This window comes from Curcuma longa, chromosome 14, assembly GCF_044706935.1.
Source record: "Curcuma longa cultivar G26 ecotype Majalengka, Jawa Barat chromosome 14, ITB_CL_G26_1.1, whole genome shotgun sequence".
NCBI lineage: Eukaryota > Viridiplantae > Streptophyta > Magnoliopsida > Zingiberales > Zingiberaceae > Curcuma > Curcuma longa.
In genome coordinates this window covers 9,365,872-9,510,050 of record NC_133874.1, presented here as the reverse complement: position 1 = coordinate 9,510,050, position 144,179 = coordinate 9,365,872, and the positions used below count along the sequence as shown (strand labels likewise).

Sequence of the window (144,179 nt, the reverse complement as noted above, 5' to 3'; positions counted from 1 at the left end):
TTTAATCATTAGAAATTAATATATAAAATCTATAAAGAGTAATACCCTTATAGAATCGCACGGTTGGCTTTCTAGACCAATATGATTTCGTGAGAGATCCTTTTAGTTTTCTAAAAGGCACTCTCTCTCACGATGAGATTCAAAAGAGAATAGAAGACTTAGGGATCATAACCATTTTGTATAGAAGACTTGGAGTTTCGATTTCAGCACTCACTCAGTATCATACGCCGACTTTATATCGGCTTCGAGTCTCGGTCTCAAGTTTTGATCTCAGCAATCACTCAGCATCACGTGCCGATCCCATCTCGACCTCGAGTTTTGATCTCAACAGTCGGCATCACACGCCGATGCCATCTCGGCCTCGTGTTCTAGTTTTAACACTCACTCGGCATCATGCGCCAACCCCATATCTGTCTCGAGTCTCGACCTTAAGTTTCGGTCTCAGCACTCACTCGGCATCACGCACCGACCCCATCTTGACCTTGAGTCTCGACCTCGAATTTCTATCTCAGCACTCACTCGGCATCACACGCCAATCCCATCTCGGCTAGAGTCTCAACCTCGAGTTCCAATCTTAGCACTCGTTTGGCATCACACGCCGACCCCATCTCGGTCTCGAGTCTTGACCTCGAGTTTCGATCTCAGCACTCAGTCGGCATCACATGCTAATCCCATCTTGGTCTTGAGTCTCAAACCACGAGTTCCCATCTCAGTACTCACTCGGCATTATGCGCCGACCCCATCTCGACCTCAGGTCCCAACCTTAGAGCCTGCTTAATCTAAGGAGTCAGCCAACCCACATAATTAGGGGAGCCTAAGACTATTTCTTTCAGAAAAATAAAAAAATATCTCCAAAAGTCATGAACAATCAGAATCTTTCTAAGACTATAACAAATATTTTAGAATAATATCTTAAACGAATATTAACAACTCTATAAAAAGAGGACTCATACTCATGGGCACAGGTATGCACATATCAATCCTAATTTTTCCAAGTCATTAAACTCCTTCCTCACGCAAGACCCTAACTTGAGCATCGGAGTGGCTTGCCTGGACTTACCCTTGGCACTATTGTAACTCTCTTTTTGAGTACTTTTTAGGTCTCTTCATCTCTCTGAGTGACTATCTCCGAGGAGCTTGCATGTTAGCAATTTGTGAACTAGTGGCTTAATCATCTGCGGTGTATTGGCCAGAACAAATTGACACCGTCTGTGAACAAATTGAGTCATAACGTTGTGATGATTAACATTAGAAGAACTAATTACAATTGTAACTCCATTGGAGAAAAAAGCCATGGCAAAAAGCCTCCTTCGCCAATAGAAAATCCTAATCTTACCTCCGCTGCTTGAGGGCAACTAGAAGAGGTGATTGAAGTAGTTTTTTATGAGATCTATTTGGGTCGTCCTTGCGTTGTTGCGTGATGTGCCAACACAATGCTTCAATCTTTGATCGATCCGCTTACCTTCCCTCCTATTTCTGTTCTACTTCTTCTTGCTTCCTCTCTCCCTCGCAATCACAACAAGATTCTTCCCCTCCAATCTCTGTTCGCCTCTTTGGATGGATGTGCCCTAGCACCAAAATCTTGCAATCGTGGATAGAGAAGCCCCCTCGTCAACCCAAGTTGCCGCGTCGCCTGTAGCATCACCATCATTGCCTCCTTCTCTCCTCTGTTTGTCTGCCAAATGCCAGCCGTTGCAAGTCGCCGTCGATCGCCAACTATTGGGCCTGATCGCCTACCACCACCGCACAGAGCGGTTCAAATCCCAAGCCAATTCCTCTTCCGCACCATGCATATACTCTACCTCCTTTGCCTTTGCTAACCCTAACTGCATCATCTCCTTCACTCCACCAGGAACCCTAATGTCAATGGTTTCCACAATCCTCAAGGTTAGAGTTACCTTCCTAGCTTTTCGTCAAACCCCTTCCAAAACCCTATATTTGCCCAACATCCCCATCTCTATCACCTCTTCCTCCCTGAATCTTGTGCTCAGGCGGAAGCTACCATCTTTCTTTGCCTTTCTCTTCCTTATTCTAGCCCCAACCCTTCATGTCGATTCCACGATCGGAGACTCCTTCGCTGTTGAAGGTCGCTTCTACCCCATGGTGCCAGAGAAGAAGAGCTCCCCTTCCTCCTCTGACGCCTCCAAGTTCCCCGAGTACCAGCTTCCGTCGGTGACTTGGGGAGTCATCCAAGGTCATGAGGAGTGCTTTGTTTCCCACGTCATCATCTTCCATTACCTCAAGTCCCTCAGCATCGTCCCTGATTAACTCACTGACATCGAGCTCCCTCCCTTCCATTGTCGAGATTGAAAGGGGGCAATTGGAAGAGGAAAGAGGGCACGATGGAGACAACGACGAAGGAAGTACATCATGGATCCTAAGATGTACAATTGCCCCTTTCCGATCAACCTCATCAAGATCCATATGGACTTCCATGCCTCTGTCTCCTTCTTCATCGTCCACTTCCTCTGCCTTATGGAGTTGTTGTATTCGTTGTTCAAACCCACGTGTCGCCCCTCCTTCCATAGCTGCTCCGGCCAACCTGTATTTGTTGGTGCAGGGAGCACCAGATGACCAAACTTAAGTTTTGATAATGTCAAAAGGTTAAGTTAAGTGTGTGAAGTAATATGATAAACTGAGTGTGCAAGTGGCACAAGAAAGCCCTAGTTGCGGCTAGGCACAGGAAAACCCTAGTTGCTGCTAGGCGGTGGAAGTCCTAGCTGGAGGCTAAGTAGGAAGATCTAATTTGGAGGATTAGGTGGAAAGACCTGGTTTGGAGGACTGGGCAAGGAAGTCTTAGTCAGGAGGACTAGGTAGGAAGTTTTGGCAGATCAAGGGCACTAGATGGAAGTCTAGATAGGTCTGGAGGACTGGACGTCTAGTGGTAGAAGTACTGGGGGTCGAGGATTGAGAAGACTAAGCAAAAGTGCAACAAATCTGGAGAACTTGGTTGGCATAAGGTAAATTCTCCCGAGTAGAGTTGGTGAGGATGCATTCTCGGTAAGGGGAATAGTAAGTGTCGGTCTAACCTAGGATTTCACTAGAAACTTGAAGTCAAGACCAAACAGTTTTAAAAACTATTCACTTTCCTATTACCAGACCAAACAGTTTGAAAAACTATTCACTTTTATATTATCTTTGTATTTTGCACTAACTTGTAATGCAGGAAACGAAGGGATAAAACTTTATGTTCTAGGAGCCCTTATCTGGATCCAGGCGACCGGACATCCAGGCACCCGGATTGGTTCCTAGGTGATCGGACGTCAGCGGAATGGGCCAGTGAGGTGGTGAGGTGGCACAGTCCCAGTGGTCGGGACACCTCAGTCTTCAGGCACCCGAAAAGGTTCCAGGCGCCCGAATCTAGATAAGGCGTTGCAGAATCAAGGTTGATCCGGAACCTCCACATCAGCATATAGGCACTTGAAAAGGGATACAGGTGTCCAAAAATACCGAGTTTGCAACGTCGAAAGTGGATCGACGAGACAATGTGGAGGTACCCGAAAATACTTCTAGGCGCCCGGATCACTTAATAAAAGTAGCCTCGAGGGGAAACCCTAGAGGCATCTGATTACGACTTAACGACGATTGTCTATACGAAGAGATTCCATCCGGAATGTCGTCGTCACGTCGAGGAGTTGAATCAAAATCTACTCATCCATACTCTGTCAGAATAATTTTCAGTGCTTTACTTTTTATACTTACATTTTAGGATGGTATATTTGTTACCGATTCTACTTATTTTGTAAAGCGCTTGACTCCCTTTCATAAGAGGGGAGTTACTTAGTGGATTGCCCATCGAAAATGATCTCTGATCGCGGGCCTTGGAGTAGCAGCCTGTAGCTGTGAACCAAGTAAAACTATCGTGTACTTGTGTTATTCTCCGATGCATATTCTGTTTCACGTACACGAGTTTTACGGGTTTGTCAAAAATTATGAAAACACCCAGAAGAGCTATTCACCTCCTTTAGCGTTCCTAACGATCCTATAATTGGTATCAGAGTGAGAGGTGCTCAATCACATTGCAACCACTGATCGAGCAATTTTTTTGATTTTTTTTATTTTTTTGTGATTTTTAATCTTATTATTATTATTTTTTCGCATTGCTAATCCAAGACCAAGTCTTGGTACATCTCATTTTTTTTATTTTGTGTGATAGATTCTTATGACCCATCAGGAAGGTTACAACACTACCAGACCACCTTTGTTCTTTGAGGAGGACTTCATCTACTAGAAAGATAAAATGGAGTACCACCTCAAGACACAGGTAGATATGTGGATCGTAATCCAGACTGGATTCATAATCCCTACTGACAACGATGACCTCCCGCAGTCATGTGAAAAGTGGGATGCAACCACAAAGAGAAAAATTGAAGCCGATGCTAAGGCAACCTAGACACTCTAGTAGGAAGAACTCAACTGAGTCGGTCCGTTTATAAGTGCCAAGGATTTGTGGGACAAATTCATCGAGCTCCACGAGGGGTCTTCTGACATAAAAGTCAGCAAGCGCGACCTTCTACTCAATAAACTCTACAACATAAAGATGAAAGAAGGCGAATTCGCTAGTGGGTTACACGCGCAGATCCAGGACTTGCTCAACGAACTTCATGTAATCGGTCAACCCGTGGAAAATTGAGACATTATGAGGTACGCACTGAAAGCATTCCCTAGGAACACTTTGTGGGCATCAATGGTTGATGCGTATAAGGTCTCCAGGGACCTTTCAAAAATTAAATTAGATAAGTTATTTTCTAAATTTAAATTACACGAGCAAACTAATGCCAATCAAATCGAGAAAGGGATTGCTCTTGTTGCAGGTCAGACCAAAGAAAGGAAGTCCAGAAGGCAAGTAGAAGAAGAATCTCAAGAATCATCTGGTTCAGAAAGCAACAATGAGGTTGCTACTGAGCTAGTAACCTAGTTAAAAAATGCTGAAGAAGAAGTGCGAGATTCGAAGGTCTGAAATGAAAAAGGTGGTTCAAAAGGCTAACTCGAACAAGACACCTACAAACAAGACCGAACTCACATGTTGTGGATGCAAAGAGAAAGGGAATTTCAAGGTCAAATGCCCAAATCAAAAGAAAGAGCGTAAGACAAAGAAGAAGGTGCTTAAGGCCACTTGGGATGAGTCATCTTCAGAGGACTCAAAGGAGGAAGCTAACACAAGCTTCCTAGCACGAGAGGATCTAACAGAGACAGAGACTAAATTAGACAATGACTATAATTCAAGTCACAGATCCGTATCCAGTTCAAAAGAGCCGAATACCTCTGTAAGTATAAATAAATTATATGCTATAATTTACAATTTAACTAAGAAACTGACTAAGTCCAGTGCTCAGGTTGAATCTCTCCAAAAGGATGTAACACTCCTTAAGGAGAAAATCAACATCAGTTCGTCAACTGAAAATGTTCAAATTGGAATTTCAACTCAAGTCAAACTTGTGGAAAAAAAATTCCTAGTTGAAACTTTAGATTGACGATCTGACAAGATTATTGGAAAAGTTCACTTTGGGCTCTAAGTATCTTGACATGATGCTTGGAACTCAAAGGGCTGTGTACAACAGATCTAGGCTTGGACACAAAGCCAAATATAGATCGTATATGTCTTTGCTAAATTGACCCAAAAAATCATGAGTCCAAGCATAGGTTCCAAAGTCCAACCTGACCAATCCAATTGGACTGAACTGGTACTGGGTCCCCAATGATCAAATATACTATTTGATCAGACTTAAAAGGGGTCACGATCCAAGGAATCTAAAACCATCCATGTTAGATAGAATTGCTTATTTTTTATTTTTTACTTTTGTTTTTTTGGTACTTAGATTGAACCTAGGCTAGGTAAGAACACAAAATTTGATTAATACTTACCCAACCTAGTACCAAGGTGGGTTGAAATAATAGTATATTAGGAAAACCCAATTTAAGTGGTCAAGTGGGATAAGGAGTATCCTAATTGATTTACTTAGCTGAGTGGAACTGATCGAAATTATTTCGTCCAACCCTAGATTAGTTAGACCAAAGTTTCTTCCTAGATTATCAAAGTGTACAATTTCTTAAATCAACTTTGTCTTAGAAGGTAGTCGTTGCTTCGATAACCAAGAAGGTCCCTATGCCTCGCCATTGCCTGGAAGCTGACTCTTGAAATACACACTTAGTGAGTCAAAAGATTAAACTTGAATTTAACTCAAGGTTAATCAAATTCTTGACAATCACAATTAACTTAACTAAGATAAAAATTATAAAATCATCTCACATAACCTATAGAATTAACTGTGTGATAATTTAAAAATGGGTGAGATAAAAGCTAGGTAAGATCGATCTACTTTTTAACTCCATAATAGATCTAAACCAAGTATCTTATGTGTAGGAACACAATGATTTGGATTAATGGATGTTGGATAGTGGATGCTCCAGACATATGACTGGAGATAGATCAAAGTTCACTAAATTAAAGTTCAAAAACTTAGGATCCGTAGCCTGCGAAAACAATGGAAAACCTAAGGTAATCGGTACAGGTAACATTGAACTAGACTCAAATTTTGTGATTCGTAAAGTTCTTTTAGTCGACCAATTTGAATTCAATTTATTAAGTATTAGTCAACTATACGACTCCAGATATGTAGTTAGGTTTACTAAAACTAAGTGTATAATTAAAAACATAGAGAACCCTGAAATCATACTTAAGGGAATTAGAAAAAATAACATATATAAGATTGACCTGCCAATCTCCTCAACCAAGTGTCTATATATACAGCAAGAGGAAACCAAGTTGTTGCATAGGAGACTGGGTCACACTTATGTTAGACTCATCTCAAAGATGAGTTAAAATGACTTAGTCAAGGTCTACTCAAACTAATCCCCTTAGAAAATACAATTTGTAATGTTTGTCAACAAGGTAAACAAACTAAATCAACCCACAAAGTAACCAACCTAAATCAAACTAATTCTATACTTGAATTATTACACTTAGACCTCTTTGATTCATATGGGACTAAGTCACTAAGCGAAAACCAATACTACGAAAAGCCTAGATCCGATTTCATATCTAAATCTGTTGTATTTCTAATATCTGGAATTTTCTCTTCTGTTCTGCATTTCTGGATTCTTGAATTTGATACATTCGGTTAATACAGTAGGTGATGTTAATGTTTTGGAATGTTTAGGAGTTTTCTCAGTTCTAAAGTTTAGATTTCTTGAACTTGCAATTTTGAATTGAAATCTGAAATTGGCACGGTACAGTATCAAACGGATCTGTGTATCAGGTTTGTTTGATCTGTATGTCCTTAAAAATTGTTGCTGATATTAGCTGATTACATGTGGTAGTTAATTGATTTCTTGTAATTGATATTGGCATTGTTGAATTCTTTACTTCAGTTTAGTGCATTAGGTTCTTCCGTTTCATTGGCTGCTGTTCATTTATCAGAACTGTTTTTTATACCTTGCATTAGTTTGTTTGAGCTTTGTTTCGGCTGTTAGTTAAATGGATTTGGATAGCTAAAGTGCATGATTGTTTTCAAGTCAGACTTGTTATTTTGAGCATAAGTTGTCAAAAGAGCATTCTCTTTTCCTTGCATTTCCTTAATTGCATTTTATAATTCATTTGCTTATTTGGTTAATGTTTGATTCTTGAATTTCAATTTAGATTTTATTTGCATAATAAATTTGATTGATACTAGGGTTTGTTTGTTTGTTTTCATGCATTTTCAGTAAAATCTTGAATTTGATTTACATACCTTTGAAAAACACAAAACCCCCATCTATATTTGAAAAACCCAAAAATAACGACAATCCTAGCTTGATTCATACAAACTCTCTATTAATCCTTGGAAAATACGACTCGTGGCCCCTGTATTACATTTTCTTGTGAGTTAAGGGTTTCGATTATAAATTCTAATTTGAGGCTCATTCGTGACATCAATTGTGGGCTTATCAACACGGTCGTGTCGTGAGGCTGTTTTTGGGGGTATAAAGGCTTCATTTTCTGAAGATGAGAGGATTCTTCCCTTTGGACCTGACTTAGGGGCTGGCTGCCACCTTCACCTCATCGCCGTCATCATCTTCATTGCCACCATCGGACAGAAGTTAAGGGGATTCCCTTCTTCAATCCGGCTATCTTTCATCCACCGAGAAGTCAAGGGGATTCCCTTCTCCACTATTTCATCTCACCCGTCGCATCAACTACAAGAATTGCATTGAAGTTGGGGATTCCTTCCTTTGCCGCACCTTCTGTGGAGTTTTGTTGCTTCACATGCACCTCCGACTAGGGACATAGGGAGATTCACTTTATTTTCTATTTCTGAGCATAAATTCAATTTTGCACGTTAAATATTTGTTTAATTTCCTCTTACAATGTTTTGGATGTTAATTGTCATTAGATTTCTCTTGCTTATTTGTTGATGCACTTATTTACTTTATTGATGCACTTCTTTACTTGTTGATGCAATTTGTTATTAATACTTCCAGATTAGCAATTCTGTTTTCAATGCTTAGTGTTCTTTTCATTATTTAGATTTAGAACTTAATACAACCCCCCCATCCAATCTAAAAAGAAAATCTAAATCCCCAATTATCTAATAACTACTAGGATTACCATACACCTACTACAATCGTTGAGAGACGACTCGAGTTACCCTATACTACTTTAGTTAGGTGATTCAGTATTAATTAAGTTGATGTGCTCATTTTAGACGACAACACAACAACCATCTGATGGACTAGATCTTTGATGGATGACTCAAATCTTCTTAATTTTACATGAACGGTCCAGATTATGCCAAATTGGTTCTCTTCCTTTAGCCCTAGCTTTGAGCTCAATTTGAATCGATCTAACTTGAGTCTATAGCGCCTTGATTGCCTACAAAGACCACATTCAAATATTTAGATAAAATATCATAAATATGAGATAATTTGCATTAAAGCCCAAAAATAAATCCAACTCGTGTAATATAATATAAATGCTAATTTAACCTAACTAGAGGATTAAAATCATGAATTTATGAGCCTAAATAATGTGATAAAATAACGGTTATCATAACTATCAATTCGTAGGTCAATCTTTGATTAGTTGTAGTAGGAAACAACACTGTGTGGCTTTATCTACTACCGAAGCTGACTATGTTGCAATGGACAGGCGTGTAGCTCAATTATTATGGATGATGCATACACTAAAAGATTATGAACTTAATTATAAAAAAGTACAAGTTTTAATTGACAACATTAGTTATATTAACCTAACCAAGAATCTTACACATCATTCTAGGACTAAACATATAGAAGTTAAGCACCACTTTGTTAGAGATCATACAACAAATGGAAACATTGAACTCAAATATATTGAATCCAAGTCTAACATAGCTAACACCTTTACTAAATCTCTAATAGAAGCTAAGTTTAGTATACTTAGAAGAAGACTTGGATTAATCATGCATACTTGACTAGACCTTTGTTTTGATTCTATTTTGGACTTGTAATGACTCAGTTTGACTTGTTTGATTTGTTATTTATCTTAGTTTGACTTGTATGACTTTTATGTTGACTTGGAGTATGTTTAAGCTTCTTTATATCTATTGCATGTTTTACTTAGTCTATGTGCATATCTTACTTAGTTACCTAACTTCTTACTTGCTTAAGCTTTAATGTTCAACATGTATTTGACTGGTAGTTGATTTTATGTTTAACTATTGACTTGACTTGTTTTAACTTGACTTATTAAGTTTTTTAAAGTTCATTTCTAACTCAAGTCTATGTTATTTACTCAAGTTCATTTATTCAACTCAATTTTTTGAAGTTTATATGCATACTTACTAGCTTGCTTAAACTTACTTGTTTTTAAGCAAAGTTTCCTTTTAAACTTCAATTTTTTTTACATGCTATTTAGTTTTTGATTAAATATCTATTTTAGCAAGTAGATTAAATAGTGTTTTAAAATTATTTTCTTTTCTAGTTTTGATGTATGAAAAAGGAAAAGAGAAAATAAGAGTTGAAAGTCAAATTTAAGAAATTTTCTGAAATTAAAATTTCTGAAAGCTTAAATATGTCATATTTAGGGGAGAGTTTTAATTTTTAAGGGAGAGAATTTTGAAATTAATTTTATGTATATATGTATGACTGCATTATTTTTGATCATTTATCATACATATGCATTTTCATTTTTTTTATAAGTATTGTTTGTTTAACTAACTTTAAATTATGTTTTCGTACGATAAAAAAGGAAGAGATTATTGGTGCTTGGAGCACCACATCAAACCTAAGTTTTGATATATGGCTAAGTTTAAAGTTAGTCTTGTATTGTACTGATAAATATTATCAAGTATGCAAGTGTAGGTTACTTGACAAGAGATGAAGTCCTGGTTAAGAACTAGACAATGGCTAAGTTCTAATGGGACTAGGCAATTGAAATTGTGGTTGAGAACCAAGTAGTGGAAGTTCTAGCTAGGCTAGGCGGTGGAAGACCTGCTTGGGAACCAGGTAAGGAAATCCTAGTTCGGAACTAGGTGAAATCAAGTCTAAGGGAAGTCAGCTGGGAGTTGAAGTCTTGATAGCAAGTCAACTAGGAGTTTTAAGTCTTGGCAACTAAGTCTAGATCAATCATATGGGAGCTGAACATCAAGGTAAGGTATGTACGAGTAACGTTCATCATATTCATTACATGCAACAATTATAGGGAAATATTTTTCAATTGTTCTAGATCACCAGAAGGGAGTCTAGGCGACTGGCTAGGGATAAACTTCAAATGATGGAGTTAGGAGGTTTTAGACTATCGGAGTGAGAAGCAGGGCGACCTTGGAGTCCGAGCGACAGGAGACAACTTATAGACAATCAGAGATAACGAGATCTAAAGATCTGAAAGAGCCAATCAAGATCAAATTTGACCAAGTTTCAGGCGACTGAAGGGCTTCCAGTCGAACGGAGACCGTGGACGACATTATATATTAGATAAAAGTTACAGCCACATCAGCATCTTTTGGGTGACTGAAGAGGTTCCAGTCGACTGGAATAGTGTCATGTCAACATCGACAAGAGCTCTATAAAAGGAGGCTCAAGGCTACTGTTTGAAATGCAACTCATGCATCCTACTCTCTATCTTTCTCAAAGAAGCTTCCTTGTGCTCCGTGCTGATGTGCTACGATCCCAATACAACATTGTTCTAATCAACAACAAAGGCTAGTACTTTAATTTTTCTAGTTGTCATGTCTTGTATTATTTTGTGCTTAACCTTTGTAGATTCTTTTTAGGTTTCTTCATCTTCAGAGGCTTTATGGAAAGGAGTTAATCGAAATATGAATCATATATTATTTTATCGTGCATGTACATCTGTGCTTACTATTGGTTCAAATTCTTACATGCTTTGCTTAACATTCCATTAGATGTTGTCTGATCAATATTTTGTTAGATTTGCATGTTTGATGTGCTAAGTATTTACTTGCTAAGTAAATAGTCGAATATTGCATGCTAAGTTTGGTTTTGGATATTACAATCTTACGTGTTAAGTTCGTTACATTGTATATTTTGTTTAATTGACAGTGTTTGATTAAATTAGTATTTTAATCCCGCTGTGTACTTTGTTATTTGTTAGTTTACAATTAATCTATCACTCTGTAAAATTTATAAAATACTATTCATCCTCCTCTAGCATTAAATTAGAACCTACAACAAATAATTTTGAAATTATAAAGAAACTCATGGAGTTCATGGTTACATTTACAAAATACAAAAATATTTTTGAGTACTATGAGTATGATATTTTTTTTAATAGTTATTGGATAAGTTTCAGTTAGTAGATTATACTATACACAGTGATTTAGCGAGTGATGTTAGAGAATGAAATAGTACTCAATTGAATCATCACAATAGTTGCTTGTTGTGTAACAAAACAAAGAGCATATGAGAGCATATTAACAATTGAAGCTAACACATAGATAATTAAATTTTAAGAAAAGTATTGTGAAACACTATCCAAAGCTTTTGGAAGAAGATAATGACTCTTTGATATCTAGTTTGTCTGGAATATATAATAAGAGGTGAAAGTCATGAATTTCTTGAAAATAATGCTTAATATTTAACTCTCTATAAATAGAGGTGTAATTCCACTTTTATCATGAAACAAGTTTGCATCTCTTCAACATATAAGTTCTTTGCAACAAAAACACAAGTATTGCATCATTGAGAGTTATTTGTTGAACTCGCTCTCTCTCTTTATATTAGAGCATTCTCATGCAAGATTGAGATGGAGAAATCAAATTCTTTCTTGAATCCTCCAACATCTTTTTGTTGTAATTAATGAACCATGTGTAAACTAAATTGTCTCATGCATCTTGGGCATCAATCTTGAATCGCTTTAGCCCTACCTTTGAGCCGAAGGCCTTGATGTCTTCTTGCATTTGCATTTTGAACTCCTTATAGGTAAACTTCCTATACCCTGAGCTACTGATTGAACAACTATCGGTCGGAAAGCCAAAGTAACAAAGTGACACTCTCGCTTTGCTTTCGTTTACACTAACTCTGTGCTCTACACTCATGTACTCGTCATTACTAATCGCTTGCATTATATCCCCTAGATTAATGATGAGTGTGTTGGAGATAGGTTCAATGTCGAACCAACCATCATTTCGCCGGATTTGGAGCCCGCCGACTCCGTCTTGGTTGACGATGGACAAGATAGAGCTATCAGTGTGGGCTTCCATGGCCAAGTAATCATCTGCATTGGCGCATTTGGGATAGCGATATATTCGGAATGTGCCATCATGTTCTAACAAATAGGAAGACAACATCTTGCTATCGAGGTTTAGATTGACCGCTATAGCATCAAATATTGTTCGTGCAATGCGAGCCATGTGCCGACCATATTCATCCACCAAATTCCTACTCAAATGGAAATATAAATTATACAACAATCAGTGTTTACTTCAACAAATAAAGGGAAGAAATTGAAATATTTAGCTATGAGACATGAAAAGCAATATTAGTAACGAAATCAAACACTATGTGGTTAAGTAGAAGAAACAATACAAAGGAATAGCATAGGGAATTAAGGTGAATTTTGCAAGGATATTTAAAAAAGAAAAAGACATATATAAAGGAATTTGGCAATTTAAATTAAAATTGTCATGAGAATGATATGCATGGCTAGCAACAAGCAAATCAATAGGTTGTGATGTGGAGGTAAGTAAGGGTCCAAGTGGCATGCTCTTGACTCGGTTAATAGAGAGTCTATGTAGGAGTCCCGTAACCCGGTCAACATAGGGGGCATGTCGTATGATCCAGGACTTGATTAGTATAGATTTCATATGACATGTCAACAATCTTCAATTAACCGAGTCAATCGGCCGAGTTGATCTGACCGACCTAGCCAATCTGATTTGCTGAGCACTTTGACTTGCCGACTTGCCGAGCAGTCCAACCTCCTGGCCTATAGACCTGCCGAGGAGCCTGACCTCCTGACCTATCGACTTATCAAACAATCCGACCTCCTGACTTAACGACCACTGAATAGTCCGACCTCTCGACCTACCGAGCAATCTACCGAGAAGTTCCACCTCCCAACCTGTCGACCTACCGAGTAGTCTAACCTCTTGACACGCAAAGGGGCACAACAGTTATCATAATGCGCGAAGGGACATGATGATTATAATGGAACCCTTTAAAGAGATGTCGTGGGATTCTCTTTATGAGATGCATCTCTTGGGTTTCATATTATCAATTTACTAATAAACAATAAATTTAATACTTATATTCTTGGAGTGCCTTTAGAAATTTTCAAGTACTTTAATTTTTTCCTCTGTTAGGAACAAAGGTGTCTATCGGCATTCCCTTTGTTTGGGACATATCAAGTTTATTGGTTTATCGATCCTTGGGAGTAGTCTACCAAATCAGGTATCACGTCATCGATCCAAGTCCGGACCCAAACCTAGTCAGTTAAACCCTAGTTGGTCTACCAATCCTTGGGATTGATCTACTGATCCTACTTGGATCTGGTTCGACTTGAGTCAAGTTTGGTTCACCTTATACTTCGTCTGGTTTACGTCTGTCTGCTTCATCAGTCTTGCTTCTAGCTCTAAGTTCTTACAAGACAAGTATATACATACAAACAAACAACCTAACCTAATCCTATCAATCTATCTGACCTACTAGGCTTACCTAAGTCACATCCTATAGATCTGACCTACTAAACTTACCTCACCACCTAAGGTCACCCCCTTAGGATTTCCTTGGCCAAGCCTCCGATTACCTTGATCCACTTGGACTTCCAAGTCACTCAGTAGATTTATCACCCCTGTCAGACATCCAGTCCTATAGATCTGTCTAGACTTTTCCTTACCTAAACTCCAGATAAGATTTTTTCTTGCCTAATCTCCAGTTAGGATTTTCCCTTACTAGTCATCTGGTCAACTTTTGACCTGACTAGACTTCTCTGCTAGTCATTCGGTCAACCTGACTAACTAGACTTCACTCAAATCTAAACATTTGATCCGGTTTGTATCAATCCTTAGTCAAACTGATCAAATAAAGGTATATTGTCAAACATCAAAACCCTGGAGGCTAATTGCACCAATAGGAGGAACCTTATAGAGTAACTCCCAATGAGTCCTTTGATGTGTGTTATTCTCCGTAAGATTAACTACTCCACGTCATGAGAAGAAAGTGAGAAGACTTCAACATCATCACTCATTGGTCTAAAGTAGATCTTACAGCCACATCATCATGGTGAGATTTCTACCTAGAACAGGTTGCATAATTAATTTTCAAAAATAAAAGGACAGTGCATAAGTAGGTTTAGGTGATCCACTAAAGGGTCTTAAGAGATAAGTGAATTTCTATATATTAATTTTTTTTCCATTGTTGTTACACTAGGTTTTGATATGGCACGTTATTAGTTAATTGCAATGATAAATACAACAACAACTAAGTATTATCCCACTACGTAGGGTCAGTTATATGAATCCTTCTACATCATTGAGTTCTATCTCCTACTATATCATCATTTATATTTAAATAAATATCTTATTTTATTACTAATCAAGTCTTTTTTAATCTTCCTCTTCTTCATTTGATGTGTGTATTTATCATAATTTTACATTGTCTAATTGGAGCATTTATTAATCATCTAAGTATATATTTGTACTATCTTAAACGTGTCTCTCGAGTTTTTCTTCAATAGATGCAACTTCAACTTTCTTTCTAATGCTCTCATTTTTTTACTCTATCCATCCTCTTATATCCACATATCCATCTTAATATCTTTTTCTCTACAACACTTATCTTCTGCTCATGTGCTTGAGTTATAGGCCAACATTTAGCATTATATAATATAGTAGGTTTAATCATCATTTTGTAGAACTTCTCTTTAAGTTTTACAAGTACTTTATGATCACATAAAACACTCAATGTCATTATCTATTTCAACCATCTTACTTGTATTTTATATAAGACATTTTTCTCAATCCCTTCATCATCTTGTAAAAATGATACTAAATACTTAAAGCTCTCAGTTCTAAATAACTCATCATCTCTTATCTTAACAATTGTCTCATGATGTCTAATATTGCTAAACTTAAATTTCATATATTTTATCTTTACTCTACTAAGCCAAAACCTTTCACTTCTAGTGTTTTTCGCCAAAATTCTAATTTAATATTTATTTTTTTAAGTGTATCATCTACCAAAATAATATTATCTGCAAACAATATACACCACGGTAATGTATCTTGAATGTGTCAAGTGAGTTCGTCCATGATTAATGTAAAAAGATAAGACTTAAAGTTGATCCTTCATGTAATTCTATCTTTATTAGAAATACTTCAGTTAATCTGTTTGAAGTCTTCACTCTGATTGTTACATCCTTATACATATCCTTAATTAGTTCAATATATACTATGCTAACACCTTTTTTCTAAAATTCTCTATATAATTTCTTTTAAGACTCTATCATAAGTTTTTTCTAAGTCAATGAATATCATATGTAGATCTTGCTTTTGCTTCCAATATTTTTCAATTAGTTGCCTAAGAAGATGTATAACTTCTATAGTTGACCTTCCAAGCATAAACCTAAATTGATTTTCAGTCACTGTAGTCTCCTTCCTTATTTTTTTTCTATTACTTTTTTTCAAAGTTTCATAACATGACTCATTAATTTAATACCCCTATAGTTTACACAATTTTATACGTCTCTCTTATTCTTATTCATGGTATAATCCAAATTAATTTTTAGTTACCGTGGTCTCCTTCCTTAATCTAAATAAATTGATAAGATAAATATAATTTAAAAAGTTGTTAACATTTGTTAGTGATACTCCTGTAATAATTTGTTATTATTAGAGGTGGTCGGTTGGGTCGGGCCTAGAAATGAAGGAGTTGGGCTCAATATGTGGGCCCAAGGAGAAGTTAAGTCTGAAAAACTTAACATGTTTAACGCTCGGACTCGAAATCAGAAGATGCTCAAGAATCGAAGTCGGAATAGAGAGATGTTTGAGAATCGGGCTCGAAGTTGTATAAGTGCTCAACCTTCGAATTTGGTGCTCAGGGAGTGGGTCCAAACCCAAATGGTGCTCAACTTCAAAGTCTAGTATTCGGGAATTAATTTATAGTTTCAATTAAGCTATTAAAATTAATAAATTAGCCCTTTCAATAATTAATAATTAATTAAATTTATAGAATTAACCTGATTTCCTAATACTAAAAATGTAATTAATCAATACATTCAATTAAGTCGTAGACTATCAATTAAATTATTTAATTAAATAGGTATTAATTATTTAATGAGTTATTAAATTAATTAATTTATTTTAAATAAGTAGTCGATTGAAATAATATTTAGTTGTGTGTTGATTATTAATAACTTTTGTTCAAAATTCTCAAACAATCCTAAACTTCTCGGGGGATATCGTTGTACTCCTTCAAATGGGTCTAAGTAGGTCAAAGATTTGGCATGATGGTAGTAAATGCGAAAGATCTAGAGGGGAGATCCAATAGAGAATTCATAATAGGTTAAGGTCAAATGAATACCTAATAGATGAGAAAGATCTAGAGGAAAAGTCTTCTCGACAGATGAATAGTCCCTGTAGGTTGAAAACAATCAAATATCTTATACGAAAGAAATCTAAGGAGACTAATAATAATGAAATAGTTGATTGATAGTGATGGACTTCACTTTATAAATTCTGCACAAAAACGCCTCAAAAATAGAATAACAAATATAATATCTACAGTAGTGTATTGCAATTCTGAACTCTTCATAACAATTTACGAGTTCATAGGTCGTAATATAGAAATTAACAAACTCGAATATATTCGATATTTTTTTAGCCAAATTTAATTCATAATATTTATTCAATTGTTCACAAATTGCTCGTAAATCGAATTCAAATTAAATTCTAACTATTTTTACATAATTTTAATTTAATATGTATAAATTAAGGTTCGAATAATTTGAACTGAACTGAAATTTAAGTCATTTTGAATTATAATTCAATTCTACTCCATATCAAAGTTCAAACAATTAGAACCAATCTCGGGTTCAAATTTTATTTCGAATCGAACTTGAGACAAAATTATTTATATTTTCGAGTTTCGAATATCACATATATTTTTTGAACTGGAACTCAAATATCAAAATTTCATATTATTTAGCTTGATTTGATTCGTTTGCACCCCTAATAATCAGTTTTGGTTTAAAATATACGATAATTAGTAGTTTGATTCAACAAGATCTCAATCAACTATTAGCCATCAATCAATTTTGCTTAAGACATTTTGAAACATCTAAGATGTGGCGGAGGCCATAGGGGTCATGTTGCAGATCCACAATTCGATTAACGTGGATCTTGTTCAGTCTGACTTAAGATGGAGTTCGAATGAAGTCAACCTCACTTACGACGAACTCAAGTTTGGTCGGACTAGCTCTTCTGAGTTCGACTTCACTCAATCATGCCCAGGGCTTTATCAAAGCACTTAGGTCAAGTCAGTCAATTCATGGTTGAACTCCGATCGAGTCAATCAACTCATGGCCAAATTCGAATCAAGTCAGTCGACTCATGGTCGAGCTCGACTTGAGTCAGCTCAAGTCACATCTAGGTTAAGTTCAAATCAGTCGTATCTAAGATCAAGCTCGAATGTAATAGGGCAGTTACAATAGCGCCGACTATAAAAAAGTTGCATTTTTTGGTGAAGAGAAAAGAAAGAATCTAAATTACCTTTTTCACTCGTTATATAAGATAGCAGGATATTAGAAATTGATGTTTTTCACTTCTCTATTATTTTTCACTCTAACTCCCATTCAGAATTTAATTTAAGCGTCGAAGGGATCTTGCCGAGGCATGTCTTAACCTCCCTTCTAACTCTTTTTCAAGTTCTTGACCTTGTATTACTTTGTCGATAGTTGTTGACCTAATAATTATCGACTCGATAAAAATCGACTCAACATAAGTCGATCTGAAAAGAATCGATCTGACGTGCATCTGACCTATAGAAAGAGCTCGACCACGGATACATTAAGGAGTAACCTATCCCCTGATCTCAAACCGAATCAATATATATACCTTTTGGTAAATTCTAAAGTTGAGTGCATCTTTAGTTACTTAGATATGCCTTTAAACAGTCTAGAAATTTATATGCCTTGAAAAAAAAAGCAACTTAAGGAAAAAAATTAACCATTATCTTTTTAAAACTAATAGTGCAATTAAGAGGCAGCGTTGCGCACCGGAAAGTCTCAAATCCGTCGAAATCAACGGCGGAGCTGTCGGAGCGTAGATGGGCGAGGGGGATATGGAGGCCCTCCACCCAGTTGAGCTCCTTGAGGCGGAGGTTCCCCGCCGGCGTGCCCCAGAAGTAGTCGATGCCGGGGCAGGCGAACCGCGCGGCCTTGGCGTCGAAGGGGAGCGCTAGGAGACGGCGCGCCTCCGCCTCGATCTCCGCCTTCAACACCTCCGGGATCCCGTGGTTGACCAGCCGGAACAACCCCCACTCGCGGCACGCCTCCCCCAGCGCGGCCGCGTCGAGGCGTTGCAGGTCGATCGCCACGACGTCGACGGGGGAGATCGCCCTCGGCGGCGGCGGCGGCGGAGGGGCGCCGGCCGCGGTCGCATTGCATCGGAGAAAGAAGGGCGGGTAGGAGACGAGCTCGTGCGCCGGCGCTGGGTCCTGCTCGGACGACGCCATGGAGAAGTCGAGAAGAGAATGAGAGGACGCGTACGGGAATTCGGAAACGGTGGCATTATTACGATTTTGGCGATGCCAGGAATCTGATTCCATTGGCCTGCCGACGACGCCAATTTGGCAACTTTTGTCCTCTTTTTTCCGCTTGGGACGGGGAGCATCACTGCTGCTGACGTGGCTGCTTTATTAGAGCATCCGTAACGTTGTGGCGTTATAACACCTTTAACCAATGTTCGATTGGGTCCACTGAATACGTGTTGAGTGGTGGTCGACCAGTGGTCGATCACCATATGATGGTCGACTACGTGGTCCACCACTTACACTATGCAGCCTCTACGAACGCGTTAACATTAAAAAAATAAAAATAAAAAGTACGGGTCCACCTATTAACGCGTTCAGAACTCTGAACGCGTTCAATACCTCACTCCTCTCTCACTCCTCCCTCACTCTTCCACGTCCTTCCTTCGCTACTCTACATCTGCTATTAACGCCTGATTAACAGCGCGTTGCGGATGCTCTTATAAGTTTTAACTTTATTCGACCAAGAATCATATCCAATATTTTCGTATCATATCGTTACCTGATGTAATGTGAGTTAGGCATCTTATTTATCCATATCATTTTAAAAATATATATAATAATAAAAATAATATCGAATGATAATTGACGAAGATGAAATATAATATTTTATTTATATATTTTTGATGACTATTTTGCACCGAAAGTAAATTGTCTTATGCCTTGTCGGAGAGAGAGAATCAAGTAGTTAGCATAGGTGCCTACACTTGTACCTTGGAAATAGAGAGGAATCAAAGGACAAGAAGGATGCTACATGCCAACCAACTTCCCTATCATGGTACATGATAAATCTAAAAATATCTGCTGGATTCTTAGCCTAGCTCAGGCCTGTGATGGGGAAGGTTGGCTAGCTCAAGGGTCCTCCATAGAGAAAGTTTGTGTCAGATGAAAATGAATTGAGTTGTCCACATTAAAGTAGTTTGTCTCATTTGAGATGCTTTGCGGTTATAAGTGGATGAGAGGGTGCTTTCGAGATAGTCAAACTCATTGAGTTTGTTTGATTATCTAAACTAAAATTATTTATCAATAGTTATTGTAGATTGAACAAGATTGGACGTTGGCGATTGCAAATAGATTAGTATATGTTACATCTACTTCTATGGGATGGTGGTAGATCGCGCTCCTACAAGCATAGTGATGCTTAAACAAGTATATATGAGTGTATTGGTGACTAATAGATGAGTGTGGATTGCACGTGGTTCTCAAACTTGAGATTGTTGCAATTATCTATTTTAGAGATCAACACACTTTCACCTTTGATGGTACCCGAGTAATTTCCTGATGGGTCAGTCTTGTTCCTCAATCGACTAGGCTAGGTATCTGGCCGGCTAAGCTTGACGCAATGCCCGAGTATCAAACCCAATGCCCGAATACCGTGCTCCACATCCAACAGGCTAGGCTCGACATCAAACCGATTAGGCTCGATGTTCGAGCATCAAGCTCGACTACCGAGCACTAGCCTCGATGCTCGAGCACCAAGCTTGATGCCAAGCATCAGACTCTATGCCCGAGCACCAAGCTTGATATCTAACTGACTAGGCTTGATGCTTGAGCACCAACCTTGATGCCCAAGCACCAGGCTCGACATCCAACTGGCCAGGCTCGATGCCAGAGCACTAGGCTCGACATTCAACTAGCCAAGCTCGACACTCGAGCACCATGCTTGATGCCCAAGCACCAGACTCGACCTCTCCAACTAACCAGTAACATTCGAACACTAGGCTCAAGGTTCAAACATCGAGCTCGACATCTAAGCACCATATTTCTCAGGCATAGGTGGTTAATGATTAGATATTAGCTTTCTAAACACCCGGCTTCAGTATTCAATATTCAAGTATCAATGCTCTAAGCACCACGTTTCTTAAGCATAAGTGATCAGTGCTCAGGTATTAGTTTTGTTAACATATGACCCTAGTGTTCGAATATAGATTCTCCGAGCACAATGCGTCCCAAACACGGGTAGTTAGTGCTTGGATATGGATCCTCAAGCATATAGACTCAGTATTCAGACCTAGCTCTCTAATCATCTAGCGGTGGTACATGGCATGATGTGATAAATCTACAAGTGCACGATTGCCATCAAGTAATAAAATATAGATCCCATATGTACTGTAAATCGAGTATCAATCAGAATTACGAAGCTAGAACAATCGAAATTACAAGAATCATGAGAGAAAGAAAACATATTAAGAAAGTAGGAGAGGTTTTAGGAGGAAATCAATTTTGGAGAGAATTTTAGGATTTCGATTTCGCCATGATGATTGTTAACGTTCTAAATATTATTCATTCTCTTACCTCAATATTGATACGCATGAAGGTGACCTATCTTGAGATGATTGGTATAGACTTTTAGAATTATACCAGTGTATCTACCCAAATGTGGCGTCTACTTTCAAGGTAGTCTTACTAAAACGATCGCTCTCTTAGGGAGGCTCCTATTACGATGCCCCACAATTCTGTAGGTGATATCTCCTATATCGTGATGCCGAATCGGGATAAACCCATTAAGCTCTGTGATAGCCAATGGTGCCTTTGTGGGGGGGTTTTTAATTACTTTCATAAACAACCCTCACGTCTCTATTTTTATGGCTTAGAGAGTTGAGTTTACCTTTCGATCCTTCCTAGTATCCCGTGGGATATGAAAATGCACGGTTAGTATCATAATCATGTATGCACAATAAAGTCGGATCATGGATCAATAAATCATGCGATGAAGAAAGATAAATAGATATGAAAAATAGCATTAACAATACATTGGGTTACTCCCTCATCTTAGAATTTAAAGTATTACTCCATGGAGATGGAGTCACAACCAAAAGATAAAGAAGAAAACTTTCTACAACTCAAATCAAAGAGACAAGAGGAGAGAAAGTTTAGTCGTGCGCCGATCGTTATTTTCGAAAGAACTCCAAGCTCAATGATGGATAGAAACTCCAATGGCTCTCCTAGGGTTTTCTATCACTTGGAAACACCTCCTTGGGGAAGGGGAGAACCTCCAAATCCCAAATTATTCAAACAAGAGCTCCATGGGTTCTTTTGTAACCTCCAAAGCCTCCAAAGTATTCCAAATTCATTGACGCTTTTCTAAATTATCAGGGTGCCACCACTTGCCACAAAATGACTTTTATGGGCTTTAAAACTGGGCTTTTATGTGTTATACTCTAAACAAACTTCTATCTTTGAATTATCTTCGATTTGATATATTGTATATCCCGTGGTTCAACCCGAGTCAAAGAGTATAACCTCTGCAAGTTTGCTTTACAGTTTCGCATCAACAACCCCAACTGCTGTCTGGAGTCCACCCTACTACAGATAAACTGAATATGCTGATCGCTAGCCTGTGTCGACTTGATTTTCTCTACTATAGGTGACTGCGCCATCATACAAATCAACACTCCTCGCTGAGTTTGGCCAAGCTCCACCAATCCCAATTCAGAAAACTATCGAATCAAATCAGTAACTGTCATCCATTGACTAGCCAGAATCTCACGAGATTTCTGGCTTAGTGCATCAGCTACCACGTTAGCTTTCCCTGGGTGATAGTTAATAATACAATCATAGTCCTTCAGATATTTCATCCAACGTCTCTGTCTGAGGTTAAGCTCCTTCTAAGTGAACAGATACTTCAAACTCTTATGATTGATGAAGATCTCGAAAGTAACTCCGTACAAATAATGTCGCCAAATCTTCAAAGTGAAGATAATAGCTGCAAACTCTAAATCATGAACATGGTAGTTGTTCTCATGGTCTTTCAGCTAACGAGAAGCTCAACACCACGCCCAATCCTTAGAATGACGCACCGGTATAAAGTGTGAATCCATCTTCACCAAAAGGAATCACCAATATTGAGGCACTAGCTCACTAACCGCTGCTTAAGCTCTTGGAAGCTAGTTTCACAAGCCTCTGACCAAATGAACTTCGTCCCCTTTTTGGTCAGACAAGTCAGCGGTGTAGCAATACGAGGGAAACTCTCTACAAATCTCCAATAACATCCAGTCAAATCAAGAAAACTATGAACCTCCTAAATTGTCTTTAGCTGCTCCCAACTAGTAATAGTCTCTATCTTCTAATGATCAACAGAAATACCTCTGCTAGATACAGCATGTCCTAGAAATCCCACAGAAGATAACCATAAATCACATTTGCTGAATTTTGCATACAGTTGCTCATGACGTAATGTCTCTAATATAATGCGAAGATGCTGCTCATGCTCCTCCTCAGAACGAGAATATATCAAAATATCATCAATAAAGACAATAACGAACCGATCCAAATACTCCAAGAATATCTGATTCATCAGATCCATAAATACGGTCGGAGCATTGGTGAGACTGAACGGTGTCACCAAAAACTCATAATGACCGTATCAAGTACGGAATGCTATCTTCTGTACATCCTCGTCTCGTACTGTAAGCTGATGATAATCAGATCTCAAGTCAATCTTAGAGTATACGCAGGAGTCCTTCAGCCGATCAAATAAATCATCAATACGCGGCAAAGGGTATTTGTTCTTAATCGTAAGCACATTTAATTAATGGTAATCAATGCACAACCTCATAAATCCGTCCTTCTTCCTCATAAATAGGACTAGGGCTCCCCATGATGATACACTAGGACGAATGAATCTCCGGTCCAATAACTCTTGCAATTGTATCTTAAGTTCCTCCAACTCCTTCGGTGTCATACGATACGGGGCCTTAGACACCGGTGTCGAGCCTAGAATCACCTCCATAGTAAATTGTACTTGCCTAGGAGGTGGCAAACCAGGAACCTCGTCTGGAAACACATCCTGATAATCGCGGACGATAGGAACATCGGATAGACGAGAAGCACTATCTTCCTCTGTTTGCTTCAAAAATAGTAAATAACTTCGGCACCCCACCGTCTAACATTTTCTGAGCTTGTATAGCAAAAATGAGAGATACTCTATCATTCCGAGTATCAATGAATTCCCAAGCGGGTTGATCTGGAGGTCGGAAGGTAACCACTCTAGTTCGACAATCCACTGTAGCATGATAAATGGCTATAACCAATCCATACCCAGAATAATATTAAACTCCACCATATCCAACACCTGAAGATCCACCGTAAAGGTATGACCGTCAAAATCTAACGGATATCCCTTGATCTCCTGATTGGTAATCAACACTTCACATGAAGGTAAATTTCTAGAAAATGAATAAAATATACAAGATATTTTACTTACAATTGCTTGGAGAGAACATGTCGCTGTCTGTCCCATCTCACAATCTGGATCGAATAAACCAAAATATGATGAAAAATCCAAACGAAATAATATGGACTTTGCAACTTAGGACTTAACTTAACATACTCTGATACCAATAAAATTGTCACGTCCTGAGAGACGGCTGTCCAAAAAATTTTGGCAGCATCTCCCCTGTAACAATTCAACTTTCTTGAATACATTTAACATAAGGCCCACACTGCCACAATCCACATACCACAAAGTATATAAAAATACTAAACTATAAGAATAAAGGCTAACACGGCCACATGCATCTATTATAACAACCACAACAACAAATCAATCCACATATGCATACCAACAAGGTATGATCACCAACAACATATCAACTACGTACCAACGAAAATCCCAAAGCATATCAATATGCATCACAACAAAACAAATGACAAACCCACAAGCAACGATAATGGAAATTTTCGCAGCAGAATTATAACATGATCCAAGTCCACACAAACATGAACGTAATTCCAAATCACAGATACGCACAAAAACTCCACAAGTCCATGAATAACGATCACAGATCCAAATACAATCCAAAAATCATACGAAGTAAAACAACAAAATAACTTCTCCTGCTGTGAGATAGGGGCAGTCTAGCAGAAGTCCAAGCTTCAAGACAACATCCCTATCTGCTACCTAGGGAGAGAAAGAAAGGAAATCTCAGGGTCTGGGTGGTGAGTATAAAATACTCAGTGGATACTAGATAGAAGCACACAACATATATATAAACATGGATATCAAAGATATACAGTCTTCCACAATGATACTTAGTGAAGATGACCAATAATGCTACATAACCAGTAATAGGTATCATGCAAATTTAACCAATGCATGTAATGTCACACAATGCAACAATCATATATCAAAAAAGTGCAACAACCACACACAAAGATACTGTAAATAAACTACCAACAAATGCAGTAAAATAAACTACCCGCAAATGCATGCATATATGCAACACACATCACAGGCAACATGCATGGTCACTGTCTACACTTAACACCCCCAGACACTCACACAATGAACTGGGGCGCACGATAAGACAACTGCATACACCCCAACAACAGACCACTACACGTGAGTGGGGAGCAGGGAAAATATCTCAGGGGAGCTATCTAGTTGTCTGGTCACTGTCTGCACTCAACATCCCCAAACACCCACACAATAAACTGGGCACACAACAGGAAGCATCCACTCTAACAACAGACCAACTACACGTGAAGGGGAGGGTCAGTATCCTAAGAGAGCTATCTAGCTAGTCCTGGTTACGCCCACACAGTGCTATAATGCTCTCACTCCTGTACCACTATCAACAATGGTCTAGTGAGAGTCAACAACAACAACAATAATCAACAACACCTACTACTAGCATGTAGATATTATGATGTACAGCTCAACTAATAATGACTACGTCTACCATGGTATTCTCAACATCAATCAGAACAAGCCATCATAGATCAACAATAATGAAATGAGACTGTATTGATATCAAATAGATCATATCTAAGGTCAACAGTTATGTATCAAGCAGCGACTGTAATAAGGATAACAACAAGATAATTAACAATAGATAATAAGTCATGCACTTATGAATAAGACCTGTATTGACCAAGTACAAGGGTACCCACCTGGTATGACGCACATCGAATAAGAATCCCCAAATATAAATCCATATATAGTAGGATCAACAAATCAAGGTCCTGCAATTTAAAATAAACAATACTCACTAACTACAATTATATATTTAATATAACAATTTAATTCCATCAACAATAATTATGATACATTAAATCATTATCAACCCCACTTAACCTATCTTAATCCAATTAACCCATTCCACACTTTGCCTCAATCGAAGTTAAACTAGCCTAACCACATCTAATTAGATCCATACCACTTGTTACATCTGAATCCAACTAACCTAATTAAATCTCATCAATCACTGAAATACAATCCAAATCAATCAATCAACCCCGAACAGGTCCTTCAATACCGAAACAAAATCCTAACCAAGAAAATAATCCAGACATGAGTCACCACGTCGTTGGTTTATTTATTTATTTATCTTTTTTGATAATTTTTTTACTCAGTCTTTCCTATTTTTATGGATCTTTCCTATTTCTATGGATCTCGTAGTGTTAACTCTTATCACTTTTGGTGTATAAATACAACGCAAAAGTATGTAGAAAATCATTCACTGCAAGAATTTTTCGTGAAGTCATTGCTTCCTTTTTGCTTTCTATTTTCTTTGTATTAGTGTGTGTATTGTCGAGTGTGCTATTCATCGATTCTGAGCCAACAATTGGTATCAGAGCCTTGGTAGTATAAAACACCCAAGAATCCATGATTCCACAAAAATGTCGGGCATCCCACAAGTTGCTGCGAAGGAGAACGGCGGAGTGTCATTTCCCTATCCGATGCTAAACCCTCACAATTACACTGTGTGGGCAATAAAGACAGAGGCGATTCTAGATGCCCAGGGAGTCTGGGAGGCGGTGGAGCCAGCAGAAGGAGCCCAGGTAGATGCAAAGAAGGACAAAAAGGCGCGTGCATACATCTTGCAGTGTGTCCCCGAAGACATCCTTCTCCAGATCGCAAAAAAGAAGACGGCGAAGGAAGTCTGGGATAGCCTCAAGACGAGGTATCTTGGTAGTGATCGGGTGAAGAAGGCACGCGTACAAACGTTGAAGAGCGAGTTTGACGCCCTCCGGATGAAGGAGACCGAGACGATTGATGAGTTTGCTGGCAAACTCAGCGCCATGAGCAGCAAATTCTCCACTCTTGGTGCCACGCTTGAAGATTCCTCTTTGGTAAAGAAGTTGCTCGATTCTGTCCCTGATAAATTCTTCCCTATTGTTGCCGGTATTGAGCAGTTCCACGACCTTGAGACTATGCCATTTGAGGAGACTATAGGGCGACTGAAGGCGTACGAGGAACGAACACTACGATTACGCGGCAACACCAACGGCACTGAAGGTGAGCTCCTACTTACTCATGCCGCATGGCAAATGCGACAGAAGGGGAGCAACGTGGACACTTCGTCAGGAGGCAAGGGGCGTGGGTCCAACAGCCCTAGTCGTGGCAAATGGCGTGGGCGTGGGCGATGGGCGAGGGCGCGGTCGTGGCCGTGGTACGCAGCGCCAAGACAGTGCAGGAGGCACTAGCGGCAACAACAGTGGCACTCGTGACAAGAGACATATAAAGTGTTTCAATTGTGAGAAAATGGGGCATTATGCGTCCGAATGCTACAACAAGCGTCGTGATGATGAGGCTCACCTCACTTGCGCCACCGATGAAGAGCCAGCACTGATGATGACCGTGTCCCACGAGGAGTCTCACACTAGGCGTGAGCGGCAGGATACCATTCTGCTCAGTGAAGAAAGGTTTCTACCGGAGATGTATCGCAACGTTAAGAAAGGAGAAGATAAAGACGTCTGGTACCTTGACAACGGTGCCAGCAACCACATGACTGGCCATCGCGAGAAGTTTCAAGAACTAGATGAAACCATCACCGGGAGGGTGAGGTTTGGCGATGGATCAACCATTGAGATCATGGGCAAGGGGACGGTTGTGTTCGAATGCAAGAACGGCGATCAAAAGGCTCTCCACGAGGTATACTACATTCCGAAACTTTGTAGTAATATCATAAGTCTTGGTCAATTGACAGAAACTGGGAACGAGGTGCACATGGAAGGAGATACCATGAAGGTGATTGATAGGAGCGGGAAGCTCTTGATGCTGGTAAAGCGAACACAAAATCGCTTGTACAAGATAACCTTGAAGACATTCAAGCAAGTCTGTCTCCTAGCAAGCCTAGAAGACCCAACCTGGTTATGGCATGCAAGGCTCGGACATGTCAATTTCCATGACTTGAAGCTTTTGGGGGAGAAGAAATTGGCAGTTGGTGTGCCACTATTGCCCCAGCCAAACAAGTTTTGCGAGGTGTGTGTGATGGCCAAGCATGCAAGGTTGTCATTCCCATACCAAGCAAATTTTAGAGCAGAGAAGCCGTTAGAACTTCTCCATGCTGATATTTGCGGGCCAATCTCACCATGTACACTCGCCGGTAACAAGTATTTTCTTTTGATTGTTGATGATTTCACAAGGTGGATGTGGGTGTTTGTATTGGCAGCAAAGAATGATGCATTCCAAGCATTCAAGAAGTTCAAAGTCTTGACGGAGAACAAGACTGAATACAAGATCAGAACACTCCGAACAGACCGGGGCGGCGAGTTTCTATCCACGGAGTTCACTCGGTTTTGTGAAAATGAAGGAATCGAGCGGCACCTCACGACTCCCTACACACCCCAACAGAATGGTGTTGTGGAGCGCCGTAATCGCACCGTTATGGCCATGGCAAGATCTCTCCTCAAGGGTACACATATGCCGGCAAGATTCTGGGGAGAGGCGGTTAGGCATGCTGTCTATCTGCTAAACCGTCTCCCAACTAAGGCGCTAGGAGAGCGTACCCCATTTGAAGCTTGGATGGGGAGAAAGCCACATCTCGCCCACTTAAGAGTGTTCGGTTGTGTTGCATATGTGAAAAATACAACCCCTCACCTTAAGAAACTTGACGACAGAAGCTCACCCATGGTATATTTGGGTGTCGAGGAAGGCTGCAAAGCTCATCGTCTATTTGATCCAAGGCGTGGCAAGCTACAAGTAAGTAGAGATGTCATATTTCAAGAAAATTATGAATGGACATGGAATGCAGGTGCTAACAATGAAGAAAACTTGCCGGAGTTTATTATGTTGGATGCATCCTATTCCGACGAGGCGATTGTTGCAACAGATGCTGAGGCAGGGGTGGAAGATGTCACACCACCACCAGTAGCCGTGATGCCCATGACAAGAGTGTCAAGTCCATCTACACCATCATCGAACGCCCATGCAGCTACCTCATCTTCGGAAACAAATACACCCGAGTCTTATGAAGGGCCAGTCCGTTTTAGGTCCATTGCCGATATCTACGCCAACACTGAGGAAGTGGTTGGTATTGATGAAGAGGTGATGATGGTGATGTCTGAAGAGCCGACATGTTACCAAGAGGCTGCAACCGAGGCTTGCTGGTACGAAGCAATGGAGGAAGAACTGAAATCTATTAAGATGAACAAGACCTGGACCCTAACTGAACTCCCATTAGGCCGCAAACCTATCGGTCTAAAGTGGGTGTTCAAATTGAAGAAAGATTCAGCGGGGAAAGTCATTAAGCATAAAGCAAGATTAGTGGCTAAAGGCTATGTACAAAGATAAGGCATCGACTTTGAAGAGGTGTTTGCACCTGTCGGTAGACTTGACACTGTTCGAGTCATTCTTGCGCTTGCGGCAAATCAAAGCTGGGAGGTACACCATCTAGATGTGAAGTCAGCATTTCTTAACGGAGAGTTAGAAGAAGAAATATATGTCACTCAACCAGAAGGGTTTGAGGTACAAAATCAGAAACATAAGGTGTACAGGTTGTCCAAGGCCCTCTATGGACTGCGGCAAGCTCCACGAGCTTGGAACATGCGACTGAACAGGAGTCTAGAAGAGCTTGGCTTCAAAAAATGTACTCAAGAACATGCAGTATATACAAGAGGTAAAGGAGAAGCAAGTATACTTGTTGGAGTGTATGTCGACGATCTCATCGTGACAGGAAGTAGCACAGAAAAAATCAACAAGTTCAAACAACAAATGATGACAGAATTTGAGATGAGTGATTTGGGTCTTCTCTCCTACTACTTAGGGATTGAAGTGGAGCAACAGAAGAGCCGAATTTTACTTAGACAATCAGGTTATGCCAAGAAAATTCTATCTCAGTTCAAGATGGCAGACTGCAATGCCACAAAGCATCCAATGGAACCCAAGACACAGCTGCATAAGGACTTGGAAGGGACTCCAGTTGACGCCACGGAGTATAGGCGCATTATTGGTTGTCTGAGATATTTGTTACACACACGGCCGGACCTGTCATATTCTGTCGGAATGGCGAGCAGATACATGGAGAGACCTACAATTATGCATCACAAGGTGGTCAAACAAATTCTCAGGTATTTGAAAGGTACAATCTATTTTGGGCTTGTTTACATAAAGGGACCCCAGGAAATTGGTATATTCGGCTACTCGGATAGTGATTTAGCCGGCGATCTCGATGGGAGGAAAAGCACAAGTGGAATGACTTTCTATTTTAATGAAAGTCTGGTATCCTGGAATTCACAGAAGCAAAAGACAGTGGCGCTTTCATCTTGTGAGGCAGAGTTCATGGCAGCCACAACTGCGGCCTGCCATGCATTGTGGTTGAGGAGCCTTGCCAGCGAATTAACCGGTGTAGAGCCAAAGCCGGTAACTTTATTTGTTGACAACAAATCTGCCATAGCTCTTATGAAGAATCCGGTATTCCATGGTCGAAGCAAGCATATAGATACAAAATTTCATTTTATCAGAGAATGTGTTGAGAAGGGACAGATTGTGGTTGAGTTCGTTAATACCGGAGAACAGCGAGCCGATGTATTAACTAAAGCATTGCCAGGAGTGAAGTTAGCTGCATGCGACAACTACTCGGCGTCCGTGATTTACAACCATGTCAGGATTAGGGGGAGTAATGTGAGCAAATAATCCAGACATAAGAGTTCACCACGTCGTTATTTTTATCTTGATAATTTTTTTTACTCAGTCTTTCCTATTTTTATGGATCTAGTGTTAGCCTTTCCTATTTTTATGGATCTCATAGAGTTTACTCTTATCATTTATGGTGTATTTAAAGGGTCGTAAGGGTCTGTAGAACGATGTCTCGTTGTAAGGTTTTCTTCTCAGAAATTAAATTCCTCTTTGCTCTTCTTTTTGCATATTATTGTGTGTTTTGTGTGTGTGCGAATCATCGATTCTGAGGGACTGATTTAATTGGCTTCATTAAACCCATGTAATTTATATATATCTCCACAATGATATGATATTGTTCACTTTGGGCCTAAGCCCTCATGGTTTTATTCTAAGACTCTACCCAAAAGGCCTCATTCCAATGGAGATATCTTCTATCTTATAAACCTATGATCTTTTTCATGTATTTTCAATGTGGGACTTTGATTGCAGCCCAACATATTTACCTCATTTAACCCTAAAATTTCTTGTATCTTACATCTAAATCAGATTCCTCCTGGTTCTGGTGATGACGTGATGATGATGATGGTGGTGGTGGTGGTGGTGGTGGTGGCGATGATGATTCTTCATAATAATGTTGTGTATAAATGTTATTTATCTCAGAATTAGTATTTTGAATATTTATTATTTGTTATTTGATTGAGTTTGTGAACCCTTCATTTTTATATTTTTGATTAGTGTACTGTTAATTTGTTTCAAATAGGGTTGATGAGGCCAAGGAAGGTGGTGGAAATTGAAAATCCATGTCGAAAGAAGTAAGTCTTTACATATTAAGTTTTGTGTTAATTTATATGATTTTCTTTCTTGTACAAAATGATACATTTTGTTTGTTTGTTTTCTGATGCAAGAAAAGAAGAAAAAGTATGGAATGAGAAGAACGTGTTTGTCGAGGACGAAGATGACAATGATATTTTTTTGTATCTTGTCGTTGTTTTGAGACCGTTTGGTATGGGATATTTTCATTTGGATATGCACGATGACTTGTTAGATTGGAATGTTAGATACGATGACTTGTTTGATATTATTTAAGTTTGACTTGTTAGATTGGAATGTATAGTGTTGTATAGAATGTGACTTGTATGTTTCTTTGGAAAGTTTATTTGTTTTGACTTGTATGAATATGACTTGTTTGGAATGTTGAATATGATGTGTTGGATTGTCAAATTTGATGTGTTGGATTGTTGTTGCATATGTTATAAATAGGATATTTGTAAACATGATAAAATGCAAAAAATGGTTAGGTTTTGGGAAAAATATTTGTGTTTTGCGATGAATTTTACAATGAAAAATTTACATTGCAAATTTATCAAAATTCACTATGTATTGCAAATGTACAACAAAAATTAATTTTCATCACAAATTGACGAAACATGTGTATTTGTCGCAGATTTAGCGATGAATCCATTTTCGTCACAAATCTACCATGAAATTGAATTCTTCCCCAAATCTGCGATAAATACATGTTTTGTGACAAATTTACAATGAATTAATTTTTATCACAAATCTACGACGAATCCATTAACGTCGTAGATTTGCGACGAAGACTAATTTTTCGTTGCAAATCTATGACAAAAACTAATTTTTATCGCAGATTTATATATGAGTGAATTTTGCGACGAATTTTATTTTCATCTCAAATTTACAACGAATTTGACGATGAAACAAAAGTTTGTCGCAAAATTTGTGATGAATTTACATTATTTTATCATAAAATTTGGCTATGGCCTATTACCCACGAAAAAATTTTCATCACGGAATTTATCGTAAAAAAATATGATGAATTATTTTTTAAAATTTATCATAAAATTCATCGCAAATGACCTTTTTTTTAGTGATTTCATTGACTCAAAAATCAACTTAGTCATGGGATTATAAAATTGTTAACCCCTTGATCTTTTAGAATACCCAAAACAATAGCAACACACCTTTCTTGTGTCTTGTTTCCTTTTATGTGAACTTTAAGGTTGTGTCTTAGTTGGACATTACCAAATGTGTAAGTGATTTAAACTAAGCTTCTTACCCGTTCAAAGTTAATAAGGGTTTTGTTAATTGCTTTAGTTAGAACCTTGTTAAGGAATTGATGTTGGCAATAATATTAGTAAGATTATTGATGGCTGAAAAAAAGAACAACAAACAAATAAACATGCTCATATAAGTATCAAGATAAGATTAATAATAAATTCAAATAAAGGTAAACCCATATCATGATACCGGGTAGTCCATTAATATTTTATCTTTGGATAAAATATTAACTATTGAGTGATATCTTGGTGTAGTAATCAAACACTAACAATAACAACATATCAAATAATAAATCTTCCTTTAGGTCAATTTATTGCACATATGTAAAACTAAATATTCATCACATATATATTACCACAAGTGTATTTGTAATTCTGTTAAATATTAATTGACCTTCTTTTTTATTAGTTAAATACTCACATAAGTTGCAAGTACAAACCTTTTTTATTTTAAAATAAATTAATTTCCATAAGAGGAACCATTTTGGTGGTATATTGTTTCAATTAATTTATCTCAAAAATATATATAACCATACCAATATTCAATTTTAAAATTATATTAAATTTTACTTCAATTAATACAAAAATTATTCGTAGTCAATTGATTTGTGAACGGTCAACTGCATCAATCGACTATTGAATTTATTGTGGTCATATTGTGTGGTCAGTTGAGTGAGTCAGTTGACTACCTAAGCACACTGATCTCAATCTATGCATGGTAGTCGAGTGACATAGTCGACTATTAAACCTTTTATTCTCGATCCATGCACAACAATCAAGTCAATAGACTACTAAACCTATTATGCCCAGTTCGAGCATACCAGTTGATGACACCTAATGCGTTAGTCGACTAATCCTAACAAATCTCAACTTCTGATTACACGAGTTCGACGATGATTTTATTTTTAGGGTTTGCAGTTATAAAGGAGAAATTGGAAGTTGCAAACTCTTGCCAAGAAAAGTTCAAGTTACTAATGCTTTTGGAATTGGGAGAAATATTTTTTAAAAAAAGATTATCAATTATTTAAAACCTGATGGGCCAAATGGGCTAAAATTGCTTTGGGGATTAAGCCTTTTAAATGATAAAACCTTATAATATAAAGTTCAACAAACCAAACCCTAAACCCTAGAAACCAAATCAAAATAGATCATACATAAGAATCAAACATGATTGCTCTAATGATCTAAATATAGTTTTTAATGATTAAACATGGAGGTTCTAATACCACTTGTTAAAATAAAATTATCCTTATGGCAAAAACCTTCAAGTATAAACCCTAAATTATTCATGTTTAATCATTAGGAATTGATAGATAAATATACGTGAATCTATAACGATTAATATAATACCCTTTTAGAGTCATGTAATTGGCCTTCTCGATCAACGCAATTCCTTGAGAGACCCCTTGAATTTTCTCTTGGCTCTCTCTCTAACGATGGGATTGTGAAGAGAATAGAAAAATATTTGTGTGACCTAGGACCATAACCCCTATTTATAGAAAGAATCTTTCAGTTATCCTTTTGGTATTTTCTATTTTAGCCCATCATAAAAATAGAAAATACTTATAAGATCTTTACATCTCAAAGGGTTAAATACATTAAAGCTCAAATATCCAAAAATCTTAGTTAATCACTTTAATTGGGCTCAACCTAATCTAATAGTCTGCAATACATAATTATTTTACATATAAGTCCAACGTTAGTTTAAGGATCCAACATATGAGCTCACTAAAACAATGCATCCTCTCTCGCTTAATATTTTAATTAATTGATTGGATTTTGAGTGATTAATATATCACTAAAATAGTTCAATTATTAATTATGATTAATAATAAACTAATCATTTTAACTCTTAAAATAATTCAATTATTAATGGTAATATTTATTTTTTTAACTAATTAAAATTAGGAAAGAAAATAAATATTAAAATTATGCATGATAGTATAATTTTTAGAGTGGTGTATATGCATTCTACACGACATCATAAATTAATTAAAGTAACAAAAAGCTATCTTTAAAATAAGAATGAATATATTTGCTCATCCTATGCATAAAATTATAAATAGATTTACTTGAGCCATAAGTTGTCCTAATTCTTTAATTCTCATTTGTAATTATCTATATCCTTATTTTTCTATTTCTTCAATGTGATCATACCACTTTTCGCTCTCTCCTCTGTCACTATCTTCTGCAAAAGGTGGAGACGTATGGAGAGATCCGACCATTGTGAGGCGAATCCATGATTTTAGATTTGGGGATGTATATTAAGTGATGAAACTATCAATTATTTAAAAAAGGCGAATCCATATTTTAAATAACAAAAATAATTATTATACGTGCCGCATATTAAATAACAAAAATAATTATTATACATTTATCTTTGGAGGAACCAAATAATATATATACCTTATTAATATACATTTATCTTTGGAGGAACCAATCGAACTTCATCACTAATGGCCTACAATAAGGGTGAGACTATGATTAGTATCAAAGATTTTGATCTATTTCTGGAAGAAATGCACTTTGGTCCTCCAAATTAATAAGGAAAAATTATGGAGTTGTAATCCACCCTCTTGATTAAAGACTTGAAGAATAAAAATATACTTACACCATAAAAATTTTAAAGTCATGAATTATTCATTAAACTAAATCATCCATCCACATAATCACATATTTGTAACACTATTATTAACATATACGTGCATAAATCAATTCAAAATATGCAACCAATATCAAAACTAACTCTGATACCATCTCACAACCCCTAGGACATAGCCGAGTTGGTCATCAGATCTGAAGGATTGTAATCCTCAGATCTTCTCTCTGGTCATCAGCCGTCAGATCTGGATCCAAAGATCCATTCGATCTGACACTTCAGATCAAGCACCATCACCAATAGTCAGATCGTGACTCTTCGCGATCTAACGCTCCAGATCACATCACATGCGAAGTGTAAAGTGCGCCGACAAAACGTCCATTGCGCGCGTGGCGGATGGCATGCCGCAGGCTCACAGGTGCGAGCACCTGCTCGCCCGTGAGAAGAGAGCACATGAGATTTTTGTATTAACTCCATTAATACAGCAACATTAATAAAGAAATGAAGTCCATCGAAAATTTTTGATGTGGGACTATTCCCCATGTATTTCCTTATATAATATTAATTAACAATTAATATTATTTTGGACTGACTTTAAACAATTAATTTCTCATTCGCCCTTAATCAGTTTTGAGCAAATTAATAGTCTAAATCTATCTACGCAAAACGTAGATTTCGATTTTGAAGTCAATTACAACTTTCATCAATTGATGGCATTCCAATTTTTCATAAAATCGTATTGGTCCATTAAAGCCCCAATATCCAACAAGAAATACATTTCTTTTTTCATTTATCTAGTTCAACACTCTTCATATTCTTTCTATTATCAAAAATTTGCTCTTAATTGCCATATAGTGACAACAATTTCTTCTTGAATTTCATACTCATTATTGTCTTACAAAGAATCACGCAATAGAAACTACTCTTCTTAATGGAGAAACTAAAGACAGTCTTTATCATCTTCAACCTGCCTCTACTAAAGCTCTCATCGGAGGATGCACAAATAATCCATCTAGCATACATGACGAAGTCAAATTATTAATTATTTTAGTGTACCAACATCTTTAGCTTCCTCATCTCACTTGTGTCAAGCAATAATACAAGCAAAAAAAGCACATATTACCTTTTATTTCTTCTGGTCAAATTAACCTTTAGTTTTTTTCCACCTCCAATTAGTTTTTTCATTGATAACTTTAACATACTAGTAATCAAATTTAGGCAACAAAAATAACAGCAGTACATAATCAGGAAAACAGATTAATTAATTATTTTGCTTCCTATATTTTTCTATGTTTCTCTTTTCAGTTCTTTCACAGACAGTGCAGTGCAGTGCAGTGGATTCATGGACGACAATGATATCTCACCAAACTAGTTGTTACCACTGCACACCTTTCAGCATGAAGATTTACTTTGACGCCATGTCCAGAGCTAGCTTGGCTTATTATCGCATATTATAACCCTAACCCTAACTGCTCATTATTGTGTGTGATTACAAAGATAAGCCAGATTAGGTCATTGTAGAACATGCGAGTTTAATTTGCATGATCACGCAAGCTGCATTGCAGAGAGGTTTGAATTGTTAACTCATCTTTCTAGAAGTTGACATTTATGGGCCTTACTGCATTATATTTACACTTTGAAAAAGAAACAAAATGGTATGGTCCAGGAAAACTCCACTGATCGATCGATTCTCCATATCCAAGTAAGACACTCCACTTGCTCTTGTCTACCTCGACAAAGGCAGATGGCATAACCCATGACCCTCATTTAATGAAATTATTTGTTCTGTTCGTTGTGGTTACTCAACCCTGCTGGCGTTTGGCAATGAACTCAATTGACATGTGTTTAGTGTGGCCTTCAAACATGCCACATGCACTCATCTTCTCGGAGTTCCAAGGGGGCATGCACTCATCTTCTCGGAGTTCCAAGGGCCATATAGCGTACAAGGACGGATCCAAAATTTTAAATTTGATAACGAAAATACAATAATAAAAAAATAATTTAGTCATCTGTATTAATGTTATTAAAAGGGAGGGAGAGGGGAAGGGGATCTCCGGCCTCGGTCAGTCCCTATGTAAATCTGTCCCTAATAGGGTACATCATGAGTAATCATACTCATGAAATTACTATTTACGGTTTTAATCCTCCATTCAGAGTTTAAAGTTTAGGGTTTAGAATAATTATTCTATGATCTTATCTGAAGAGAATTGTCTTCATTACCTTAGCTTTAGCTCGATAGGGATAGCGACATCAAATATGACAATAAATGTTTGAGCATGCTATCTAAAGGTGTTTGATTGAAAGATATTTTATAAAAAGTTACAAGTTTAAATTCATATAATTACTTGGTTGAAAGAGACCAAAAGAACAACTGAGTTAGCCAAATTGATTAGTCTGCCACTCTAAAAAAAATAGGGCTTCAGAAATAAAAAATTTCATATCTGAAAGCTATTTTTCCATCTCTAAAGGAATGTTTGAGATTGAATATTCCCTCTTAAAAAATCTATTAATGAAATATTCCCTCGTAGTTGATTTTGAGATATAAATATTCCATCTTTAATTTTAGAAATAGATTAAAAAATTATTTATAAATATATTTTTAATTTCACCAAATAAAATTAACTTCAAATATAAATTTCATCTCTAATTTTATTTTAAATTCATTATTAGTCTTTCTTAAATAACAAATCAAATATAATTTTAATTTTTTTATAAATCTATTTACAATTCTGTAAATCCATATAAATCCGTATTTAAATTTATCACTAAATTTTTATTATATTCTATTCTATATTTCTCATCTATATATTACTTTACAATAAACAATCACATATTTTAAATAAATTAAAAATATTTAAAACAACTAATTTCTAATACAAAAGTACCATACAATTAACATATAAATAAATATTCATATTATCCAAATAAATTTAATCATTAATAAAACTATAAGTAACTAATAATTTTTTAAATTCCACTACAAATAGTTTAATCTTTATTTTGTCTATCACAACGCTCACGGAGACTAACTAGATCCTCCTAAATATAAATAATTTATATGTCCCACCTCTTGAATTATTTTAAGAACCATCTCTTTTAGATTTTCTTGTCTTTATCTACCTTGCTCAATAAGTTTCTCTTCCCTCTATCTATTGTTTGTGATAACCAATTCTTTTTTTTTTACTTTCAATAATTTTTCTCCATCCTATTACTAATAGCACGCATATCTTCAATTTCTTGTGATAATTCTTTATTTTTCTCATTAGAGTATATTTTATTGGAACTTCCATTGTATGATCTTCCAAAATGTTGATTGTGTATAAATTCATTCACCCCCTTTACATGGGTTACTCACCACATCACACCATAATTTGAGATTAAATGAAGGATGAGTAATATTTTGTCTCTCTATATATTATTCTTATTCATATTACAATAACTTATATTAGTCTAATAAATACAAAAACAAACAAGTGAGATTATATTGACTTTCACGAACTCTTTGGTACATTTTTCCTATCACATCTGAAAAAAGGAAACAAACTACTAAGGAATATAGAACAAATAATCTTACTATTATTTTCTTAGCAATTTCATCTCTTTCTGAATCAAATTTGTCATGAAATATTTTACCTTCAATAAGAATTGGCTCACATGCATTTGGATCTTTAAGTATATTCCACATTCTAAAGCTATGGCTTTGGCAGTCTGAAGATTATTTCCAGTCACCATGCATACCTAGCTACCAACAAAGCTTAGTGTTTCATCAAACCAACTTGAAACAAGATACCAAAATGCATTATGTAATCAAACATATAGAAGCAAGCGGCGAGCACTCGACACCGGCATTGAGTGCACAAGTCTACAACCTCTTTTACACCCGGTTGGCAAGGATCCTGAATTCATCGAAGAACAGATTCAAATCAGTATTCCATAAATAAGAGAGCTAGGCAAGCTTTTATCCATGAGGGCAATGGACAAAGAAAATGAACAACAAATAAATATTACATGGAAAAATGTTCCATTAGAGAATTAATTCCAGACTAACCAATTTGTGAAGGTCTTTAATTCAAGGATTGAGGTTGATAAAAAAAGGGTTTATCAAAGAAATATTTTCTTTTCAAACATACAATACGATCCTACTTTACCCAAAAAAAAACAAGGGTCTTTTAATATTTATAAATTTAAAACAGAATTTTTTTCATTTAAATTTGTTTTTAAATATATTTTTTGACAAATATAATTTTATTTCAGATTTTATTCTGTATTTATTTTTCTTTATAAAAATTTATTTATAATTTCTTCTCAATTTTTTTTCAAATATTATATTTTATTAAAGTGAAAATGATTAATAATTCAATAGCAAATCTATCTCTGATTTATATAATCTTAAATAGATTTTATTTTTATTTAAAAAATTTATTACTAATTTATATAATTTTGAAATGGATTATTATCTATATTAATTTTTGATTAAATTTTAAATAAAATTTTTACAAAAATTATACGGTTTCAAATTCTATTTATAATCCATATTTATTTTTATTTATAAAAATTTATACATAATTTCATATCAAATTTATTTTAAATTTTATCTTAATTTTTTTAATATTATATTTTATTAAAATGTAATAGATTAATAATTATGTAGTAAATCTATCTTTGATTTATATAATTCTAAAATAGATTTTATTTCTATTTAAAAAAAATTTGTCACTAATTTATATAATTTTAAAATAGATTATTTTCTATCTCAATTTTTTACTAAATTTTAAATAATTTTTTGATAGAAATTATACGTTGTCTTCCTCTTAGAATCTTTCTTAGAAGAATCAACCAGCATCACGACCTTCTTCTTATTCTTGACAGCAGGGTCAATAGTTTTGAGAATATTGATCATTTCTGATATCATGGACTCAATACGGTTTATCCGATAGTTGATCACAAAATGTAAATAACTTTCAGGCAGACTATGCAGAATTAAGTCAATACTTAACTCATGGTCCATCGCAAAACCAAGTGATCCTAGCCTCTCTATGTACCCATACATCTTCAACACATGTTGTACTGCAGATGTACTCTCCTGCATTCGTGAGCGAAAGAGGAGCTTAGAGACCTCGAACCGTTCAGATCTCGCCTGCTCATCGAATAACTCACGAAGGTGAAATACAATAGTATAAGCATCCATATGCTCATGTTGTTTCTGCAAGTCGGGTGGCATAGATGCTAGCATGATGCAACTAGCCAATTTTGAATCGGCTAGATATTTTTGATGAACTAACCTTTGGTCATCAGTCGCATCATCTACAAGAGGTCCTGGAAGAAGATCGTCGAAGACATAGGCAAGTTTTTCAGATTTGAGAATAATTCTTAAATTTCTATACCAATTAGGAAGTTAAGGTCAGTTAACTTATTAGTATCCAAAATCGTACACAAATTCAAAGACGTTATACTTAATCGATTAAACTAGAAAAACAATCGAGCATATATGAGAGATGAGTTTTGGAATATATTTGTAAACAATTTACATACATATATGGGTCTCATTTATTTTGCAAATTCAAGAGCCCTTACTCTGATTCGGGAGATAGTAGATTTTCTCCAAATGGATTGATATCCACTATAGATAAGAACAACCTTGGAGAGAGTCCAACAAGTCATTCTTAGCTACAGTGGTAGGCATCATATATCGATTATGTATCACATATACATAACTATCACATTATGCTATCAACTAATTGAATGTTCGCATAAACATCGGGTTGTTAACACATTAACACGTATACATCATATGCATAACACCCAACTTCACCTCTATCCATATTGACCTTGGAGAGAGTCCAACAAATCAATGCTTCAAGTTAAAGCTAGCACATTAATCGTGAGATCATATCTCGATGGTTCGAACATATCTAATTTCAAGTTGGGCTTGGAGAGAGTCCAACAACCCAAACAAGAAATCAAACTCTAGTTCTAACCATATTAATGGAAGGTGTTAGCTTTAATAATTTTATAAGGGATTTTCAAGTCTCATCCTCTTTTCATACAAACAACCGAAATTATCTACATGACATGACAATAAATGGTATGACATAATTAATGCAACTAATCATGACAAATGACATGGCATGACATAATTAATGCAACTAATCATGACTACTTCCAATCATAGTTGTCATAAATTTTATTTAATAAAATATGATTAAGAATTCAATTTCATAAATTAAAATTCTTTAATTAGATTAGGTAATAATTTTTCATATCTAATCACATATTTTATTTTAAAAAATAAAATTTTTTAATTAAGAAAATCTAATTAATTAAGAAATAATTTTTCCTAATTCGAAATCTCCTAAATAAATTTTAAAATTTTTATAATTAAAAATTCTCAATTAAATTGTAAAATTTTTTTAATTAAATTTACAACTAACTATAACACGTAAAATGATTTTACGCGTATGCCTTACACAACCTAGCTCTGATACCACTGTTGGGATCGGCCCGGTGCATTGTGCATATTTACACGTTTCACAATCATGCATAGTAAAAATAAAATAATAATTAAATCTAATTATTACAACACTCGCAACACACGCATGCAAAATACAACAGGTACAAGACATGACTGAAATTTAAAATTTTTTAGAATAATAAATATTCTACGCATACCTGGCATATGACGCTCAGCAAGAATGACATCAATCGAGTGGTCCTTGTCGAAGTTCTGCCTCTACTGGTGATCCACACCAAGTGCTCTTCTGGATGGCTTCCAAAGCCACAAGTTATGTCACCATCTTCCGTACTAGCCGTCGATCAACAACGGTCGATAGGAGAGAATCCTAATATCGAAAACACGCAACAACACACGTTGTGTTCATTTCTGAGGCTTTCTAACTATCACCGGCAATCAAATTTTTGGGGTAGTTACAAAGTAAGAAAAGGGATCAAAATACTTTTTGGAAAAAAATGAAAAATAGAACAATCGAAACACTTTCCAGTAACAATGGAAATTATCCGGAACTATACGAACTCCAGCAATGATATCCCAAGGGCAACCCAAGGTTCCGACAGCCACACTTCCCGACAACAACTTTGGCAAACTGGTGTCTCGCGGCAACTCCACGACAACTTGGCATCCTAGCGACAACTCCGGCAGTGGTAGCTTCCCTTGCTATACCAGCACAATCCAGCGTTTGTGGGAGAAGATGACCAGGGGAGATCTATTCTGGCGGTCGATTGCAGGCAGAAGGGGATCAATCGTCGATCAAGAAGCAGCTCCGACGATCGGCGATGAAGCCAAGTGATTTCTTCCGACGATGAAGAGGAACGAGATGGCAGCGCTAGGGCTTTGGTGTTTCTCTTCTGCGATGCCCGAACCTCCCTTAAATCACGATCGTCGTGATCTTCTCACCGTCAAATGTAGAATCGCGAGAAGAAATTGTGATCCCTATTGCCGGTAGAAGCGGGATCGCAAGAGGAAGGAATCGCGTGCGGGCGTGCGATGGTCGAACAGGGTGAACCAAAAGAAGAAAGGCAAAAGAACCAAATCGGGTTTAGCTTTAGGGTTTACTATAGCGAACCAGTCTGATTACTATAGCAAATCAGACCAGATACTGTAGCAAACTTGGTTTAATTGGTTTTAAGGTTTGAATGGTTGTAATTGATCCTAACCATTAGGGTTTAATGCCAACTCGTTCATTTCTTTTCGATATCATATCTTATACAACATCTTATTGGGTTTTTGGTCCAATCCAAAACCCAACCAGAACTCATATACTGATTAACTTAAGTTCGGTTCAAACCAAACTAAATTAGTTTAATTTGGCTCAAAACTAAATCATTTGGTTCAATAATCAAACCACCTCCAATTTAACCCAAACTAGTTTTGTTTATTTTGTCTTCACAAGACGAAGCCCCTCATTGCTTCTAATTTGCTAAAATATCTTCCATCATAAACCAAACTAATTTGGTTTATTTTATCTTCATAAGATGAAGTCCATCATTTTGTCTTTTGTCTGGTCCAACCAAATTTTCTTTCTCTCGAACTGAGAATCAAATTCTCAAACTTATTTTAAGTCCTTCAGAGAAACTTATAGTGCATGTGTCTGGTTATAATTAAATGGTCATCTGTAATTAAGCATTAAAATTATATTTAAATTTGAATTTGTAGTTTAAAAGTTTAAAATTTTATTGTAAAAATTTTTAGGAATTAATTTTAAATTTTTAGTGACTAAATTATTAATTTTTTGTAATGATCATGAGATGATTATTACCTTTTATTTTATTTAGTTGAATTATTATTTATTTTTAGATTAATTAAATTAATTAAATTTAAAATTTTGAATTATGGATTATTTTGGTTGAATAAGTTAAAGAATTTATCTATTTTTTTATTTATTTAAATTAAATCTAAATTAATTAAATTTAAATTATTAATAATTAATTAATTAAATTTGACCGAATATTGAACTAGCTAAATTAATTTATTCAAATTAGGTAACTCGAGTAAATTTAAATTTTTTATATTAATTAAATTTAAGTTTTCTAGGCAACTTTTCAATAAAAGTAAATCTGGTAATCCTAGGGGTTATTTTCCTAAATTAAAGTAATTACCGGAATTGCAATCCCTAATTCTCGATTTCGTCTCCTTCTCTATTTTTTTTGTGGGCACCGATTCTTATACTATCCATGTTTCTAGCACTTGAAACACGTGATATGCACTTAGCATCGTTGAACTCCTCATATTAGTTACTTGTTTGCTGCCGGTGATGCCGTCCGAGTCTTAATTATGAATAGGACAATGATTTTTATAGTATCCTATCTCTCTACACTTAAAATAAATTATGTGAAATTTAAAATAAATATTAAAAATATTACCTCTCTCCTCCTCCATCTTTGTCGTCTTGCTCCCGTGGCGGTTATTTCTATTGAGAGCAAACTTGCTTTGATACCAACTATAAGACTGATGCGCGTTAGAGGGGAGGGTGAATAGCCTCATCATTTATTCGTTCTATCAAAACACTTGCAGCGGATATTACTAATAATATGCACAAGACCCATGGATTTACTACTTAGTTTCTAATCCCCCAAGGTTAGTACGCCCAAGGCTTATGTACAGAAAGACACTTGTCCACTAATGGTCTCCTTTTTAAAAATTTTTGGAGTGTTGGGATGTATACTAGAATCCTAGCTATGTAAATAAATATTCTGAAATGAGAATCACATTTGGTCAATATTTTGCAGTGTCCATTTAATCTATACTGTAGATTAACATGGTGTGCGGAGTCACACACAGAAGACCATGTTATCAGTCCCTTATAGATTATAAACAGTGTTCACAACCAAGATGGATTGGACAAACCATCGGAGTGGTTGTAGTGTAATTTGGTCTTAGTCTGTCTTGACTATAGAATTACACTAGTACACTTAGTGTGTATTGAGCAGGACCATCTGAGGATTGTTCGATTTATACTGACTATATAATCGAACTAAACCTCTGTTACTATAGATGTACATGCTCTTAATCCCGATATAATAACAAACACGTGTGCTTAATATGTACTTCTTTAATTCATCAAAGGGTGAGGTCTAGATCGATAGATCAAAAGGCCCGATGAGTTGGGAAGTAGTATTATGTACATGGTGTGTTGTTGATTATAGAAGGAATCTGTGTCCTATAATCTAGGTTGATGATGTCCCCTTGAGGAGCTCATAAGGATTATCATGTAAACCCTGCAGGTGGACCTTGTCCGCATGATAATAAGGTTGAGTGGTACTACTCTTGGATTAGATGTCGATTAAATACGAGTTGTCAGTAACTCATTTTAATTGACGGACATACGATATCTTAAACACAGGGAGATTAATGTACTGATAGTAAGAAGGAGCCCATATTGTAATATGGGATTGGTGCGGTAGTTCGATAATAACTCTTTAGTGGTATGAGTTATTATTGATGAACTAAGGTTGTGTGTTCGGGGCGAACACGGGAAGCCTTAGCTCATCAGAAGGCCAAAACCAATTCCTCCTCTAGGTCCCTGTTGTAGCCTCTGGGAATCCTCAAGTCCACCTTGGAAGAATTCGTGAAGAAACCAGGCATTCGAACCCATGCTAAGGGTGTAATCGATCAGCTGATCGATTACACACCTTGGTAATCGATCAGCTGATCGATTACCATGTTTTTCCTCACCGCGAGTGGTAATCGATCAAGGGATCGATTACCATGCTGGTAATCGATCACCTGATCGATTACCAAGCGGAGAATCGACTGGTAATCGATCAGGTGATCGATTACCAGTGTTAATGAGAAAAAGTTACGTGAGTTTTAATCGATTCGTTGATCGATTAAAGGCCGCGGGTTCGAATTGGAAACTTCCGAAATCTTCCAAATTTCTCCGATTTGATTGAATCAAATCATACCATGTTTATGGAATCAATTATACCATGTTTATGGCTCTAATTATACCATAAATAAGGGATGGCTAGGCTATAAAAGAAGGGGCAAGGCTTGGGGGTTGAGAACACACGACAAAATCTTCTCTTGGTGGCCGAGACCTCTCGGCAGCCAACCCCTCTTCCTCTTCTTCTTCTTCTCTTTTCTCCAAGCAAAGAGAAGGAAGTTTAGCAAGCCATCGGAGGAGAATTCTGGTGGAGAAAATTCTCGAAGGATCGTTGCCCACACAACGTTCGAGAAGAGGAGAGGAATACGGCAGAAGATCAAGAGGTCTTCGGGTACAAACTTCGTCCTTCCGAAACGTCGGAAGAAAGGTATAATTTAATGTTTCCGCAATTAGTTAAATTATTCCTTTTATATTGGATCCTGTAAACCAAACACAAGAGCCCAACGATCGGGCAACTTGAGATCGTTTCGGAAAAATTTTTGTTCTGCAAGAATTTACCGGAACGGTTTTTCAAGACTTTCCCATCAGTGGTATCAGAGCGTTGGTTAGGGCTCTGTGTGTTTGGTTTCAGTTATTATGCACTTTTCATGCATAAGTTTAGGCAGGATAATAGTAGGAATTGCAAGTAGATTAACTCTGTGGTTGCAGGATTCCTAAGATCCAACTATTATGGCCTAAATTGTGATATGTATGTGTTGTGATTGCATGTGTGTAATAATAAATTTAAGCACAGCGGGACGCTGTATAGATTTTAATTTACTGTTTGATCTAGAATTACTTGTACACTCCCTTGTGGAGTATAGGATCAAAGGATGTAAATTTTAATTTTTCTTGTACTCTCGACGCGTGGTGCTACGATGAGAACCGGAGACGCAACGGAGAAGGAAACAAGAAGGACACGACGGCAAAGGAGGCATATAGAAGAACGGCAGATATAAAAGTGGCCATAATAGTTGGAAAATAATTTTTCCATATTTATTGCTTTCTTTTATGCTATTTAATTATATGCTTTATTTCTTTACTGTCATAAGCATAAATACTATTTATGATCATGCTTAGTTTAGCGTGTATAGATAGTGTTGGGTCATGCTTAATGTTTAATTATATGTGCATAATATAATTAATTCCTAAATTAGTCTTGTCTAGGAGTGGTTGTTGTGTTAGTGCAGGAAGCACTAGCAGATCAAACCTGAGTTTTGATTATGGAACTAGGATCAAGTTAAGTATGTGGTTTGGCTAACCAGGCTGAATTGAGTGTGCAGAAAACAGGTTAAGTCCTAGTGCGGCTAGGCATGAAGACTTGGCAGAGTCAAAGTGCACCAGGCACAAGTCTGGACTTGGTCAGGAGGACCAAGTTGCAGAAGAACTGGACTTGGTCAGGAGGACCAAGTTGCAGTAGAAGAATGGACTGATCAGGAGGATCAGTTGCGTTCAAGTCCTGGGGGGCAACGACAGAGCCGAGCAAAAGTCCAACGGGTCAGGAGGACTTGGTTGGCATCAGGTAAATTCTCCCGAGGGGAGTGGGTGAGGACGCGTTCCTACGAGGAACAGTAGGCGCCGGTCTAACCCAGGATCTCACCGGAGATCCGAAGTTAAGACTCGAAGTTGGTTCGGTGAACCGACTTGCTCCTTTACATGTTATATTTGAGCTAACTTGTTGTGCAGGAAGGAAAAGCCCGACGAAAGCTAACTCCGGACGAAAAACTTAGTTTTTCGGGTCTGGAGTCGACCCAGATGGGCTCTGGAGTCGACTCCAGCCGAATCAGCACGATTCCGGAAGTCAGCGCGTCGAGGTCTCCGCCAGATCAGCCTGGAGTCGACCCAGGAGAGCTTCTGAGTCGACTCAGGTCAAAAAGTTATCGCCGCTGCCGCCACCGCGACTGGAGTCGACCCAGAACGGGATCAGAGTCGACTCAGGAGGGATAAGCGACGAAGCTGATAAAGTTTTATCTGCCACATCAGCTGGAGTCGACCCAGATTGCGATCTGAGTCGACCCAGGCCGGCTATATAAGCCCTCCGCGAGCAGCAGCCGAGCAATTCAATTCCAACGCTTCCAAACTCCGTTCCCGCGACTCCCGAGCCTTCCAACTTCGACGTCGGTGCTGTGCCTGCCTCAAGCAACTGTTCTTGACACCGAGACGCCGAATTCAACTTCCGGGGAGCGAAAGTTTGGTAACAAAAGATTTATTTTGTACTTCAATTATATCATTATTGTAATCGGTTTTGTACTCGAATTTTCGATACACTTGCTGCCGGACAGGGGCAAGTGAGTTAGTGGATTGCCCAACGTAAACGGTCAAGGACCGTGGGCCTTGGAGTAGCAGCGTTGCGCTGTGAACCAAGTAAAAACAAACTGTGTCATTTCTTTACTGCACTTAGTTTCTATTTTTGCTTCGTTGTTTTATTTGCTTCCGCTTTCGCACTCGAGTTTTCTACGAAAAATCGAAAAGCGTGCAAACACGCTATTCACCCCCCCTCTAGCGTGTTTTCGATCCTACAATTGGTATCAGAGCGGGGGTTCTTGAAAACAGTGCAACCACTGATTCAAGACGTTTTTTCGTATTTTTTTTTCGCTTATTAATTCTTTATTTTCTTTTCTCCCGCACTACTAATCCAAGACCAAGTCTTGGAATTTCTTTCTGTTTGTTTTCTTGTGTGCAAATATCAATGGCCCAACAAGAAGGCTCAAGCACCGCACGACCACCGCTGTTTTCGGGTGACGACTTTCCATACTGGAAAACCAGGATGGAATGTCACCTGAAAACACAAGTAGAGATGTGGATCATCATCCAGACGGGATTCACAATCCCAACTGGCAATGATGGAAAACCACTCTCCTGCGAGCTCTGGGATACCGCCACTATGAAGAAAATTGAGGCAGACGCAAAAGCCACCCAGACGCTCCAATGCGGACTAACCAAAGAGGAACTGAACCGAGTCGGCCCGATCAGCAGTGCCAAAGAGCTGTGGAACAAGCTAATCGAACTTCACGAAGGCACCTCCGACACCAAGGTAAGCAAGCGTGATTTATTGATAAATAAATTATATAACATAAAAATGCTAGAAGGAGAGTCGGCAAGCGGTCTACATGCAAGAATCAAAGACATCCTCAACGGCCTGCACTCAATAGGAGAACGAGTCGACAACCGCGACATCATAAGGTACGCACTTAAGGCATTTCCCCGGAATACCTTATGGGCATCAATGGTAGATGCCTATAAAGTTTCCAGGGATCTTAATAAAATTAAGTTAGATGAATTATTTTCTGAATTTGAATTACACGAACAGTCTAATACGGAAGTGCAGGAGAAAGGTATCGCTCTAATTGCAGGTTCCGAGCCAAAAAGACGAAAAGCATCGGAAGAATCAGAATCATCGGACACCGACGGGAACGAGGACGTCACAACCGAACTAGTAAATCTAGTTCGCAAGATGTTCCGGAACAAACGGGGAGTTCGCCGATCGGAGGTCAAGAAGGTTGTAAACGCGTCGAAGCAGCCAACGACCGGAAAAGAAGATTCGAAGTGCTACGGCTGCGGACGAAAGGGGCATTTCATTGCCGACTGCCCGCGGAAGGACCAAAAGAAAAAACGGAAAGTTCTCAAGGCGACGTGGGACGAGTCATCATCCGAGGAGTCGGACGAAGAACCAACGAAGAGCTTCCTCGCGCTTCCGGCTCAAAACAATCCAGACGAAAGCGACTACGACTCGGACGACGAAAGCCACGGATCCGTATCCGTTTCCGAAGGTTCGAAACCCACTGTAAGTCGTCATAGATTATTTTCGATAATAATTAGTTTAAGTAAAAAATTAGCCAAGTCCGAGGCCGTGGGTGAATCGCTCCGAGAGGAGATAGCACTCCTCAAAGAGAAAGTCAACCCTGAGTCACCGACTACGAACGATTCGGTTGAGGATTCGACTCGAGCTAAAATCGAGGAAGAAAATGTTCAACTGAAAGCGCAAGTCGGTGAACTCAGACGATCGCTTGAAAAATTCACCTCCGGGTCCAAGTATCTGGACATGATGCTTGGATCGCAGAAGGCTGGATACAACCGATCGGGCATCGGATACGCGGCTAAACAAAGATCATTCATAGCACTCACACGTAGAAACCGAACACGAGTCCAAGCGTGGGTTCCGAAGTCCCGGCTGGTTAACCCAGTCAGACCGAACCAATTCTTGGTTCCCAAGGATCAGGTCCACTTGGTTCGACCAATCAAGGGGCACGATCCCGGGGGAACCAAAACAACTTGCTTGATTTCCTGCATAACTTAGATTTATTTTCCTGCATTAGAAATTAGGATAGTTTAAGGACCAACTACTTGATCAATTCTTGCCAACATAGTACCAGGGTGGGGCGAGATGATAGTACGTCAGGGAGGCTAGACAAAGTGGTCAAGAAGGGTAAGGAGTACCTGACTTGGTTCACGGAGTCGAACTGAACTGACCGAAGCTACCTCGCCACATCCTAGACTAGTTAGACCAAGGTTTTTCAATAAATCGATTAAGTCCATAATTTCTTGAATTGATTCTGTCTAGGAAGTGGTCGTTGCTCCGATAACCAAGAAGGCCCCTTGCCTCGCCACAACCTGGGAATCAATTTTTGAAATGTGTACTTAATTGGTTGAAGGCTAAACCTGAATCTAACTCAAAATTGATCAAGTATAGATACCTTTCACAATAAACAAAGATAAAATTGAAATCATCTCACATTCAACTCATAGGTTAACTGATTGACCACTTAGACTGGGTGAGATGAATAGGTAATAAATCAAAATAACCCAACAAACAAGTTTTCAAAATTAATCAAATCATCAAACTCAACATAATTCAATTATTGCAAGGATTGAGCCTCGGGGAGCCGTCCTTTCAATTTAACTTAAATAAGGATTGAGCCTCGGGGAGCCGTCCTTAAACAATTTTCAAAATTAATTAACTTCAAAATTTAATTAAACAAATTTTCAAAATTAATTAACTTCAAAATTTAATTAAAAATTTTTAAAATTAATTAACTTCAAAATTTAATTAAACAAATTTTCAAAATTAATTAACTTCAAAATTTAATTAAACAAATTTTCAAAATTAATTAACTTCAAAATTTAATTAAACAAATTTTCAAAATTAATTAACTTAAAATTTAATTAAATTTTTTCAAAATTAATTAACTTCAAAATTTAATTAAACAAATTTTTAATTAACAAAATTAATTAACTTTTCAAAATTTAATTAAACAAATTTTCAAAATTAATTAACTTCAAATTTAATTAAACAAATTTTCAAAATTAATTAACTTCAAAATTTAATTAAACAAATTTTTAAAATTAATTAACTTCAAAATTTAATTAAACAAATTTTTCAAAATTAATTAACTTCAAAATTTAATTAAACAAATTTTCAAAATTAATTAACTTCAAAATTTAATTAAACAAATTTTCAAAATTAATTAACTTCAAAATTTAATTAAACAAATTTTCAAAATTAATTAACTTCAAAATTTAATTAAACAAATTTTCAAAATTAATTAACTTCAAAATTTAATTAAACAAATTTTCAAAATTAATTAACTTCAAAATTTAATTAAAATTAAATTTTTAAAATTAAAACTTAAATTTAATCAAACAATTTTTTTAAATTTTTAAAACTTAAATTAATCAAATAAATTTTTTTAAAAAAATAATTAATTAATTAAAAAATTTTTAAATTAATTAAATTTAATTTTTAAATTTTAATTAAAACTTAATCAAAAGGTCCAAAATCCTTCTCGGATCGGCGAAAAAGCCGATCTGGGTCGACTCAGATCATTATCTGAGTCGACTCAGGACCAGTCAGCGAGACGGCGGGAATTTTCCCGCGGAAACGCCGTTTCGCCTGCTGGAGTCGACTCCCACCGCTTTCTGGGTCGACTCACACCGCCACCTGAGTCGACTCAAGACCCTGGAGTCGACTCAGATCGCGGTATAAAACAGAATCGGCAGAAGCCGATTCTTCACGCGCCGCAACCTCCAAAAATTCCTTTTTTTCTCTCGTTTTTGTCGCGATTTCACGTGTAGGAAAACCTCAACTTACAACATGGGTCCCAAGTAACACTTTCTAACTTGATCTTTTACATTTTTATTGTATTTTCTAGTAGTTTTTTTCTTGTTATTTACAAAGCATTTCGTATTTAGACGAGCGAAGAGGGTACGAGAGGCTGCCTTCGATAACGCCCCCTCCATAGACCCTAGATTCCCCACTGAGGGGCATAGGCTTAGGTTCGAGGAGACCACCTACCTTCCACTTCCCAGCCGCTCATTAGATAGGGGATTTTTTGCTAGGTCCTGCCCATTATCAGTACAGGCGATCACTCATTACCATCTAGATCGCCTAGTCTTTTGCACTACCCCCATGAACACAACTTTGTGTTCAGAATTTTTCAACAATCTCGATCTCCAGAATGACACCACTATTATCTCTAGGGTAGGGCGTAGGACCATCACCATTACCCCCGCTATGATTAATACATTTATAGGGTTTCGTCCATCAGCCTCCCCGTTCATAGTCTATCCTCACTCTTGCATGCCTTTTGACGAGCCTTATGAGGAGATCACTCTAGATGTTATGCATACATACTTCTTTCAGCAGGATAGAGCCCCAGGTTTGATCAACTTCTCCTCCACTGACCTCAGAGTTCAGGAATATGTACTTTATAGGGTCATAGTAAACTGCATCCTCCCCATCAACACCAGAAATCTTACTACTATGAGGCCCTTTCACTCTTTCCTACTCTATGCTTTTACCCATAGGTTAGACATAGACTTAGGACTTCTTATTTTCCATACCATCATCTATGCCTCATCAGTAGTTACCAGTAGGAGGGTACATATGCCATACTGTCATATTTTGACAGGCATCTTTGCGATCTCTAGGGGTAGATACCACAGTAGGAGAGATCATCCCCCCTGGAGATTATGACAGTATTGGCAGTAGGCAGATTACCTTGGCCCATATAGACATTAGTGATGAGGGGAGGTTATCCTGGAGGCAGCCTCAACATCCACATCAGCAGATCGAGGATCAGCCCCAGCCAGACCCAGCAGAAGTTGATATAGGACCAGAGCTAGAGGAGCTACTAGAGCTCCCTGATGCACCAGCTCCACCTCCACCTATGACCACAGACCAGAGATTAGACAGGCTGGAGGAGTCAGTTCATAGGCTGGAGGAGTCAGCTCAGTCCATATCTACTAGGATTGATGCACAGGGAGCTGACTAGAGCTTCCTGATGCACCATCACAGGCTGGAGGAGTCAGTTCAGTCCCTGTCTACCAGGATTGACTCACAGGGAGCTGACATCGCTGAGATCCTTCAGCTGTTGAGAGCGATGCAGCCTCCTCATCCACCATCTCCACCGCAGCATTAGACATTTTATTACTAGACTTGTTTATGATACTTATGACTTATGGTTTGACTTGACTTGTGACTTGACTTAGCTTGACTTGTGATATTTGACTTGCTATTTGATGTAGATACTTACTTGTTTAGATCTACAGTTTTACTATTACTTTATGGCTTAATGTTTTATTTAGACCTGTAGCTATCTTAATACTTAGAAGAAAACTAGGTTTATGTTTAGTAGAATAGGAAAAAGAAATTTGTTTTCAAAAATTCATGCTTTTCAAATCTATTATTAGTATATTTCAAAATGTTTTCAAAAGTTATTAAGTATATTTTAAAATAATTTTTTTAAGTTTTATTTTCAAAAATAAGCAAATGGAGATTTTGCCTTAGACTAGATGCAAACCCCCTAGAAAGCATGTACCTATAGATCTAGGTGGACATCTCACAAAGCACACTAGATACCTTGTTTGTGATTGCAAAAACTTAGAACGGTGTGAGATGTATAGGCCTCTAGTCTAAGCTAAACAGATGCTTTAAGTCAGTGCATCAAACCAAAAAGCTTAGACTCTAATTTCAATTGATCAAGTTAAGTGTCCCAAAATAAAAAGACAATCTTTTAAGTTGGGATCAAACACTTATACTTGGCTAACTGGGTCAAGCTACTACTTTCTAGTAGATAGCTAAAACCTAAGTTGGACACGCGCCCCAAAGGAACATTTTTTTTGTCTAACTATATTTATTATTTAGCTTGGACTCAACCCATAGAACCTAATATTTTTGATTATGTCAAAGGGGGAGAGAATTGAGGTTCAAGTTAATCAAAGAATTTTCCAAGTTAAAAATTTTTTTTAAAATTTTTAAAAGTTAAGTTTTTTTTCAAAATTTTTCAAGTTAAAATCTTTTTGGAGTTAAAATTGTTCTGAAAAGAGAGAAAGCATAAGTTACCTGAAAAAGGGGGAGTAAAGGATTCAGGGGGAGTAACACACATGCATGCATTGAATTTCAATACTTAGCTTATTTATGCAAAATTGTGATATTTGCTTTAAGTTGTGATTTGTAACTTAACTTGAAACCTTAAGTTGCCATAATCAAAAAGGGGGAGATTGTTAGTGCAGGAAGCACTAGCAGATCAAACCTGAGTTTTGATTATGGAACTAGGATCAAGTTAAGTATGTGGTTTGGCTAACCAGGCTGAATTGAGTGTGCAGAAAACAGGTTAAGTCCTAGTGCTGCTAGGCATGAAGACTTGGCAGAGTCAAAGTGCACCAGGCACAAGTCTGGACTTGGTCAGGAGGACCAAGTTGCAGAAGAACTGGACTTGGTCAGGAGGACCAAGTTGCAGTAGAAGAATGGACTGATCAGGAGGATCAGTTGCGTTCAAGTCCTGGGGGGCAACGACAGAGCCGAGCAAAAGTCCAACGGGTCAGGAGGACTTGGTTGGCATCAGGTAAATTCTCCCGAGGGGAGTGGGTGAGGACGCGTTCCTACGAGGAACAGTAGGCGCCGGTCTAACCCAGGGTCTCACCGGAGATCCGAAGTTAAGACTCGAAGTTGGTTCGGTGAACCGACTTGCTCCTTTACATGTTATATTTGAGCTAACTTGTTGTGCAGGAAGGAAAAGCCCGACGAAAGCTAACTCCGGACGAAAAACTTATTTTTTCGGGTCTGGAGTCGACCCAGATGGGCTCTGGAGTCGACTCCAGCCGAATCAGCACGATTCCGGAAGTCAGCGCGTCGAGGTCTCCGCCAGATCAGCCTGGAGTCGACCCAGGAGAGCTTCTGAGTCGACTCAGGTCAAAAAGTTATCGCCGCTGCCGCCACCGCGACTGGAGTCGACCCAGAACGGGATCAGAGTCGACTCAGGAGGGATAAGCGACGAAGCTGATAAAGTTTTATCTGCCACATCAGCTGGAGTCGACCCAGATTGCGATCTGAGTCGACCCAGGCCGGCTATATAAGCCCTCCGCGAGCAGCAGCCGAGCAATTCAATTCCAACGCTTCCAAACTCCGTTCCCGCGACTCCCGAGCCTTCCAACTTCGACGTCGGTGCTGTGCCTGCCTCAAGCAACTGTTCTTGACACCGAGACGCCGAATTCAACTTCCGGGGAGCGAAAGTTTGGTAACAAAAGATTTATTTTGTACTTCAATTATATCATTATTGTAATCGGTTTTGTACTCGAATTTTCGATACACTTGCTGCCGGACAGGGGCAAGTGAGTTAGTGGATTGCCCAACGTAAACGGTCAAGGACCGTGGGCCTTGGAGTAGCAGCGTTGCGCTGTGAACCAAGTAAAAACAAAATGAGTCATTTACTTTACTGCACTTCCTTTCTACCTCGAGTGGCTGGGCCACACACAGGTGTAAAGAAGCCAAAGGGCAAGTGCTTTACATGCAAGCAGTCTGGACATTGGAAGGCGGATTGTCCTCACAAAAAGGAGAACAAGAAAGGTATATCCTTTTCTTTAGTCGTTGAAACATGTTTAGCGGTGCTATCTACCAGTACCTGGTGTGTAGATACAGGAGCCACTGATCATGTCTGCAATACTTTGCAGGGGTTCCAGGAAACCCGACGACTGCGTGAAGGGGAGATTACCGTCTACATGGGCAATGCTACAAAGGTGGCAGCTGTTGCAGTGGGAGACGTCTATTTATCTTTTGATAGAAATAGAATTTTGGTTTTAAGAAATTGTCTTTATGTACCAACTTTTAGAAAGAATTTAATTTCAGTTTCTAAATTATTTTTGGATGGATATTCTGTTTCTTTTGATGATAAAGTTATTATCAAGAAAAATAGGGTTAATATCTGTTCTGGTACATTGGTTGGCAATTTATACATTTTAAATCCAATAACTCCCACAATGCAACAAGTAGAATCTAATAGCACATCTACTAACCTTAAGAGAAAAGAACCTTCACAAATGAACCAAACATATCTTTGGCATCTAAGGTTAGGTCATATTAACTTGAGTAGAATTCAAAGGTTGGTAGCCGATGGACCTTTGGGTTCACTGGCGGTTGAAAATTTCCCAACTTGTGAATCCTGCTTGGAAGGTAAAATGACCAAGAGGCCTTTCAAGGCTAAGGGGTATAGAGCCAAAGATGTGTTAGAACTGGTTCACTCTGATTTGTGTGGTCCTATGACTATCCAGGCAAGAGGTGGTTTCGAATACTTCGTCTCTTTTATAGACGACTATTCGAGATATGGATACATTTACCTGATGCGCCGCAAGTCTGAGTGCTTTGATAAATTCAAAGAGTACAAGGCTGATGTGGAGAAACATCATGGTAAAAGTATCAAGACACTACGGTCTGATCGTGGTGGAGAGTACCTCTTAGGAGAGTTTAGGAATTACTTATCAGAGGCTGGGATTCAATCCCAATTGTCCGCACCTGGTACACCCCAACAGAACGGTGTGGCGGAACGAAGGAATAGGACTCTTATGGAAATGGTTAGGTCAATGATGAGTTATTCAGAGTTACCAAATTCGTTCTGGGGATATGCTCTGGAAACAGCCGCATATATTCTGAACTTGGTACCTTCTAAGTCAGTACCTTCTACTCCCACAGAATTGTGGACTGGGCGTAAACCTAGTCTAAGACACATTCGGATTTGGGGGAGTCCAGCACATGTGCTGAAGGGAGAAGCTGATAAGTTGGAATCACGTACAGAAGTTCGTCTGTTTGTGGGTTATCCTAGAGGAACGAAAGGTGGTTTGTTTTATAGTCCTAAAGATCAGAAGGTCATCGTTAGCACGAATGCCCGATTTTTAGAAGAGGACTATGTAATGAACCACAAGCCCACGAGTAAAATTGTTCTTGAGGAAGTTAGAGGAGATACACCCACTTCAGTACCAATAGTGCAAGATGAGATACCACAAGTAACTGCACCGCGTGTCACAGAAAATGCACAAGAACAGGTGGTGCCTCGTCGTAGTGGGAGGGTTGTTAGACAACCTGATAGATTCATGTTCTTGGGAGAGTCCTCGGACTTGGTCCTTGGTGAACATGAAGCTGATCCCTGGACTTATGACGAAGCACTCCAAGATAAAGATGCAGCATCTTGGCAAAGTGCAATGAATTCTGAAATAGAGTCCATGTATTCTAATAAGGTCTGGGAGCTTGTAGAGCCAGCAGATGGTGTAAAAGCCATCGGATGCAAGTGGGTCTATAAAAGAAAGAGAGGAATAGACGGGAAGGTGGAAACCTTCAAAGCAAGGCTTGTTGCGAAAGGGTATACTCAGAAAGAGGGAATCGATTATGAGGAGACCTTTTCGCCGGTAGCTATGCTTAAGTCTATAAGGATTCTCTTATCTATTGCTGCTCATATGGATTATGAGATTTGGCAAATGGATGTCAAGACAGCTTTCCTTAACGGAAGTCTTGAAGAAAACATCTATATGAAGCAACCAGAGGGATTCATTGAAAAAGGCAAAGAGCATCTTGTATGCAAGCTTAATCGGTCCATTTATGGACTGAAGCAAGCTTCAAGGTCTTGGAACATCCGGTTTGATGAAGTAATCCAGTCATATGGATTTATTCAATGTCCGGATGAGTCTTGTGTATACAAGAAGTGTGACGGAAACGTGGTGGTATTTCTTGTACTGTACGTAGATGATATTTTACTCATTGGCAACAATGTTAAAATATTATCAGACGTAAAGGTATGGTTGTCCAAGCAGTTCGATATGAAAGACTTAGGAGAATGCGCACATATTCTTGGGATCAAAGTTATAAGGGATCGCAAGAAAAGGATGTTGTGCTTATCCCAAGCTTCCTATATCGATACTATCCTAACTCGTTTTAGCATGCAAAACTCCAAGAAAGGTTTTCTACCTTTTAGGCATGGAGTTCCTCTATCTAAGGAGATGTGTCCTAAGACACCAAAGGAAATAGAGGACATGAAGGCGGTTCCTTATGCTTCGGCAGTAGGAAGCCTAATGTATGCAATGCTATGCACGAGACCGGATATCTGTTTTGCCGTGGGCATGGTTAGCAGATATCAAAGTAATCCAGGACAGGGACATTGGACTGCGGTAAAGCATATATTAAAGTACCTGAGAAGGACTAGGAATTATATGCTGGTTTACCAGGCAGATAATTTAATCCCTGTGGGTTACACGGACTCTGACTTCCAATCAGATAGGGATAAAAGTAAGTCTACATCAGGTTATGTGTTTACATTGGGAGGTGGAGCCATAACATGGAGGAGTGTAAAGCAGAAATGCATTTCAGACTCTACCATGGAAGCTGAGTATGTGGCAGCCTCTGAGGCAGCCAAAGAAGCTGTATGGCTCAGGAACTTCTTGATGGACTTAGATGTGATTCCTGGTTTGCCCAAGACTATCACAATTTATTGTGATAACAGTGGTGCAGTTGCAAACTCGAAGGAACCACGAGCCCATAAGGCAAGTAAACACATTGAGCGCAAGTACCACCTGATACGAGATATTGTCAAACGGGGAGAAGTCGCTGTGGTCAAGATTGCATCAGAGGATAACCTGGCAGACCCTTTCACAAAGGCCCTTCCGGCGAAAGCTTTTGATCGGCATGTGGAGGGGATGGGAATCAGATGTATGGCAGCATATGAGGCAGCGTAGTCTTCTAGTATAAGTGGGAGATTGTTGGGATGTATACTAGAATCCTAGCTATGTAAATAAACATTCTGAAATAAGAATCACATTTGGTCAATATTTTGCATTTAGTGTCCATTTAATCTATATTGTAGATAAACATGGTGTGCGGAGTCACACACAGAAGACCATGTTATCAGTCCCTTATAGATTATAAACAGTGTTCACAACCAAGATGGATTGGACAAACCATCGGAGTGGTTGTAGTGTAATTTGGTCTTAGTCTGTCTTGACTATAGAATTACACTAGTACACTAAGTGTGTATTGAGCAGGACCATCTGAGGATTGTTCGATTTATACTGACTATATAATCGAACTAAACCTCTGTTACTATAGATGTACATGCTCTTAATCCCGATATAATAACAAACACGTGTGCTTAATATGTACTTCTTTAATTCATCAAAGGGTGAGGTTTAGATCGATAGATCAAAAGGCCCGATGAGTTGGGAAGTAGTATTATGTACATGGTGTGTTGTTGATTATAGAAGGAAACTGTGTCCTATAATCTAGGTTGATGATGTCCCCTTGAGGAGCTCATAAGGATTATCATGTAAACCCTGCAGGTGGACCTTGTCCGCATGATAATAAGGTTGAGTGGTACTACTCTTGGATTAGATGTCGATTAAATACGAGTTGTCAGTAACTCATTTTAATTGACGGACATACGATATCTTAAACACAGGGAGACTAATGTACTGATAGTAAGAAGGAGCCCATATTGTAATATGGGATTGGTGCGGTAGTTCGATAATAACTCTTTAGTGGTATGAGTTATTATTGATGAACTAAGGTTGTGTGTTCGGGGCGAACACGGGAAGCCTTAGCTCATCAGAAGGCCAAAACCAATTCCTCCTCTAGGTCCCTGTTGTAGCCTCTGGGAATCCTCAAGTCCACCTTGGAAGAATTCGTGAAGAAACCAGGCATTCGAACCATGCAAGGAGTGTAATCGATCAGCTGATCGATTACACACCTTGGTAATCGATCAGCTGATCGATTACCAAGCTTCTCATACGAGTGGTAATCGATCAGAACGATTACCAGGTAATCGATCAGCTGATCGATTACCAGCCTGGTAATCGATCACCTGATCGATTACCAGTGTTAATGAGAAAAAGTTACGATGAGTTTAATCGATTCCTTGATCGATTAAAGGCCGCGGGTTCGAATTGGAAACTTCCGAAATCATTCCAAAATTCTCCGATTTGATTGATCAAATCATACCATGTTTATGGATCAATTATACCATGTTTATGGCTCTAATTATACCATAAATAAGGGATGGCTAGGCTATAAAAGAAGGGGCAAGGCTTGGCTTTGAGAGACACACAAATTAATCTTTGGGTGGCCGAGACTCTCTCGGCAGCCAACCTCTTCTTCTTCTTCTTCTTCTTCTTCAAGCAAAGAGGAAGGAAGGAAGTTTAGCAAGCCATCGGAGGAGAATTCTGGTGGAGAAATTCTCGAAGGATCGTTGCCCACACAACGTTCGAGAAGAGGAGAGGAATACGGCAGAAGATCAAGAGGTCTTCGGGTACAAACTTCGTCCTTCCGAAACGTCGGAAGAAAGGTATAATTTAATGTTTCCGCAATTAGTTAAATTATGCTTTTATATTGGATCCTGTAAACCAAACACAAGAGCCCAACGATCTAAACGCGTCGGGCAACTTGAGATCGTTTCGGAAAAATTTTTGTTCTGCAAGAATCTACCGGAACGGTTTTTCAAGACTTTCCCATCAATAAGATAAGCATACAAACAAGCAACTTAAGCCTATCTGTAGTCTGTTTGACCTGCTAGACTTACTTAAGCATTACCCTGTAAGTCTAACCTACTAGGCTTACCCATGCTTGACTTTAGGACTAGTCACTTCCATAGGTAGACTTTTCATCTGCCAAATATTCGATCACCCTTGACCTGCTTTGGCTTTCCCTTGCCTAACCTTCAGTTAGGACTTCCTTGCCTAGCTTCACTCACCAGCACTTCTTGCCCAGCTTCACTCACCAGGTCTTCTTGCATAGTCTCCAACCAGGACTTTCCCTTCCTAGCCTCTAGCTAGAACTTTTCTTGCCTAGCCTCCAACTAAGACTTTCCCTACCTAACCTCCAGCTAAGACTTTCCCTACCTAACCTCCAGCTAGACTTCTCCTGTCTAGCCTTCAATTAGGACTTCTCCTTACCCGATTAACCTAACTAGGACTTCTCGCTAGTCTTTTGGTCAAACTGACCTAACTGGACTTCAAATCTAAACATTAGGTCATGTTTGGATTAATTATTGATTAAACTGACCAGACCTAGGTATATTATCAAACATTGAAATCTAGGAGGGCAAACTGGTGCTCCTTGCACCAACATTCTCTACCACCACACTCTCTTTTCTTTTTTTGTTCCTCTTCACGATGGAGTGGAGAAAAGAAATGTTCCTGTTAACTTTCGTGAAGTACTTATGCTTGGCACATTACAGATAGAAGAGGTATTCGGCCTAGACAAGCAAATCAGCTAGTTTCCTTACTTCTTGATATTCCTCATTCATATATCCTTGAGTTAGCCCTCATTATTGTAACTCCTCCAGGTGTAGTTGTGCCCTTTTCATTCTCTTTTTTGGATGTGTTGATAGTTTTGGTGGTTGAGTTGCCGAAGTGTCTTCTTAAGCAAAGTTATTTTCTATTTGAGTTTGTATTGGGTTGTGTCAGTTGTGATCCATGTGATTGCATGATCCCAATTATCCTACACCAATTGATTGAAACCAAGATGGATCATCCACATGTTGTAGAACTTGAAAGCTTAGGCTTGTTGTCTTCTGGGTTCCAACATCAAGACTATATAGGCAGCATGATCTGAGAAGACACCAAGAGCTCTAAACTCTGCAAAACTACCTTTGTCTTGCTCCAACCAAAATTTGTTTACCATGGCACAGTCTAATTTGCATACTATGTGCCCATTAGTCCATGTGAATTAGCATCTAGTAGAGTGTAAATCTTCAACGTCAATCATGAGTGTAAATTTTTTGAAACAACTATAGCATATGATGTAACATCCATCCCTCCTTGTTTATCATCAGGAGAAAGTGGAGAGTTGAAATCTCCTATAATAAGCCAAGGTAAATCCATGTTATCCGCAATATATAGTTCCTTCCCACATAGACTTTCTATTGGTGATTGAGAGTTATCGATACACAAATGTCACTACATATGAGACCCATGTACCCTTGCACTTGTGTATGATATTGATTAAGTGTTGTGCCCATTATTTGATTTCTAATGTAATGATATGTGGGTCCCACAATAATAACTGAGAGAGTTGCCCAATTGTTGTTCTATATCCCATTGTTGAAATATGGTGGTTTTCTATATTTGATAATATTGCATTGTCAGCTTGGCTTCCATGATGCAAATTACATTCAACTTGTCCATAATAATTGGTCTGGAATCTTGGTATTCTTGCAAGAAAGACTGATTCTAATCAATTTTGGTGTGAATTGCTATTTGCTTTCCTTTGGTTGCCCTAGACTGGGTTTGTACCTTCGAAGGTACTCCTTTCTTATCTCCTTCCTTTGTAAGGCTATTGGCTACATTCCTTAGCTCTTCCTGCATGCTTGAGGGTGTAGTACAGCTTTTAATTCCAGCTATAAGTAATAGTTGTGTCATCCCTTTAGGTGCATCCCCTTGTAATTTTCTTGCTTGTTTTTATGCTTCTATGCCTTGTCTTTGTTGTGAAATACCTTTGATTGATGAAGCAAATGGGTATGTTCCCTTGTATGCACTTGCCTACGGTATCACTTCATTATTTCTATGTTGCTCTCCCTTATTGGACCGATGTCGATCATCTGCACTGTAAGCTCAATTTTTTGATGGCTAGATTCAGTTATTTGTTGGAGTTTATGATTTGATACATTTCCTTGGATCAGGTCCTTATCAGTGGTAATTTCAACTTCCTCAAGGCCTAATATAGATGCAAATGAGTTGTGAATCTCTAGGGTCTGTAAATGTTATATTTCCTTTAGTGAATTAATGTGTCCTTGTGTTGTCATTATTGTTACTACCAATGAAATCCACATATCTCTACAATGGTATGATATTGTCCACTTTGGGCCTAAGTCCTCATTGTTTTATTTTTGGACTCTACCCAAAAGACCTCATAATAATGAAGATATCTTTCATCTTATAAACACATGATCTTTTCTATATATTTCCAATGTGAAACTTTGATTGTTTCTCAACAGTCCTCCCCTTAAATAAAATACCACTGGGATCCTCCCTAACATTATCCCCACGGTCTGGACCTCTCTTATCTCTTTTATTTTTTTTCTTGAGAGTCCCCACATGGTTCCATATAGACCATGACTCTTATATCAATTGTAGGGTCGATGCATGTGCGAGAGAAGGGGTGAATCTTGCTCGTCGTTCATCCGTTTTATCAAATATACTTGCAGTGGAATTAAACACAACACAATGGACCCATGAATTTTACTTGATTTCTAACCCCCCAGAGTTAGTACGTTCAAGGCCTATATACGGAAAGGCACATGCCCACTAATGGTCTCCTCTCTGAAACTCATTTTAGAGGCTGAGAAACCCGTCTTACAATCCAAATAATATAATAAGAAAGTAAAAACAAGTAAGACTAATTGAAAATTAACCAAATGCTTGTGCAGGCCGATCTGGATGTTCTGAGCGTAGCACACCCTTCCTGGAGCTTCCCTGATCGCATGAGCTAGGCTCCATTCATGTTCAGCAGCACCGCAGGATGAAGAAGTAGTAGCGATTAGGGTTCATCCTTATGGTGCAGGTTGATGGCCTTATAGAGACACTTTTGAGTCCCTTTCCGTACCTTCTTGTCCGATCCAATCCCATCCGATTCTATCAGTCCTTGATAAGGCTGATTCATGCTAATTCGGATGCTTGGACCAACCCCAGGTGTCCAGAACCAGTCAACTTAGATTTGACCTGAATTTACTCTAGGTTCATTTCGATTACTTTTATTTGCTTCTTTTATGTTTCCTTAGTCTTACTTCTAACTCCTATTTCCTACAAGATTCGCATACACATAAAAAACAACTTAAGTTTATCTGTAGCCTCTTTGACCTATTAGGCTTACCTAAGTCTTACCTTGTAAGACTAGTCACTCGGTAGACTTTCTATCTGCTAAACATCGATCATCCAGTTAAGACTAGTCACTTAGTAGAATTTCCTCCTGTTCAATTCTACAGATCAGGACTTCCTGCACAGTTTCACTTACCAGGACTTCTTCTCCAGCTTTCAACTAGCACTACTAGAAAAAAGCTAATACACAACACCAGAACGACAATACATTTTGTCAAAAGTGTTGTCTTTTTTTATTTAACAACATTTTTAGCCAAAAGCGTTGTCTTATAAAAATCAAAGACAACATTTTTCAAAAAGTGTTGTTTATTAGCAGTTTTTTTGAGTCAGAGACAACGCCTTTTAAGAAAGCATTATCTATTAGCATTTTTTTGATTGGTCAAAGACAATGGTTTTTTCAAACGTAGGATATCTTATATATCCAGGATCTTCCGCGTTCTGCTTCGAAGATTTCGCCCGTCAACATTTTCTCCCGTCTCGTTGTTTCCGCAGCCAGCAAGCATAGCGGTGCCGACTTCCCACGCTGTCGCAACAAGGAGCTTTTTGATTTGTGCCACATCATCTCCCTGGGCTAGACTAGCTTGGCCATCAAGCAAAACCCTTAGTCGCCTTGTTCGTCGCCCTCCCTCAACTTGCCCTAGGATGTCAAAGTCGAGTAGCCCTGACGTGGAAGGAAGCCCTAACGTGGAGAAACTTTGGACACCCAACTCTCGTGGACATGATCCTTCACCTTCGCGTGAGAGGTTTATCCTCCTAAAACCTTGCCTCTTGTCTTCCCCCAAAAATTATTTCTATCACTGCAATACACTTTTTTTCTCCTTCTAGTATGGATCTCGAGGCTAATAAGAGGAGGAAGATCAACAATGAGGATTGCAACAAAGAGGAGGAAAGGATGGATGGAGGCAAGTATGAGAGCGTAACTAAAGAACTTGAAGCCATTCATGTAATATCTCTGACAGATATTGGTGTTTCAATTGATATGTGTTATATAAATTGCTACTTGACAGATAAATTGCTGATTTTAACAATCTCTGACTGATGCTTGATTCTAGGACTCTGCTGTGACTCTGCAAGAGAAGGCACACGACTGGAACTTCATTCAAGACGAAAAAGCATTGCCAGAAAGTGATTAATTGGAAGATCTTTGGAAAGATATGTCATTAGCAATGGAATTTATGAAGGTTGTTTCTGAATTCTTCAAGTTGTCTTAATTGAACCATTTTGACTTGTCTTCAGTTTGCTCTGTCATTTTTACTACATTTACAGACTGGTCTATAAATGGAATTTACGAAGGTTTGCTCTGTCATTTAAGTGCTTGCTTGACCTTCTAGTATCTATAAATGGAATTTACGAAGGTTTGCTCTGTCATTTAAGTGCTTGCTTGACCTTCTAGTTATCTATAGATTCATGTATTTGCTTGATAGACTGATCTATATCATCCTACACTACACACTGCATTTACATACACTAGTACACATTGCTTTTAGAACATCAATTTGAATGGACTGGTATATATCATTTTTTACTGCCATAAGGGTTGTATGGATTTTAAAACATGGGTTTAGTTTCAACTTATAGGTCCTGATATTTAAATGTGCTTGTCAAATGTTCTGTTGTTCCCATAAGGGATGTATTGCCATGGCCATATGGTCAAACATGGGTTTAGTTTTAACTTATAGATCCTTATCGCCATGGCCATATGGTCAACTCATTTTTACTGCCATAACGGTTGTATGGATTTTAAAACATGGATTTTTACTACCATAAGGGTTGCATGATTTGCTGTTCCCATCACTGCTTTAAATGTGCTTGTCAAATGCTATACTAATCCAAGGATTATGACCTTGTAGGATGATGCTTCCGACAATCAAGTTGTGGAAGAAGAAGAAGTAGAAGAAAAAGAAGAATGTGGCCATTCCTACTTGCTCCATGATGAGTTTGGTCTTGTTTGCCGTGTTTGTGGAGTAATACAGAAAAGCATAGATACTATATTTGATTACCAATGGACAAAGGTACTATAACATACAGCTAATTAAAACCTTTACAGTTATATATATCTTAGCTTAGTTTTTATTGGTTTAAATATATAGATGTTTTCTCTGAGCAAAACTCATCGAGTTTCTGGCATATCTTCTTCCACCCAACCAGCAATGAGGGCACAAATAAATACCCTAACTGAAGAAGTCTCTCATTTAAAAGGCATCATTTTGAAAAGAGATGAAGAAATTAGAGAAATGCGCAGACAGTAGGATCTTATTATGCACCATCTTCAGTTAGGCAATACTCCGAGTCAGCTTCCTCTTGTCCGGTGATGACGGTGATGACGATGATGACGATGACGATGATGATTCTTCGTAGCCTAGTTGTGTGTCAATATAATTTTTTTCACAATTAGTATTGCTTTAATTTTTTTTCAATTTGTAAATCTTTTATTTTTTATTGATTAATATTGTTCTTTTATTTCAAACAGGGTTGATTAAACCAAGGATGGCTAAGAGGTAAGTTTTTACATATTATACTTTATTTGTACAAAATAAAGTTATAATATTTTATTTTCTGATGTAGGAAAAGAAAAAGAAACTACGATGAAGAAGAGAGTGACGCAGAAAGTATTATCCGAGGCCGATGCCATGGACGGTGATACTTTTTGTTTCTTGTCATTTGGATACTTTATTATTTATGTATTTTAATCGATGGATGTTATGTTTGCAAGATGTTATGGATTGTTTGATACTTTGGAGTTGATATGTATATTTAGAGTTGATATGTATTGTATGATTATAAATGTTAATGTTAGGATGTGTTTGTTGTATTATTTGATAATTAGGATGTGTTTATATGTTAATATGTGAGTAATTGTAATATAGGATGTGATATATGTGATGATTGATATCTTGTAAATGAATTGGAGTATTTATATATGTAAACAGAATTCATATTTCGAAGAAATAGATTGAAGCTGTGAAAATTTTTTTTGAGTTGCGATGAATCATGGATTCGTCACAAATGTATCGAAAATCTACTGTTGTATCGTAATTTTGACGATGAAAGTTCATTTTCGGCGCCAAATTGGAGATGAAAAATCAGTTTTCATCGCCGATTGATGACGAATTCTGGTTTTTCATCGCCAATTGGCGACGAAACATTATTCGTCGCCAATTTGGCGATGCAAGAGATTTTTCATCGCTAATTTGGCCGAAGAAAATTATTTTGCTCGTCCACCTTGGCGACGAAAGGGATTTTTCATCGCCAAAATTGATGACGAAACCGCTGTTTTGTCGCCAAAATTGGTGACGACATTTTTGTCGCCAATTTTGGCGACGAAAAACCCCTTTCGTCACCAATTTTGCGACGAAAAACCCCTTTCGTCATCAAATTTGGCAATTTGAAACATAATTTTATCATCATATTTGCAACGAATTTCTAATTTTTTGTCGCTGAGGGTTGTGACAGGCTCTTTGCAACGAAAAGTTTTTCGTCGTAAAATTCATCGCAAAACTATTTTGTGATGAAAATTTTTGATATTTTTGTCACAAAATTCATCGCAAAAGGGGTAATTGCACATGTAGAAATGCTCACTAGTTGTGATACAATCATAAATTTTTTCATGTTATGAATTGTATTGTGGACATTCAGTAAATAAGTTTAAGATCCAATCAAACATGTGAAAAATATACACTTAAATAGTAAATTTTTATTTATTCAATAAATAGTACAATCGTAAGATAATTACCTCAAGACACCTCTTAAATATAACAGGAAAGCTACCGTGCATCACCGAGAAAAATTAAGCTATGATCATTGATTTTTAGCAAATCAAGACGAGCAAATAAAGGAGTCACCAGAATAAAGTAAATCAAACTTATAATTTTGAAGACTCATCTGCGACATATGCAGGAGACTCAATGAATATTGATGAACATACACGCATATTAATAATTTTTTATAAATACTAAGTTATTAATTTATTTTAAACTATTATATTATTTCTAATAATGTATTTTTTGGCTAAGAAAATGGAGAATGAGTCATTATTTATAGACACTTTTACCCGTATATTTCAAAAGAAAGAGAAGACTTGGAGCAGGAATAGAGCTAGAGCTATTAAGGTTTGGATTAAACTTGGATCTTAATTTCTAACTTAATTAGATTCTGATAGTTATGTACCTACTCTATCTAACTTATTAAATGTGTTTCTATTGTAATACAAGAAAAACATGATGAGTTAGAGCTAGCACAGAGAAGTTCAACTGCTAGTGATAACAATGATAAATATGAGCCCTCTATTAGGAATGATCTGAATATCTGGTTGGAGGCGAGTGGGGGATCCAAAGAAGGAGGGAAGGATATTAGAAATGAGTTCTTTGAGCAAAATTTATCGAATTGTTGGTACATCTTTTTCCACTCCACCAGCAATAATGACACAAATAGAAAGTCTGACTAAAGAGGTTAGTAATTTGAAGGGGATAATATTGCAAAGGGATGAAGAAATAACAATAAGATTTCATAATATGATATCTTCAGTTAGCCTCCACTCCAAGTCAGATTCCTCCTGGTTCTAGTGATGACTGTGATAATAACGATTCTTCATAAGTTTAGTTGTGTATAATTTTGATTTTTCTTAGAATTAATGTTGCTCCATATTTTTTATTTCATTTGTGAATCCTTTTTTATTATTATTAATTAGTCCTGTTATTTTGGATTCGAACAGGATTGGTGAGATCAAAGATAGCAGTGAAGTAAGTATTTATATATTATAATTATTTTATATAAAATGATATTTTTTATGTTTTATTTTTTGATGTAGTAAAAAAAGAAAAAGTATAGAAGGATCAGAAAATGGAGCAGAAAGTATCTGCCAAGGACAATGATATTTTTTGTATCTAGTCATCATTTTGAGACTTTGATATGAGATGTTTTGATTTGGATATATTGATGTGTTCTTGGATATGTTTAATTTGTTTGTTTTAATTTGTACCATGATGACTTGTTTGTTTAGAATGATGTTGGAATGTTTGTTAATGGATATGTTTGTTTGTTTTAAATGATGTTGGATTTTAAATGTGGATTAGGATTGTTTTGAATGATGTTCTTGGATATGTTTTGAATGATGTTTGTTTGTGTGTTTTAAATGTGGGTTGTTTTAACATGTGTTAAATGATGTTATATGTTGGATTGATTAAGTATTGCTTTTAGAATGTTGGAGTTAGGTGTTGATGGTTTATGTGGAGTTAAATGTGGATTGTTTTAGAATGTTGGAGTTAAATGTGGATTGTTTTAGAATGTTGGAGTTAAATGTGGATTGTTTTGTAAACAGGATTGGTTTATGTAAATATGACTGGAGAATGAAACAGGGTGGTTGTTGAGAAAAAATAGTACTTTTGCGATGAATTTTGTGATGAATATGATTTCGTCGCAAAGTTATCGTAATAATACTATGTATCAAAACTTTGGTGACGAAAATCTTTTTCGCTATAAATTAGTGATGAAAACAGGATTTCGTCGCCAATTTGGCATGAAAATATGCTTTCGTCGCCAAATGGCAATGAAAATAGGGTTTTATCGCCAAATTGGTGACAAATACCATTCGTCGACAATTTGCGATGAATACTTTTTCATCCCTAATTAGTGATGAAAATATATTTTTATCGCAGCTATTGCGATAAAAAATATTTTTTTATCGTAGATTATTGATTAGTGAATTTTGCGACGAAACCTATTTTCATCGCAAAGTTGCAACAAATTTAGTGACGAAAATTGAATTCGTTACAAAATTAATGACGAATTTATACTTTTTTCATTGCATAATTTGGTAACAAGCTATTACCCATAAAAAAATTTCATTGCCAATTTCATTGTAAAATAATTTGGCGATGAATTTTTTTAAATTCATCACAAAACGCGAGTCTGATTAGGTTCCTGAGTGCCGAATTGGTGAATGCCTAAGCCCCTTACATGCACACGCATCCAAACACCCCGAACACCATGCTTGAGCACCTCAAGTCTGAGTTGGTTCCCATGTACTGACTCTCGCGCATGCCTGAGCACCCCAAACACATGGTTTTGGTCTATTTCATTCTTAACAAAGTTGAATTCTCACTTTGCTAAACATCTAGTTGACCTCAACTTATCGGGACTTTCTTTACCTAGCATCTAGCTAACCTTGACGTACTAAGACTTCTTTTGCCTAACATCTGATTAATCTTGATATGTCGAGATTTTGTTTCTAGCATCCAGTCAACTTTGATCTACCAGGACTTCACTATAGCCTAGCATTTAATCAACCTTAACCTATCGAGACTTCATCGTTGCTTAACATCCAGTTTATCTTAATCTGCTAAGACTTCACCACTATCTTGCATGTAATGACCCACCCTCCTTACTACTCTTTAAGGGCGGTGCTACTTAATTACTAACTTTACTTACTAAGGTTACTTAGGTTTATAATGGCAGTACTTAAAGTTTTCAAGGTGTGAATAAAATCCAAACATGCAACTAAGTAGCAGCTAGAGCATATCAATACAAAACATGTTATGGATCATCATGAATTTCCTCTATAAAAGTACTAACACACATGACAACTGTTATAAAAAGACTTCCTAGAAGAATTTAATTCCAGCCTTACCGAAAGAATTTCAGTAATATCAGAATGAAGCAAATAATCTATCTACTATATCCTAGTAACAAGAAATAACATGTACAATCTCTAAATTCTTCTAACAATTCAAAGCAGAAGAAAGAATAAATTAACATCCATTTAAATTCTTAGTAAGGTCCCCAAAGCTTCCATTCTCAACATCACACACCCATCATCTCCTTGTCGCCTTCCTTCATATAAGCTTTCCTTTTCCTTTATCTGCAGTAGGAGTGTTGATGGTTTATGTGGAGTTAAATGTGGATTGTTTTAGAATGTTGGAGTTAAATGTGGATTGTTTTGTAAACAGGATTGGTTTATGTAAATATGATATGCAGAATGAAACAGGGTGGTTGTTGAGAAAAAATAGTACTTTTTGTGATAAATATGATTTCGTCGCAAAGTTATCATAATAACACAGTGTATCAAAACTTTGGTGACGAAAATCTTTTTCATCATAAAATTAGTGATGAAAACACGATTTCATCACCAATTTGGCAATGAAAATATATTTTTGTCGCCAAATGGCGATGAAAATAGGGTTTTATCACCAAATTGGCGACGAATACCATTCATCGACAATTTACGATGAATACTTTTTCATCCTTAATTAGCGACGAAAATATATTTTTATCACAACTATTGCGACAAAAAATATTTTTTATCGTAGATTATTGATTAATGAATTTTGCGACGAAACCTATTTCATCGCAAAGTTGCAACAAATTTAGTGACGAAAATTGAATTCGTTGCAAAATTGATGACAAATTTATATTTTTTTCGTCGCAGAATTTGACGACAAGCTATTATCCACAAAAAAAAATTCATCACCAATTTCGTTGTAAAATAATTTTACGATGAATTTTTTAAATTTATCACAAATTTCATCACAAACGCGAGTCTGAGTAGGTTCCTGAGTGCCGAATTGGTGAATGCCTAAGCCCCTTACATGCACACGCATCCAAACACCTCGAACACCATGCTCGAGCACCTCAAGTCTGAGTTGGTTCCCATGTACCGACTCTCGCGCACACCTGAGCACCCCAAACACATGGTTTTGGTCTATTTCATCCTTAACAAAGTTGAATTCTCACTTTGCTAAACATCTAGTTGACCTCAACCTATCAGGACTTTCTTTACCTAGCATTCAGTTAACCTTGACGTACTAAGACTTCTTTTACCTAACATCTGATTAATCTTGATATGTCGAGATTTTTTTAGCATCTGATCAACTTTGATCTACCGGAACTTCACTATAGCCTAGCATCTAATCAACCTTGACCTATCGAGACTTCATCGTTGCTTAGCATCCAGTTTATCTTAATCTGCAAAAACTTCACCACTATCTTGCATTCAGTCAACTTTGACCTACTAAGATTTCACCGTTGTCAAATGTAGACTTCCCTAATTATCAAATGTCTGACCAACCTTAATCTATTTAGATTTCACGTCTTATATCAAGTGTCTGCTCTTCCATGACCCACAAGGACTTCACCTTTTGTAAACTCCTGGTTGGACTTTCAATTGTCAAGTGTCTGGTCCTTCATAATCCACTTGGACTTGTCTCTCATACCAACACCATATTGGACTTCTAACCGTCAAATATTCGGTCAACCATGACTCACTTGAATTTCTCTCTTGTCAATTCTCTATTCAATTTTCGACTACTAAGTATTTGGTTAACCGTGACCTTCTTGAACTTCTCTACTATCAAGTATCCGATCAACTTTGACTGACTTAATTTTTGCTCAACCATCCACATCCAAATCAATTTTGACCAATCCTTGACTCAAAATCAATTGCATCAATATATAATCTTTCTCTTCAACAATCTCCCTTATCACTTGACATCTTATACTCATCAATAAATATATTGATCAACCAAGTATTCAATCAATCTTGACCTATTTAGCTTTTTACTTAACCATCAAACATATTGATCAAACATCAAACTCAACTTGAGCAAACTTGAATTTGGTCAATCTTGAGCGAAGGTCAATTGCACCAACAACTTTCACTTTCTATGTCAATGTTTAAGTCAATTCCAACTTTAAGACACTCTAAAATTATCTTAAAATATTAGCCTTATGAACATATGCTTCAAGGTCATGGTCTCCTCCATTGTGTTGATGTCTTTCTCCTCCAGTTCTTCCCTATTTCTAAGTTAGGATCAAGTTCTCTCCTCCATCCTCTAAAATCATTAAGTTCTAAAAAACAACACTTTTGATGTTAAGAATAAAAATCATTAAGATTCAAAAATAATAATAATAATAAGAGAAGAAATATATGCATTTAGTAAGTAAAAATTAAGAGAGTGCTTATTATTATTATTTTCATCCAAAGTATGTTTTTTTTAAAGAAAAAAATTAAAATAGTACCATAGTATATTTTTTATTCTATAGCTAACTTCTATAATATATAATAACGTATTAAAATAAATTAATTTAATTCAATCAAAATTATTATACATAAAGACATTGTTACATCAAAATACTCTTAATTAATTTAATCAAAATTATTTAAACTTAATTAAAATTTTTTAAATTTAATTATAATCATTATAAAATTATTATAACTACAATAATAATAATAATTTTTTTTTAATTAAAAGTTAAATTTAAATTATTTTTTTAAAATTAATAAAATAATACTTTACATAAAATAATTTTATCATCTTATAATAATTGTATTTTATCTTATAGAAATTATGATTGTACATACTATAACAAAAATTTTATGGTAAAAAATATATTAATATGCTATTTAATTTTTTTTAACAAAAACAACATCCTTTTTAATTTTTATCTTTTATTAATTTTGATCATCTTACATAAATTTTATAGTGACCTCTTTATAGGAGCTGACTCAGTTACTAAATATTGAGTTAGTTACTATGAAATAGATTATTAAAAGTGATAATATTTTTTCCATTGTAGTTAATTATATTTTTTTAATTAATTTTTTCATGATGATCAGTAGGATTAATCGTAGGAGTGGACTCAATTTGACCCAATTTGGCGATGAAGAGACCCTCGAAGATATACGAAGGAGTAGAAGAGCAGAAGAATAATTGCTCAGTAGAATCCTCGAGTGCAGTGAAAACGACGACAAGGAACAAAGGGCTTCAACACCAGAGACAACTTAGATCGCAGCAGCAGCGATGAAGAAGAAGATTGCGACGAAGATTGTAATTTTATCTAAATATATAACTTTTAAAAAAAAATAGTAGATTAAAATAAAGTATAACCATCAAGATTTGATTTTTGTGGCAAGCAGTAAACAAAAGCAGGCTCCTTGTGGACCAGGAACAGCTCCATCCGCTCAATAAATGCGCAGATATATCAAGAAAAAGGCCAGTAGTCCCCGCCCAGACAGATCCGTCCCTATCCACCCATCACCGTCACGCCCTTAACGCCGTCATGCCACTCCACCAGACCCAGACGACAAAGCACAGCTCAAGCTCACACCGGCAGCTAGCGCCGGCAGCAGAGTCGTCCGTGTGCGACGCCACAGTCGTGTCCACACACGACACGATCGAGCCGGATAAGTTTTGAGGATCGTACCATCTTCGCCATCAAATCTGTCTTCTTCGGGCGCCGTTTGTCCAGTACTGGCCGCTGCCTCGATTCTGCATTTTCCCATTTTTATCACGTTTTATGCTTTGCGGCGTCGCTGTCACCCCCACCGAAGCTGATTGTGGTTCGAGCCCAGTGATCTGGATTGCCTGTTTGTCTTCCACTCTTTTTTTTTTCTGATATTGCTGCCTCGTGTTGAATTTTGATCTGGATAACTGGACCACGGCGAGCTAGCGAGAGGGGAGGCACAGTCGCGGCGCCATGATCTCTTTAAATAGCCATACGATCGCATGCACGGCCCAGCTCGAGGTGGGTTCGGAGATGGATTGCCTGGGGAACTGGCCGGAGCCGATCGTGCGCGTGCAGTCCTTGTCGGAGAGCGGCGCGGAGACGATCCCCGCGCGCTACGTGAAGCCGCAGGCGGAGCGCCCCTCCGTCGGGCCCCCCGGCGCCGAGGCCAGCATCCCCGTGGTGGACCTCGGGCTGCTGGAGGACGGCGCGGACGCTGCCTCCTGCGACGGCGCCACCGTGAAGGCGATCGCGGAGGCGTGCCGCGGGGCGGGGTTCTTCCAGGCGGTGAACCACGGGGTGAGCCCCGGGCTGCTCCGCCGTGCGCGCGAGGTGTGGCGCGGTTTCTTCCACCTCCCCATGGAGGAGAAGCAGCGCTACGCCAACTCGCCCGTCACTTACGAGGGCTACGGCAGCCGCCTCGGGGTCGACAAGGGCGCCATTTTGGACTGGGGCGACTACTACTTCCTCCACTTCCTCCCGCTTTGCTTGATAAACCACGACAAGTGGCCTGCTCTGCCTCCCACTCTAAGGCATGCATATCAATCTATCGATCGATCGATCAATCTACCAATTTATTCAATAGAATTAATTGTATATATATATTTACGATTCAAAAATTATGAATCCAGAGAGACGACGGACGAGTACGGCGAGGAATTGACGAAGCTGTGCCGGAGAATACTGAGGGCATTGTCGATGGGGCTGGGACTGGGGGCGGAGCGGTTGCCGGAGGCGTTCGACGAGGAAGGGGTGTGCATGAGAGTGAACTTCTACCCCAAGTGCCCGCAGCCGGATCTAACGCTCGGCCTCTCGGCCCACTCCGACCCCGGCGGAATCACCATCCTCCTCGTCGACGACCACGTCGCCGGGCTGCAGGTCCGCAAGGACAACTCCTGGATCACCGTGCAGCCAATCCCCGACGCCGTCATCGTCAACGTGGGCGACCAGATTCAGGTATATACCCGCTGACGTCGTCGTCGCTTCCATCCATCAATCAAATCTTAATTTTCTGCTCCACCGCCGCGTTGACCCGTGCAGGTGCTGAGCAACGCGACGTACAAGAGCGTGGAGCACCGCGTGACGGTGAACGCCGCCTGCGAGCGCCTGTCCATGGCCTTCTTCTACAACCCGCGGAGCGACATCCCGATCGGGCCCATCCCGGAGCTGGTCTCCCCCGCCCGTCCCGCTCTCTACCAGCCCATGACCTACGACCAGTACCGCCTCTTCATCCGGCAGAAAGGCCCGCGCGGCAAAAAACTGGCCTGCTGATCGCCGACCGACGACGCACGACAGATCAAAGACGAGAGAGGGAGATTGGGATCGAGAAGGAAGAAATTGTCTGCCAGGTTTCGGTTGCTCAACGATGATAATCGATCGATCGACGTGGGAATACGGCAAGTGTGGGCCGGTGTGGTTTGTATGTATGAACATTACGTCGCTTTTAAAAAGTATTAAATAATATAATTTGGATATTATTTCAAGTGCAAACTCTGTTACGCTGAATTTGGAAGAACATTAATTGGCTCGATCAGTTTCCCGACCAAATCAAAATCAGCTCTATTTTCCTATTTTAATGAAATGAAACTCCATTGATCCAGCCACACCTTAATGTGTTTTAAATTAATACGGATGCAAAAATATTCAAGTACAAGATGAAATATTTCTTTTGTTTTCTATGCTTTTGCACATGTTTGTTTGATTTGATAAAAATTGTGTTTTCTATGCTTTGTAAATGTTTGATTTGATAAAAATATAAAATTAAATAAATAAATAAATTTAAATAATTCATTAAATTTGTAACATCGTACTCACACTAGAGAGAGGGATGAATAACGAAATTAAAAACTAACTAACCTTGATTAATATGTAAAATAATAAATACTAAGTTAACATAAATTTCATGTGGTAGAGCTCCTTGCTAATGGAGTAACAATAGGAGTTTCGGCCCTCGGGGTTACGGTACAGCTATTAGGCACTCCAATATTTAAGATAATCAAATTAAAGACTATTATATGTAAAACATAAGATTCAAATCTCAATTGTAATGCACTGTAGAAAATTTTTCCTCCAGTGAAATGGATCTAAGAACGTTGGTTTGCGAGTCTACGAGCACTTTTCATCTCGATGAGACTTGGTTGTTGATGAAACCTCATCATTGGGGATGTGGAACACCTTGGAAACAAGGAGTGAAGCACGGTTCCTATAGTTAAAGACGACCTAGTTACCAATGAGGTGGGCTCCTAATGTAGTCGAGGAGGATTCAGAAAGGGGCAATCTAACTATAGTTATTGTTGCTTGTGCAGGAATGAATAAGTTGACACTCATTAAATTTGAGGGTGTTGGATAGGCAATTGGAGATAGCATGGAGCATCATCTAGCAAGAAGAAGAAGAAGGTATTAACCCAAATGACATTCTTTTCGGTAATCCCTTAACCATTCAAAGGAAACTCATTGCAAAATTGGTTGTTTTTAGCGAAATGAAAGAGATTGAGTACTGATGCAGATCCATAAGAACTTTTTACTCAAGTAGAATAACAAGATCTTTAATATATCCAATCAAAATTTATTCAAAGATCTATATTTATTATCAAATATAAAACATACTATTTAAAGTCTAAAATAGAGACTTTGAATAATCATTCTTTTTTAAGATTATTTAAATCTTTATTTAATTGATGTTAGAAATTGTCTTTGTTTTGAATTAATATTATTCAATTAAATTTAAAGAATTTTTGAGTTAATATTATTTATTTAATATTATTCAATTAAATCTAAAAAAAATTAAAATTTAAAGTTATTCTTTCTCTTCTTTCTATTATTGCCAAGAGTATCTTATCTATTCGACTTGTCAATGGAATTCGTGATCCTTCTTGTAGAATTTTGACACGTTGCATTAAAATACACTGGACATGATTGCTATCAACACCTCAGCTCCTTCACCCATCAAGGTGGAATAATATACGCAGAGATTTTTCTTCTTGGCCTTTGTGGACTGGTTGAACAAAAAAGATTGAATGTTTGCAAGGGATATCCTCAGCTGGATTGGTGGTATTTTACCTGTTCAAATGAAATTTTCTTCTTTAATCATTCAACACACGATGCTCCCAACATCAAAAACTAACATTGACTTATCGATCACGAACTGGAATTATTTGGATGAAAAATCAAAAAAGAAAGTGACAACACAAAAATACCTATCTTCTGAATCTCTACCACTGACAAGTGAACGGATCCCATACATACCACAAGCTAAAGTTACTTACTCCAGACCGGCTGTTAATATTACATTCATCTATATCTTCACTGGAATTATTATCATTAATAATATGGCCGACAAAAGAAGGGCCATTGGCGAGGGCTGCTTTCCTGTGCCCAGTTGTTGCCTGTGTCCATGCTGTTGGTTATGACTCCATCGCCCATTAACTTTCTGTCTGCTGCCAATTTACAAAGTCAAGCATCGTGGTTTCAGACACATCACTTCGTTTTCCTCACACTTTTAAAACGTGTTCTAAATCACTACAACTCAAAATGCTTTTGGCTGTTTGCCCAATTTTGTGTGGATAATAAAAGAGTTACCGTGCAAGTGTAGAGTCTGATCACACAGAGCCCGCTTTCATTTGACAGCTCTCTGAGTATTTTAATAGTCTGGTCGTTAGCTTGTATGTATCTTGATTTGTCTGGCTTTAGCTCCAGCCAAATTAAACAATACGAATCACATGTAACCAGACAATTTCCTAGATTCCATTCACATTCCACACCATCTTTCTTTCCTTCAAATAGACCAACAAATTAAATTAAATTAAATTAAACAGAAATGGAATTATATAATGCTCCAGAAGAATACCTTTACTTTGTGAGGGATAAGAAATCACCATGCATGTGCTGAAAGTTGGATTTGTTTCTGAATAAATCTCTAATCGTATCAAGCACTAACACAAATAAAATAATACATATTAAAGAAGAAAAACTCAGGAGTCTTCAGGAACTGGGTTTCTACTCAGCTATGCATGAAATATGGTGCTGCTTTATTTCTGTATAATTAAAAGTTTCACAAAGTCGCTCAGTTGTTTCTAGATAAGCACTAAACTATCATTTCAACAGCGTGCAAGCAGCAAAGCTGAGGCCACTTCCTGTAACAGTTGTTGCATAAACTCAACAGTTGGCACGAGCTTTTGTGGAAATTTGCCTACCACACAAAGTTATCAGAGATGAGTGTTTGGAATACAATTTAAAAAATGCCAATAAACAAATATATAGATAAGAAGCATTCATCACATACAACCCCAGTCAAACTGCACCACCAAAAGCCTAGGAAGATAATTCATTTTTCAGTATGCTTCACAGAAATAAAGGCAATGTCGGAGGCATCATAATGAATGGTCCCGAAGCAACAGGATAGTTATCACACTGCATGGTTAAACCAGGAATAAATTTGGGACGCACTTCCATAGGTGAATTCATGAACCAGACTATAAATCTTGAAGCTTTTAAGATTAAAAGTTAAAATAACAGTATATCACTCCATAGAAAGCGTTGGAATCATAATACATAATGTACTATAATTTTATATAGTCATATGTTTATCCATGTGTTACAGTTTTATATACTTATATACTACAATTTTAAATCTTAAAAAACATATAATAAAATTCTAAATAATCATATAATATAGTTTTAAATTTATATATTATGATTATACATAATTTTTAAAATTTAGAATTATAACATATAAATATAAAATATATTTATCATATACTATAGTTCGATATATTTATATATTATGATTTTCATAAATGTTTTAGAACCTGTGTTAGTAGAGCCTTGAGATTAGGAAGTGTGCTAGAGCTCTAATTCTCTATATAAAATTACCTATACAAGAGGACTCTATAAAAATTGTCCTTAAATTTGCAATGTGCAAACAAGTAAATTAAACATTCAAGAAGCTAAGCAGGTTTGTTGAAACCTTTGATTCTATTTTTAATTAAGTTTATTATTTGGTTGTAATTTAATTTAGTCTTTCATTTTAGCTAAGTCCATGTAAGATTTTGTTGACATGTATTTGTATGTATGCCCTATTATAATCCAATCTTCATATTCAATTTCCTATCTAGAAGTACAATTCAATAATTCTTCAAGATGGTGTAGAAATTTTGGATTCTTCAAGAACTAAATAAGAGGAATTAAAGCAATGAGATATTCCTTAGTTGCAGCAGAGGAGATTGGTCATGGTAACCCTATTCATGAAATTGAACAATCCAAGTCAATTGGTCTAAGCTTTCATATAGCAAATGATGAACCTATAGTTATAGTAGAGGAGGAGATTGATCCTAGTAACACTATACTAGAGATTGATCAGCCAGAGGTAATTGATCCATTCTTATAGTGAAGGAGCATGACATTACAATGGGCATCGTCCATATGAAGATACAAAGTTAATTTGATGAAGATCTTAACACTACCAATAGTTTTGTTCTCTTCGAACGAAGATGAAAAAGCACTAATGAAGGCTAGAGAGAATAAAAGAAACTTAGGCCAAAATTGATCAACCTTTTTCCAATTAGGGCATAGCAAGCTAGTGAGATTGATCAACCTTTTCCGATTAGGGCAAAGCAAGCTAGTCAAAGTGGTAACAGATGCATTGGTAGAGACTATTGAGGGAGCAACATCTAGATCATGTAGCAAGTATAAAGATTACAATGACATGCACCCAATCACCTCGAAGATGCATTATTGAAATAGCTTATTTTGCACCTACATAATGGAAGATGACAACTTCGAATAGCTCTTGGTCCACTATTTGAAAGAGCATTTGGCTGGTACAACATTCTTGTCATAATGGAATATTAATAGGTTCACATGGTTAGGACAATGTCTACATCTGACATAGTAGATGGGTGAGTGATAGAGTTCTAAAATGGAGCTTTCCATCCTGTTCACTCTCTACACAACTCGAGGAGTAAAATTAAAGCAGTTGGATCTTCTTTCTCTAACATTGGGACCACAATTCACTAGGGAAGTATATGCAAATGAGCTGATAGATTTGGTAAAAATGGTTAGATGGAAGCTTGGTGATCCTGGACATGTGAGCACGCATTGGAAATAGAGTAACTCAAGTATCATTAGAGTTAAATTTGTGTATGAGATGTAAATATTTAGTGGAAATATGCCCTTCACACTCTCCAATTAAAGTTAAAATACCCAACGGGCTAATTATAAAAAAAAAAATCAATACAAGAGTGAGATTGAAAAAGCAAATAATGCAGCTCCTATCATTCAATTGCATCATGTGTAGAGATGAGGAAAAATAAGATGTTGAGTAATTTTTTTTAATGCTTTGCTGCATTTCTATATTCTTAGATGGTTGATAAGGAAAAACATCCTCACATAATTAGATAGATCGTGTAGCCTCTTTGTTAGTCGAATAAAGAACTTATATGACTTTCTCACAAGCATGCACAATGATTTTCCAATCCAACACTGATAGATCTCAAGGCCCCTATACAATCAAGAAGACTACTATGAATCCCTAGGTGAATGACTTGAGCAAATCATCACCTCATCTGACCAAGATTTTGTTGAGAAGCATATCAATTACTATTTAGTTGAATAATTGATTATGTGCCACGTATGTTGAGATTAATTATATATGTAGTTGTAGTCTCAACAACTTGATGCTTTAGAACCTCAATAAAATGCAGTGACACATAGTCACTGAATTTCTTTTTCAAAAGAAAAAAAAAATTTCAGCAAAAACACCATGACAATTAATTTTAGTAACAAGGATAACCTTGAGTAAGAAATGAAAAAGCAAAAACCCCAAAATAAAACCTTTAATCCTCCAAAACATTTCATTGATGCAAAGTTTAAGGTTGGGATGAAGTTTGATACCCTTGCAAAGATTAGAGATGTTGTCCAACACTTATTCGTAAGAATTACAACATCAAATGGGCAAGGTTGGATGAATAAAATGGAAGCACAATATGAAGGGGATTGCCCATGGAAGACCTATGCCAACTAAATGCAATCTAAGACAAAATTTATTGCAAAGAGCTTCAAGGATGTGCATAGATATCCTAAGTTCTAAAGAACAAACAAACCACAATTAGTTGGCTAGATTTCGAAGGAATGTAGCTTGGACAGTGGCGAAGATGGAGGGTAATTTGCAAGAGAAATTTCAGATTGTTATTTCAAAATTTGTATAGAATGAAATTAAAATAAAAAATGGAGGTGCTGAGCAGGCCTTTAGTAAATTGTTACAAGCTAGGTAGATCTTATATCTATGCATTAAGGGAAGTAAAATCAATACTATATTCAACATTTTGATTGAAAGATGCAATCCTTCTCCTCCTCAGCTGAGAAGATTGTACATCAAGTTCAAATGCTTGAGACTTGGCTCTTGAATGGAGGTAGACGTATAGTAGGTTTAGATTGTTGCTTTTCGAAGATTATTGCTGGTGGGCAACTGCTATCAGCCATTTGGAAGAGACAAACAATTAGGTGTCCAATTGTATGGGTATTTGTTGGGAAGAAAGAGCTACATTCATGGATGTGATTTCTTCATAATCTCTCATAGTCATTTAGGAATTGAGTTGGAGAAGGCATGGATCGATCTTTTATAAGTGACCAACAAAAGGTTATCATTTATACATTTAAGTTTTATTTATTTATTTACTATGCTTTGTTTTCCACCTTAATATTTGTCAGAGGGTCTTGAATAGGCATTTAAGCGATTAGTTCCTCTATCCCTCTAGCCAAACCATGAAATTGTGTTCAACATATATATGCTAATAGGGAAAAAAAATACAATGGTCATATCTCTAAGATACAATTAGTTCCACCTTGATCTTTTGAAATGCAGTTTGAAGACAACAAGATCGAGTTTTCTAGCTACTTTAAAAGACATAAAATTCATTAGTAAGGAGGCACATGGTGACTTCCTCAGGATCAGAGTTTTAAAAAGTTTAAATATTTCATAAGCATATTCCCGAAGTGAAGTGCAATGCAATGGACATAATACCCATGAGGCATTCAATGGATATATCCATTGAATGCAAGAGTCAAGCCAATCATTGAGGATAGAATTGAAAGTAAGAGTGAAATAAAGACCTCTCACTATCCAAGCAACTAAGACAGCGTGATAAAATTGGCCCACCTCTGATCAACAAACATTAACCCCTCATTTCTGAAAATTAAAATAAACAAAAAAGATAGGATAACTCAGATATCCAACTCAATCAGCAATAAGCATAACTGTATAAAACAATAGTATTCTACCAAATAACCATCAAGGACATCATGACCTTCAACAGAGTAAATTATCAAATTTCACCTTGGTTGTCCACCCGAGACTCATCTTCAGTCAAATTCTTCTAGCTAGACCCGTCTGTTCCAAAGATACAGAAGCCTGATCTGAACAACCCACAAATTCTGCTCACAGTAAAATGAAGTGACAAGTATGTTCAGATTCTCATGAACAAAGAATCAAGCTACAAATGCGGGGTCCGGGGAAAGGATCCATTGTACGCAGCCTTATTTTCACAATAAAATGAAGTAATAACAAGTATGTAAAATTATTTTCACAATAAAATGGTCCGCCTGAAAGAAGAATCAAGTTTGATGTTACAGGAGAAAATTTCTTCCTGGTGGACAATCTTCTATCGCACAAGGAAAACAACGATCAAGACGACTATCACAAGCTGACTATTAGTTCATTGGAACAAATTACAACTTGATCCTGCATTTCTTCATTCCATCTGTCAAACTTTGGCTCCCTTTATAAATCAATTTGCCCAGCAAGGCACAGCCCAATCATGTCTGTACATATTACAATATGAAGCAGCAAAATCAATGACAAGTACCATGAGGGTCAGCGAACCAACTTTGCACAATGCCTTGCTACAGTTAGTGCAAAACTGGGAGGATAGTTTCACTAGGTCAGTAAAGCAATCTACTAACAAATCTTCTGCGGTTAAGACAGGAAAGAACTAAAAAAACTTGGCTCCCCTGAATTCACAAGACAGGCATAAAATAAAGCTTCACCACATCAACAAGAATGAATGCAGCAGCATAATGTACACTACCAATCAAGGGGCCAACAATTTCTGTATGCCAGTTTTTTGTTTGGTTGAATCCTAGAGGTAAATCTGGTTTGAATCAATTTATATCTTATCAGATTTTGGACAAATAATGAATAGGGTAACTGATAGTATAGGCTAAACAAAATGATACGTAGCAGACTTACAAGTTCTAGGTTAAGATCACTTGTTGAACTGGAAAAATCTATTTAACAATAAACAAGCTTGGGATAACACATGGTATTCCATGCGGATGGTTGATTGTATGAAGTTAGCCCAAGTGGATTTGCCCTACCAATAAGTTTTTAAAAAAGATGCCAACAATTGTTTGGTCTGGCAGTAAATGAATTAAATAACGGAGGGCTTTTGATCAAACGTTGAAGATTTGAATTTATATAACAGTATTACTAAAGAGAATACTTTCACATCCAATATTATATAAGGACAATTCATGGTCAAGATTAAAAAAGGAAAAGGAAATTACCATAAAATTGTATTTGGTACACAAGAATGGAACGGAAAAATGAAAGTGATAATGAAATGGCTCGGATTGGAGAGAAATTATAAATGAAATGCTAATTTCACTCTCATGTTCAGTTGAATTTTGGAACACAATAAGAAAACAAATTATTCATAATTTGGAAGGTCTATAATAATGGGTTCTAGTATGACGATAACACAGATTGCAACTTTGGTTACAAAATCTAATATATTAAACTTTGTTTGGGCTAGAGATTGCACACTGTAAGGAATTTATATAGGTTCAAATGTTGTTTGTGTTTATGGGCTGTAAAGTTCATAACTTTAATAGAAAATTAACTGCTGTTAAAACCAAAGTTTAAAATATCGAGCCGTGCCGAAGTTTCGATCCCGAACCGGAACGATACAGTTTCGGTACCGTATCATACCATGCCGGTATAATTTCAGTATTTTTAAAATATAAAATATATTAATTAAAATAAAAAATTTAATCTAAATATTTAAAAATAAAAAATAAATATTTTTAAAAAATAATAAGATAATTTTATAGGTTTTAATAAAGCCTATTTAAATTATCTCCAACTATAGTTAGAAATTGATTATTAAAATCTAATTAAACCCTAAGTTTAAAAAAATAAAAAACAAAAATCGCGACCACGCGCGTGATCGGAGGCACACAGCCCATGCGCGGAGGCGTCGTCAGGCTCGCGTAGCGCCTCCGATGGCTTCGCCGGGCTTGGGCGGCGCCTCCGAAGGCGGCACCCAAGCTGCGCGATGCCTCCGGAGGTGTCGCCGAGCTCGAGCGACACCTCCGGAGGCGTCGCCGAGCTTGGGCGACGCCTCCAAAGGCGTCTCCCGGTCGGAATCCCGGTGTCGGTGTTGTGTCGGTGTCGGTCCGTCGGGGGAAAGAAATTTTTCGCCAGTATCGCACGATACGACTCGAAATTTCAATCCATTGTTAGAACCAACCATAGCAGAACGTTCTATTATTTTATGGGGGGCATGTTACATGAATGAAATAGGAACAACATTAAGGCAATGTCGCATATAGGATAAAATTTACATGAACGTGTCATTCACACATGACAGGTGATGAGGTGAAGATTGCATACATCGGTGCTACACAAATCGATAACACCATCCTTAAAGCATCTCTATTAGTTTTTTAATGAGGTGGATGTGTTTTTCATTTTTATTAAAAGAGGTGTCTTTTCTAGTTATGGCAAGTGCCTTCATTTTGTAAAAGAAAAGATGCACTCATTTTATTTATAGCAAGTCTAAAGTCTCTTTGCTTGGTTAGCTTCATCGTCACTCGGCACAATCCTTCCTCATTTGGCATCATCTTCCTGTGCTCTTGGGGATGGCTAACCTCCAATATCAGCAGAATAAAGTCTCCTCACAGTTTTATTGTAAGATCTGGTGTTTGCTTGTTTGAAGTGAGCGATTCTCACTAATTTTGAATTGGCTCTGGCAAGTCTAAAGGCTCATTCGGAGTGCTTTTGTTGCAGCTTCTTGAATGAAGTAGTTTGTTTGAACTGACGGCACTTTTACTACGACTGGAATTACTAGCTCAGATTCGAATGTTAAATTGAAGGTGACTCCCTCATTCCTACTTGAGGCATACTCATGTATGACCACGAGAGTCCCAGCAGCTTGTCAACTCATGACATGCAAAAGTTAGTCCCATTTTTGAGCCCTTTGAGTATCATTTTGTTTGTGACTTTGGTTTATCCATTTATCTGTGGGTGGGCTATTGAGGTGAATTTCAAGTTGATGCCATGACTTGCACAATCTGTCTTGAACTTGTTGATGAAATGAGTTCCATTGTCAGTCACTAATTCTGAAAATAGTTGAACCTCACAATAATATTCCTTCAAAGGAATATTTTTAGTTGTTGCTCCAATAAAAACTAGACTGGCTTAGATTCCACCAGTAATTGACGGCCATGACTTGGAATTTCTTTTTCCCTCTTTTCGAAGCAAAGAGACCTATCCATTCTCCATTGATCAAAGCATCAAACATCGCCGATGGGTTTGAAAATATAGTCAATGGGTGTTAGCTCTAATGTTGATAGTCGACTAGCCCTTGCAAACTTCTAACACACCTCACATTTCTCCACTAACTTAGTCACATTGTTTCGAAGCGTACGCTGGAAGTACCCAGCCCTTACTACCCCCAAAGGAGAGACTTCGCCCTCCGCTATGATTCCACAAATCCCTTCAAGTATTCTCTTATAACTAGTTGGGCCTCAAAGGGGGTAAACATTTCACATAAAGCATAGAATAGCAATGTTTGTGTAGGATCCCATTGATCAAAGTGTATCTCACGGCTCTGACCTTGAGCAACTTCAATGAGTCTGACCTTTAACAATAGGTAGCTCCTCTTAAGGATGCAGGTGTGACTTCTTTAATCCATCAGTTTTAAGATTCCACCCCAAGAACTGCTTCAATAGTGTGCTTCTCCACAGATTTGATGATGACCTCCTGGGCCCCTTCTAGTGGAATAAAAGTGGTCACTTGGACAGTACATTGGCTCTTGCATTATTGATGCAGGGGTGACGCATGAGGAGTCAAACTGCAACGGATCATAACTTTTGACTCGGATATCAAAACGAGGCACAATCGGTTGCTAATCGAACCTCTTTCAGAGACATTTATTTGGTACTGAGTAAAACCTGTACCGACCCACTTTCGGATCCATCCGACATCGTTTAGTACTTCGTCGGCGGTTCTGAACTTATTTTTTACTATTTATAATAATTTTTTATTTTTAAAATTTTTGGATATTTTTGACTTTTCAAGTTAGGATTTGATTTACGGTCTATTTATATGCATGTTTAACTATTTTCGGCCAGTTTGGATGATTGAATAAAAATTTTCTTTTTTGGCAAAACCCTAGAGACGGCGTCATTACGGCTTTCTCTTCGTTTTTCCCAATTTCTCGTACTTGTTTTCTCCACAATTCTCTTCTAATCTTCCGCCTCCAAAATAATCGTTATTCTGTCCGGCGTCAATTATTACTCCAGGATACATGTTCTATGTTAAATTCCATAAAGTTCTATTACCTTCTGCAAGTAAGCTATCATGTTCCTTTCTTTGCCTTCATACCCTCCCAAAATCAGACTTGCTATTGCCTTACAAGTCAATGAACACTCCCATCATCTCTGCTGATACCTCAACCACTATTGTTAGACCCATAATACGGGACTTGCACTCGGCCTCATTGTTAATGACCAGAAACATAAGATACTTTTTTGAAAGAGCTACTGTCAAGGTAGGGGGAAAAGACATGTTGTCAAATAGGGGATTCTCAATTATGAGTTAAAACTCTAAATCCTGACAAGGAGATGAAACCTAAGCAAGAAAGAAAGTAACACTCCACTTTAGTCTCTTATAGAATTTTGGGGCTAATGTAGGGTGTTCATCACTATCATAGATTACAATTAACTTGAGCTTATACGTCCTTAACTAGTAATTAGGTAAACAAAAATTGTATAGGTATGTTGTCTTTTCAAAATAAATTGACATAGTTGATCACCTATGCTTGTTAAGATGTTTAGAAAGAATTCTCTAATGATGACAATTTTGAGTGCTTTGCTACTGAAAGAAGTAACTCAATTGAACAAGAGAATTGATATATTGACTTTATTGCATCAATCCATCAACTCAAAAAGCTCAAGTTCAAACTATATAGTAGTGCATTGTATAATTCTCTTAAATTAGCCCATAACTCTTTGTTAGGACTAAACATAAGTATCCTAATTATAGAAGTAACATTTCTTTAGTATATCCACACTCTCAACTACCTGACACTAAAGTTTTTCTAGTCACCCCAATTCTAACATATAAAACTCATCTTATTGATTTTAAACAGAAACTATAGCGACTAAACCAACATATGGAGAGAAGAGGAGAACATAATGGGATACATACCCATAACTCTTTGTTAGGACTAAACATAAGTATCCTAATTATAGAAGTAACATTTCTTTAGTATATCCACACTCTCAACTACCTGACACTAAATTTTTTCTAGTCACCCCAATTCTAACATATAAAACTCATCTTATTGATTTTAAACAGAAACTATAGCGACTAAACCAACATATGGAGAGAATAGGAGAACATAATGGGATACATATGATCTTAAATTAATAAAATTCAGTCAAAAACAGTGTAAAATGAAAGACATTAATCTATCAATACATATAATTCATAGTCTTAGCCTTCCAACAATAAATGCAATACTAAATTAAATCAACTAATTAATTAAAGGGTTAATACATAAATCTAATACAACCTTTAACTTTTTCTTAAATCTAGTATATCCTTTCATTTTCTTTCATATTTAATATAATGTTTATAAATTTGAATTTAACTTTAGAATATGTTAAATTTTCATGCATTTGCCGTTAATAAAGCTGACCTAGGACACCGACACGTAGTATTATGTTAACTGAATAAAGTGTATTTTTAGAAGTTTACATAAATTATGTATGAGCTTTTGAGTTTCCAATGCAAACCATGGATGACCTCTACTATCTTAAAAAAATTGAGAAGTCCACATGTAGTACCTGTAGACATCCAAAAATATATTTTAATGGGTTGATATACTATTGCATGACTGTCACATCAACTTGTTTGCCGACGGTTGTATAAATTTTAATAGCTATAGAATGTTGATGAAGGGAATTCTAGAAAGGTATGGAACTGTTCCCATAAGAAAACTCATGTGCTTTGGTGCAATTTATTTTCACCATAACCAAATAACCAAAATTATGGCTTAAAATGCAATCGTCCAGCAAATGATGAGGGCTAGCACTTTAAAAGTATCAAGAAGTCTCACACCAAAAGAATATATAGAATCATCATTGTTTAAGGCACATAGTTTTTAGCAATTCAAAAAGAGAAATCAGTACAATTTTGAATGTACAGGCTACAACTTCCAATTGGAAATAATTCAGTTACCTGGTTAACCACAACCTTGTCAGACCAGTTATTCTCATTGGTGGGCATTCATCCTATCCCCTGATGCATTGCAATTAACTCATCATCTTTGCATTTTCTGATATATATTTCCATAACCGTTGCAGATGATGTTTGCAGAACCTCACAGCATTCACGTCGCAATGGCTGTAGCTTGAAAAATCAAAGCATTAGGAAAACCCACCACAACATAACTTTTAAAAAAACATATCAAAGAGTAGATCAATTAGTGAACCAGATAGTACCTGCCTAGGCTGAAGAAATTGTGAGAATATAGTTATCTGTTTAAGATTTTTTGTGGGGCCTTTTCTTTCTTGACAAATTTCTAAATCATGCATGGTGTAGTTGCTCTGTACTCTCCCCTGGTGCTGAATAATACTCTCAAAAAAGAAAACATCTGGCTTTTTGCATGGATCTTTGTTGAACTTCCTGGTATTAAACATATATGATAGTATTAAAGAACTGCGACCTCTCTTCCAATGAGTAAATGTTTCCGGCACAGAAAGCAGATCTATAATAAGTTGATTGCCTTCAAAAATCTGGACTACATAGCCCCATGAGACTGAAACTGTAAGCAATTTTGAATTATCATAACAAATAGTTTGCTGCAAAATCCTGCCTGGATCGAAGTGTGCAGATCTAAATAGATGATCAAACGCTGACATCTGAGTCATGCCAGGAAATATTGGTTCAATTTGATCAATATGATGAAGTGATATCAGAGGAGTCAGTGGATGTGCAGACAGAATACCGAAAATATCTCCACGTACATCAACCTGATGTTTAAAACAATCGAGATATTTAACATATGGAATTCTATGAATAAGTGAAACTGCTAGAACTTGAGAACACCAGTCCATACAAATGATATGATCCTAGTAGTTTCAGTTGAAATGAAAATCCTTCAAGATTCATATATATGTTGGATGTTATCTAATATTAAAGGCAAAGAGCAGAGGCCTTCCTGCTCAAATTGTCAGCATATCAAAACATGTCTGCAGTTTTGATCTTCTCCTTTACTATTTCTTCTGGTTCAAAACAAAATAATATATATTCAATGTCCTCTTTCCTAAACTATCTTAAACAAGAAACCATGTTTATTTCTCAAATCAAAGAAAAAGAAATTTTCTGTCAGCATTAGATCTTTTAGCATAGACCATGAACCTTTAAGCCAGAATACGTATTTAGGACTACGTTAATTAGAAGTTTGAAGTGTCAGCTTAGTTGGTAAAAATCTTATTGTTGTCACACAAGGTTGGGATAAATAGTTGGGTTGTTGATTTCATTATTTACCTTTTTTAAAAGAGAGAGAGAGAGAAATGTTTTGAGGACTATATTTTTCCAAATGTCAGTTAGCTTAACTGGTAAAGGCCAATAATGGTTTTTAGAAATTTCTTCCATCCCTAAGCTCCAGTCTCTCTTCCTCTTCCTCTGCTTCTCTACGATGTAGCAGTTTTAGTTAACAGAGCTTAAGCACATGTGGCACCACTCCCTCAATATTATTTTCTACTTCCTCATCTTTACTCTCTTCATACTTCACCGCTTTCCTCCCCTCACTTGAATTTTGGTTTCATGAAATTCCTTCCTTCCCTAAAGTAATATATTCTCTTCCTATTTCTCTACTGACACTAGCATCTATTAGTTTGTTATCAGAGTTCAGCCCAACTGACACCAACATTCCCTTAATCTTTTCTTCCTCCTTTATACCCTCTAGCTTCATCAGAGTTCGCTTTTTGTCTAGATGAATCTATATAAGATTTGTCTAGGTGAAACCTATATAATATGCTTATTGTATTGACACAACGTTAGCTTTGATTTTACAAAATTTAGTTCATTTCTACATTTTCTCCCTTTTGCTCTGCATCCGCCCATCTATCTACTTCACAAGAACCTTCAAATTTGAATAAGGTAAATTTACATAAGATAAATGAACGGTGATAAGTGACTAAACAGTGGCAGTAGCAAGATCTATGCATTTTTTGTTTTCTGTAGGGGTCAGGGGTAGGGATCAAATTTATATAAATTCATCAAATATTAGTTAAGGGAGCCAAAAACTAAGAAATAATCATTAAATACTTTTTAGATATAAATTATATTTTATGTGAGAATAAAAATTTTAAAAGGGCACACACACCCCAGCCATCCTGAGTCGTGACCAAGTAAAACACAATAAAAAATGGTAAAACAACAAATACACATCAAAGGATGGTGAACAATCGTTGCATAGCCCCTTGTAACACAAAACAAACTAGGAGATAACCAGTTGGCCAGTTCTCGATGATAGTGTGGAGGAACATGTAGGTAGAAAAACGGCTGAGATAAATTGGTACATCATGCTCCCTTTAGAATGATAAAATGCATTTTTCCCCCTTTTTCCTAGTAAATATATCTATATCCTTGTGTAAAAAAGCTACAGCATTCACTTATTACCTGAGAGAAAAATAGTTATGCAACCAATAAATAACAATGAAAAAGGATATTAATGAAGCATGAACAGCTACAAAATGAACAGAATTAAAAGAACAGCAACATAAACCATCGTGAATAAGTAAAAGGAGATAAACAGAACGATGTACCTGATGGAAACCTGGCTCATGTGTCAACCCAACTCCAAGCTCAGCCAAGCAGGCAAAGATCCTATCATCGCTGGCATATAGGTGGGCATACCTTACGAGGCATGAATCTAACACGCTAGCTAGAACCTTCGCTAACGGATAGCTGATCGCGATCCCGCCTCCTCCGTACGCCATCGAGAAGGAATGCTTCGAATTTTGCCAAACGCTCTCCGACTGTCCGCCGACGTAGTACCACTGCTCCCAGTCATACTTCGCCAGGGTTCCAACCAGGTTCTCCGGGAAGAACAACGTGTCGTCATCTCCCAGCACAACCCACCTGATGTCCGCGTCGGATGAGCCATTCCCCACGGCACCCTCGACAAGCTCCTTGACGATCCTGGCGATGCGGATGGCAGATCGGAGGCCTCCTTCGAAGGTGTAAGGAAACCGAGAGGTATTGGAAGACACGCGGAGAGTGGGGAGGCCAGGATCGTCCGTCTCGCCGGTGATGGGGGAATCGAGGAATACCGCGCCGCGCATGAGGCCGGAGCGCCACCAGAGGCGGACGTAGGACTTCCTGCGTGGCCAGGATTTGGAGGAGGAAGCGATGCCGAAGAGGAGGTGGCGGAGGGAGGTGGGAGCGGGCGCGGCCAGGGGAGAGGATACGGCTGAGGGGAAGATGCGGGGAACGGGTGAGAAGAGTAGGAGGGAGATGACGATGAGGAGGGAGGCGGAGACGAGGCAAGTGCGGAGGATTGAGGAGGAGGAGGAGGAGGAGAGGAGGCGAGGCCGAGGCGGCGAGAAGGAAAGTGCCATCGGCCGCCTTTGGCTATAGCGTAGCAGAGGATGAACACGAGGGAGACGGAGAGAGAACATGAAAGATGAGTCGACTCAAGTCACCGCCCGTTCGATTTAAATAGTTCGCAAGATCAAATTACAGCAACTTCGAATGGTGAAGTTACCGAGGAGGGCATCTGATGCTCATGCCTCACTCATACCGAAAGTAAATCGAGAATCAAAGCGAATATTATCTCGATTTCATTAAAATTAACCACTATAATATATCTGCCACCGACTGTAATGTTCTGCACTTCTTGGGTAAGGAAAAAATAATAATCTATCATTTTAATGGTGTCATGCGAATTTTATTATTATTTATAAAAAATAAATTAAAAAATTATAGTTCATATCCTTACCTACTTTATTATAACGCCGCGTTGAAAAATTAATATCACCGAAATTACTCTTTTGCCATCGAACTTTTATGAGCAAATATTAAAATGACATCCTAATTCTTTAAAAATTTATAAAAGGCGTCTCTTTTTTAAAAAATTATTAAAATAATACTTCCTTTATAATTCAATTTACCAAATACTCTATGTATTATCATTTTCATCAAGGCAAAGATCATGGAAGATTTTTATTTTTGGAATCCTTTGTTTAATTTTGATTTTTTATCATAAGATACGTCATCTTTATATATAATTACCCAACTAATCTATACTATATTATTATCATTATTATCTCTTCCTTATATTTTTCATTTAAATCTTAAATCAAAGATACATTATAGTAGTTCTGATATCGTAACTAATTATAGCAGTTATGATTTTATAATTACCGTAACTATTAATATTAAGTAAACTTTAAGATGTCATAATTTTTATCTTGGATTGAACCACAAAATGCACAATATATCAAATCGAAGTTCATTCAGAGTTTTACATTTATTACCAGGTGTAACCCATAACAACCCAATTTTAAGCTCAAAAAACTTCGTTTAAAGAATTTTCAAAGGCTCCGAAGAATTTTAATCCTCTTTATTTAAAGTTATTTTCTATATTGTAGCAGCTAGTATCAAAGCTCTTATATCCGATGGATCGTCGTCATGATCGTGATCGTGGTGGTCATGACAGACAGGTTCCAACTGAGGAAGTCTCACATTGTGATCGTAGCACCCAAGATAAGATTCTTGATTTACAAACAAAAGTTACAAAGTTATCCCAGCGTCTAATGGTGCAAGATCTAAAAAATCGTAAGTTCTCTTATCCTAATTCTTCCACTTTTAAAAATTTTTATCACAATTACGAAAGCTATGTTCAAAAGAAGCGGTACCAAGATATTGGATTTCCAATTGATCTTTTCAAATTTTCTAGGACTAAGGAATTTATTAATTATCTTAACGAAGTGGAGAGAATTTTTTATTATGAGGAAGTGTTTGATCGTGTAAAAGTCAAACTGATCATCATCAACCTTACCAACCAAGCATCAATATGGTGGGAGCAATTGTAACGCTCACAAGACAGACAAGGTAAAGTTAAGATCACTGATTGGGAGAAGATGAAGAAGAAGATAAAGAATCACTTTCTTCTTTTCGGCTACACTCAGACTATGTTTCAACGACATCAAGTGTTGAGGTAGGATGCAAGATCGGTTAATGATTACATGGAATTTTACCAATTGATTGAAGGATTTGGGATCAACCACCTCGCCACCTACAACTTCAAGAGAACGTCAGCTCTGCATCGCCTCTACATCCCCCCTTCCTCCTACGGTGGCGAAGATAATTATGAAGATGCGGATCTCGATAATATCGAGTACGATCAGTCCTACTCTCTCGATTGTCCAATCACAGGAGGCGACGAAGATGGCGATAAGATCAAAATATTTGGTGATCCAGTTTATGGCGATGCTAACAAAGAGGAGATAGACTTAGATGAAGCATTGATCGAAAATCAGAAACCCACTTTGTCCAACAGTAATCAGTAGACTAGTTCATCTATCGATGAAGCCCTAATTTCCATTATCTCACCTTGCATTAATTCGGTGTCCCAATTTATTCATCATGATAAAGACGAGACTAAGTCAACTGACGAGCCAATATATGACGAGGATGAAATTGTCGATGAAATAGTCAGTGATCCTATTTTTATCTCGGCGTCGATGTTGGCAGGTTGCTCAATCAAGCCCTTGTCAATGCTTTCGGATGCGATGACCCTGCCACTACACTGGAGGCTTTTCCTTCAAAGAAAGCACCAAGCCCTATCCAAAACTTTATTGACTATTCAGATGAATTAGCTTCAACAGATATTATGCAACAGCAAACAGATTTATCCAAGGATATAAAAAATACAGATACTTCGATTGTATTAGAAAGAAATGAGCAAATGCAAACAGAGATTTCAACTATGGAACCAAAGAAATAGTAGATGATTTTGATTTAAATGAAGACATTCTTGTAGAAGAAGGAAATCAAGGGAAGCGAGCTATCACTTCAACAATATCCCCCTCTTCAGTACATATGTCTTGCCAATCTTTTTTCTCAAATTCCATGTCAACTAATTTATCAGCTTCAATTACTATAGCTGCTCCAATTTCTTTTTGACATCCTACGGAAGACAGTGGCGGATGTATTGAGGGGCCGGGGGGGGCCATGGCCCCCCCGGCCCACGTACGGCTTAGTAGAATAGTAGTTTTTTTTTTGTTTTTTTTTGCCGTTGCCGATTAGGATGAAAAAAAAAACCTAAACCCTTGGCTTCCTCCCTCGCTCGCCCGTCCGCCGAAGTGCCGAACTTTTTCCATCTCCGAAAGACCGAAACCTTTTCCTTCTTCCTCCTCTGCGCCCGCCGCCCGCCGGCCACGTTCTTCCTCCTCTTTTGCACTGCCGCTGCCGCCGCCGCATCTTCCTTTTCCTTCTCCTCTGCTCTTCTGCGACTGCCGCCGCCGCCGCATCTGCTTTCCTCCTTCTCTCCGTCGCCACCGCATCGTGTGGTTTGTGTCGGCGCCGCTGGGGCAGTAGATATCATCAATTGATCTTGTTGATGCCAGGTGATAAAACATTTCTAATTGATTTGTTCACCTCTGAAATCATATTGTTTTCATTTGCTCTATTTCATGTTGAAAAATTTGTGGGGAATTCCTACTTGAAATTGCAAACTTTTGTTCACATGCTAGTTTCAATGGACCAAGTTAAAGACCTAATATGGATCCATGATATCTGCACTCTAAGCAGAACCAGAAGTGCCCATCTGAAGAAAAAAATTATGCCATTTCTTTTGGGATACGAAATAACTTGCTGGGTCAAGAGGTAGCTTGAGTAGTCCAATAATTTCATGTAGTTTGTAGACTGAGAAATGCATGATAATGGAAGCAGAAGCTTTTCTGGTAAATCTTTAATAAAGAGTAAAGTGTTCGAAGGATTTTATAAATTGTGTCGAGATTTAAAATTAAGATTTTCAAATCTCTGTGATAGCTCATATTCGTCCCGAAGATACTCCCACACTTGTGCATAGTTAGCATTCTTCCAAGCAATATCTGAACTGCAGACATGAGAATCACATAAGTTCATACAAAAGAGTTTCAGGGTCAACATAAATATTTAGTCAGTGTGAAACTATTTGATAAGGCACAGCCAGGATTGCTCAGTGAATGTCCAGAGAGGTCCTGCAAATTTTCAAGCACTTAACAAAGCATTAATGGAAAATATTTCACATACAAACTGGAGTAACAAATGAAAGTCCGATATATAACAGCAGATATTAAAATTAAGCAAAACCATAGCACAGGATTTTGTGAATGAAATTCTGCAATTAATCTACGGACTCTGTTAACAATTCCAGGAAATAAAACTGACCACTTATCAACAAGAACCTGTGATTCAGCAAAAGAAATTTAAATTTCAAAGAAAGCATGGAACACAGCTAAAGATAAGAAGGAAACTCCACTAGATAGAAATATCAGAGATCTAATAGTAGAAAGTTGTAGATGGATTACTGCCAAAACTACATTAATGAACAACAGATGAATTGATGATTGGAAGTACAAACATTACCTCTCAAAAAGCCCAAGTTTGAGAATAACAGCAGTCAGATTTGAATTTGATTTCCACACCAACTGGAAAAGCTGATTCCGTTTCATAGTAGAAATTCCAGTCTTCTCCAAACCACGGTTGATTTCTGCAAACTCTGCCACCATTCCATCAACCTAACAAACATGAGGATATAAGTTTTCCATCAGAGCCGAAGAACTATGCATTTGAGATCCTGATTAATATCCTGCAACATACTTGATGAATGTAGTGATCTAAAGCAATACTTTGACTAAGAACTCTTCCTATGATCCGTATGCCATCCATGTTCAAAGTCTTCAGCACTATATAATCAAGTCCACCTTGCATCCAATTTTCAAGAGTTGGTTTCTCAACTATTGCAAAATCTGGAGCACCAAAAATTCAAAAAAAATAATAATAAGTTGAAAAGCTTTGCTTTCTTCAACTTCAACTTCATCGATAAATATAGTAAAAAAAAAAGAGAGCATGTCTATAACCTTAGTTGAAGAAAACAAGATTCATGTGATGGAGAGGATTTTGAGTCAATGCAAATAAAGAAGCAATAGAAAACTAGAAAGATGCTCAAATTTAGAGCTATACCATACAACTACCATGAGACTGTTATTCCTTTTATCTGGGAGTATGAATTCTGAATAAAATGACGCTTTCTAGCACAAATTATAATGCTTTAAAAAAAATGAGTAAAATTAGTGTACCATGTCAACTAAAGACAATGAAGAAAAACCAAGACAAATTTACACTAATAGCATATGAGCTCCAAGAATATATAGGGAATCTACTAAATTTACAACATGTATTCCATGCATACTTCTTGATCAAAAAGGAGGTAGAATATACGGCATATCCTTCTAGTCTTGATTTCTAAGAGTCCTTTGTCTTCACATTGCCAAAATTGAAACAACGAAAGTTGATAAATCAAAGTCAGATTTTCTTTTACACGTACTTACACTGTGCATATTGAACTCAGATATTCTGGTCACATTCTAATTTAAACCAATTTAAAATATTTGTAGTAAAAATGAGGGCATATGATGGACAAAAGTAGGATTTACATGTTAGTCCAGTTTTAATATTTTCTGACAGTGATCTATAACCTAATTTTCAACCGTACTGTGGTCTGTGGCACTCCACTAGTTCTGCTACATGTCATGCCTAAGATATATGCATTTAGGGAAGGTGTTCTGATTCCAATGTATGAAGAAAACAATGCATAAGTGGTGTTTTTGCCCTTAGAAAGGAAGCTAATAACCAACTTTTTAACACTTACCATCCTTTCTCATTTCTGGAAGCAAACCAGAAGCATGTTTTTCAACAATCTTCAGATACCCATCAACTTCATGATCAGAAACATTAAACAACACAACTGAACCATAATGAAACACTACCATATAATGGCAAGAACCTTGACTTGGAAAACCAGTGACCATAACCTGTTACATTAAAGAGGAGATTTAGATTTCATGAACCAAAACAGTGTATTAAGATTTCAATAATCAAAAAGTTCAATTATGGTCAAGGCACCTAAACGTAGCAAATAACAGCCGCAGTCACAGTGCATACATAATGCAGTAGCTCAGTTAACAGAAACATGTATGTCCATGGAATCTAGGTTCCTCATTCTACTCATGATACTACAATTTAATGGTTATAATGGAAATTCAAGAACCTAATTCTCATCAAGATCAATCTAATAATGAAATTTCCAAATGTCAAAAGCCTACAGATAAATGGGATCCACACATTTTCCACAATCCAAATGTTTTGAATGCCATCAATAGTTTTACAACCTTCGAAGTGGTAACCGGATTAGTTAGCAAACAAAATGGATAAAGGAAACATGATGCCATGATTTTGTATGTATTCCAACACTTTGAATGGATAAAATTCTATATTTAACTTTCTTCAAGGAGAGACTAATTACTTTTATATAGAGAAGGAATAAACAATTGCAAAAAAAAAAATCAGGAATTGCTTATTTGCTTTCAGTCATTTTTATAACTCTTCTAAACAGTTAGTAGGAGTTTAAATAGATGGAAATCACCCTACAACATCCGTCCAAATCACACACTTAGGAGAAGTATGAATATTAGTGTTTAACAGTAGAGAGGCATTACACGATCTGAATGTCAACTACATTGAATCCTAGTAACTGGACCTCCCAATTAAATATAATTACAAAGGACAATTAACACGCCTTGCTGCCTATAGCTGAAGCAAGGGTCTCAACGTTAAGCATACATTTCCCTTACTGAGTAGTCATCTACCAAGAAATGGTATCATAAAGAAGTTTTCGATATAACAGTTTAACCATGTCAAACAAGCGCTTGCTTACTAAGTTTCAACAGAATGAAAAAATTTATAAAAGAAACAAAAAATCAACAAAAAGAGTAACTACCTGAGGGTCGTCCTTGGCATCATAGTATCTGAGTACCAAGTAATTGGTGGCGCGAGAGGTAGGAGGGGAGACGACATTGAACGCGTTCTGGGCCTGCAAGCTCCTCAAGTCAATACTGCGATTCGATTCAACACCACCATCATCGAAACCATTTTTTTTTTTTTTAAACAAAAGGCATAAAATCGCAACCCCTATGTGAAAATGGAAGCGAATCTCGCACCTAGTGCAAAGGAAATAAGCCTTGACAGGGATAAAACGGCTCTTCTTCTCCTGCTGGGCCTGCGAGAGGCGGTCCTCCTGCTCCTCGTGGACGGTGCAAGGGGTAGGGGCCTGCTGATCCTCCCGCGACTCGACCTCGCGGTCGGAAGGGGTGGAGGAATAGTGCCGCGGGAAGGGATCGCCGACAGAAGTCGAAACAGCGGAAAGGAAGAGGAAAGTGGGACGGCGGGGGCGGACGAGAAAGAATGAGGCGGCAGCGGACAGGCCACGACCGGGGAGAAGAAAGGGGATTGGGATTTGGGAGGAACCGCGGCGGAGGACTCGGTAGGGAGAAGGGAAGTGGGGGGAAGGAGGAGGAGGAGGAGGAGGAGCGGAGTAAACGTGCAGAGTTCTGAGACGCCTGGCGAGGGCGGCGAGCTCCCAAATCGCCATGGCGGCGCTACATCAGAAGAGCGACCGGCTTGGTTTTGATGCGGATGCGAAGTAGAGCCGTCTAATTCGGCCCGTCGGAAAGTTCAAGTGGATTTCAGCCCGCGACACGTGGATTGAAAGTTTATTTTTTTAAAAAATTAAAAAAAATAAAAATTTTAATAATCTACCTTACTAAATCGTAATTCACATTTAAATCTATTTTTAATTTAATTTATTTTTTAAATAAAATAAAATAAAAATAAAAATTTTAATAATCTACCTTTAAATTAATAAAATTTTTAATTTAATCTATTTAAATTTAAAAATTTTAATAATTTTTTTTAATAAACTTATGGATTGATTCGTTTAATTCATAATTTATCTTCAATTATTAAATTAATAAATTGGCTATCATATCATATCTTGAATTTCTAATAAATTTATCTGCTCTATGGATCCGATTTGACAGCTTTAAAAAGGAGCGTTGAGTTTTTTTTTTTAATTTCCAAATTGTTATATCAATTTTAATCAAAATTATTACAATATAAAATAATTTTAATGGCAAAAGTTTAGTTAGGAATAGTTTGCATCATTTCTTATTATATATATTTATTTTTAGGTGGCACTGCTATTTTTTTATTTTACATTTATAATAATTTTTAATAAAGTATTCCTAAAGTTATGATATTATTGACATTTTCTCTATGTTTACATTTTAATAAAGTATTCCTAAACAGGCGTGTTTAATTGACTAAAATTATTACTTATCAAATTATTACATATGTAATATTGTTATATTAAAATATTATTTTTTTAACATTTAAAATCCCTTCAATTTAATCAAAGTTCACTTTAATTGGTCAAAAATACTTCTTAATTAAAATCACTCCAAGTTAATCAAATTTACTTTAATACTATTATAACTATCCTACAGAAAGTTCTATGGGAACAAGGGATTATGGACAAGACCATCCACCTAGAACTAGTATAGCCCCTTATACTTTATACTAATAACAATCCTTTATTAAGAATAATAGGAAAACGAAGGCCACCAGAAATGACCTTCTTTGGGAAAAATTCAATATTACTAAATATTACAGAATGTGACTTGCAACTCTATGATACATACTTAGAACAATGGATAGTTTCAGTAAAAAGAGATTACCAAGCTAAACATGAATTAGATATAGAAACAGGAGAAGCTATGATGAGAGTAGGGGAAAATTATTTAGGTGATGTAGCCAGAATTGCTTGGGAAGCTTATAAAGAAAAATTCCCAAAGGAAATAGCAAAAATAGCCTCACAAGGAAATAATATCTTAAATTTTTGTTATACTATTCATAGATTATTAACAGCAAGAGATGCCAATACAGGATTAGATATTAGACAAAGAGAAATCATGAGAGATCTTGATCAGTTACAGTTATTTAGTTGGAATTGGATAAAACCATTTTGCAATGATTTTATAGCCCTAACAACAGTGTCAGGTAATTATTGTAATCCAAAATTAGGAGAAAGGTTATTTAATAAGTTACCTGGAGATTTAGGAAAAGAAATACATAAAGCATGGACGGACATCAAAGTACCTCCTCAATATGATAACATAGGGGTACACATAATCTCAATATTAAAAGAGAAATATATATATATATATATATATATATATATATCAAAACGACTTGTACGCGACTCTAACGTGGTTGAGATTTTTCGTCGTCAACATGGCCGCGAAACAAAAATCGCAAAATCATGTTCTAACCCTAAATCTCCCATCCCGATCTCTTTATCATCGCCTCTCTCTCATCGATCTCTATCTATGGATATATATAAAATAACTTCTGACAAAGTAGCTACAATTTAATCAAATTGCACATTTTAGATAAAACTAATATATGTTTATAGTAATTTTGAATAAAATTACTACAACAATACCAAAATAAAGATTATTTTAAGATGGGAAATGGGATGCAATGCTAATTTTGTTTTTCAAAATAAAGCATCTTTTTAACGAAAACAAAACTATATGCACCATTTTGATATTTATACTCGTTGGCACTACAATTGTCAAAAAAAAAATCACAAATATAACTTGAGAGTGCTCATAAACCTTCAGAATCCAAAAACAAAAGCACATAAGATTCATCAACAAATTTAGAGAAGAAACTGATGCCATTAGATGGACAATTTACAAGCCTCAGGCCACCAGACTCTGCTGGCCAACCTCTCATGCATGATACTTATACATAACATGAGGTTAGGCCTAGTTCTTTGTAATAAGGGTCGAAGAGAGATCACTTAAGTGGGGCTAAAAGTGTGTAGATGAGAAGCATTGAGACGAGTACGATAGCTCCTACCAGAGTGAACTTTGGACTGGTCCATAGCTTGAGGTTAGAACTCTCAATTCGTTTTATGGGGTCTACTTCTTCTGACAATGGATAATCAGAACGCCTCGGATTCCAGCTCACATACTTGTTGGGGTTTAACTCTGAGAACATGGCTTTCTTTCCCTGCTTCCTAAATCTTGACCATGCCTTGTCCCAATCCGTAGACAACCTATCACCTGTTTACGATATAAAGGAAGTTACATCCGCAGGTGTTTGTTGAATTGCAACTATATGAAGATTATAAAATGAGTTCTTACATGTTAAAGTATGTCAAATGAGTATCAGCTATTCAGAATATTGGCACTTGAACTAAATTCTATGATAAGCACTTGCAAGGGAAACTTAGTGGAACAACTATATTTGTGTGGTTTTTGAACTTTGAAACATAAAATGTTTGTTACTTAAACCATTGTACAGTTCACTTGAACTGAATATAAACAGCTTTACCATGCCGCCAACCCTTTTCATTTTGTACCATCCCATTTAAATTTAGATAACCGAACTCATTCGAATGAGATGAAAAAATGAGTGCATTGGTTTAAGCAATATAACATAGCCATTAATGAACAATTACAGGTTATGCATGGCATAAATACCTGTCCGGTCTGTTCACCTATGAGAGTCCAACTCAGATTGCCTTTGTGGCCAAAAAAAGAAAGTGGCATTTGTACCTTTACCTTCGGGGTGATGTTCTAGCATCTAGTTAACTAAGATGATGGCACCCCTTACTCCAACTTAAGATCTCAGTTCAACAAAATCCATTTAGGCCTCGACCTTGAGTTCAGCACAAAGACAACTCAGTCTCGACAGCCCATCCTTCCCCATTCTCCTTTGAGTTCAGAGTGTTCCCAATCCACAAAATTCAAACAATTCATCGGCCAAGTTCCCCACAAAGGTATGAAACAGAGCTACACCTAATCTAGCTGGAAGGCTGAACATGCAAACTGAATACTGAATTCAATCAGATAAATGCAAACAAAATATATACGATAAGATTATTGTGGCAGAGTAATTGTGTAAACTAATTTGAGAAGTTGCAAATATAGTATCACTAAATTTACATGGAGGCTGAAAGAATTAATAGCAGCATAAATTGGTAACAAAAAATAGTGAATTCAGTATAAATCTAACTTAAAATAATTGATTTGGTCGAGATCAGGATGGGCTGACGATGGGTGGAAAGTACAAATAAGTCCGCGACACTTACAGAACGATGAGTCAACAGTGAGTAAGAGATTAACTCTTGCACAGGGATTAGGATGACCTCCGGACTTTTGATATTCTGTGCTCACGAGAAGAAGGTTGGAAGAGGGTCGAGGTTGACCTCAACGAGACCCCTCTAACGCTCAAGTCAAACCTTAAAAAAGAGAATAACAGATAGACAAAATTGCGTAGAATAACGTAGCTCTTGATGTTGACATTATTATCTTAAATAGGGGAGAAGAGTGGTGAAAAACCATCCCGCCCTGTCTTTTCCCAAAGGGCGCACCTGTATCATTGCCGTTTCTCTCCCACCTTTGTAACTGTCATCGTTGTGCTCGAGTTTGAGCTTTTAAAGTCTCTGACTCCCAAGCATACTTTGGCCTTGGGCTTTCAAACCCTTAGTTTCCGGGTACTCGGGCACTCAGGGGCCCAAATGATCAACGTTCGAGTACTTGGACGATAAGTGCTCGAGTGATGGCCGAACTTGGTGAATGACATGGCGCTTAGTAGCATTACCGTTCTATGGGTCCCACCTTTGGTGAAGGATATGGTGGTCGGTAACCTTGCGTTTCTTTTGGAAAGAGTGGGTCCAACCTTGGATATGGTGCTCGACACCATTGCATGACTTTTGGAAAGAGTGGGGCCCACCTTGGATAGGGTGGTCGACACCATTGCATGACTTTTGGAAAGAGTGGGTTCACCTTGATGAATGTCATTGTGTGCTCAGCAACATTGTCATTCCTTTAGTAAAAATGAATGTCATAGTATGCTCGGCAACCTTTGGAAAAAATGGATCGCACCTTAATGAATGTCATGGTGTTCTCGACAACGTTTGTATGTGAGAAAAAGAGAGAGAGAGAGAGAGGCAAGTGTGAAAGTGAAGTAAGTGTGCTTCTTCCATCTGGTTTCGGACCTCACAGATCCCCATCCTTGGGCGCTTGCTCCTCCTTCCCAATCCGCTCTTTTCCTTCATGATGAACGATGGTCAGATGGTCAGTCTTAGGTTGGAGGACTCAATCATGCTACCTTCGCTACAAGGGTTGTGGCTTCCAATTGCATAACCACAGGAAAAGTTGGTCTTGGCCTTGGATCTGTGGAATTGGTGGGATGAGGTCAGAGGTGGAGGACCTCATTATCCTTAAGCACTTCTGGCGATAGGCCGGAGTGGGACTGTGCTTGTTGCACCAAGGCCTACACTGCCCTTTCCGACTTCAAGGCAAAAATGGGTTGAGCTCCAACTCGATCTCGGGCAGTTGTTCGATCGCTACAAGCCACTTGGGCTTGGGCAGCTGTTCGAGCTGACAATCCACTCGGGCTTGGGCGTGGGGTATGTAAGATGTCAATGGTATCATAAGTCTCCCCTCCAAATCGAGTCAAGGAGTTGTAGCGTACGAGACTCAATTAGAGTGTTGTATTGAGGACAGTAAGATGACGAGGTGGCCTGAGTAGCTGAGTTAGTGTGAATACACCGACCTGAGTCAGGAGAGATAACCATATCAACCCCTTCCAAAAAGGGGAGGATATCACTGAATCGATTCTGTTCGAGACAGGAATAATTTAAGGTGACTTTGTTCCAGACAGAGGAAATTTTCTAAAAGTGACTTTGTCCTAGACGGAGAAAAATTTAAGTTGACTTTGTACCAGATAGAGAAAATTGTTAAAGGCGACTCCGTCCAAGATGAAAAATTTGAGGTGATTCTGTCCCAGATAAAGGAAATTGGTGAAGATGATTTTGTCCAAGATGAATGAAAATTTGAAACGACTCTATCCCAGACAGAGAAAATTATTGAAGGTGACTCTGTCCGAGATGGAGAAAAATTTAAGATGACTCTGCCTCAGATAGAGGAAATTGCTGAAGGCGAATTGCTTAAGAGATCTTTTGTATGGACCAACAACTCTTATAAGAGAACTTTTATAAGAAGAAAATTTAGGCTAACAAAGCTTTGCAACATATTTTTTAAGAGAAAATAGAAAAATCTTATACAATATCGGAAGTAAATAATGTTAGTGCAGGAAGCACTAGCAGATCAAACCTGAGTTTTGATTATGGAACTAGGATCAAGTTAAGTATGTGGTTTGGCTAACCAGGTTGAATTGAGCTTGCAGAAAACAGGTTAAGTCCTAGTGCTGCTAGGCATGAAGTCTTGGCAGAGTCAAAGTGCACCAGGCAGAAGTCTGGACTTGGTCAGGAGGACCAAGTTGCAGAAGGACTGGACTTGGTCAGGAGGACCAAGTTGCAGTAGAAGAATGGACTGATCAGGAGGATCAGTTGCATTTCAAGTCCTGGGGGGCAACGACAGAGCCGAGCACAAGTCCAACGGGTCAGGAGGACTCGGTTGGCATCAGGTAAATTCTCCCGAGGGAGTGGGTGAGGACGCGTTCCTACGAGGAACAGTAGGCGCCGGTCTAACCCAGGATCTCACCGGAGATCCGAAGTTAAGACTCGAAGTTGGTTCGGTGAACCGACTCGATCCTTTACATGTTATATTTGAGCTAACTTGTTGTGCAGGAAGGAAAAGCCCGACGAAAGCCAACTCCGGACGAAAAATCTGATTTTTCGGGTCTGGAGTCGACCCAGATGGGTTCTGGAGTCGACTCCAGCCGAATCAGCCTGAATCCGGAAGTCAGCGCGTCGAGTTTTCCGCCAGATCAGCCTGGAGTCGACTCAGGTGAGGTTTTGAGTCGACTCAGGGTCAAAAACTTATCGCCGCTGCCGCCACCGCGACTGGAGTCGACCCAGAACGTGATCAGAGTCGACTCAGGAGGGATAAGCGACGAAAGCGATCAAGTTTTATCTGCCACGCGTGCTGGAGTCGACCCAGATCTCCATCTGAGTCGACTCAGGTCGGCTATATAAGGAACCCGCGAGCAGCAGCCGATTCATTCCATTCCAAAGCCTCCAAACTCCGTTCCCGCGACTCCCGTGACTTCCAACTTCGACGTCGGTGCTGTGCCTGCTTCAAGCTACTGTTCCGAACACCGAGACGCCGAAATCAATCTCCGGGGAGCGAAAGTTTGGTAACGAAAACTTAAGTTGTAATTCAATATTGTTAATACTTTGTACTTAAGTTTTTGTAATCGGATTTTCGATATACTTGCTGCCGGAAAGGGGCAAGTATCTTAGTGGATTGCCCAACGTAAACGGTCAAGGACCGTGGGCCTTGGAGTAGCAGCGTTGCGCTGTGAACCAAGTAAAAACAAACGTGTCAATTCTTCTTTACTTTCTTTCTGTTTTTGCTTCCGCACTAATTGTTTAATCGCTTCCGTTTCCGCACTCAAAGTTTTTCGAAAAATCGAAAAGCGTGCAAACACGCTATTCACCCCCCCCTCTAGCGTGTTTTCGATCCTACAAATAACTTGACCCAAGACTATCGGGGATGAAAAGCATTCCATGGGCGACCAAGTTGCTTCCTTTGGAATCTTGTAAGTAGTAAGCTCCCGAGCTTTGCTTCCGGCATATCCTATAAGGTCCTTCCCAACGGGGCTCGAGCTTGTCGACCTCTCCCGCGGGTTGCACCTTCTTCCAGGTGGATGTACTTCTCGGCTCGCTTGAGCAGATCGTCATAATTAGTGGGAGGCTTCTTCAGAAGGGACTTAAAGAATTCTCCCTCCAATAACCCTTAAGAGAATATGCTAATGAAAATCTCTGAGTTAGCCGTAGGAACATCCAAAGTCACCTGATTGAAGTGTTGTATATACTCTCGTAAGGTTTCTTTATCTTGCTACTTTAGCAAGAAAAGACTGAGCGTGGTCTTGTGATATCATTTACTGCTGGCGAAATAATGTAAAATTATCATGTTGAATTCCTTAAAGGAGTGGACAGAGTTGGGCTTCAGCCTATTGAACCATCATTGTGCGGGGTCTGCAAGGGTGATGAGGAAGACCTGATACTTCACTTCCTCCGAATATTGGTGTAACAAAGCAGCGTTCTCAAATCAGCACAAATGGTCTTCTGGGTCGAAAGATCCGTTATATTCACTAATCTGCAGCGGTTGGAAGTGACTCGGCGGTTCCTCCGCTATGATGTCTTTAAAAAAGGAGGGTCACATCAGATTGATTTTTTCTTCTTTTTATCTTAGTACTTGACTCATCCTCTCCCTAGAATCTCCTAGAATGGTTTGTTATTAATTCTCTTTTGATTTAGTGGCAGGATACAAATGAGATCAAACTAGCATTTATATATGCTCATTCTTTTGCTAAATGAAACACGTAATAATTGGCTCTATACTCTTAATATTATTAGGCAATATGTCTAATATTATTTTTCAACAATGAAGAAACAAATGAAACAAATTAAATGCATACATATTATCAATTGCATTACTCTGAAAAGGTAATGAATATAAGAAAAAGGTTATTGCATGATAGTGGAGTAAGCAAGTCAATCAGTTCATGCTAAATAATGAGTAATTTCTCCAATAGAATCAAATCTAACTTGATGCAATCATGCAATGCTCATTTCTAGAGTCTCTAACTCAGCACACATTTTGGCCGATCTCAATTCTCTAAATCTTTCTATCTTTAAGAGAATATATAAACATGATTAGTTACGCATTGCTCAATTTTCCGATCATTATCCACTTCCTGAAATGATGAACATATTGCAACCAGCTAGCAGATATTGATAGATGAAGCAATTATACTTATGCGTTAAGCAAATAGGCATATTCTATCATGAATCTCATGTCATTATCGTTTGTTGCAGGCCCGGCTCTGGGCATAGGCGGGTGAGGCCTATGCCTAGGGCCCAATTTTAAAAGGGGCCCAAAAAATATATATATATTTAGGATTAATGGATGGTAAATTATTAAATCCGACCAGGAAAACCTCTGTCCCTTCACATTCTTTTTCGCCGTGTCCCGATCTCATCTCAAAAGACGCCCGATCTAGCTCTTCGGCTCTTCATCTCCCCTCTTATTCGCCTCTCCTGTTGACTGCGGATCGCCGGATTCCTCGGGGCAAGCGTTCTTCCTCCTGTTCACTGCGGATCGCTGAGATTTTCGCTTCTCCTGTTCGGCGTTCGGCGTTCTTCCTCCTGTTCACTGCGGATCGCTGAGATTTTCGCCGTTCCTCTCCTGTTCGGCGTTCGGCGTTCGGCGCGCTGAGATCCTCTCTCCTGTTCGACGTTCGGCGTTCGGCGTTCGGCGTCCCGCGCCTAATCCTCTCCTGTTCCACGTTCGGCGTTCTTCTTCGGGGCGAGCGGTAAGGGCCAAGGGGCTCCTCAGTCCTCACCACCAGTGGCAACTTACCCCATCTCTCCCGCCACCACCTCCCCCCAGCATCCGCCTCGTCTGCCTCCCCTTCCGCCCCACCGACCACGGCCTCCCCCCTGACGCAGACACCCCCTTCAACCTTGTCGTCCAGGACTCCCTCCCTGCTCCCAACCCCCTTCCGCGACTACCTCGCCACCCTCCTCGCCTCCGACTCTCCGCTGCAGCCACGCCGTCCAGGGCCGCCCTGCTCTGCCAAGGGGCCCTGCTCTGCCAAGGGGGCTTGATTCTCTTGCTCTTGCTGCTGATTGCGTACTGTTTAGGATACGGTAGTTTCTTATTTTTCCTTTTCTTTCTTTCAGTATTATTGTTGCTGAGATTTAGCCTTTAATTAATAATTTTTTTATGTTTAATTCAGCTGTTCTACGAGTCCTTTATGAATCATTCGAGGGGCAATGGATCGTTTCTGACAAAATGGACTACCAAGGTAAATTACTTCGAAGGGCAGTGCATCTCAAAAAACAAGAAAATTTAATTTTATATAAAAAATTTATTTTTAAAATTAATATTTTAATTTATTTTTAAAAAAAATTAAACCTACCATTGTCGGTCTCAAGTCCAAATAAAAAAGGATGAGAGAAAATTTTTTAAAATAATAACAATCATTTTTTTAAAAAAAGATTGCCTAGGGCCCTTCGTAGGCTTGAGCCGCCCCTGGATGAGGAGGAGGAGGAGCACCGCTTTCCTCCGCCTGGATACTATCCACCAGCTCCCGATCAGCCCTACTTCGGCGGTCCCCCTTATCCACCGGTCGTGCAGCACGTGTCTCACGAGGGCGGACATGGATACGGTCCGACACCTCCCATCTACCCTCCCCCTCCTGGATCATACGGCGAGAGGAGTTACAGCGGCGACCCCCCTCACCACGGCCCTCCGCCTCCCATATACCCTCCCGTTCCGGCTCCTGGGCACCATCACCATGGTCTCCCGCACTTTCCCGGTATTCACCACGTGAGCCACCACAGTGGGGAAGAAGGGGCGCCGTCGTCGCATGGGCAGCCGACGGTGAGGATCTACACCAAGGCGGAGCCGAACTTTTCTCTCTCCATCAGAGATGGGAAGGTTATCCTCGCCCGCAACAATCCCGCGGACCCTTACCAGGCAAGTTATGGCACGTCGATATGATCTTAATTTTCTCCGCTCCTTTTTTATTTTTCTTATTTGCTTTTGAGTGGAAGAGGAATCATCTCATGTCTCCAACTGGATTTTTTCCCTCTAAAAAGTAAATCTTGATCTTACAGTTCGTATCCTTTGCTTTTCTTTTCTTCATTCGTATTTTCCCTCTGCTGTTGCCTCTGATTTCAATTGAGTGGTTTATTGGGGAAAAGTAAAAAAGTTTAAACTTTTGTTGTGGTGGATTTTCGAAATTATCTGGTTATTGTGAAAGCTTTCATCTTTGAATTCATTCATTGTTCTTGGTAAAGTAATATTAATTTTGGATTCCTTTTGCTCACCTATTTATTTTTGGATGTCAGCACTGGATCAGAGACTTAAGGTACAGTACCAAGGTGAAGGATGAAGAAGGCTTCCCAAGTTTTTCTCTGATTAACAAGGTTACGGGGGAAGCTATCAAACACTCTATTGGAGCAACCCATCCTGTGAGTTATTTATCCACACAAATCTGAATCTTGTTTATCTTACAAAGTTACTCTGTACTATACTTCATTAACAGTTTATACTTTCTTTTTCTTTATTAACCATCTATTCATCTTTCTACATTTTGGTCAGCAATAATGGGCATCCTAGACACTGTAATGATCTACAATCTGCTCGCTCAAACATTAATGCTTTAACAGCCGCAAGTTGTAACTTCAACTGTTTTGCATACTTGATATGTTTAAAATGTGTGAAAATTCATGACATATTGATGTCTCTGATTGCAGTTATGATTTTTTTTTTTTCATCTTAGAACGACTTAGGATCGGGTATAGCATGTCACTAATAACATTGTTGATGCTTTTGACCTATGAACAACTTTTCTAGGATCAGATATATCATATCTTGGTACTGATAATTTTAGTCAAATAATTACTTAGGTTCAGGTGTTATTAAGCTGTGCTAGTCTCACAAAAATTTGAATGGTATTCATAAGTGCTTAAGATTTACATCAAGGATTAACTCAAATTTTATTTCTTTACATCAGTACTTGACTGATGTTCAACATAAATCTTCTTTTTATATATTATAGATGATATTCAAAATAAATCTTCTTTTATTAGCTATTTGTAGGTGTTCAACATCTTCTTTTATATATTATTTGTAGATGATATTCAAAATAAACTCTCCTCTAGTCTCTCACTGTTCCATTATTGTTCGATCCTATTTACTGTTTTTTCCCCCAAATATCTCGTGCAGGTTAGGTTGATTCCGTATAATGCCAACTATCTAGATGAGTCAGTTCTGTGGGCTGAGAGCAAGGACTTGGGTGATGGCTTCCGATGCATAAGGATGGTAAACAATATTCGCTTGAATTTTGATGCCTTTCATGGCGACAAAAATCACGGAGGCGTAAAAGATGGAACTATTCTTGTTCTATGGGAGTGGCTGAAGGGAGATAACCAAAGGTGGAAGATTGTTCCTCACTGTAAGGCCCTTTAAAAACTTCTGGCCCTTTCAGTAAATTGGAAATAAGAGGCATTTTAAGAAACAAATATCTTAATCCTGTGTTCCCATTTAATTATCACTTTCCTACTTTTCACTTCTGAAAGGCCCCTTCCTATTGCACTGCTTAGAATGTTTTTCTTGTTGAACATCATGAATGAACTTGATATCAGTTCAAATTTGTATAATTCTTTATAGAATGTCTTTCTTGTATAATTCTTTATAGTCTAATGCACATCGCATTCCTTCTTTATTAATTATTATTACCTCCTGTTGTTCATTATCTTACATTCGTTATTTTGTTCACAGGAAATATTCGGAGATCTTCTGGGGCTCTGAATTCATGTCTGGTGGTTCTTGATTGTATCATGCTATTCAGAATATTCCTTAGCTTTCATGCGTGTAGTCTCCAGTCTCCAGTCTCCAGTCTCGCAGCATGAGCAGATATTTCTGGTTAGGCCATTGTGTTCAGGCCTTGTGTTTTACCTTTACATTTTCATGCTATCTCAACATCAGCAAACCCTGCCAGTCTTCTGGTGTTTAGATGTGCTGTCAGTTGTATCAGTATTATAATTGGATTACAAGGACTTATCGTGAAATCGAATAAATTTTATGAAATCAAGAATATTGTCGATATGATTCTTAATATCACTTGGACAGATAGCGTGTCATTACTGATGCAGACATATGGTTTTCGTTTTTGTTCTTTTTCAACTCCAGTTGTTTTAGAATATGCATACACGCAATTGCATAAAATAAAGACCTTCAGCAACGTGTTTATGCCTTGCTGGTTTTGTTGGTAGGTAATTATTATATTATTCCGTGCTCTAACGTGGTCGATATAGAGTAAGAGTAACCAAAGGTTTGGGCATCTAAGAGCAACTGCAATGGACTTTGGTGGTCGACCACCTGATCGATCCTCGTGTAAAAATTCAATCGCGTACTACATGGGACACACCTACTATCCCGATTAATATGTTCAATGTTCTGAACGTGTTAAATATCTTTCTCCTCTCTCACTCTTTCATGTCCTTTTTTCTTTACTTCCACATCATCTTATTAACGCACGTTATGTTACGGATGCTCTAAATGTTTGTCTTGGCTCCATCAGTACTTGCTCTATTAGTAGAGTTAAGACTGTACACCTCATTTTTTTGTATGCTAACATGTGAGATCCAATAGAAAAAAGAAATGATTGATATTTTCAGAGATGCCTGAAATTGATTTCATGTTTGGGAATACATTAAGTATTCAAGTTCAATGTTTCGGGACTAAGTTGCTGCATTTTGTCGTACTGATGTGGTTGATGGGTTGAGTTAAATGCTATGACGTGGACCTCTGACAGTAACACTTGGTTGTGATATTATTGAGGCGTTTACTGTCATTATATATAAAAATACTGATGTGGTTGATGTGTCGTCGAACCATATGATGTTGACGAATTGAGATATCATTGGCAGATTCTGGTTTGTTCCAATGCACATGGTTTATTTCATTAATTTACATGTAAAGGAGCCACGTGTTTGCGTCTTGTTCGCTCCCTTTCCCTGATTTTGATCAAACTGAGAGAATATGGGTAGATTAATCTTGCTTATAGATGTATAGTCTAGATTGATAATTTCTTAAGTCCACTGGGAGGCGATCCTCTCTATTACTTTTTTTTTTAATAATAAATTCAGATATTTAACTTTTTTGAATTGAATAATTCTGGAGTTGATCAGTACGATTTTATAAAAAAAGTGTACTGATAATTAAAATAAATTAAAAAAACATGAATGAATGGTGCGTTAGTTTTTCACTTACATTCCGTCCATAAACTTGCTAAACTGGAAAATAAAATAAAATAAAATAAAATAATGAATCAGTTTCACTGTGGATAAGATAAAGGTGGAAATGTCCCCGGAGCAATGGTGCAACGGTAGAACATCCGGATTGTGACCTAGGGATCCATCGGTTCGATCTCCAGCTACGGTGTATTTGTAGAAATTTTTCTTCAAATGGAAAACGCAATCAAAGGATACTGCATATCTGGATTGACCACTGTATGCGCTTCCTGATTTATTCTGGTGGTTAGTGGGAAAAAAGTATTTTTGGGAATCATGCGATTTGAAATATTTTTTTTAAAAAAAAATTAAGTAGGAAAAAAACTGAAGAATTACCTTATTATTAATAATTTGGTTTTATTTATTCCGCCAATCGCTCTTGAAAAAAAAGACCTCTCCTCGCCGAGAGTGGTCGTCGGCTTGTCGCCGCTGCAGTGAGCATTCCTCCGGGGAGGAGATCGAGGCTTTTTATCGTCGGTCTCCTTCTCCTTGTCCATCCCCAACTGCACCCCAAGTTGCCCTTTCGGTTATGGAAGTATCAAGCGGGTTCATCGCCGACCTAACAACGTAAGGTCCCCGACCATATCTGAAAGGCGCAGAGCGGGATGATACCGAAACCCCAACAGAAGATCACTGTGGGGGCAGCGACGGAGCAGTCTCAGGATTCGAAGGAATCAGGCGGTGAAGCTTCCACGGAGGCTCCTCCGAAGCAGGTGGCTCTGGCCATGGAGCGGCTGGCGTCCGTCGCTCGTAAAATCACTGATATCCGGCTGGGGGCGGACCGCCTCCTCGAGGCGATTTTTCTTGGCGACCGGAGGCCCTCAGCAGTCGAGCAACAAGACCGTACAGTTCATCCTCAGGGAGGAAACCTCCATGCGCCAGCACTTCCAGGATCTGAGCAGACTGGGTGACCTCTTCGTTCTTCCCCATACTCTTTTGTTTCTCTTCTTCTGGTTATTTTCTTCCAGAGCTTGTTGTTTCTGTTTACAGCTTCCATAGCTCGTCGGTCATTGATTTGCTATTTCCAGTATGGATCAAACAATTTTGTCTAAATTACTACTCAAACTGTTTGATTTAGCTTCCCTTGTTTTGGGGACTTGTTTTCCGATACCATCTAGGCACGACAGAAGTGTTTGGCTTTGTTTCTTGGTTGTGATGTTTAATTTGGTCTTTAGAGAGTGACATAGGCATTCCTAAGTAGATTTAACATCTCAAGCATGCTTGCTAGTTCAGTCTGTAATAATGCTAGAATTATTATGTAAAGGTCAAAAAGTGAATGGAAATGAGTAATTAACTCAAATTGTTCTTAATGTAATTGTTAAATCCCTAGGTTCCTTGTAGTTTTTTGGATCCCAGGTCTTATATAAGGGAGAAGACTAGAAAATGGAAGGGGATGGTCACTTCCATGGGATGGACCTCCATTTGCCAAAAACTATATTTTTTTATTAATTTGTTTGACACAAAAAGATGCATGTTGTGATTATCTATAGGAATCCAAGAGGTTGCCTTGTTGATAAATTCTAGAGAAAATAATGCTAGGATCATAATTTTCTATTATGCTGGAACTTTATCTTCAAGATTGGCCAGAATGAACTCTTTATTTTTTTATTTTTTATTATTTTTTGACAATGGCTCAGGTATGGGCATTGGTAGATATGGAGTTATGGCATAAGGTTGCCTCATATCAAGTCTTCTTTGAGTAGATATGGGCATATTGAAATTTTCTTTGGATCAATTGAGGATAGGAGAATGCAATGTCTTGCAACGAGTTTTCATAGAGTTGTGGCCAAGACATTGAGACTTTTATTTGTAGAGTTTGGCAACATGAACACCTTGCGCCAAATCTTTATTTTAGAAGAGGTGGATGCATTAAGACTTCTTTGGGATCAAGAGAGTAGTTGGGGTATTCTTTGTCTTCCTTGAGCACAAGTGATTTTGGACATGTTGAAATGAGGGAGATACTGAAGGTCATTGACAAGGACCAGGTCTCCATTCTGAAAGAACTCTAACCTGCTGTGCAATCTCCTAGCTTGGTAACATTGAGGAAGATGTACTCTCATTGGAGGATGACATGGCTCAATACAAGTGATTTTAGAAAGAGATTTTTTTGCTTGATGCTTACATATGCTGGAACATGGAAATGATGAATGTGTGGTTACTGCATATGATTGTAGTGATTGGGTGGATGATGGAGACTTGTAGTAAGGATTAATACAAAAACTTTATGTAGTATGCCAGGATGACGATAATAAGTGAATCTTTCTAACAAATATTATTATATTTGGATCCACATGAGGGTTACCTCTATAATCCTGTTCTAATTGTCAATTATTTTGCTCTATCTCTTCTTGTAATGTTCTTACCCATTTATTGATCGCTCACAACTTTTTTATTTCCTCATCCTTCTTTATTGATCTTCTCTTGTAGTTGTGAAACATAGGATGATCATGGTTTACATCTTAACCTTCTGTGGGATGTTAGGATAGTTCTTCAAACGTATCCAATAATTGTAGTTCCACCAATCATGATCTTAGTTAAAGAGTCTTTGGTACTTCAGTAGTATCATGCTTCATACACATTTGACCAACCTTTCATCTACACTCTCATAAAACAACTGAAATGGATAAAAAGACCAGCCATAAACTTTTTCTATGATGAATGCCCTCGAGATGACTCAAACTAATTGTCATGACACCACCTTCGATGTCCAAAAGGTTGATCTCCACCTTAGTACCACCTCCTGTATGGTGAAAGTGAAAATAAGAACTTTTTAGTTTTTGAAGTTTACTTAGTAGGGCCTTCACTTTTCCAATGGGTGAATTCTTCCTCCACTCAAGAAGGAAAGATTGTCTCAGTCTTCCTTATGGTCATTTTTATGATTTTGTTGGAATTGTCTAGGTCGATGGGCCATCATCCTAGTCTATCCCTATACTCATGACAATATTCATCACTACATCATAACCATAGGTAATACTGTAAGGGTGCACAAGGTTGTAAAAAACATGAATACTTAATAATTTATCTAATGATATAGACAAATGTTAACTCAATAATGATATAAAGAAATGTTAACACAATGCACAACTCAAAATAATGACCTTATTAGACAAATGATGCCATACAAAACTAGACTCACGTTGACAATTGAAAAGAATGCACCAAAGTACTAAAATATCAGAATGCATAAAAGTAACAACCATGCACTAGAAAAATAAATAAAATAAATGAACCTTAATAGAAATTGACTCTAATACTATTGTCGAACATCTTTGAGTAAGATCATCCCATAATACTGTCCAAACCTCGAAGATTGCTTCATGTTTGGGAATTTAGAGGTTAAGGGAAAACAAGGAGCCAACACATAAGGGGAAAGTGCGGGTAAGAAGAGAAGTGCATGAAACCAATCACAAAAGACAACGACATAAGCTATAATTTCTATTCTCATATCCTTTAACATAATTACATCATTACTCCTTTCTCGTTATTCTTCTATCATTCCCATTTTAATTAGTTTCATCAAATTCTCGTTTATTTCCCCTTTTACAATGTTACAAAAATTTTAATCTTACTTTATTCTTGAATCAATAATTTATTAAGACGTGAACGACCCGCAATCCACCCATTAAAGGATGTGTCGTATATGTAAAGGAGACTTGCAATTCACTTGATGCTCGAACAAATCATACATAAATATAAATAGGAGTGAATGACCCACAATTCACTCGATAAGGATGCATCGTATATAGGCTGCAATCTACTCGCAACAAAATGCATAATATATATATATGCTGAATGACCTACAATCCATCTGAAATGTACCTCAGATAAGAATATGGTGAGCGATCCACAATCCACCAAGTGAGTAAAGTATCTTATGCAATAGGCTGAAATTTACAAATGCGCGAGAAAAGACTCAAGAATCTTTTTTGAGCGTGAAGCTAATGATCTATAAGTAATTAATTTGTTTATTAATTCACTTTATGTAGTCACATAACTCCTTTAGAGAACAGAAGTCAATGCTCTACAATTTATAGAAGTTTATTAGATTTTTATTTAGCTGATTCTCAACGACTTGCACAAAATGTTAAGATATATGTTCATACAACAATGAAGTAGTCTCAATTATTTGCATTACCTCATGCAGTTATACCATGGAGAAGCAGTATCATAATTTTTTTTTGTTACCTCATGTAGTTATACCATGCATTGTTGTTCAACAGATCAAGAAATCCAGTCAGAGATGGTATGGAAAATGATACAGTAGGAACAGCACTGAGTCAGAATTAGGGATCCCTTTTGGGGAGTGGGGAGAGAGAAGGGAGGAGGGGTGGGTGCAGGGAGGTAAGCAGCTTCTGAAGATGGAAGCACTGCGCCATGAGTGTGAGCTGTTGGAAATGTCAGAGATGAGGGAGCTTTTGAGATAGTTCATGTAAGTGTTTCAAGCAAAGCAAGTGAACTCATTCGAGATGAGGTGAGCGGAGGCGAAGGGTGGCGGAAAGGAAGAGGGTTGTCATTGATATTAGGATTATGGTAGGGGGAAGCAGCCACTGAGGAAGGAAAGGGAGGAGCACAGGGGGAAGTCACGGGCACAGATCTTTAGCAAAGAGGGGAGGAAAAGCTACAGGTGCAATATAAGAGGGGGTGAGGAATAGTTCGTGGGTGAAGGTCTCACAAGGAGATCAGGTTTCCAAGGGAGATTGCCAGCTCAAGGCTTCACCTTTGCAAGGTAAGAAGGATAGGGTATGACAACACAATGGAGGTAGAGGGAGGATATTTCATAAGGGAGCACAAAATCAGTGCTTCTGGAAGGCATAGGACGAACTCAGCTTTGTGTCTGATATTAGTGTTAGAGAAGTGGAAGGGGGAAGAGGCTTCTGAGGAGCATAGGGGGGAGGTCACAGGTGTAGATCTCATTGCTACAATGTCATGCTTACTAGGGCTGCCAAAGGCAACATGGTGCCTAGACCACACAGGAAGGCAGAGGGAGGAGTTGAGACCCCCTTCTTGCCGATGAAGAGAGAAGATACAGGTGGAGCAAGGAGTCCAAATTGGCACAGGAAGTTGGGGGATTGTGCAGCACAGGGAGGCAAGATGAGGGAGATTGAAATGGGAGTTCAGGTGATTAGGGCATTGAATCATTCTTGACAGCTTTGATGACATAGCTTTTTTACCAAGCATTATGTTCATGGCTTAAACAGTCTCACTTGGGCTACACATGCAGCAACTTAAGCAGATGTTGAAGGGGGCCCTTTGACTGCATTCGCTGCATATGCATATATAGTCTAAAAATGCATTTAAAAAACTAAATCAATTGATTTTTAAATCCTAACCAACCCCATTTAGTAGCATGTAATTTGTAAGTAATAAGTTAGCCACTAACTTTTAATGCAATAAAAACTTTATTTACAAAAATATAATTTTTATCATTCTACTATTGATGTATATGAAGAAGGGCCTTGGCACAACGGTAAAGTTGTTGTCGTGTGACCTAGTGGTCACAGGTTCAAGTCACGAAAATAGCCTCTTATAATGTAGGATAAAGTTGTGTACAATAGACCCTTCCCGAACTCCCACATTGACAGAAGCTTCGTGTACCGAGCTGCCATTTTTTTTATATTAACGTATTGTGCTGAGTTCAATTGTGTACTACCTATTTACACTTTTTAATATCATGATTATTATACATAATGGGTTGTGTATGTCTACTTTGCACATTTATGCACAATCTCTTGCCTTGCTTTTAATTTTTTTACCTAGATTGAGTTGGCTACACTAAACATTGGAGGTTTGTTATAATTTTCTTAATAAAGATATATTGTGTTATGATTTCCTCCATTATATGAAATCCTATCTTGATTGCATCTCACTCCTTTGTTCAACAAATGGTCCATTTATATGCGATAATGTATATGTAGTGGGTATAGTTTAGCTGTAAAAGTGTAATTCGTTTTATTAAAAACTTGAATAGTTAAGGGAGTAGGTCAAAAACTTTATTTCTTAAAAAGGTTTGATTCTTTACCTCTCAATAGCATATTTGAGGAAGATTTTCATACTTCAATCAAAAACTTTATTCCTTAAAAGTGTTTAATCCTTAACCTCTCCATAGCATATTTGAGGAAGAACATACATTCTCACAATTTGTATCCAAAGTCCTATTAGAAATTGATTTTTTATTAAAAATGGATTATGTATATGGAGTCGTGAAACATAATTTTTTGAACTGATCAAATCTTCCAATTGAAAAAAGTATGACTACGGATCCATGGATGAAGTTACAAAAGTTTAGTTCTAATCATAACTAGATCTTCAATTATGTTGTAAAAGGGAATTTGAAACCAAACAAGCTGGAAGGCATCGCATATTGTTTGAGCTTGATGGAAATGAAATTCTTTTCCTCAAGATCTTGCCTGCAGAAATAGAGAATGAAGTAACTAGACTAGGAGGATTTCATATAATCCCTCTCCTCTAAAGGGTCATCTAGTAAGCAAATAGTTTAGGATACATTCAAACAAAAAGGTTGCCATAGATGTTATGGATGTAATTCTTTCTCTAGGAATACATCAATCTTCCATAAAGGAGCCGAATGAAATAAAAACTTAATGTTCAATTTTGAATTAGAGATGTTAAAAATGATCAACCAATGTCGACTATAACCCCTAGCAAAGTGAGACAAACATTCAAGAGAGAATGATCCAAAATGAATTTGTTCATAAGAATAGCAAAATATCATTTATGCATACTTATACAAATGATCTTGAACTTCAACATCTTATATCCTATATGCCATAAAATCTCTATCATGGTAAGTTCGATAATATAGGGTAACACTTTCTTCTTGTATGCTATAATCACTTAATTCATTGAAAATGTTAGAATGTATAAATCTTCATCCCATGAAGAATTACTAATTAGTTAGATTATTATAATATATGTAATGTTCTCTAATAATTTAATAAGATTGATATAGTACTTTCAACTTGGTACTATAACGGGCTAAGATTTCTTTTTAAGTTTCTTATTTGTGGGATAGGTTGAAGCATGGAATGAAATCACATCATTTCGTCCGATACAGGCGAAACAACTCGTTCCGCCAACGGACTGAAACCGACACAGTCACGCCTCCAATGCTGGCGTGCCCGAGGTCCCGTAGAGGCATCAGTGGGCCCTCACGACTCATGTGGAGAGGGCATTGTTGTCGCGTGATGAGTCCAGAGACATCCCCGGGCTCACATGACTCCTCCAGAGGCGTCGCCAAGCTCAGGCAACGCCTCTGGACGCGTCACGTGATGGCAGGGACTTGTCGTGCGAGCACGGAACAGTGGTGTCGCACAGATGCAAAACAGGGCAGCAAGTTGAACTTAGGTTTAACTAAATTAACCATATGTGATTGAGATAATTTAAATAAGCTTAATTAAAACTTAATAAAATTATCCTATTAATTTTATATATATATAATTATTTTATCTTTAAACATTTATATTAAATTTTGTATCTTTAAATTACTATATTTTATATTAAAAAATAGCGAAACTATACCGACATGATACGATAGGGTATCGAAACTGTATCGTTTCGGGCTGGAATCGAAACTTCGACACGGGTCGAGATTTTAAACCTTGGGTTGAAGTTTAATATAGAGGCAACACCTAGACCATGTCTTAATGATAAATTTTTCTCATTAACTTCCCAAAAATCTCCCTCACCACCTTATCTCCCTATATATTTCTCATGGGCAATCTTCCTTCCTTGCCTAACCTGGGCAACCATCATTGCTCATCTCATGCAACTGATAGAACATGAAGCATCTCGTTGCTGCTCAACCAAAACCACCTCTCCAACTACTTCCTAACTTATCAACACTGAACAAGATGTTGCTTTATAATAGCACACACCATTGTTGTTGCCATATCCGTCACCTCAACCATTCATCAACCCTAGTTGGTAAGCCTGTGTGGGGATCCATGAGAACCTAAACAAATGTATCTCCATCATTGCCTTCCCTTGCGTCCCTCAGCTCAGAACTTGTAGATCCTTCATCTCAAGCATATTTTGCACCAATATAATGCCACAGGATCCCAACTATTAGCATGTGAAATATACACAGGCACCATGTGGACAATGTCAACTTTTCTTGTAACTCCTTTCCTGACTGCCCTCCACCATCAACTTATTTTTTGCAATGTCATTGATTCTTCATCAAAATCATCAGGCCCATACAAGTCCTCCACATTAGCCAGAGGCTATAGACAAATATACTAACAACTACTGTAAACTTTAACATTCTCTTCTATCAACAACAGGACAAAAACAGAGGCACACTTCTGCTCCCTTCACAATTCTTGCCAACACCCCTTCTGTGATGCCTCACAAGATCTCCTAGTAGCGTCATCACCTCAACATCCAACAAAAACCCTAGCAGGTAAATACCCTACTAGGATCAAGGCACTAGAGAAGAACCAAGCCAATAAGAATAACTTGCCAAGCTTGAGCAATAGACGAACAAAAGGGGGAAAAGCTAGAGAGTTTTATAAACACACAAAAAGAGCAATTTATTAATAAAAAATAGGCCCATACCAAACCAAGAAGATCAGCAATAAAAGCAAATGTTGTTCTATAAAAAAAATGATGGCTATAGTTCTTCCCCTCAGCGTTGCTACATGAAGTACCACAATATTCCTCATTTCAACAACAGCGTTACTTTTAGTTCATCCATTTTATCTATTGATTGCACAACTTTAAAGGAGAAAAGTTGTTATCTCTCTTCTAAAATTTCACCTTTTATAGAGTTATGTTACTTTTCATGTCTTTCCCAATGTCTACCACACCATCAAAGTAAAATGATGATAAAAAAAAACTCTCTCTGGTACTTCTTGTAGATGTAGAAACATTAATCTCATTTATTTTCCACTGAAACATGTCTCGCTTCTCTCTTTCTTGAACTTTTATTGTTATTTGCTTAGCACTGTAAATGGATAGAATATGTGTAAACACTTAATATCCAATTAGAGTTAGCTTTTGTTCATTTGAAGCAATATTAAAAGATATCAAAACTAAACAAGAATATTAATAATCTCAGCATGCTGGTTCATGAAAAAGTTCGTGGACAATTTCCAGAGAAACTTATTTATTACCTTGTCTGAATCATGATTATTATCTTATTTCTTTAAAATTTTTTATTCAAATGTATAAGCATGTAACATGTTGAAATTTAAAAAAAATAATATGTTTCAGTTACTTGGTTAATATTTTAACTAAATTATAAGAACAATAATATCTCTAATTGAGCTCAGTAAAGGCCTGGAGTCTCGCTTGAACTTGATAAGATTTTTGATAACCAAACTCAAATAAGCTCAATAAGAACAATCAATAAACTTGAACTGAAGCTTGGCTCGGCTCATTTAAAGCCCTATGTTTGCTTGGATGAAACTAAAAGAAATAAAAATATCCATTTTGAAAGGAAGTAGAGTGAGCAAAGTGATTTAGTTCCATCAAATTCTTCTATTTTATTTCCTCCCAAATAAGATTAAAATGGAGGGAAAGGAAGTTCAACCATCTATAAGTACAAACAACTGATAATTTATTCCTTTTCATTCTATCCAAATAAACAAGATGAATTGAATAGAGGACCCTAAGCCATCATTATTCTTTGTTATTCTCATTAATGCATCTTAATAAAAAGATATAAGCTAACAATGCATTCTGCTATTGCAAAAAAAGACAATCAGAAAAAACAAAAGAAGCATGTTTTAGAGAAACAACAAAAACAAAAATCAAACGACAGAGATCAACAGAGATAGGTACCTTTAACTTTTCTCTTTTTATAATTCTTTCACAAAGAAGACGTACTTTTTCCAATTCAACCTGCCATAAGAACCTTAATTAGGATAGCCACATGCAGCATTTTTTTTCTTAACTCAATGCCAAATAGCTAAGAAATGTAGCCGAATAGAGCTGAACATGTTTAATCAAAATTAAAAAACTGCTGCTTATGAGCCTCTTATTCTGTCTTCTTAAAAAGAACCCAGAAGATTTTGTAAATATATGCATAGTTGTTCTCAAGAGAACTATATTATATCTTGAGAATGAATTTAGTTACCCCATGAATATGACAATTCAGATGATCTTTGCCTTTCATTTATTAGAAACCACAAATTAGTAACATCGAAAGCAAGACCATATATAACGGTACCATTTATTTTATACCATTGTTAATCAAACTAAAGGGAAGATGTACTAGAGTAAAAGAGAACTAAAGAACCGTCAAAATTTAGAAGTGACAGAAAGAAATAAAATGACCTACATGTCTGTATATCTGATATTCACAACAAATTTCAGATTGCAAAAGTGACAATCAATACCTTGTAGTCTTAGATGTAAATGAACGATACAAAGAATTAGTAAAAATAATAAAAGTAGATGTCAAGACCATAGGCATGTTACAGGAAGAACAAAGAAAGACTAAGGTTCTATTTGTTTAACAGAAACTATTTTTCATATTTTCTAATGCCTATATTTTGGGGAAAATGACTTTTCAGTATTTCTCAGAAAGCCATTTTCCTCAAAAGAAAAATACTTATATTTTCAATTGACCAGAAAAAAAATTCTGTTGATCATGATTTTCTATTGTACCAAACATTACAAAATCCAAACAGTATGTTCAAACAATATTTCTGGTGAAATAAATGGAGCCTAAAATGACTATTGAGATACTTGATGCAAGATAATTAGTGTGCATTCATACAACCACCACATGAATCAGAATCGAATAGCCTAAATCAAACATGGATTAGATTAGAGGATAAAATTCAACCAGGTTTCTGTCAGAATAAGAGTCGAAAAAACTTTGACCACATGGTTGCATCCCAACTAGAAATGCAACTAATATTGCATCTTACAATATAGGATTATTCTACAGTATTGTCTTTAGTTTGAATTTGTGGCGCTTTGCAGCTTCTACTGCCTTCAGTCAACAATTAAATTTGAATAAAGATTGGGATTTGTCAAATAAATATTCAAAGAGACGTTCAAAACCATTAGATGGTCTCTGAGAAACTAAAACCTATAAATTGTCCAGGAAACATTTCAAGATAGATGGAACTGAAGCATTAAAACTAAGAGTAATATGGATCTTTGACTATGTATTAAAAGCAATAAAAAAGAACTCTTTAGCTGCAACTTGAAGACCAAGAACAGACTCACCCTTATTCGTTTTAAGCTCTTAAGATCCTCAATTCCACATTGCCGGTTGTCTGCCTGTAACACAACCAAACTGCATTGAGATACAACAACAAATATGGTTTAAGGTGAATACAATGAACAAGAGATATTTATAAAGGAAAATTATGCATTTCTCAGGGTTTCTTATATTTTCTTTTGTTTCTATATATTGATATACTAGGTTTCACAAATGAATTAAGGGACTTATCCATACCTTATGATTTTAATTATTGAACATTTTTATGAAAATTATATTAATAGGAAATAAGAAGAAAAAAAAATATTCAAGTTAAAGAAAGACATGGACCAAATACTATGAAGAATTATATTACCTCTCTCTGTTCTACACTATGTTTGCCACAATAGGCCTTGTGCTGTGTGGTGCTGCCACTAACCTTGGCATTCATGTAAAACCCAGCATTACTAGCACAAAAAGGATGAAAATGACTCTTACAATTTCCATAGCTGCACTGCATTAGGAAGGCAGAAACATAGTCAACAAATGGTTGTACTTTTTAGACCTCTAAGATGGTCCATTATACCACAGAAAAAGACGGACCATTAGGCATGCACCAATATTGAGATGACATATAGAGCAATTGTCCTTCCCCTTGGAAATAGTTTCCTGCAAACAACAAATGTTAAAGATATATTCTACTTATGACAAGCAATAGGCTAAAAAAACATTAAGGTGATATGGGAATCATATGCTAAAATTAGTTTGATGCAAAATGAATTTAAGATAAAATGAACATGTTAACATCTATATTATAGCAACGAAAGATTACCAAGCCTTGTATTGGGTCTTCTTGCCCTCTCCTAAAACTTGTCTCCAACAACCACTAAAGAATACAATTCCTTACATTAGACAAGGTAATACAAATAAACCAAAAAGAACTATTACAATATTAATTATTATAAAAGGATAAGTTATCACCTCTGCACAGAAGGAATGAACCCACTGTCCATCTGCTGACTTTCTCATAGCACCACTTACAGTGCCACATATGCCACACTGACCTGTAGCATATCTATCATTGGCATTAGCTCCATTTTTAGGGCTGGTAGATAACAGTGGCATTTCCTCACACCGCTCACATTTCCATGGACCAACAGGAATTTCAGATATCCTTCGATAGCAGTCTAAATGAACAGGAACCTGCAAGATGTACCAGTTTTAATAATATGATATTGAATGTTCTCAAAAGTAGAGATGCAATTTACCTTGCAGCTTGAACAGACAAAGATACGGTTCAGTATTGTCTCAGTTCGCATGCATATTTCGCAAGACAATACATTGTCTTTCAAAAATTCAGGCATCTGGAAAATCATAGACTGCTTATCTGAGGTTAATTTTGAAACAGATGATCTCAATGCCTCCTTTGGCCGACGCACTGATGGTAACCCAGCTCCCCCAGTTGCAGCTTTTAATTTTGCAGAAGCCTATAAACAAGGAAACAAGGAGATTGAAGGAACAAGATCATATGCATGAAAAATAATGCAATAATAGAGTTAAAATTTCACCTCTTGAGCAGCTGCCATGATCTCATCATTGGTGTCTTTCCTTAATGATGAGTTTCTTGATGAAATGGCTGCTGCTTCAGCAGCAGCAGCAAGTACAGCCTGAGCTTCTTTATACTTTTTCTCTTTTCTCCCTCGCTTTTTTGCTTCTCTAACTTCACGAAAAAACTGATTAACAAGGATTAGGTCCCATTTTCGTTTACTTGATTCACTTAGCTCATGAGGAAGGTTTTTAACTATCCTCCACAATAAGTCATCTGCATGGTACAAAAGAAAATTCAGAATGTATACAATATCAAATAAATTAATGGCCAATCACCAATACTATTTTAACTTCTATAAGGCAGGTTTAGGGGGAAAAAAGCTGCTTCACCATATTTATGCTTGATTGTCATGGCAATATCAAGCAGCTTAGATTGTGCGTAAATTATTTCTCCCTCCACTTCATCCTCAGGGGAAAGTTCCAAGAGACCCACATTCTTAACTTTAGAAATTTGATCAATCTTTGCTCCACCCAACGAACATTTTGTATCCGTGCAAGAACAAGGCAAGCCTTGTTTGATGCACTGAGGACATGAATTCACTGTATCGGTAGACAAAAATGTGTTCAACAACATATATTGGTATAACATAAAGGAATAGGTCTTGTTAAACCATCTTGTTGACATAGAATTTACCATCATATGTTGGATCTCTTGGAGTTTTCTTGAATAAGTTCTGCTTATGCAACAACTTCACATTGATCAAAGGATGGATATCCAAAATAGAACCAAGTGCTCCATTTCTACACAAAAATTAATAAGCTTGAATAAATTAAAAGTTTAATTTAAATTTAACCATGTGACCTAGAGGTCACATGTGACCTAGAGGTCACGGGTTCATTAAACAGCCTCTTGCCAAAGGCAAGGTAAGGCTGGTTTTTTCCCCGGACCCCGCATGGCGAGAGCTTCGTGCAGAATAAATTAAAAGTTTAAAATACAAATATACTAATTATTAGCCTGTTGGTTTAAAAAAGATTTGTTCAACTTAACAAAGACAGGAAAAAAACAAATTCATGAATGATTGAAGAAACATAAAATAAATATCCTGCAGGAAACAGGTTTTGGGTTATAAAAAAAACATAAAAAAATACTTACTCGAAATAAAATTTATAAGAAAGTGCTGCATCAACTTCATTATTAAACTCTTTTGAAGAACTATACTCCTGTTGTGTCTTATTTTCACAGATGGCATTAGCATCCTCAGCTTGTTTGTCACTGCTATGAAGACCAATTACTTTCACTTCAACATCATCCGACTTGCACTCTCCATAGGACAAATTATTGGAATCTACTTTTACTGGGTTTCCTGTTGGTGATGATGATATACAGTCAGAAATTCAGTATGTTGCATAATATAAAATTTCATGTCTGAACAATCTGGCTCTTTGTACTTTATAAGTTGTCCTTAACAAAAAGAATTTGAAAAGTCAACTGCGAGGATATTTCTGTTCAGATTTTAGCATGCAACTATTAATATTTTCCATAATAGATGGCATAAGCTTTTGAACTAAACTTTAACAAAATGTTTATGCTAAACTGAGCCATACTATAAGGCATATAGGTAAAATACGTAATACATATTAACATGATAAATTAATTAGAGTGACAACCACATTCAAATTAAACCTGGACATGTGTGAATATGTAAGAAATTTTACATCTATCACATAATATATCAAATATAAACCAAAGCAGCATATATATTTTTATACACTAATATATAAAAAATGCATTTACCAAACACTGAAAGTTTCTAACAATAATCAAAATACAAGTTGGTCATACAAAGACCTTCACGAGTGCTGCTCCTCTTTACAATAAATGTATGTAACAAAACATCGTCATACTCTAAATTCTTATCATCACATTCCTCTCATTCTTATTGAATTAGTCTAAAGGATGGTATGGCCAAAGAATCTCTTATTTGACTAGATTAGAGAATCAACTTTATTGGACTCGTATATTGACTCAAATGCAGATCCAACTGGACCAGCTCCAACCAGCTCTCATATTTGCCTACCTACATCGATATTGCTTTGCATACTCTAAATGCAATCCGCATATTCAATATATTATTCTACATAGAGAATTAAGAGAAGATACTGTGTTGTGTTTTGTGTTGTGATGTCCAAGAGGGAACTACTACAACATATATGTAAGACCTTAAAATAATACCCAAAGAGCAAATACCCCATGTAGGATAAAACCATGACACATAATCATGATTTTAAATATCATACACTCTCTCGCCTGTATCAGGTAAGACATCTCATTCTGCTCTGGCACAGAAATGCATGTCTGGGCTCTTCAATGAATAGCATCTAGCAAGGATTTCAAATGTGATTTCAATGGCAACAACTATGGCAAAATTCCAGGTTCCCTCCTCTCCCCCTCCCCCCCCTTCTCATGCTGCTAGGGTCCGGCAGTGAAAGGGGAGCCAAAGGTAGTTGTTCTTCTTTGGTGTTGATCAGCACCACTGTCAGCATGTCTAAACAGCACCAAAACAAATTAATTTTGGTTGGGAACAGATACCCAGCTCAGAATTAAAACTTTAACCCATGCAGAAATTGTAAACGAATAACCTGAAGAACTCCACTAGAACTCAAGAATTGATACTACTCATGTCTAACCTATTGCATAAAACACAAAAAATAAAACAAAAAGGACAAAATAAAATTGGAAATGTATTCTGCTAAGATGACAAGGACAATATATAACCACCGTGACCAAGAAAATTTCAAGATGCAATTCTCAAAATTGAAGTTTATAATAATCTTCAAAAGGATTAATATAATCCCTCTTAAATCCCTCCTTAAACTACTGAAATCACTACAAAATTCAAAAATTTGGGAAGCTAAAGTGACATGTGAGGTCACAAAGGAATGAGAAAGTTAGGGTTGTGGTCATGGTTTGCAATCTCGTACTATGTCGAGTAAAATGGTCGAAACATATCATTCCAATAAATCACAGAAACTCGATACCACTCGACACCAAGGTTCAAAATCTTGAGTTGTGTCTAGTTTCAGACTTTGATTGGAAAGATATTGTTCTAGTATCGTGCTAACTCTCTAATGCAGGGTATGAGTGACAGATTGAAAGTTGAAGGAGATCAAGCAAAGGATGTGTTGAGTGATATCGAGTTTTGGTAATTTACTAAAATGATATGTTTCTACCATTTCGCCTTGTATGGTACAAGATTTAAAACTTGCTTGGCATAGACTCCTTCCTATGCTTCATCTCCTTCCTTCTTCAATTATAATCAATTACCGGCACTAGGCATCGAAACATTGATACGATACCGAAATAGTATCATTCCAGTCAAAGACCGAAACTTCAACACGGCTTAAGATTTTAAACCTATGTACTCTTGAGAAGAGAAATTAATATCAAAATAAAGATTTGAGTAATAAAGTTTGATATTATCCACAGTTTTTGACAAAATTTGTGTTCTACCCACTTACTACATGGGAAAACACTCGAGACACAATACTCTCTTCATTCCTCAATGGCTCCCTAAACGATGATTTCCACTGCCATGAGTGGTGAAGGCAACTGACAAAGACCTCCATTCCTCTATGGGTGATGAAGGCTAGGGTTTCAGCAAGGTAGTCCCAACACAGCAAGTCGTCGACGACATAGTCCCAACACTGTGAGTTTTTTATGAGGAATCCTGAAGTCTTCAGTGACAGTCCTGATGCTATGAGTCTTTGTTAACGTAGTCCCGATGTGGTAAAGCTTCAATGAGGTATGCAACTCCTTTTCTCCTCCTTTGCCTTCTTGTTCTCCTCCACCTGGGATTAGTGATTGGGATAGCCACCTGGACAAACACCCAGTAGGGTATGCATGTCTTGTGGCCAAAGAGGCAAGTAAAGTTATACTATTTACACAAGACAATGAGGATACTAGAATAGCGTAGGTTCAAAATCTCATGTTATATTTGAATTTCCATTTTTTATTGGAAAATATGATTCCGCACCATGCTAAAATATTGATGCATGGTGTTAGTGACAAATGGGCGGTAGAGGAAAGAAGGAAATGAAGTTAGTAGTCTTTGTCATTAGTCTTATCCCAACTTAATATAATTCATCTTAGTGTGTATTGCAACGTGCCAAGGCGTACCGCGTGTTATTGCAACACACATCAACACGATCCTAAGGAAAAAAATGATCTTCCTCTTTTGCCAAAAATAATATGTTCTAACCAACTTCTTTACCCTTTTAAGAAAATCAAATTCAACATTGTATCTGTGATCTTTTCCCAACATCACAAGAGATGGACTTACTTTGACACCCTATTGAAAGAGTAAAAGATTTGTTTGTACTTTAGAGAGAAAATCCTTGTTTATACTTTAGAGAAAAAATCCTTGTTGGGAGAGAAAATATCATATTTATTGTATTGCCTAGGGGAGAACATCACACCATGTATAAAATTTTAGCACATACTCGAAGAATAAAATACCTAACGTGCAACCAAACCCATAATACATAATTGCTATAACTCAGGTGACTCTTATCCCAAAGGATCGAAACAAATTTCGAAACCACATCTGCTGCAATGTTGGTATCGAGTGTATACTATGTCAATTGTGTCCAGTGAGGTTTAAAGATGAACAAAAAAACACAAAAGTACAAACAACACAACTATAATCATGCCTCAACATAATTTCTTTCAATATATCATATTCAACCATGAGCCATGAAATAAAAGAACACAACAAAGAGACTTCAGGGATAAAAAAATTACCAGAAATAACCTACCTTCATTCCCGTAAGCTGGGTAAAAAGCATTAGAATCTTCATTCTTAAAAGTGTCTTCAGTAATCTGCTAGGAAGTATGAGATAAGACCTTGAATCTAGTCATAAATAACTCATTAAGAAAGAGAAACTAAGTTAATTTTAATGCATAAAGAAAAATTAGCATCACTCACCAAATGTTAAAAGAATTTGAGTAAGCATATTTGAAGTTGAAATATGGTCACAAAAAATAGAGGCTACTATTTCCGTCATCTAGTATTTTGAAAAAGTGTCCACTACTAGAATGAATTTGAATATTAAACAGGATAAAATCTTGATGCAGGTCAAAAGCAAAGCCACATTACATGGACATGATATACAATTCTACAAAACATTATCTTTTGATTACAAAATGTTTCTAGCAAATCAATGGAAAGCAAAAATGTACTGCCCACTTCTTGTTACCCTTTAGAGTAGTTACTCAGATCTAAGATTTTAAGCCAGGGATTTAAATTTCGTGTCGAGCCGGTCGAAACGGACAAAACATTTCGTTCCGCCCGCTGATCGACACTGGCACGACCCAGCACCAGACCTAGCCGTAGGAGGGATCGCCGGAGTGGTCGCGCGACCCCAACGGCAGCGCCGGAGGGGTTGCGAGACCCCAGCGGCAATGCCAGAGGGGTCATGAGACCCCATGACCACTCCCGAAGGGATAGCGCGGCCCCGCAGCCGCGCCTGAGGGGTCGCACGACCCCTCTGGAGCGACCGCCAAATCACGCGACACCTCAGTGCGTGCCAAGGTCGCACGCGTATCAGAAAAAAATTAAATTTTTTTAATTAAAACGGAACTTTCATTAACTCAATTAAAGGCTTAATTAAACCTAATAAAATTATCTGATTAATTATATATTTTATTTAAATCCTAATAATTTTTTATTTATTTATTATTATTTTTTAATGAATCCAATCAACCCCTAATCTAAATAAATAATCAAACATATTTCCTAAAATTCTAAACAAATTATTTCATTAAAATATATAAAAATTTATTTAAAATTCTAATAAAATTTTATATATTCCTAAAACCCTCCACAAGGGTTGTGGTGCTAGCGACAGACCTCCACGAGTTATTACAGCCGCAATTTTTTTTGTTTAGTTAATTTTTTATTTTTTAAATAAACTATTATTAATAGTTACAAAATATTACAAAAAATTAAATAATTTTAAAAATTAATAAAATATTTTATAAAACAATTTAATTTTAAAAAATAATTTTAAAATTAAATATAAATTTAAAATAATCTAAAATTTTAAAGAAAATATAATTCTTAAACATTTCAAATAAATTTTTTGAAATTAAAAATTTACAAATACATTCAAAAAAATAATTTAAGATTTTCAAATAATTTTATAATTATTTTTAACCTTTCAAATGATTTTACAATTTTAAATTTAATTTTGAATTTTAAAATTATTTTTTTTAATAATTTTTATACCAATTTAATAAGCATTATCTTATGAGAAAATATTGAAATATAAATTCAACATTTCAAAATATAAAACATATTTAATAATCAAATATCAATAAAATTAATATATATTTATATTTAAAATTTAAAAAATACCGAAGCTATATCGACATGGCACGATACAATACCAAAATTGTATCGTTCCGATCCAAGACCGAAATCGACACGAGTCGAGATTTTAAACCTTGTTTTAAGCATTTGGTCAAGGAGTCAGAAAAAAAAAGGTATATTAATCATAAAGTCATAAAAAGCACTGTCTCCTATTTGTTACTACATTTTGGCATATTCCAATAGTTGCTAGTGTTAAGCATATAAAAGTACTACCTCCCTTTTGAGTAAAAGAAGCATAAAATAATTAGTGTATGGTAATCATAAAAAAGACTGAGCTACTATTTTACTCCAATAGGATTAGAAATCAAAATTATTCGACAGACATCCATGTGTACCATCCTCGAGAATGCAAGGCAATTAATAAACTCGTTAGCAACCAAAAACCCCAGATTTTACTCCAAACAAAGTGATCGTGTTAGGATAACAGCGAAGGAGAAAACTGAATACTGACTAGCCAATAAGTCATTATTTTGCATAATCTAAGCTTTTCTTCATTTCAACATATCAAACCATCAAATACATGGCTATTAAGCATCAATATTTCATAAATAGTTCAATTGATATATGCATCTTTTCCAGATTCGACATACACAAAAGTACAGTAATTGATTTAAATCTCAGTTTGCATCACCAAAGCCTTACTAATTATTGTATAGTGGTTTAAACAGGCATGCAGTGACCTACAAACATAAAACCTCATATGCTAATGGTATTCAGAAGCAACAGCTCCACTAGTATTAGTATATCAACAGCAACAATAAGGTGTGTTACAAAATTAAACCAAACCCTTTGATTTGGTTTCTAAAATGACAGTGTTGATTTGGGTCCTTCTGCAACATGTCAAAAAGTAAATACGTAGAAATCACAAAATCATAATTGAGCCAATTTAAAACCACACCACTAGTACAAATGTTTAACACCTCATAGAAAAGCAAGGATTGAGTGTGACCATCGCCTAGACAAAGTAGGCCACATAGGATCGCACAAAAAATGCATTTGTTAAACAAGAATTAATGGTCAAGTCATTCTAGAAAAAATAGAAAATATTGCAACTCTTTAATAGAATAATTACCATCTCTGAAAGGTTTTGGTCATTTGGCATGCCCTCAATTGGATTAGAAGATTTCTTTTCACTGATGTCTTCGCTGATGACAAGGGGAACATCATCTATATTCCCATTACTATTTTCCAAAATGGAAGGGAGTAGGGGTGAGCATAATAACTTATCACTATTCTTTATCATCATCTGGCTTTTTGTTCTTCTCCGTGGTGGTAGTGACTTAACAAGAACAGCATCTGACAACTCAATACTTCGGACTTTATCACCAGCTAATCTGTTTTCATAATCCTTCTCTTTAACAGCATTTAAGCTATCAACCTTTGTGACTTTATACTCAGATGATGCTACAAGGCTATTTCTGAGTTTTGACGGTTGCAAAGCAGAGACATGTATAGAATTCTGAAGCCATTTGATAATTTTCAACTTTAAACCAGGTGAAAAGGATGTTGTTTCCCCCTGCCATACATAAATTCTCTCTATCAAAGAAGTACTACAAAAAGAGATTAAAAAAAATAATTGTCTACATACAACAAGTGCTGCTTGCAAGGAACCTAATGAGATGCCCATCTCTGATGCAACATTTTCAGCACTGATTTTGCCTAGAACAATTAGCTGTAAATAGAAAAGAGTAATATATTATATAATTCGATGGAGATTGCAAAATTAAGAAGAATGATTTTAGATCCCATGTTTTTTTACCACCCCTGCCTCCCATAATGCAAAGAAATCTTGAATTCTGGTCTAATCATTATACACAGGTTCCTAACTAATTTGATAGAAGCTTGCATATTGCTTTCACAGTTACAATTGTGAACAAGAAAACAGTTACAATTGTATACTAACAGCAATGTTACAACATAATGCATCATCTCAATCTCACATGGAAGATGTTTGTATGCAAGGCATTGTCCATGTGCCATTTTGGAAAGAACAAATGACTGTTCTGACTTGGACATGGTGCCAGAGTAAGTCATGGCATGAAAAAAAATAATGTTTCTTGGAAGGTGAACTTGAATTGCATTAGACAACCTACAATACACAATGACAAGCTAACTGGTCACACCCAGGAAGCTTCTGGTCCATTGCCTTCAAACTCCTTTGTCATGTTTATCTCTATCACAGTTTTCAGTTTTCACAATTCAAGAAAAAAACTTTTCTTCACAAGGTTGATAGGTTTGAGAGCCTATCTAAGAACAGCAACAGATTATAAGATTCAGTGCATAAGGAAAAACCGCAAGCTTTAACGGTTAACTACGAAGTTCTAGAATATCCTTGGGGTGAATGCATTCTAATAGCTACCTATCTCATAATAGAATGCCCTCAAAAGTTGTCAAGTTTGGTTTCCTAATCACTTCTTTTATAAACATATCCAAATTTGTCTCAAAATTTCAACATAAACAGGTTGCATTATGTCTGAACTCATGTGATATATGTGGAGGCATATGCAACCAGTAGTAGTATCTAAAGTATTTACCACTTGTAAGATAAGTGTCTAACTTAAGTACTTTACAAGTTATTAAATTCTAACTTAAGGTTGCGTGAATGTGGTTGAGTTTGAATTGGTTTTAATGGATTAAATAAGGCTTGTTACCTATGCATGCGAACTGCATATGTCATACAATGCTATATGTGGTTGCCATAGTGTCCCCTTGAAAATCTGCCAAGTGGCCATATTTACAAAGGCATAGGCTTTGTAAACCCCTATTCCATCTACCTCCGATCTTCCACTTTGGACCTTTAGATGCACTGTTTTTATACATATCCAACCTAAAAACCACTTATCCAAATCAACCAAGTGGGTGCTATTTGGGTATTCACCAACTCAATATGGGTTTCCATGCGTCAGTCATATTTGGGTTCATGGAGGCTTTCTCTCTCTAGTCCCAACCGTAGTTTTCCATTCCTCCTCTCCAAGAGGAGACTTTGGGTGAAAAATCCTAGAATACTCCAAAACTTGAACTTACCACTTGTTCACTCCCCCCCTTTTTACCGTCGCCATTATCCCTATTGTGAACTCTTTGAATGAGAAACAAAAATATGCTGAAATTCACAAAGTGGTGGCAAACCAGAAGCTCAACAAAGTCAAAAGTCTATCACGAGTTCAAACTCAGATGCCAAGCTGTGTAGCAAACCAATTAAGCATGATGTTGAGCAACAAAGTGAAAACCTAGGTCTAGACCTACCTACAGTTTTAGTAAAGAAATTAGATCTTGCACCCAGCATTCTATATCAAGGTTTGTTCCTTATTAGAAGATATCTCCTAAATTACAAGGCTTTACAGTGCGACCAAACTTTATCTCTAATATTTCATTTTTGTATCATATTCATCCTCATATATCCGCACATCCAATTTAAATAGGTCAAAAGAGTATAGAAATTTAAACTTTCATCATAAATTCAAACTTTTAGGTTTTAAATGGAATGCAAAATGGAAAATTAGTTGGGCAAATGATATTACGATAGAGATATGGAATTGCCCAGAGAAGTAAGGTATTGAATGGTTTACTAAGTTATTTAACCTGATATTAAAAATAAAAAAATGCATCTTCTCAAACAACTAATTGAAAAATATCGGAAACTAAAACAATACTTACACAGTATTCGACGACTTAGAAAAAACTTATAACAAAATCTCAAAGGAAAGTATGTGGAGAATTCTAAAAAAGAAAGGTGTTAGCGTAACATATATTGAAATAATTAAGAATATATATGATGATGTAATGACGAGTGTAAAGATTCCAAGCGGATTAATCAAAATATTTCCTATAAAGATAAAGTTACATCAATGATAAGCTATAAGTCCCTATTTTTTTATACTAATTATGAATAAATTCACTAGACACATCCAAAACACATTACCTTGGTGCATGTTGTTTATAGATAATATTGTTTTGTTAAATGAAACGCGTGAGAATAAATGTGTAATGACCCGGCCCGTCCGCCCGTGGAAATTCTACTTATCCCGACCCCTATTTTTCTGTGGGTCATGGGCCGTCGACCATCGACCGTGCCGTTACCTACTAGGACTTCTACCCCTGCCCAGTGTCTCACTTGGTTACCAGATTCAATGAACTTTAGTACTTTAGCCTGCAGGTCTAGAGTTCGAATCTGGGAAAGACAAAAATCCACTGGGCAGGGGTGGAAAGTCCTAATAGGTAACGGCACGGTCGATGGTCGACGGCCCATGACCCACAGAAAAATAGGGATCAGAATAAGTAGAATTCCCACGGACAGACGGGCCGGATCGTTACAAAATGTTAAACTCGAATTTTGGAAACACTAAGAGTGAAAGGTTTTAAACTTAGTAAAGTAAAGACAAAATGTATAGAATTTAAGTTTAACAATATTAGACGTAACAAGACAATTATTAAGATAAGAGATGACGAGTTGTCTGTAATTGAGAGCTTTAAATATTTAAGATTATTTTTACAAAAGGATGGAGGGATTGAGAGATGTCTTATATAGAATACAAGTAGAATTGCTGAAATGTAGGAGATTGTCAAATTTTCTTTGTGATCGTAAAGTGCCTCTAAAATTTAAAGAAAAGTTATACAAAACGATAGTTAAACCTATTATGTTATATAAAACTGCATGTTGGGATATGACTTGAGCTACGAGCAAAAGATGAAAATCGTAGAAATTAGGGCGTTAAGGTGGATGTGAGGATATACGAGAATGAACAAGATAAAAAATGAGAATATTAGAGTGAAAGTTTCGTTGCACATATTAAAGGAAAATTCCGAGAGACATATTTAAGATGATATGGATATATATATAGACAACCAATAAATGTCTTAGTTAGGCAATGTGAAACTATGTCAAATACGCAAATTAAATAAGAAAGAGGAAGACAAAAAAAACTTGATTAGCAACGATATAGTAAAGGATAAAACTCAATAGCATAGAAGGATCCATATAGTGGACCACATCTAGTGGGATAAGGCTTGATTGTTGTTGTTGTATCTATTATTGGGGAAATCTTGTGACAAAGAAACAACAACATATAATTGAAGGCGCAAGACAAAAAAAATTTTAAGCATCATTAGCTCACCATATATTACTAGGGAGGCTTCTAAATGATTAAAAATCCCTAGCAGCTCTCCTATGAATCTATATTACAAAAAAAGAAACAAGGCAATTATACCATAATCTTATTCATCATGACCAAACATGTTGACTATCATTTCATCAAGGAGAAAATAGATAATAAGAGTGTAAGGGAGCAAATAGATGGCATTCTAGCAAAAAAGCTTTATAAATTAAATTTTAAAGAATTAGTGAGCAAGCTCAAAATGATCATCATATATACTACATGTTCTGGGGGAGTCTAGAAATCCACATCATTTTTGGAATAGTCAGTATAAAAGATATTGTGAATCATTCCATGTGGATGATATTCAGAATCATTATATTCAGAGGGGCATATTCCAAATCATTTTATTTAGGAGAAACTTGATTTGTATGATAGTAGCCATTTTTGTTTCTATTTTTTAAAAGTAGATATTCTAAATTATTTGGTTCCTTTTTTCAAATAGAGGCATTTTCATTGTCTATATATATCGTAATTCTTTTCTGCAATGATTATGAGAAAGAATAATCCTCCAAAAGCTAATTTTAGATCTTTATGCAACAAATTGAGTAACATCTATAACCTAGATGATGGCAACCAAATACTTGAGTGTTAAAGTTCTTATGTAATTGATTCTTTTAGATGGTACTTTTATATGAAAATTATGGCCTACTTTAGCAAATGTCAAACTTTGAAATGCTAAATATATTTCACTACATCACAGTTGGTACGATTAAGGTCCTATCCAACAATGATGCGGATACAAAGGACCACATTGTAGGTTTCTGAGATTCCACAATTAAGGTCCTATAATGGGTTTTGATCGTTTAGCCTAATTTAGGCTATATGATCAAAAGATCCTAAGATCCATATTGCAACTTTGACAACCACAATTGTTAGGAAAAGTTATGCAACAAGTTAAGTAACTAGGTGTCAGAAACAAGCTAGGTTGGTCAAAATCTCTAAGATTAAGAATCAGGGATTACTAGGTCAGCATACAAACAAGTTTGGTTTTAGAGTTTTCTTGAGTTGCTCAGGTTAATCAATTTACACCATATTTTCAAAACATTTCATAGTTGATTATATATCACATATAATGCTAAAATAGCAAAGTCACATCAATTTTGGGAAGTTCAAAAAGAAAACCAAAAAATAAAGTCAACATCTCACCAAAACAAGACAAAAATCCAGCAAAATACAAATAACTAAAAAAATTTGGGAAACAAGGAGACCAAAAATGCCACCCAAATCAGATCTATACCAATGAAGAGACAAACTTAACCAGTATCAGCAACCTGACAATGGTTGTAAGTTGGAGAATTACTACCTCTCGAAGTATTGCAGGGACATCAGGAATACTTCGCTTAATAGTTTCACTGTCAATAGCCCCAACAGAACCCATCTCTGTAGTAGGACCTGCTTGACTTTCAGGATTAAGCTTACTTCCCACAGCATCTTGGTCACCAGGTTCTACCTGGTCTATTTTCTCAGAAGTAAACTTTGTGGTTTCATTTTTCATGGTCTTTTTATCTCTATTCTTGCGAGTAAATTGGAATTTTGGTAATATTTTAGCACTGGGGATAAGGGTAGAAGGCTTGTCTGTCATGGAATGGTCATCAATAGCCATCAAGAGGTTATTAGGGTCTTTGACACTTATCGCATCCTGGAAAGTGGAGTGTTTTGAGCAAAAAGCTCGCAATTCAACCTAAGGTGCAAGCAGAAAAAGTCAGTAATGAATGGCATCAATAAAATGCAAAAGGCAGTTTACAGAAAAGAAGAGAGACAATGAGATTTACATTAGCACATTCAAATTTTCCCCAAATCTCCATCTGATTCTTTGATTCCCTAGCACACATAGGGTGGAAAGCTGTTCTACATGTCCCTGAAGCATCAAACCTGAATAAGTTATCATAAAGGAAAAACAAGAAAACTGAAGAACGAAGAAACTTGTAGATCTCATAATTAGCAAGATGATCTTAATTGTCTGGAAAAAAAAAATTCATGCCATCTATAAAATAAAATGCATCTCCATAGGTGTGTCCATTTGGTTAAGAGTGAACAAAACCAACCTGAGCTAAATCAAAATTGACTGAAACCAAACATTTTTTTATATTGATTTAAAAGAACAAATCAAACTTTAGCATGTAAACTTAATTGAAACCATACCAAAATTATGGATTTAGTTCAGTCGAGTTCAGATTGATTTCATATGCAGCTGAGTCTTATTTTTTTAAACTTAATAATTGCAACTCTTTATAAACCAAATTTTAAAAAAAACAAAAATATGGTAAAATTCAGTTTGCATTGAACAAGTATGATGCATCTGAACATCATAAATTTCAATAAATTGCAACTTTTTGTCAATGAGAGTTCCAAAAACCACAATAATATCCTAAAATAAGTTGTAATATTGTGAACTTTTAACATAAACTCTATCAACATTGTGTTATTTGAAATGAATCCATATATTCTTTTATATTAAAAAAAAGATTTTTTGGTTAATTTGGTTTACAATCAATTAAACCAAACCAAAATTTTGTTATGCTTCAATCAAGCCAAATGAACCAATTTGGTAAAAGAAACAAATCAAACCCAACTCTCAATGTCATTTAATTGGATTCAAATTTTCATTTTAAACAAATGATGGGCACTCCTACATATCTGAGCCAACAAAGAATTTGTATCAGAGTACAGATAAAGGATTTTTTTTCAGTGGCTCAAGACATAGTCAACTGTCCCAACAAAGTAAGCTAACCAAGATAAGACGCCATGAACAATAATCATCTCAATGCTACCAATATCTGTTTCCAACAGCAGTTGTTTAAAATATGTTGCTGTCTAAAAATCTCACATGGTTCCAAATTGGTACGCGTTCAAAAAATTATGCTGGATAATGGGGCTACAGGTTCACGCTAAATATACACTTTGGTCCTTCAGTTTCCTTACATCCTGACCGTATTGGAAGCATCTGTCAGACCCTGCTGAGTCTGAACAAATTAAAGTAATCTGCCCCAGCAGACCACAATAGTAATAAATCATATTAGCTCCTACAGACATATCTAACAGAAAATTAAAATGAGGCACTAACAACATGGCTTTTAGTGAATGATAAGCTATGCTTTCATCAGTAAAATGCAAAGAAAGAAAGATTATGAGAGCAAGTATGAGAAATGCCTTAAAAATAAAATCTTTTTGCTTGAAAGAAAATTAAGAGAGGGGGGAAAAAAATTGGAGGAATGAAAACCATAAACTTATCCCAATCAAATATTCCAAAATTAGGAAGATGTGATGGTAAGGGAGTGATGTAAAACTGAAATTACCAGCTTATGCATTAAAGGGGAGTGTTTTGAAACTGAAATTACCAACTTGCCCATTTTTCACAGAAGGCATGATTCACGCCATGGTTAAAATGGTTTTTTAATCATTTTAACAATACAAGATTTTCATTCTCTCACACTTTTGTTCCTTTCTGGTACACAATAGGAGTGAAAGCATAATAAACTTTGTTCTCATTTTCTTCCCTAGTACACAACAGGATTGAAAACAAATAAACCTCTCCTACTTCCTATCTTCTCTTTGTATCTATTAAATTTATAAGCAAAGTGCCAAATCAGGGAATTTATCGGTCCAAAGAAACGTCCACCTCGATGATAGTACAGTTGATGCAGCTGCTTATAAATAGAATGCCGCATCATATATGGCATAGCAGGAGAGATCTTAATAACTTGCAACTCCACAATGTAGCTTCAACAAGCCTACACTGGTCATAATGGAATGTAGACAATTGTGGAAAATTGAATACCAAAACAACTTGTTTAGAAGCTAATAAGAGGGAAAACACTGATGTGAATAGCAGTTGATGCAACTCCATAATGTCGATTCAACAAACCTACAGTAATAATGGAATGAAAAGAATTGTGGGAAAATGAATACTAGAACTTGTTTAGAAACTAATAAAAAGGGAAAATGATAATAAATCATATCAAATTTACCAAGCATAATCACAGGCAATGTGCTAAAATAAGTGCACAAGCACATCATCTGAAATGGTGAAAGATTAAGAACAAGCCCTTGTTGCTTGTTTCCTTGGGTGGAAATACCTGAGGGAAATGAACCTATACTCTTTCCCTCCACTTCCTTGAGCAGAAATGAAAGGGAGGAAATAGTTGGCGAACTCTTTCCTTAATTTGAAATAATTTGAATTACATCCAAATCGAATGAAAAAATCAATAGCATAAAAAAAATTTAAAAAATTGACTTTTGTTTAACTTTTTGTTTTTATATGTTTTTACAAAATCAATTATTGAAATGTAAATTTCTCCCCCCTTTATTTCCCTCTAAAGAAATGGTGAGGAATTCTCTCTCTTGATTTTTTCCCTCCAAGGAAACACAAATGAAGGATAAATTTCCATATCCTTTTGCTCAAATTTTATTTTCCTACTCACAAATTCCCTCCCTTGTAGAAAACATAGCCTAAACATTGAACAGGAACAAACATAAAATCAAGCTATATGTTAGCAACAAAGAGCGACAAGGGATGAAAGAATAGAATTACCATAGCTGCATCTTACGCATACACCATGCTTCACCTTGCATAAATTACAGACCAACCTCCTCCGACTATCATCTATGCCACCCACATTCATAACTAGTTGCATAGCTTTGGTGTCTTCAACGTACACTTCTGGTGTCCACAAAGCACAAAACAAGTGTACAAATGTACCACAATCACCAGGGTAAAGGGAAGGACCAATTCTTAGTTCTTTCATCACTCCACCTTCCCTAGGGCAAAGAAAGCATGGCCTTCCCTGTATAACTTTACTTGCTTTCTCCAAATGTTTACACCGAGAACAAATCCATATCCCGTCCAAAGCCTCATTTACCCCATAACATTTCCGGTGCACCAAAGCCTGGCAAGAATGGCAGTGAAGCAATTTGTTCGATTTCACTCTGCTCTCTGCAGTGCAACAGACATCACATATTTCAGCTCCTAAATGTGAATGAGGAAGCAGTAGCAGCCTATCCAAACCAGCATCTCCACCCAAAAGCTTCCGAATCTTATTTGGGCGTTCAGACGTGAGATTGAGACGTTCCTTAGAACCCAAAATCCAATGCAAAGACGAAGTATCATCGTTTTCTTCTCCTTCAATTAATAATGCATCGTCTCCGGGAACCGCTCTCCCATCTGCTTCCACAAGAGCCACATTCTCCTGTGCGTGAACTTTCTCTGTCTCCATCGGTTGAAGTTCTGAGTGTTCTTGCTCTTTCCCTGGCAAAGAAATGAAACCCAACGGAGGGGCAGAAGCGTCCAATTCCCCAACTTTCTCGCTAAGCTCCGCCCAATTTCCAAGAACTGGAATGGTCAGACAAGAAGCTACTGAACCAGGACCCAACCCAAGTGTCGGAACCAATAAGTCGACGTCAGACAGAGTGAGCGGCCGGAAGTACTCTTCAGTCTCATCCCACACAGTGAGCGGCTTACCGGGCGTCGACGGCTTCTCAGCGTTCTCCCCCGCGGCCTTTTTCTGCTTCTTGTGGCCCTCGGAGGCGCGCGCGAGAAAAGACGCCAAACGCGAAGGGAGCGTCGGAACCCTAAGCGCAGACTCCTCACCGTCGAAGGGGCATCGAACAGAGAGCGCCTTCTGCGCCTGGGAAAAAGGATCTAAGCTGGCAGCCAGGGCGCCGACGGAGGGAGGCTCCTCGGCGGCATCGGAACGGGCGTCAGCGTCTTTACCCTTCATCACGACACGGGGGCATCAGCGCGACGTCCCCGGAATTATAAGCGCCGGGGAACGAAAGGAGAGGAGAGAGAGGAGGAGGAGGAGGAGGAGGAGGAGGAGGAGGAAGGGAGATGAGAGAACGGCTGAGGGAGGGAGCTAGGGTTAGGGTTTCGAGCTCCGGTTCCTGGTTCCGTGTACCATTTTTCTTTTCATATTATTTTTTTTTCTTTTCGCTTCCGTAACAGACCCAGAGAGAGAGAGAGAGAGAGAGAGAGAGAGAGAGAGAGAGACTGTAATTGTATCGTCGTCGTCGTCACTTGGCTGTGTGTTTTCAATTGATTTGAATAATCCTGCGTTTGTGTTTATTTTATTTTATATGCGGGCGGGGACCCACCCGATGACTTGGCTGCCTTGGTGGGGAATAAATCGCTAGCGGCGCTGGCACGATCGAGTGAAACCGACGCCAATGCAAACAACGGTCGACGCCAATGTGGCAACGTGGCGCGTTGGAAGCGAGACAGACAGACAGACAGGACCGAAGAAAACGACGTCCAGCAGTGGGCCTCCTCCAGGCCCATCTTAAATTAGGCCCAATCTTGGTAAGTTTCAATTTTTAGGAGCTATAAAAAGCCCTATTTGCTCTCCTTGTATCTTTCAAATAAATCGATTGGGCAAAAATAAAAAGAGTATAATTAGTTATTAAAATCATTAGAATCGCACTTTAAAAAAAATAATTAAGAAACACCCTGTCGAAATTTGAGCTTCTTACCGTCGAACACTCGCTGACTACTTCGCTTCCAGTGGTCCGACAAATTCTCATCTGAAGAGGCGTCAATGAGCAATAATGAAGAAAATTTCAAGAAACAAGATTATAGAATTCAGCCTTTAAAATCAACCTTCGCCCATATTTGATATACTGTCTTTGTCATCCTCTCTCCCTCCTCTCCATGACCACCTCCACGTAATAAATATTGCATCATAATTGTTAGGGGTTGTTTGATTGAAGGTTATCGTTAATAACCTTAGTTATTTGTCCAAGATTATTGATAACCTTATTAAGTTTGGATTATGATCGATTCCTAACTAATACAACATCACCGTCACATCAACAAATAAGTTATAACTCAGAAATGTGATTACCTTGGCAGCCTAAGATTTTCTATGAATATGAAGGTTAATGA

The 144,179-nt window shown here is 37.3% G+C and overlaps 6 protein-coding genes and 1 long non-coding RNA gene across 8 annotated transcripts; 2 read left to right on the top strand and 5 right to left on the bottom strand.

Moving 5' to 3' along the window:
• Positions 1 to 12,110: 12,110 nt before the first annotated feature.
• Positions 12,111 to 19,230, bottom strand: LOC141845558 (gibberellin 2-beta-dioxygenase 8-like). The gene is made up of 2 exons (XM_074733619.1): positions 18,692 to 19,230; positions 12,111 to 12,858 (listed from the first exon to the last, which is right to left on the bottom strand). Exons 1-2 carry the CDS (start codon positions 19,147 to 19,149, stop codon positions 12,303 to 12,305), a joined length of 1,014 nt encoding a protein of 337 aa, XP_074589720.1. The 5' UTR covers positions 19,150 to 19,230; the 3' UTR covers positions 12,111 to 12,302.
• Positions 19,231 to 74,593: 55,363 nt separating this feature from the next.
• Positions 74,594 to 76,229, top strand: LOC141845229 (jasmonate-induced oxygenase 2-like). The gene is made up of 3 exons (XM_074733290.1): positions 74,594 to 75,278; positions 75,378 to 75,702; positions 75,787 to 76,229. Exons 1-3 carry the CDS (start codon positions 74,719 to 74,721, stop codon positions 76,015 to 76,017), a joined length of 1,116 nt encoding a protein of 371 aa, XP_074589391.1. The 5' UTR covers positions 74,594 to 74,718; the 3' UTR covers positions 76,018 to 76,229.
• Positions 76,230 to 77,971: 1,742 nt separating this feature from the next.
• Positions 77,972 to 79,007, bottom strand: LOC141844686 (uncharacterized). Its single transcript, XR_012603171.1, has 3 exons — positions 78,593 to 79,007; positions 78,325 to 78,518; positions 77,972 to 78,182 (listed from the first exon to the last, which is right to left on the bottom strand). It is a non-coding gene; the product is annotated as an uncharacterized LOC141844686 (long non-coding RNA).
• Positions 79,008 to 83,342: 4,335 nt separating this feature from the next.
• On the bottom strand, positions 83,343 to 92,658 carry LOC141845462 (uncharacterized). 2 transcript variants are annotated; one of them, XM_074733511.1, is made up of 4 exons: positions 91,864 to 92,658; positions 89,533 to 90,063; positions 89,270 to 89,434; positions 83,343 to 83,562 (listed from the first exon to the last, which is right to left on the bottom strand). In XM_074733511.1, exons 1-3 carry the CDS (start codon positions 92,656 to 92,658, stop codon positions 89,318 to 89,320), a joined length of 1,443 nt encoding a protein of 480 aa, XP_074589612.1. In that variant the 3' UTR covers positions 83,343 to 83,562; positions 89,270 to 89,317. The 2 variants fall into 2 exon arrangements, with proteins under 2 accessions (XP_074589612.1, XP_074589613.1); XM_074733512.1 differs by lacking the exon at positions 83,343 to 83,562 and adding an exon at positions 83,588 to 83,660.
• A 3,385-nt stretch (positions 92,659 to 96,043) lies between these two features.
• LOC141844867 (protein RETARDED ROOT GROWTH-LIKE-like) lies at positions 96,044 to 99,756 on the bottom strand. Its single transcript, XM_074732844.1, has 6 exons — positions 99,307 to 99,756; positions 99,087 to 99,201; positions 97,959 to 98,121; positions 96,908 to 97,056; positions 96,674 to 96,825; positions 96,044 to 96,161 (listed from the first exon to the last, which is right to left on the bottom strand). The coding sequence occupies exons 1-6, from the start codon at positions 99,735 to 99,737 to the stop codon at positions 96,044 to 96,046; spliced, it is 1,128 nt and encodes a 375-aa protein (XP_074588945.1). The 5' UTR covers positions 99,738 to 99,756.
• LOC141844866 (uncharacterized) lies at positions 99,736 to 111,808 on the top strand. The gene is made up of 6 exons (XM_074732843.1): positions 99,736 to 99,769; positions 108,300 to 108,825; positions 109,194 to 109,674; positions 110,049 to 110,171; positions 110,929 to 111,157; positions 111,484 to 111,808. Coding segments are annotated over exons 1-6 (1,395 nt in total). The 3' UTR covers positions 111,486 to 111,808.
• A 10,891-nt stretch (positions 111,809 to 122,699) lies between these two features.
• On the bottom strand, positions 122,700 to 143,257 carry LOC141844865 (uncharacterized). Its single transcript, XM_074732842.1, has 17 exons — positions 141,834 to 143,257; positions 139,075 to 139,160; positions 138,606 to 138,983; positions 133,738 to 133,821; positions 133,222 to 133,665; positions 130,534 to 130,597; positions 126,872 to 127,082; positions 126,413 to 126,519; positions 126,109 to 126,318; positions 125,739 to 125,992; positions 125,439 to 125,657; positions 125,152 to 125,373; positions 125,003 to 125,056; positions 124,774 to 124,839; positions 124,547 to 124,684; positions 124,197 to 124,250; positions 122,700 to 122,858 (listed from the first exon to the last, which is right to left on the bottom strand). Exons 1-17 carry the CDS (start codon positions 143,017 to 143,019, stop codon positions 122,700 to 122,702), a joined length of 3,936 nt encoding a protein of 1,311 aa, XP_074588943.1. The 5' UTR covers positions 143,020 to 143,257.
• Between the last annotated feature and the right edge of the window lie 922 nt (positions 143,258 to 144,179).

What these genes read in the sequence shown, in the direction of transcription:
- LOC141845558 (XM_074733619.1), bottom strand. Translation starts at nt 19,149, where the DNA reads ATGGCGTCGTCCGAGCAGGACCCAGCGCCGGCGCACGAGCTCGTCTCC. An exon ending in GACGGATTTGAGACTTTCCG is followed by an intron (nt 12,859 to 18,691) that starts GTGCGCAACGCT and finishes CCATTTGAGTAG; the next exon opens with GAATTTGGTGGATGAATATG.
- LOC141845229 (XM_074733290.1), top strand. Translation starts at nt 74,719, where the DNA reads ATGATCTCTTTAAATAGCCATACGATCGCATGCACGGCCCAGCTCGAG. An exon ending in GCTCTGCCTCCCACTCTAAG is followed by an intron (nt 75,279 to 75,377) that starts GCATGCATATCA and finishes TTATGAATCCAG; the next exon opens with AGAGACGACGGACGAGTACG. An exon ending in ACGTGGGCGACCAGATTCAG is followed by an intron (nt 75,703 to 75,786) that starts GTATATACCCGC and finishes TGACCCGTGCAG; the next exon opens with GTGCTGAGCAACGCGACGTA.
- LOC141845462 (XM_074733511.1), bottom strand. Translation starts at nt 92,658, where the DNA reads ATGGCACTTTCCTTCTCGCCGCCTCGGCCTCGCCTCCTCTCCTCCTCC. An exon ending in ATGAGCCAGGTTTCCATCAG is followed by an intron (nt 90,064 to 91,863) that starts GTACATCGTTCT and finishes TTTAAACATCAG; the next exon opens with GTTGATGTACGTGGAGATAT. An exon ending in AATTTCTTCAGCCTAGGCAG is followed by an intron (nt 89,435 to 89,532) that starts GTACTATCTGGT and finishes TTCAAGCTACAG; the next exon opens with CCATTGCGACGTGAATGCTG.
- LOC141844866 (XM_074732843.1), top strand. Translation starts at nt 99,736, where the DNA reads ATGGCGGCGCTACATCAGAAGAGCGACCGGCTTG. An exon ending in ATCCCGCGGACCCTTACCAG is followed by an intron (nt 109,675 to 110,048) that starts GCAAGTTATGGC and finishes TTTGGATGTCAG; the next exon opens with CACTGGATCAGAGACTTAAG. An exon ending in CTATTGGAGCAACCCATCCT is followed by an intron (nt 110,172 to 110,928) that starts GTGAGTTATTTA and finishes TATCTCGTGCAG; the next exon opens with GTTAGGTTGATTCCGTATAA.
- LOC141844867 (XM_074732844.1), bottom strand. Translation starts at nt 99,737, where the DNA reads ATGGCGATTTGGGAGCTCGCCGCCCTCGCCAGGCGTCTCAGAACTCTG. An exon ending in TCCAGAAATGAGAAAGGATG is followed by an intron (nt 97,057 to 97,958) that starts GTAAGTGTTAAA and finishes TTGGTGCTCCAG; the next exon opens with ATTTTGCAATAGTTGAGAAA. An exon ending in TAGATCACTACATTCATCAA is followed by an intron (nt 96,826 to 96,907) that starts GTATGTTGCAGG and finishes CATGTTTGTTAG; the next exon opens with GTTGATGGAATGGTGGCAGA.
- LOC141844865 (XM_074732842.1), bottom strand. Translation starts at nt 143,019, where the DNA reads ATGAAGGGTAAAGACGCTGACGCCCGTTCCGATGCCGCCGAGGAGCCT. An exon ending in TTCATTCCTTCTGTGCAGAG is followed by an intron (nt 125,057 to 125,151) that starts GTGATAACTTAT and finishes TGTATTCTTTAG; the next exon opens with TGGTTGTTGGAGACAAGTTT. An exon ending in ATAGTGTAGAACAGAGAGAG is followed by an intron (nt 124,251 to 124,546) that starts GTAATATAATTC and finishes GTTGTGTTACAG; the next exon opens with GCAGACAACCGGCAATGTGG.